Source organism: Notamacropus eugenii, chromosome 6 (assembly GCF_028372415.1).
Source record: "Notamacropus eugenii isolate mMacEug1 chromosome 6, mMacEug1.pri_v2, whole genome shotgun sequence".
NCBI classification, from domain to species: Eukaryota; Metazoa; Chordata; class Mammalia; order Diprotodontia; family Macropodidae; genus Notamacropus; species Notamacropus eugenii.
In genome coordinates, this window is record NC_092877.1 from 59,008,813 (window position 1) to 59,130,794 (window position 121,982).

At 39.9% G+C, this 121,982-nt stretch overlaps 1 protein-coding gene and 2 long non-coding RNA genes across 4 annotated transcripts; all 3 read right to left on the reverse strand.

Annotated features, from left to right (window-relative positions):
* Positions 1 to 15,589: 15,589 nt before the first annotated feature.
* On the reverse strand, positions 15,590 to 48,535 carry LOC140511162 (uncharacterized). The gene is made up of 2 exons (XR_011969453.1): positions 48,294 to 48,535; positions 15,590 to 16,347 (listed from the first exon to the last, which is right to left on the reverse strand). It is a non-coding gene; the product is annotated as an uncharacterized lncRNA (long non-coding RNA).
* Positions 48,536 to 60,647: 12,112 nt separating this feature from the next.
* S100P (S100 calcium binding protein P) lies at positions 60,648 to 67,558 on the reverse strand. Its single transcript, XM_072617656.1, has 2 exons — positions 67,373 to 67,558; positions 60,648 to 60,887 (listed from the first exon to the last, which is right to left on the reverse strand). The coding sequence occupies exons 1-2, from the start codon at positions 67,508 to 67,510 to the stop codon at positions 60,738 to 60,740; spliced, it is 288 nt and encodes a 95-aa protein (XP_072473757.1). The 5' UTR covers positions 67,511 to 67,558; the 3' UTR covers positions 60,648 to 60,737.
* A 6,915-nt stretch (positions 67,559 to 74,473) lies between these two features.
* LOC140509794 (uncharacterized) lies at positions 74,474 to 110,477 on the reverse strand. 2 transcript variants are annotated; one of them, XR_011968921.1, is made up of 4 exons: positions 110,181 to 110,477; positions 93,496 to 93,609; positions 87,862 to 87,965; positions 74,474 to 75,227 (listed from the first exon to the last, which is right to left on the reverse strand). It is a non-coding gene; the product is annotated as an uncharacterized lncRNA (long non-coding RNA). The 2 variants fall into 2 exon arrangements; XR_011968920.1 differs by lacking the exon at positions 110,181 to 110,477 and adding an exon at positions 96,483 to 96,886.
* Between the last annotated feature and the right edge of the window lie 11,505 nt (positions 110,478 to 121,982).

The following is a 121,982-nucleotide window of genomic DNA, read 5'->3' on the forward strand; positions in this document are numbered from 1 at the left end:
ACACTTATTATATTACAATATAATAATATTGTAATATATCTGATATATTTAAAAAGAAACATAAGCAATGCAAACTAGAGATTCAGATTTACCAATAAGCCTTTCCTTTTATCCTACAATGCATGTGGAAACAATTGTTTTAATTGATGTTTATCAAGTAAAGTTTTTTAAAAGTTCAAAAATAAAGTTTTTCATTAAATCAAGATCAAACCAGTCTCTTAACAATTTCAGCTCATTCCTCCAGTTTTGCCTGTTGGCAAAGTACTGAATCCCTCTTCTACCTTGAAGCCTCTCGAATATTTGAAGACAGGTCATGATCTCCCCCAATCTTCTCTTCTCAGGACAAAACATCCCCAGGTTCATTCAACTAATCTGCATATACCACCATCCTGAACAGCTACCACAACCCAGGTTTCCCCATTGCAGAGTCTCCCAGTCTCAAATATGAGACATTTATCCTGACACCAGGATGGAGCCCAGTGCTCTGGAAATGGTCTGATCAGGATAGGATACAGTCTACATCCTCCCTAGTCTCATTGTCAATTTCTCTAATGGAACCTAAGATGCTACTAGCTTGATGTACTGGATTTTAGCCAAAAGACCAAGAAGGAATAAATTCATTTTGAGTTTCTAGTCCACCAAAAACTGACAGTCTTTTTTCAAAGAACTGCTTCTTCATCTTGTATTTGAGAAGATGATTTTTCGATCTAAAGTTTTGCAGGATCATTTGCTGCTTCTCCAGAAAAATTCAAACAACCTTGAAGCAGCTGCAGGTAGTTGCTGAGGATATGCTTTATGACCTTAGTCACTATGCTGGGATATGTGGCTGTTTCCCCTTTGATAGTCGGATGACCCCAAATGGAAAATGACCTTCCATGCTCCACCCATGATTCTGAACCTGAGTTCAGAGAATAAATTGTGAAGTAAAGATTTTAACTTCATTCTCAACCTGAACCTGCTTAAATTACTCCTGGAGAACTAAGAAGGAATCACGTGACACTGACACAGTGACTGGAGCTCACTAAAGCACATGGAATCTACTAGAATTCCCAATTCTTCATTCCTCCCTTCTCTCACATGATCCAGATGGACTCTGTCCCAGGAGGATCAGTAACCTCTCTCTTCCCAACCCCCTGCTTTTATGATTAACTTACTGAAAGTTTAAAAAGAATTTTTTTAAACTAGTATTAGCCTTTTTTTTTTTAACCTGGGTAAATCATACCTGCCAAAATGCAGATGGGCTAATGCATTTCCAAATAGGTTAGGAGCAAGCAGTGAGACAATTTTCACGAGTTACTGAACTGGCTTGATAAGATGACCTAAATACTTCAATTTGAAAAGATAAAGAGGTTCTTAGATGTGAGAAGGAGGATAATGTGGTAGCTGGACCTGAAAGCATAAAGACCTGGATTCAAATTCCAACTCAGAGACTTACTAGCTTGTAGACCCTGGATCTATCACTTAACCTCTCCTTGCCTCAGTTTCCCCACCTATAAAATGAAGGGCTGGATTTGATGATGTCTAAAATCCCTTCAGATCTAAATGTATGAGACTAGGCTCCCAGAACACCAACATAATGGTGAACAACCTTGAGATCTCCTTGTGTCTTCTTTGTGGCTGTTTAACTAACTAGGCTGGGGAAATGTATTATTATCTTTCTTTCAGGAGTTAGGTGGCCTCTGAGGTCCCTTCTAGGTCTAAATCTCTGAGCCTGTGTTAAGATTTTGAGTTGGAAGGGACCTCAGACGTTACAAGTCAAATACAAGACCCATAGCAATGAAGTGATTATTTTAGGATCACACAAGCCACAAGTAATGGAGACTATCTGACAACAAATCCAATACTCTTTCTGCCATACTGTGCTACTTCTCTCTATACCAGGCTGGCATCAGTACTTTATAGCATCTTCAGTTTCACCAGTGTAATTACTGTGCCCCCTAAGGCAGACGGAGCTCCTCCCTGCCTCTGTGGTCTTCATGAACTGATATAACAAGGAACATTTCTTTACTTGATGACCAGTCTTCCACTGCTAAGGCTTTCTGATCTGACCTAGGATGGCTTAAAGATGAATGACAAACACATACATGGGTTGTTGTTAAGCCTGTACTTGAAGCCTTGAAAGAGTTTTTAAGGTACAGAGGTGTACCTATCCCCTACATCATGATGAAGCTTTAGAGAACATTAGTGGAGGCTTTTTTTTTAACTGCCATTGGTATTTATGTGTGTGCGTGTGTGTGTTCATCCTTCATTGCCAAAGAAGACCATGCTATCAGAGAAATAATGACATGACTTGTACTTGACTTTGTTTTGAGTGAGGAAGGGCTGTGCAAGGTCACCAGCCTCATTTCTCCTCCAGAGCTATTTGAATCCAGTGACCAGATATTCATCAGCATGACTGGAGATGACCCAGGATGAGGCAATTGGGTTAAGTGACTTGTCCGAGGTCACACAGCTAGTAAGTGTCAAGTGTCTGATGTGAGGAACTCAAGTCCTCCTGACTCCTGCACTGGTACTCTATCCACTGCACCACCTAGCTGCCCATTTGTATGTAGACAATGCTGGAAGGGACCATTGCACGTACATTGAGAATGTGTCTATGATCCTATGATTATACTATTCATATTGCTTGCTGCTGCTGCTTGCCCTTCATTCTTGAGAGGACCATGACATCCGGGAGGCAGTGTGACATGGAAGACAGAGTACCAAACTTGGAGTCAGGAAGCTATGTGGTCACGGGTGAATTACTTAACCTCTCCGAGACAAGAACTGACCCATTATGTTAGATGGGTTACAGTCTGTTTTGGTAGAGGGAATGCTTCAGCCACCTCTAGCTCCAGACTCAGGCATCCCTCCAGTTTTCATTCTGCCAGGGCTTTCCTTGCCGAGCTCAACAATACTTGTCTGTTTGAAGCAAGGAGAGATCTCATCTTTATTTTCAGTTTTCTCCTAGGAATGCAATGTGCTCCAGATAATCACTCCCTTTGTGTGTCTTGCTTTGAGTCAGCTGGCAGGAAGGTCAGGGAGCTGGGCAGAAGGAAAGGATGAGGCGCAGTAGTTAGAGAATCACAAAATGTGTGTTCTGCCCTCCAGACAGACAATATCAGAGTTGGACAGTGCCTTAGAACCTAGGGCATTGGAAATAGAAGGAACCTTAGGATAGAGAACTTCAGAGCTAGAAGGAACCTGGGAGATTACTGAGTATGACCCTCCTCTTTGTACAGAGAAAGAACCTGAGGTGAGATGATCTGGCCAAAGTTATATAGTGTCCCTGGCTTCCACCAAGAGCAGAAAATGAATACTTACTGGAGAAGCACATGTGACCTGTGCTTGCCAATGTAAGCCTCAGTAATTAGTTCCTGTACCTGAAATTGTTGGTGGTCTTCTTTTGCCTTTCTATTTAATTTCCTTTTAAAATATTGGTTTATTTTGCTTTTATATAACCTATATTTCCCAATGTACCTCCCATGCTATTACTCTGCCTCCCAAAATGCCATCCTTCATAACAAAAAGAGAGAAAAAGCAGTTCAGCAAAAGTAACAGCACACTGAAAAAGGCTGACATGATATGCAGTGTTTCATACCCATAGTCCCCCACCTATTCAGAGAAGGGTTGAAGCCCCCTTCTCATATCTTTTCTTTGGGGTAAAGTTTGATCATCATACTTTTTTTTGTTCATTCTTATTTTATTCTGTTCCCTTTTCTGAGTACGTGATGTAGAGCTGGCTATTTATAGCCTTGGAAAGTTACCTTGTGACAGGCTTTGAATCTAAGAGCTCCCAAGTTCTAGAGTTCCAAGAGATCAAGGGTTACTGAGTTTTAGAAGCAGGCATTAGCCTCCCAGAGGGACAAGATTTCTTCAGTAACCACAGACCATTTAGGGGAACCCGTTACTGACCCTTCTTCTTCTGGTCAGCTCTCTGTGTTGAGAAGTTTCACTTTTACTGAGTTGACATCTAGCTGTCTCTCTGAAATTCCCCCTCTTTGATCCTCTTTCAGTCCTCTAGGCCCAAGCCAAAAAAAGAAAGTCTAACGTTTTTCCTCTATAGAATACCCTTCACATCCTTGAAGACAGCTACTCTGTGCCTTCTAAGTCTTCTCTTCTTTAGAATAAAGTGCCATGGGTCCTTCAACAGAGCCTCCTATGGCACTATCTCGACTCATCATCCGGTTATACTTCTAGATTTGCATCCAAAGATCATCCTAAAATGTGATGTTCAGAACTTAGCACAGTATCCCACATATGGTCTGACCAGGGTAGTGGGACTGTAATTGATCCATCAACAATCATTTATTAAGCACCTATTATGTGCCAAGGGCCCTTTGTGATCATGACGCTATTTTTATAATTGCTACTATGGTCACATTCCAATGTTCTATCCCTCAGAACTCTGGGACCTTGGCTTAACCTAGGAGATAAGAGGCAAAGTGGAATATGAGATAGATAACTGGCCTCAGAGTAAACAAGATCTGGGTTCAAGTCTTTCCTCTGACAAAAACTGGCTGTGTGACTCTGAGCAAGTCACTTAACCTCTCACAGCAGAGAAGGTTGTACTGATAGATGGAGTTTTGTCTTTGGGAGTTTGCGATATTAATGAAACCACAGGTCTGGTCTGGCTTAAAAAAAAAAAAAAAGGCTGTGCTAGGTGCTGAGGTTACATAAATGATACCACAGATCCATACGGTTGATTCCCAAATATACAGAGCTGCTCTCACCTCTTTCCTGAGCTCCAGTCCTTCATCTTTTCTTTTTTCTCACTTAATGGTATTTTATTTTTTTCCAATAACATGCAAAGATAGTTTTCAACATTCACTTTCATGAGATTTTGAGTTCCAAATTTTTTCTCTTTCCTTCCCCTCTCCACCCCCTAAGACAGCAAGCAGTCTGATATAGGCTATACATGTACAATCATATCAAACATATTTCCATGTTAGTCATGTTGTGAAAGAAGAATCAGAACAAGAAAGAATTTTTTTTTAAATGAAAATAGAATGCTTTGATCTACATTCAAATTCCCTAGTTCTTTCTCTGGAAGTAGATAGCATTTTCCATCATGAGTCTTTTGGAATTGTCTTAGATGATTGTATCACTGAGAAGAGGTAAGTTTATCAACACAATATTGTTGTTACTGCATATAATGTTCTCCTGGTTCTCCTCATTTCACTCAGCATTGGTTTGTGTAAGTCTTTCCAGGTTTTTCTGATATCTGCCTGCTCATCATTTGTTATAGCACAATAGTATTCTAGTCCTACATGTTTTAAAAAAAAATTTGAAATTTGAAATGAATAAACATCAAATGACACAAGCATTTGCATACAGGAGAAAAGAACATCACATACAAAACTGAATCTCTACAGCTTGCTTTATCTTTCAAAGTATATAACAAATTTGACATGGAATTTTCAAAGCTGTTGTGCTTGTCTGTGTTTCCGTCTGGCTTTCCTTCTGGTCTCTTCTGTGGATTTTTAGAAAATGCTTAAATGGCCCTCTTTTCTTTCTTTTTTTGAGGCGGGGGAAGGGACACCCTCTCACCGTATTCTCCTCCCTCTCAACCTCACTCCTTTATTTGAAAAAGAAAAAAAATTGAAGCATATATACATATGCTTCATAGTCAAGGAAAACAAGTTCTCACATTGCCCACATCCAAACCTGAATGTTCCATATCTTGAGTATATCACCTGTTCCTTAAGAAGGGGGGCAGCATGCTTCATCTTCAGTACTCTGGCACTGTGACTGATCGTTGTACTGATCAGTGTTCTTAGACCTTTCAGAGTTGCTTGTCTTTACATGGTTGTTCTTGTAGAAATTGTTCTCTGGGTTCTGTTCCCTTCAGTCTGCATCAGTTCATATAAGTCTTGTCAGATTTCATTGAATCTCTTTCATTAATTCTTATAGTGCAATAATATTTATTCCATTACATTCATATTATCATAATTTGTTCTTCCATTCCCCAACTGATGGAAAACCCTCTCCTCTTATTTTCTAGGTTTTTGTCACCATACAAAAAACTGCTATAAATATTTTTGTACATATGAGTTCTTTTCTTTGTTCTCTTTGAAGTATAGGTCTGGATCTTCTCCCACTCCAGTTATGTATTTTTCTGATGACATCTCTTATATCGCTTCTCATTTATAATTCTTCATTTGTTAAATGCACTGATGCTTGCTCAAGCCCACCATGTGCCACTCATTGTCCTTAGGGTAATATTCAATATCAATTTGACTCTTGGTAGAAATTAGAGTATTCCTACCTCTGAAATCTCTTCATATTTACTTGGGACACATTTTGTTTTTATTTCTCTGTGTGCATGTTGTTCCCCCCTCCTCCTTTAGAATGTAAGTTCCTTGAGGAAAGGAACTCTTCCTTTGTTATATACTCAGTCCTCAGCCTAGGGCCTCACCTGAGTTCCAATCCTGCCTCATATAATTACTAACTATATGACCCTGGGCAAGTCATAAGTGATTTGCCTATAAGACTTAGTTTCTTCATCTGTAAAATGGAGATCATAATAACACCTGTTGTGCTTAAAAATCATTTATCGAAGTAAATTGAATCAAATGCAACAGCACTTGAAAGTTATTGTCATTAAAAAAATAGGATGAGCTTTTGTCAAAGGGAGAAGCTTGGAGTCATTAGAAGAATTGTCTAATTTCCAAAAGGCAATCCAGCCAGCTCTTCTCATTCTTTTCAATTCTGTAACTGACTCATCCCCATAGTTTAGTGTCTGTCTAACCAAGATCTTGACCCCAGAGATGGGGACACAAGGATAAAAAAAAAATGATTCAGACATCTGCTTTAAGGAGCTCCAATATGTGCTCTAGACATATGTAGTTTGGTTTGGGCAGTGGGTTTTGCAATCTAATGGGGAGATAGGGCATGTACCAAAATAAGCACAATAAGGAAAATAAAAACCAAATTTGTATAGTACCTTAAAGGTTACAAAGTGCATTGCAAATATTATCCCATTTGATTCCTACAACAATCCGGAGAGATAGGTGCTACAATTGTTCCTGTTTTACAGATGAAGGAATTGAGGCCCAGAGGCAAGGTGCTTATGACTTTCTCAGGGCTCCACAGCTAGTACTTAGACAAGGCAGGAGTGGAACTGAGGTCTTTCTGACTCCAAGGCCAGTGCTCATTCACTACAACATGCAGCTAGGAAAACTTTTAACACTTAGAGCAGAGTTTCTTCACTTCTTTGTGTGTGCCATGGATGCCTTCAACCATCCTGATGAAGCCCATGGAAACTAGTCTCAGAATTATGCTTTTGAAGACATAAAATAAAATACATAGTATTGCAAAGGAAGTCAGTTATGTTGAAAAAAAGTTATCAAAATCTTTTCTAAAGAACAAGTTCATTCCTAAGTTAAGAACTCCTGAATCAGAGCTAACTGAAAGGGAGAAGGTCTACTTTAGTAAGTGGTGGGTTCTGCCTCAGCAGAAGCCTTCAAAGAGAGGGCAGATGACCATTGGTCAGAGACCTCATAGTAGGGACTCCTTTCAGGCATGAGTTAGACTGGAATGCTGATGGGGGGCCTTTCAACTCCTGTGGTGACGCTAAATCTTGGGTTTGTTTTGGCTTCACTGCGCAGGCTGCAGCAAGCAGATGGGTGGATTTGGAAGTTGACTATATCAGCAGTTCTGACCGAGACTGCAGTTGGCCAGGATACTTGAGGGGAGTAGACTGGGGAACAGAGCTGGTATATCTTTGATTAGACCAGCCTATATGGAGTAGTGAATGTGCAGATTTTCTGTGCTTGCACTTTCCTTATGATGAGTGTGGGCCAGTTCCCAGGGGGCTATGCGGGTCATGACCTTGTAGTTCATGTATCCTCAGAACATTAGATGCAGTGCATTCTTGAATGGGAGGGCCTGAGTGAAAATGAGGCTGTGTTCCCAATCCAGACTCAAAAGTGATCTGATTTTCCCAGTGCAGCTTTCTCTCCCTTCACCCAGGCCAAAGGGAGAGGGTGCCCAGGGGCAGGCACCAGTCAGCATGGTGACAGTGTGCTCCATTCTCAGAACTATTTCTGCTTTCCCAGCCTGCCACAGAATTGGCTGTTCCCTACTAGCATGCTGGGCTTTGGTGCATTTCTGAGGTCAGTCTCTGTGCCCGAGGTTCCTCAAACACGGAAGCCAGGATCAGGAAGGTAATGAAGCCTGTGCAAATGTTTATTGATGATGACGATTCCGATTACAATCAACCTTTGCTCACGCTGTGCCTGCCCACTTCCCCCTCCTTTTTTGTCTTTCCAAATGAGGAATCAGAGAACTTAACCTTGAATGGGACTTTAAAAAAAACTGATTTTACAAAGGAGACAGCTGAAGCCCAGCAGGTTTTATGGTTTGTCCAAGGTCCTAGGATCATAGATTTAGACAAGTAATCGAATCAAATCTCCTCACTTTACAGATGAGGACATTGAAGCTAAGTAAGGTAGGAATGTTAAGTAAGGTAGTAAGCAAGTTCTGAGGTGAAATTGGAACTCAAGTCTTTGTGACTCTAGGTCTGGTGACCCTGCACCATATTGCCTTTACTAACAACTCTGAACTCTATTAAGTTTTAAGACTTACAAAACACCAACCCCAGGTGGCCCCTTTTGGCTCCCTTGCTCTAGACTCCGGAGGTGGGAAGTTCGAAAGTTAACTCTGGCTCAAATATCCTTCTGCTCACCATGCTCACAGACCTAATCAAGACCCAAAGGATCAGTAAAGCAACAGGAAAGATTATTGGCCATATGATCTAATGAATAGAATTTAATTCCTATTTCTTCCATAGTAGTTTGGGAAATAAACTTTTCCAAAAACCTCACAATTACCGCAAGACTAGGTATATATATTTGCATTGTCTCTTTGAACCTGAAGAGAGATACACACGCACACAAAGAGAGAGACAGAGACACAGAGAGAGACAGAGAGACAGACAGAGAGGGACAGAGAGACAGAGACACAGAGAGAGATAGAGACAGAGACAGACACACAGAGAGAGAGAGAGAGACAGAGAGAGAGAGAGAGGGACAGAGAGACAGAGACAGAGAGAGAGAAAGTAAGAGAGAGAGAGACAGAGACAGAGACAAAGACAGAGAGAGAAGAGGAGAGAGGGGGAAGAGGGAAAAGAGAGATAGGAAGCTTCAGTGTTGACAGCCTGAGACCTCGCCTCCCAGGATCTGGTCTTCCCTTCTGGTGTCAGACTGGGCCCCCTGGGATGGCAATGCCACTCCCAGCTTGTTTTGCCTTAGGCAATACTCATCATTTCCCGTTTCCAGGCTGCTAGCCCAGCTAGTCTCTCCTTTCCCTCCTTCAGTTTAAAAACCCCAACAGAGACTGGCATCAAATCTCCATTTTCTTGTCAGAGGAGGGAAAGTGAGAAAAGTCCTCCTTTGTTACCAAGGAGGAAAAAATAAAATACTTCTCCCCAACTTGCTCCACTGCATGTGCGTCTCTCTCGAAGGCAAGAGAGCGGGAATGGTCCATTTCCATGTAGCCCAGAGCTGCTTCTCTTAACTTCCACCCATTATCACTCCTGTTTCTGCCCTCTGGGGCCTGGCAGAAAAAGGCAAATTCTTCTTCACTGTGACTGTCCTACAAAGAGTTGGAGAGAACTACCAGATACCCTTTAAGTCAGCAGTTTGTAACCTGGGGTAGGTGAATTCGTTTTTAAAAATATTTTGACAACTTTGATATTTTTCAGTTTAATTGGTTTCTTTTATAATCCTATATATTTTATTTTATGCAGCATTTTCCCAAGAAGATGTCTATGGACTTTACCAGCCTGCTAAAGGGGCTCCAGCTCCACAAAAATGTTAAGAACTGTCTTTTCTCCAGGCTAGATATCCACAGCTACAGTTGCTTCTTCATCAACTACTTTGTTTAGAATTTGTTTATACTTTTATATATAAATGTTGTGTCCTGTGGTGCCTGACATGCAGTAGATGCTTAATAAATGATTGCTTAGTTTCCTTCAATAGATCCTTGAAAGGAGTGGCAGGATCTTGAGATTCCTCAGAGTCTTTCTCTGTGGCTTCCAGGTATATGGATCCCATAAATTGAAAAGGCTTATAGGTGTTAGGATCTGCCACTCTCTGTGGGAAAATCCCAAATTCAGGCAATTAGGGATCTCTGAATAAATAGAGCAAAGTAGACAGAGTACAATGTTTCCCCATAAGGATCTGATTTTTTAACTCCACTCCCTAAGGATACAAGGTTTTACCCTCTACAATGGGTACTCTTCCCAGCCTCTTGAAATCCTTCCATATCAGGGTCGTTTGGTGCTTCTTCTGCTGTAATGTAGGGCTTCTTAAAGTTTTCCCTGCTCAGGATCCATTTTTACAGTTCAGCAACATTGTGGCCTGAAGGCATGCACTTTGCAAAGTGCACATGCTTTGTGTTCAGAACCTAGGCTGCAATGAAGTTGCACGATGCAACAAAAGCAAGTGCTGCAGAAAAAACTTGGATTCCTTAAGCGCTTGATTTTTAATTAATTTTTGGTTGTTCCCAACCCTATATGAGGTCATGATCCACAAGAAGGGCTGCAAAAATGCATTCTCTGTTTGTTACAACTACCTGTAGTGTAATGTTGTATAATGGAAAGAATTCGGAGTCAGAAGATGTTGGTTCAAAACCTAGTTCCATTACTCACTAGTTGTAGGATCCCTTGGCAAATTAATCCATCTGGGTGGGCTTCATCCATTTATAAAATGAGAGAGTTGGACAAAACTCTCTCTCAGCTCTAAAGCTGATCTCCTATCTGTGCTGATGTCACAGAATCCTGAGAATTAGAAAAGACTTCAGAAATGAGCTGTTCAATCAAACCCATCCTGGAAAGGAATAGCCACTATTCTTTTCAAAAGCACTTGTCAAGTGCTTTTCCAATAGCAAGGCACAGTGGGAAGGACATGGGAGGGGGAGTCAGAGGACCTATGTTCAAATCCCAGTTCTCTGCTACTTACTGGCTGTGTGACCTTGGGTAAGTGATGCAAATTTTCTGAGCTTCAATTTCCTCATTTGTAAAACAATGAAGTTAGACTCCATGACTTCTTAAGGACCCTCCCAGCAGACAATCAGCTAGGTGGCAAAATGGTTAGAGCACTGTACCCAAAGTCCGGAAGACGTGAATTCAAAATCTGGCCTCAGACATTTACTAGCTTGGGCAAGTCACTTAATGCCTGACTGCCTCAGTTTCTTTATGTGTAAAACATAGATAATAAAATGTAGCATAATAGCACCAACCTCCCAGAATACTGTGTGGCACATAGTACACATACATGCACATGTATATGTATGTGTACATATACATGTAATATGATATGGTATATACATATATGCCACATATTATATATGTGATATACATATATATGTAATATGATATGATTTTTAAAATATGTAATAAATATATAATAAATATGTAAATGCTTATTCCTTCTCTTTCCTAGAAGACCTCCAAGGAATGGACACAGCAACAACAGGAGAGTTAATTCAGACCCTTTTGTCTTGCCCAGGGGCGGGGAACTTGAGGCCTTGAGGCCACATGTGGCCATCTAGGTCCTCCAGCATGGCCCTTTGAATCCAGACAAAGGGCCATACTCAAGGACCTAGAAAGCCACACGTGAGCTCAAGGCTGCAGGTTCCCCACTCTCTGTCTTGTCCCTTACCAGAATGTAAGATCCATGAGGTCAAAGAGGAGCCCAATCTTCTAAGCTTTTTATGTCTTTAATACGTAGTTCAGCGTTCTTTTCCGTACAGAAGAAGTTTAACTGATATTTGTTGAAGTGAATTAAAAGGAAAAAAAATTCTGGTACAAACTAGAAAGAGCTGAGAACAAATATACTTTTTTTAAAAAAGACTTTTGGAGAAGCAAATCCACAATTGTTTTTGGTGACCTCTTCTAGCCTTGAGCCATTAAGAACCCATGGTGCAGGAAGTCCTTCCTCCCTTCCTCCTCTCTGAATCTCTCTCCAGCTCTGCAGCACTCTGAGCTGGGCAGATGCTTAGAAAAAAGCAAAACAACGAAGATCTTCTGGCTCCAAGGTCTCTAAGGCTCTTGACTGTGTTTTTTAATCAACAGAGCTTTGAGAAAATAGGGTATAAGCTGCTTTTTCTAGGAGCAGGTAAGAGACCAGAAAGCAGAACCTCTCAGTTTACTGACCCTGGTGCCTGATAGATAGATAGTTTTTAAGAACAGACTTTCTTTTTTTTTCATTTACTAATTTATTTGTTTTCAGTTTTCAACAATCTCTTCTATAAGTTTTAAATTTTCTCCCCCTCCCTCCACACTTCCTCCTTGAGGTGAAATGCAATCTTACATGGGTTCTATATACACATTCTTATTAAATACATTTTCACATTAGCCATGTTGCATAGAAGAATTAAAATGAATGGCAGAGACCATAAGAAAAGCCAAACCAAACCAAAATATAACACAAAAGAAAATAGTCTGCTTCATTTTGTGTTCTGATTCCATAGTTCTTTCTCTGGATATGGATGGCATTTTGCATCAAGAGTCCTTTGGGAATGTTTTAGGTCTTTGCATTGCTGTGGAGGGCTAAGTCTAACAGAAACAGTCATCGCACGCTGTGGCTGCTACTATGTATAATGTTATCCTGGTTCTGCTCCTTTCACTCAGAATCAGTTCATATAAGTCCTTCCAGGCCTCTCTGAAGTCTTCCTGTTCATCATTTCTTACAGCACAATAGTATTCCATTACATTCATATACCACAACTTGTTCAGTTCCCCAACTGATGGGCATCGCCTCAACTTCCAATTCTTGACCACCACAAAAAGAGCTGCTGACACACTTCCCACTTGATGGTAACTTCCTCAAATTAATTCATGAAGCAAGTAAGAGAAGAGAGCCAGGATTTGAACTCAGGCTATTTGACTCTATGTGCAATATACTTGCCATTAGGTCACCCTTCTAGATGGTGCAGTAGAACGAGCTTTGAAGTTGTGATCAGGAAGATCTGAGTTCAAATTCTGCTTCAGACAGCTTCTGTCCTGAGCAAGTTTCTATGTCTCAGCTGTAAAATGAGGGTAAGGTGCCATAAAGTTCCCTCCCAATCAAGAATGTGTCTAAGCCATCTCCTACTTGCTCCCCAGAGCCAATTGTTAAAATTTCAGTTTGAACGTTTACATCTTGGAAAAAGCTGAATACTATAATTCAAGACTTGATGTATTGTTCTGTTGATCTTCTAGACTGAAGAAGGAGATAGAGAAAATGTTCAAATGTGTATTAAATTTAAAAGTATGTCTTGTGTTTTCAGAGAGCTGTTCTTAAACATTTCCTGGAACACCACTGATCCCGAGCTCTAAATCTGTGATACCAGGATCTTGCTGAAATCACTGTATAGTTGATTTAATTTCAAGGATACTTTGAAATCATTATCTCTGCTAACAAATACTAGGGGTATCAAAAGTGAGAAGAGCATGGGACTAAGACTCAGGGGTCTTGAGTTCAAATCCCCCATCTCTGACATTTACTGATCAGGTGACCTTGCACAAATCACTTTACTTTTCTAGATTTCAATTTCCTTATTTGTAAAATGAACAGGTTGAATTCATAACCTGTAAGATATCTTCTAGCTGTGATTCTCTGCTTGAAGAAACTCTGTACAATAAACATTTATTAAATACTTCCTGTGTGTGGCTCACTATTCTAGAGTAAGATACAAAATTTACACGAGTTCTCTACTCTCATGGGGCTTTCAGTTGGGATGGAGGGGAAGTAAGACTTACCAATAGGTAGTTATTATAAACAATGTACATCAAATGAATTACAGAATGGAATAATAATAATCCATTATAAATATTATTAATAATACATCAATAAATATATCATTATAATAATGCAGCATATTATTATTAATAAATACATTAAAGAAGGGAAAACCAAGTGCATTGAGAGGTGTGATGGGTCACATGTTTACCTAATGGGGAAAGAAGGAGGTGGACTTTAAAATGGGTTTAAATGATGCTACTTTGTTGTTTGGTTGTGTATGACTTTTCATGACCTCATTTGGGATTTTTTTGGCAGAGATACTGGAGTGGTTTGCCATTTACTTTTCTAGCTCATTTTACAGATGAAGAAACTGAGGTAACAGGATTAAGTGCCTTTCCTATGGTCACACAACTGTAAGTAAAGGGCCACATTTGAACTTAGGAAAGTTAGTCTTCCTGACTCCAGATCTGGTGTTCTAGCCAATTCGCCACCTAATTGCCCTTAAATGATGAATAGGAATTTGATAGATCAAAACAGCCAGGGAGGCCAGACCTGAACAGTGTGAGCAAAAGAACAGGCCCATAAAAATGGGGTTGATATATTCCAAAATGAAGAGTACAGAGAGGGGGAGAAAGTAGTTAAGATATAGGGAGTTCCTTTATTATCATCTTAATGGGAAGAGACTGAGAGCCAGAAAATAGAGGATAGGATCTGAATTCCAGGCCTGACCAGGTGAGACTGTCAAATGTCTCACTGGAACCTAGATACATATATTTAATGTTTCCTTGATCCACCAATCTAGCAGCCTTGATCAAAGTGGACAAAGAGCATAGAAAGAAGAAGTTGATTGGACTGATGAAATAAGTGGTCAACTCGAACTTGGTAAATCACTCCAGAATGTTCCAATAGAAAGACTCCTGGATTTGTATTCTAGGTTGAAATCTGGCTCTGCTGCTCCCAATCTGTGTATCCTCTAGGAAAATCATTATACATTTTACATTTTCTTCATTTACAAAAAGAGGGAGTTGGGAGATTTGATGGTTTGAACATTACATATTTTTTTGACTAGTGTACACAAAAGATAGCATAAGATCGTAGATTTAGAGAAAGAAGGCACCTCAGAGCCCATAGCATTCAACCCTTTCATTTTTACAAATGAGGAAAGGGAGGTCCAGAGAGGTTAATTAGCTTGCTCAAAGTCACACTGGATGACTGACTTGTTCTGGTGGACAGGATTATGTAGCTCAATTAAATTATGAATTATGCTGTATCTTACCCAAGATGGACAGGTCATAATGAGGAGTTCTGACAAAAGGTGATCTACTGGAGAAGGAGATGGCAAACCACACCAGTATCTTTGCCAAGAAAACCCCATGGCCTGGTTTGCCATGCTCTATGAGGTCAGGAAAAGTCAGACTGAACTGAATAACTCAACAATATCACACAACATCACACAACATCACACAAGGCATAAGCATGATTGTAAACTAGGGTCTTCCAACTAGACTCTTTCCATTGTACTATGCTGGAAGTTCAGTGTGGGAGGGATTGCTCTGGGTTGGATTTAGGGAAGATTTACTGAGAAGGTGGGTCTTCAAAGAATGGTAGAAATTAAGGGGAGGGGCGGACATTAAAAACTGAGATGCTCTGATTCAGTCCCATGGCCCCTCTTCAAATCTGAAGGTTGGGATTGCTTTCTAGTCAGCATCTTTAGTTCATTCAATCATTTCTTATTGTGTACAGTTTCCAGATCCTCTGGTTGCCTCACAGCACTCTGTAGCTCTTTCCTACATTTATTTCATACATTTATCACATTTTATATAATTATTAATTATGCTTAATATAATTTAATAATTTAAATAACAATTAATATAAATGTATTTCATACATTTATCACACTTTATTTTAAGCAGAAGCAGTGTAGAACCCATGTTGGGCACGAAATCAGAAGAATTTAGAGTACCAGCTAGCCAGTTCATTTTTATGAACCTCAATTTTCCCATCTGTAAAATGGGGATTACATTTGTACTATCTTCCTCATATGATTATCATGAAAAAAAGGCCTTTATAAATCTTAAAGTGCTATATTAATCTGGGGTTTTTTTCCAGGTTGTTTCCTATCCACGCCTTCTCATCGTATTTTATTTGGTCAATTTTTGTTAGACTAGATCTGTGATTTCATTAGAGCACAGAACTCCAGATGAGGAACCCTTTCTGCCAGTGTGGACGGGCTCCTTCTCAGCAACTTATCATAGAGATCTGCCTGAAATACTGAGAATTGAAGTAACTAGCACAGTCACCAAGCCAGTATGTGCCAAAGGCAAGAATTGAGTCCAGGTCTTTCTGACTCTGAGGCTAGTTCTCTATCCATTAGGCCACACTGTCTTTTGTCCATATCGTTCCATCATCCTCCAAAGAATATCAACACAATGCATTGGAAGTCTTTCTCACGTTATTTGGATATTTTTTCAGATAACAGGGCAGTGTCCAGACTGTAGCTTAGCCAAATGTAAGCTCTTCGGAGGCAGGCAAGGACTACTTTTCATTTTTTTTTCTTGTATCCCCAGGGCCTAGCATAGTGTTTCACACATAGTAGGTGCTTCATAAATGCTTGTTGAATGAGCTCATCTTCCTCATTCTGTAACCATAAAAGACATAATTCAAGGCATTATTAATATGAACGATTATTATTTGATGTTACATTAAGAATTGAGTTAATACATGGCAAGTGCTTTGTAAAACAAAGTGCGATATAAAAAGCTAGCCACTAACAGCTAGTATTTATATAGCACCTATTATGTGCCAGAGGGCAACTAGGTGGCACATTGGATAGCGTTCTGGGTCTGGAGTCAGGTAGACCTGGGGCCAAATCCAGTTTCAGAAACTTACTAGCTGTGTGACCCTGGGCAAGTCACTTAACCCTGTTTGCCTCAGTTCCTCATCTACAAAATGAGCTGGAGAAGGAAATGGCAAAGCACTCCAGTATCTCTGCCAAGAAAATGCCAAATAGAAGAGATGGACACAACTGAAATGATACCACAACACTATGTGAAAGGCACTAGGCTAAGCATTTTGTAAATATTGTTATATTTGATCTTCACCACAACCCTCAGAGATAGGTGCTCTTATTACCCCCATTTTACAGATGAGGAAACTGAGGCAGATGGAGATTGAATGACGTGCCCAGGATCACACAGCTAGTAAGTGTCTAAGGTGGGATTTGAACACAGTATCTTCCTGACTCCAAACTCAGTGCTCTGTTCAATAAGGAATCACCTTGTTATTCTTTTATTTATATTAACTTGTGTATGTCTTATCTCAACCACCCCTGCACTAGACTAGAAGTCCTTCTCAAAAGGGGACCTGGTTGTTTTCATCTGCGAATCTTTGTCAGTCTAGAGTACTCTGCTGAAATCAGGCCACTCAGACTATTGTTTCTGAAAGAGGTATAGACAAGGAACATGATAAATATTGCTGAAACATGTTTTCTTGGAACTGCTAGATCCCGATCCCCCTCCTCTGGACACTCAGCTTTGTCAACATTCCTCTTGAATGCAGTGCTTGAGAATGAATACAGTTTTCCAGATGTGGTTGGACCCAGACCTAAGACAGTTAGCCGTAGGCACCTTTTCTTCTCTGGAGGCAGACCTCTATCCCTGCAGCCCAAGCCCTCCTTAGCTCTTTGGGCTGCTGCATCACAATGCTGACTCATACAGAACATGCAGTTCACAAAAACAGCAGGGTTTTTCTTCCCCCTACATTAACTCAATAAAACAGGTCTTCCAATTTTTTTTTTTTTTTTTGCCATTGCAGCAGATTTTTGAATCTCAGTGTAGGACATTCATTCCATTTATCCCTAGTAAATGGAACCCTGTTTCATCAAACCCATTGCTCTACCCTGCTAAGCCCTGTTTAGATCTTGATTCTGACCTCTACTGTAGATTCACAGACTAAACCCTAGAAGAGGCTGCTTAGTACCAGGGGTGAGGAATCTGAGGCCTCAAGGCTACAAGTGGCCCTCTAGGTCCTCAAGTGTGACCCTTTGAGTGAATCCAAACTTCATGGAACAAATCCCTTCAATAAAAGGATAGTTCTGTAAAACTTGGACTCAGTCAAAGGGCCACACTTGAGGACTGAGAAGGCCACATGTGGCCTCAAGGCTGCAGATTCCACACCCCTTAGTCTAGGGCAAGGGTTCTTGACCTTGCTTGTGTCCTGGATGCTTCTGGTGAACCTCTTCACAGAACTGTGTTTCTAAATGAATGAAAAAAATGAAATATAAAGGAGTACAAAAGGAAACCAGTTCTACTGAAATATTGAAATTATTCTTTTTCTGTTTTATTGATTGATTGGTTGATTGATTGATTAGAAAAGAAGCTCAGGGATCCCAGGTTAAGAACCCCTGGTCTAGTGCATAGGTCACTCTTTTGCTCAAAAAACTCCTTAGTGGCTCCTTACATTTAAGGCCTGGCATTTAAGCTCCACTACCATCTGCTGCCAACGTACCTCTGCAGTCTGATTTCAAGATATAATCCCTGAGCCAAATCCCATTGGTGGGGGAACGTCTCCTTATTGGTAGAAATGAATGTGCTGCCCTGCATGAAGGCAAGGGTGGAGCCGGAAAGGGCTAGAGAGCCTCAATTTCTGTCTAATCTTCTCTGAGATTCTTCAAGCATTGAGGTGCTTCAGACACTTCTGACTTCCAATTTTAAGGGGGAAACTAGAAGAGGCCAACCTCACTTCAAGTTGCTGAAGGAAAACATTCTAGGAAGACATAAGAGGAGCTGACAGTCTCTAGGATGTCCCTAGCCCCAGCTTATTATACTAGAGGTTTTGGGGAGTTCCCTTAGATGAGATCAAGAACCATCTCAGCTGAGTTGAGTTTCCTCCCTCCCAATGAGGAAGCTCCATTCTTCATTGTCTGATATATATTCTCCTACGTATACCTTTTCTGATTTCTATTTTGCTCCCTACTTGAATAAATGGATTTCTTTGCTTATTAACTATATGTGTTCATTCTGGAATTGGTATGTGCTAGGAAGGGAGTTAAGCCTTAGATATAAAGCTGGGGTTCCTCCATAACCACAGAGAAATCAGAAGTTAGCTTGAACATGATCATACCCCCCAAACCAACCATATCTAAGGAAGCAAATACATATAACTCTAGCCTGATACCCTTTCTCTCTAAGGAGAACAGAGTGTCCTCTGGTCTCAACCCCCTGCTTCCCCTCCTTGTAGGAATTAAAGCCTCCCTTAGAGAAGGGTAGGGGGAGAAGAGACTAGAGATGCCTACTCTACCTCTGTTCCAGCTACTCTACAACACCCCCATAATGTATACAAGGGGTCAATCCTCACCACTTTGGCCTTGAAACATGTTGGGTGCACTACTGTCTTTGGAACATAATATATTTTCATTTTATGTTTCAGCCAACCTCTAGCTTTAGGGCCATAGCATCAAAGATTTAGCCCTCCAAGGGAATTTGGAGGTAATCCAGTGTAATCATCTCATTCTACAGATGAGGAAACTGAAGCCCAGAGAAATAATCACTTTTCTAAGTAACCATCAGGAGGAAGAGCCAGAATTGGACCTAAGGTCTTTTGACTAAATTCAGAGCTCTCTCCACCCTTCCCCCAGTTTGTTCTGGATGTATATTACACCTGGAACCCATTCTCTTGGCTTTGCCTGATGAAATCCTTCAAATTCGTACTGAAATTCCTTCAAAATTCAGGCCAGATGTCTTCTCCATGAAGCCATCCCTGCTTCCCCTTAGAGGAAAGCTTTCTCTCCCTTCCCAAACTTTCTTATGGTCATTGGGCTGGGTTGTTCTTTTGCCCTTTTCACAACTACTTGGTAGAATATTTATTTGCATATGAGTCCTATCCCCTCTGTTAAACCATAAGCTCTTTATAGATGGGACTGTATAGAAGGGATGGAGTTTTTTCATCTTCATATGCCCAATTCCTAGCCTAGTGCCTTGTGCCTAATAGGCATTTAAAAAAATATCTGTTGACACATCACACCTATCGGATTGGCTAACATGACAAAACAGGAAGATGATAAACGTTGGAGAAGATATGGGAGAGCTGGAACACTAATTCATTATTGGTGGAGCTATGAGCTGATCCAACCATTCTGGAGAGCAATTTGGAACAAATTGTAGCAAAAGGTTATAAAAATATGCATACCTTTGGACCCAGCAATATCGCTTCTAGGACCGTATCCCCAAGAGATCGCAAAAAAGAGAAAAGGTCCCACATATACAAAAATATTTATAGCAGCTCTCTTTGTGGTGGCCAAAAACTGGAAATCAAGGAGGATGCCCATCAATTGGGGAATGGCTGAACAAGCTGTGGTATATGAATGTAATGGAATACTATTGTGCCATAAGAAATGATGAACAGGAAGACTTCAGAGAGACCTAGAAAGACTTATATGATCTGATGCTGAGTGAAAGGAGCAGAACCAGGAGAACTTTGTACACAGCAACAACCACAGTGTGCGAGTATTTTTTCTGGTAGACTTAGAACTTCATTGCAATGCAAGGACTTAAAAAATTCCCAGTGATCTTTTAAGGCAAAATGCCTTCCACATCCAGAGAAAGAACTATGGAATTCAACTGCAGAATGTTACAGATCGTTTTCTTATGTATTATGTTTTGGTTTGTTATATGACTTCTCCCACTCATTTTAATTCTATGCAACATGAGTGGTGAAAATGTATTTAATAGGAATGCATGTGTAGAACCTATATAAAACTGCATGCCATCTCAGGGAGGGAGGAAAAAAATCTAAGATATATGGCAGTGATTGTAGAACACTGAAAATAAATTTAAAAAATATCTGTTGAATTGAAATGAATGAAGTCTAGTGTTCTTATTTTACAAATGGGGAAACTGGTATTCCTTTCACCTTTGGGACATCTGTAAGTTTGACAAGCCTGCCATCAATGTTTTCATCTAAATCAGTGGTTCTTAAAATTTTTGACTTTAGGACCCCTTTATACTTTTAAAAATTATAGAGAACCCTGTGAAAAGCTTTTCTCTGTGGCGGTTATACTTCCCAATATTTGTGATACTGGAAATGAGAACTTCTTAATATGGTTGTGAAAGCAGTTTTGATTTTGCGGACCTTCTGAAAGGGTATCAGGGACCCCCAGTGGCCAACAAACCATACTTTAAGAAGCCCTGATCTAAATAATTACTAAGAAGGTTGAATCAAAGCTACAGATAGGACTCTAGTGACAAGGTATTATGTAAATATCACTGATTATTAAGATTTTAAAATACATTTGATACTTAATGAGGTATGTGGTATGATCCCACGTCAAACAGGATGCAGTTCCGTTTATAATTCCCTCCTCCCTTCTTTATGGTTTCTTTATGGCCTGAGAGTAGCCCAAATGAACATTGCTTAACCCTTTAGGTTGCTCTTAGGGTAAAAGATGTAACTAGATACTAGAATATCATGATGTGTTCATTCTTAAGCCCCAACATGGGTTAAACACATACATTAACACGCACTGTAAAACTTAAGAGAGAAAGTCACCAATTCATAGAATGTCAGAGCTCGAAAAGCCCTTCTAAATCTTTTATGCAACCCATTTCTTTTATAGAGGGAGGAACTGAGGGCTAGAAAAAAAAGAAATGACTTCTCCCTGAACCTTTTGTTTGAAAGTTTTCTCTTCCATATTAATTTTCTTAAGAGCACTTTGCCTGCATTTCTTGCCACTCTTACATGCTTTTGTCCACACTTATTTCGGTATATGTCATATTCTACCCCCTCCCACTAGAGTATATACCCCCTGAGGGCAGTGACTCCTTTCTTTTTGTTTATTTTTGCATCCCCAGTGCAAACCATGGAGGCCAACATATAAGAGGCTTTTAATAAACATTTGTTGAATGGAATGGAATGAAATCACACAGGATCCTAGTAGAGAATCAGCCCTATTCTGTACGCTGTAAATCAGCAGCCAAGGCTGACATTAGGCCAGCCCTCTGAAGGTGGGACAGAGGCACCAATTAACATGTATTAAATAGCTCCTAAAATCTCTGTGTATTCAAGAGAGACAAAGATTGAATAATGCCAGGTCCCTAGTTTCAAGGAACTCTGTGTGTGTGTGTGTGTGTGTGTGTGTGTGTGTGTGTGTGTGTGTGTGTGTGTGTGTGTGTGTGTGTGTGTGTGTACCAGACCAGAGATGTAAACGGAACAAAGGTGTGTGGGGGCGGTGGGAGGGTGGGGGCGGGGGGGTGGTTAAATATGTAATAAAGCTGAAAAGGTAGGGCAATATCAGGTTATAAAATGCCTGCCATGCCAAGAAGAACTTGACCTTTATTCCGGAAGACAATAAGAAGCCATTGAAAAATTCTGAGCAGAGGAATGACAAGACTCTATTCTTGTAAATGACTGTTGTGGCAGTAAGAAAGAGGTCAGGAAGAGAGTGGGAAATAAAGGGGCAGAGTAGGTGAGGGGAGGTCTGTTTATAAGCTAATACGATAGCTTAGTTAGATGGTTAGAAAAGCCTGTATTAGGGCAGTAGCAATAAGAGAAAGGGATATATTTCCAAGATATTTTGAAGATTAAATTGATAGGAGCTGGTGAAGGAGTAGGAATAGACAAAGACAAACTCAAAGTCATTTATATGGTAGACTGGGTGGATGATGGCAGCACAAATAGAAATAACGAAGCTAGAAAGAGGTGTAGATTTAAAGGAAACAGAATGACCTCAGTTGATATGAAGTGCCAGTGACTTATCCAGGTGGAGAAATTCTGTAGATAGTTGCAACTGTAGGTCTGGGGCTCAGAAGAAAGGTCAGGAGTGGAGGTGGGAATCACTTGCATGGAGGTGACGCTGAAACCCCAGAAGTGGATGAAATTGCCAAAGGGGAGAGATCAGAAAGAGAAGAGAAGGTTGAGGACAGACATTTGGAAGGCAATCTTATTAAGAGGTAAGGTAGAGAAAGGAAACATCTAAGTGCCTCAGTAGATAGAGCACTGGGCCTGGAGTCAGGAAGATCTGAGTTTGAATCTGATCTCAGACATTTCCTTGCCACGTGACTATGAGCAGATCACTTAACTTCTGTTTGCCTTCATCCATTGGAGAAGGAAATGGCAGACCATTCTAGCATCTTTGCCAAGAAAATCTCATGGATAGTATGATGTCACAAGGTCACAAAGAGTTGGACACAACTGAATGACTAATCAACAGCAAGGGTAGAGGAGGAAGAATTGAAAAAACAGAGGACAAAGGGAGGACCAGGAGACCCAACAGAATGTGTGTGGTGTCTGTACTGAGGAGAAGAGAGGGTATGGAAAAGATAGGAGGGAATAGTTAACAGTGCCATAGTTACAAGGAGGTCAAAGAGGATGAGAACTGAAAAAAATCATTGGGTTTAGTGATTAGGAAATCAGTGGTGATTTTCACAGAGAAGTTTCTATAAAGTGGTAGGGACAAAGTACCCATTGCCAGTGAATGGTGATGAATTGGAGGTATTTGTATAGACAATTTTTTCAAGTTTAGTGGTGAAAAGCAAAAGAGATATGGAATAGGATGACACAGAAAGGTCAAAGGAAGGCTTCAAAAAATTTTTTAGAGACCTCTTCATGTTTCTAGACAGATAGGAATGAGCCAATAGTAAGGCAGACTATATGGCTCAAACATTATTGTCATTGTTTCCTAAGGTGTCCCATGATCTCCAGTTGATGTCCTCAGTCTGAGGACTTTTATTTGAATACCGTAACACACCCAACAGTTCCTAGATTTCATGGGAGACTGTCCAAGGCAAAGCTTCCTGAAAAAGTCTGTCAACTGCACCTTGTACAATATTTTGCAGATCGTGTTTTAGCTGGCTTCCTGCCAATTTGGGATGATAGCAAAGGGAAACTGGGACTGACTTGAATTTCCTGCCCCTCAGGAAATTGTGAAGGGTGTATGTCTCACTCAGGTTTTGCAATTGCTTTCTCTTTCTTAAGTGCTAAATCCCATGGGCTTTTCTCAATTGTAATTCTTCCTAACCTCTTGGTAGCACTTGGCACCAAGGCCCACTCCCTCATTATAGATATCCTTGACTCCCTAGGTTTCCAGAGCAGTCTTCTGTTAGTTTTCCTTCTTCTTCTTTAACCACCACTCCTTCATAGTCTCTTTTGTTCAATCATCTTCTCCCTCCCACTCTCTGCATGCTGGGGTCCTCCCAAGCTCTGCCCCAGGTCCTCTACATATACTTTCATTCAGCAATCTCATCTGCTGCTATGGATTCAAATCATGCTCTTTATGTATCTATGTAACAACCCTAGCTTCTCTCCTGGGATTCTCTTCCCTACCACCAAGAGGCATCTTCAACTCTTCTCCCTCTCTTATCACTTGTCAGTTGCCAAATTTAGTCACTTCTACTTCCATGAAACCCCTTTCCTCTGTTTCTATCTCCTTATTTTCATGACCACCATACTGGTTCCTATCTCCTAGATAATGACAACAGTAGCCTGATTAGATTCCTAGCTTCTAGTCTCTACTTTCCAGGAGATCCTCCACACAGCTGTCAACATATTCCTGAGGCAGCTGGTGGGCTCAGTGGATAGAATGTTGGGCCTGGATTCAACAAGATCTGAGTTCAAATCTGGCATAGACACTTACTAGCTGGGTGACCCTGGACCTCAGGGAGACCCTGTCAGCCCCACTTTCCTGGATGGCAAAATGGGAGCAATAACATCTACCACACAGAGTTATTGTGAAGATAAAATTAAATAATATTTATAAAAAGTACTAGACAGAGGGTGTGGTGCATACTAGGTGTTATACAAATAAGTGCTTAAAGAACAAGTCAGACCATGCCAGTTTCCTGCTCAAGAACCATCAATGGCTCCCTTTTTTCTCTAAGACAGAACATAAATTTCTCATATTGCCATTTAAAAATCTTCATTGTCTGTCTCAAGCCTATCTTTCTAGGCTTAATCTACATTTCTCCCCCTCACATACTTTATATTACATCTACACTGGCTTACAAGTCCTCAAATAAGAATTCTATATCCTGTGCCTTCATTCCGGCTGTCCCCTCATCTGGAATGCACTCACTCCTCACCTCTACCTTTTAGAATCTCTGACTTCCCTGGAGACAGTTTATGTGCCCTTATCTTGTGGGAAGCCTTTCCTAATTCCCCCAATTGTTGGTAACTCTCTTATCTTTCCTCAAATTGGCATGTGTGTATTTATCTGTTTACATACTATATGCTCCACTTATATCTCTACTAGAATGTGCGTTCGTTGAGGGCAAGGTCTTTTGGCATCCTCAGCACTGAATATATTGCCTTGAACACTGTAATTACTTAATAAAGTTTTGTTGGATTGGATTATCTCTTCCCCACCTCACAACCTCCCATTCCCACCCCCAACCATTTCTTTCCTTAAATCTTGACAAAATTTCATAAAATCCTGGAATTAGAAGAGATCTTAGAATAGAGAGCAGAGAATATTAGAACTGGAAGGAACTTGAGTTCTAAATCTTATTCAGAGTAAGAATTCCTTCTACTATATCAATCCAATCCAATCCGTTCAGTTCAACTCACCATTTATGTAGTGCCTGCTCCATGTAGGACACTGTCCAAGGTGCTTTACAAAGATAAAAAAGAAAACTATTCTCTAGCTTCCAGATGCTTATAGTCTACTGGGGGCTATAACATATATACCAATAATTAAGTAATAAGTAATTTATGGAGGGTGTGAGCACTAAAAATCAAGAGCATCAGGAAAAACTTCCTGTAGGATGTGCCACATGACCTGAGCCTTGAATGTAGCTAGGCATCTAAGAGGCAGAAATGAAGAAAAAGTATGTTCTTGAAAGAGGCAGGAGAATGAATGCTAAGTTTAGTACAGCCCTTGTTTTGGATGGCTCAGATTCCCAGAATCCATTGCACTAGATTTGGGGAGGAAAACTCCAGAGGTTATGCCTGTGTTTAATGATTGGCTCGCAGAGTTTTCTGAAGAGAAAAAAGGAAGATGGAGAAAAGAGAGGCATAGAGTTCCAATGTCAGCTGGACTTTCATCTTGATATGTGAGCTGCATCACTAATGTTGAAGCATCTCCCCAATGGCTGCATCCAGAGGAATTGTAAGAACTATTGACTACAAAGATGCTGCTGGTGGTGTGGATGCTTTATCTCCAAATATATCCAGTTGAAGGAGATAGCCCTTCACAGACCTTATCTCTTCCCTATCCTTGGCTGCCAGAGGGAAGAAAAGGTACTGATTACTGACACCCCTACCCCTGCCTCACTCTGACACTGGAATAGGAGCTCCTCCTGCTCCTTGCAGTCAGAAAGTTTCCAGCTCATGTGTTTAGATGTCTGTGCTGATCAACTTTTCCCCAAATCATTATTTTTCTTTACCCTTTCTCTCTCTCTATCATATAGATATAGATATTCTGTCTGTCACCACACACACACACACACACACACACACACACACACACACACACACACACACACACACACACACACACCAAACTGCTTTAGCATATTAACCAACTTGTAAGGTGTTTGTTTTGTTTTGCAAAATAAGCAATAATAAAGAGCAAAAGTTCTGGAAGCTCTTTGGGGGAGATACCTCCAGGGCTAAAGCATTAGGGGGAACACTGAGTAATCCAGGAGTACCAGTCCCAGCCTAGCTAAGAGGGTCCCCTCTTTTAAAGTTGGCTTAAGGTAGATTTAAGAGAATAAAGATCAGTGAAAGTGACTTAGTATACAGCCCGGTCATAAATCCCATGAGCCTAATATTATAAGCACAGGAGAATCACAAAGCAAGGAATTACGAGGTCATGCCAGGCCACCTGGCTTCTTTGTTCCCCCCCTCACTATGCATAAGCACTCAAACTGTGCCTCCCAATTTAATGTCCTACAGGGCAGAGTCTCTGGTGTCCTACTAGTGTCTATGCTCTCTGTGGGGCTAAAGGCAGGGCTGAGCAACCTAATGTCCTCCTTCTTTACACAAAAAGACATCCAAACCAATACAAGCCATGGGAACTAAACCTAGCCTTCATTACTAATAAAGCCTCATTCCATCAGGGAAGAGCAGGTCAGCCAGTTTGACTGAAACATAGGGTGTATAAAAGAGAATACTTATAGGGGCAGATAGGTGGCTCAGTGGATAGACCACTGCCCCTAGAGTAAAGAGGACCTGAGTTCAAATGTGACCTCAGACACTTACTAGTTGTGTGACCCTGGTAAGGAGAGAATATTATAAAAGAGGCTTAGAAAAGTAGGCTGGAGCCAAATTGTGAAGAGCTTTAAATGTCCAGTTGAGTTTTTTTTTTTTAATTTTATGCTAGGAACCAATAAGGAAGTACTAAAGATTCTCAAGCAGGGCAGCAACATAGCCAGACCTGTCTGTGCTTTAGGAAGATTATTCTGATGACTGTGTGGGGAGCTGATTGGAGCTGGGGAAGATGGAAGACAAGAGATCAAACAGGAGGGCGTTACAATAGTCTGGACAAGAGGTGATGAAGACCTGAACTAGGGTAGTGGCTTTGGGAGTGAAAGGGGTAGTTTTGAGAGCTACTCTGGAAGCAGAATTAACAAGACTTGGCAAATGACTCTGTGTGCGCGCGCGCGTGTGTGTGTGTGTGTGTGTGTGTGTGTGTGTGTGTGTGTGTGTGTGTGCAGTGAAGGGGAGAGACAAGTAGATGACAGATACAAGGCTGAGAATTTAAGTGAATAGAAGGCAAGTAGAGCCCTTCACAAAACAGGAAAGTTTGGAGGAGGATTAGGTCAGGGGCAGAGGAAGCAGGAGAAGGATAATAAGGATAATAAACTCTGTTTTTTCTATATATGGAGCTTGAGGTTCCTATAGAACACCCAATGGAGCTATCCAACAGCTAATTAATAATAACAGTGAGCATTTATATAGTGCCTTGAAGTTGGCACAACACCTTACAAATATCAGCTCATTTGATCCTCACAACAACCCCAGGAGGTAGGTGCTATTATTACCCCAATTTTACAAATGAGGAAACTGAGGCAGGGTTAAGTGATTTGCCCAGGATCACACAACTAGTAAGTGCTCAAGGTTGAATTTGAACCCAAGTCTTTTGAACTCCAGGTCTAACACTTTATCCTCTGTGTGCCACCTAGCTGTCCCTAGTGATAAGGCACTAGAGTGCAGGAAAGAGATTAAGTTTTGGAGCCATCATTGTGAAAGTGATCACTGAACCTACTGGAACTGATGAGATATTCAAGAGAAATAATGTAGGCAAAAGAACAGAAGAGGAACCAGGGCAGAACTTTGGGGGACATTCACTTTTAGTGAGTGAGAGGAGGATGATTCCAGTGTAGGAGTATACTGGGGCAGTTAGGTGGTGCATAGGATAGAGTCAGGAAGATGGGTCTTCTTGAGTTCAAATCTGGCCTCTGACACTCAATGGCAAAGTGACCCTGGGCAAGTCACTTAACTCAATTTGCCTTAGTTTCCTCATCTGTCAAATGAACTGGAGAACAAAATGGCAAACCATTCCAATTTCTTAGCTCCAAATGGGGCCATGAAGAGTCAGACACAATGAAAGCAACTCAATAATAACAAGAAAGTAGTAAGACATATAGGATAAGAACCAAAGAAGAGTTGTGTCATGAAAGCTGAGGAAGGAGAGAGTATGCAGAAGTAGGGGATCCTCAAAATATCCTCAAAAGCTGCAAAGAAGGTTGAGAACTGAGTCAAAAGCCATTGAGTGTAGCAACAAAGAAATCGCTGGAGAGAGCTGTTTCAATAGAGTGTTGGGGTTGGAAGCCAGATTGTAAGGAATTTAGAAGTGAGTGGGAGGTGAGGAAGTGGAGGCGACAAATATAGATGGCTTTTTCTAGGAGTTTGGCTGTGAAAAGGAGGAGAGCAATAGGATGATAGCATGATGGGATGGCAGGTTCAAGTAAAGGCTTTTAAAAGTATGGGACCATAACAGTGATCATGTTGGGAAATTCACTCATGGGGAGAGGCCATTCAAATTTTGGACACTTCTAGTTATTAAAGAGTTCTTTCCTGTACTGAGCTGAAATCAACTTCCTAGCAACTTTCATAAATTGGTTCTAATTCTGTCTTTTTGAGCCAAGCAGAATACATTTAATCCCTGCCTTCCAGGTGTTGCAAAAATATGCCAGGAATGATGATGAGTAGATAAGTTTCCATTATGGTAGCTGTCCTGAAACAAATAGCATGTATGACTTACCCAATGACAAGAGGATCTCTAATACCACTTAGATGAAACCCAGGAAAATTAGGAATTTGTTCTGAAATCCCAGTGCTGGGGTTTGAATTGTTCAGACTGTTGTACATGATAGCATTTTGTTAGTGACAGCTCTTTTATCTCACATTCTCTTAATCAGCATTCTCAATGAACCAGTGCTTGTGCACATCTATAGGACGATGAGAACCGATACCCATTATATAAGAGGGAGCAGCCTGGCAGAACAACATCGAACTTGCAGTCTGAAGATCTGGAGTTGAGTTCTGATTTTGTCACTTCCTAGCTGTACAACCTTGGACAAGTTACTTATCCACTCCTTGTGACTTGGCTTTTCAATCTGTGAATGTCCCCCAAAGTTCTGCCCTGGTTCCTCTTCTGATCTTTTGCCTACATTATTTCTCTTGAATATCTCATCAGTTCCAGTAGGTTCAGTGATCACTTTCACAATGATGGCTCCAAAACTTAATCTCTTTCCTGCACTCTAGTGCCTTATCACTAGGGACAGCTAGGTGGCACACAGAGGATAAAGTGTTAGACCTGGAGTTCAAAAGACTTGGGTTCAAATTCAACCTTGAGCACTTACTAGTTGTGTGATCCTGGGCAAATCACTTAACCCTGCCTCAGTTTCCTCATTTGTAAAATTGGGGTAATAATAGCACCTACCTAGGGAGCTAGATTCGATTTCTATTTTTGAAGTGCCAAGGTTCTTTCCAGCTCTTTCCATGTATCTTCTGGCTTGAATATTCTGTGATCTATATTATAAGGTTCCTTCTTACTTAAATATTCTGGGTTCTAGGTTCTAAAGTTCCTTCCTACACCAACAGTCTATTATTCTAACTGACCCTGAAGCCTGAAAGAACCAGTAGTACCTTCTGGTCCATCAGAGAAACTTAAATTATGTTTAGTGGCATCTTAGTTTTACTGTATCTTTTTATTATATCCTTTGAAATTTGATGATCTGAATAAGGTATTGTTCATTATCATCTTTCTCAGTGCTTGGCATGGAGGTGACCTTTGCTTTTCAAAGCCAATCAGTCAATCACTAAAGATTTATTAAGCCTCTATGTGTCAAGCACTGTTCTGAGAATACAAAAAGTGGCAAAAGACAATCTCTGCCCCTCAAGGAACTTCCAATATGAGAGGGGAACAAATATGCAAACAAGCTATATACAGGATAGGAACTACTCAACAGAAGGAAGGCACTGGAATGAAGAGGAATTGAGGAAGGCTTCCTGTAAAAGATGAGATTTATTTGGGATTTCAAGGAAGCTAGGGAAGTAGGTGGAGCAGAGGAGGGAGAGCATGCCAGGCATGAGTGACAGCCAGGGAAAATGCCAATGGCAGTGAAGTGCAAATCCTGGCAGGTTCTACGAAGCTGGAAAACCATATATGCTTTATTTCTTGCCTCTACTTCCTCATCTCCCACTCACTTCTTTTCTAAGTTATTTTTTAAATTATTAAGCATTTATTTTCTCCCCTTCCTATTCTTCCTCCCTACCCCCCAAAAAAACTGTAAAAGAAAAAAACAAAATCATTGTAATAAATAAGCAAATTCAAGCAAAATGAATTCCCATATTTGCCAAGTCCAAAATTATGTGTCTCCTGTAAGGTACCATCATCTCTGTAGAGAGGAAAATACAATGCTCCATCTTCCATCCTCTGAAATCCTGGTGTATCACTGCATTGATCAAAGTTCTTAAGTCTTTAAAAACTGGTCATTTTCACAATGTCATTGTTATTTTATAAATTGTTTTCCTTGTCCTCCTCACTTCACTTTGTATTGGTTCATACAAATCTTTCCAAGTTTCTCTGAGGCTGTTCTTTTCCTTTTTTCTTACAAGGTAACAATATTGCATTATATTCATATACCATAACTTGTTCAGTCATTCCCCAATTGATGGGAATCTCCTCAGCTTCCAAAACTTTAATACTACAAAAAGCGCTGCTATTTATACTTTAGTACATATAGGGCTTTTTCCTCTTTCTTTGATCTCTTTGGTGTTCAGGACAAGTAATTCCTATTCACTTTTATACTCCTTGTCATCTGGCTTCCAACCTCACCACTGTCACTGTAACTTTTTCTCCAAGGTCACCAATCATCACTTAACTGCTAAATCCCACAGCTTGTTCTCAGTCTTCATCCTTCTTGACCTCTCCACATCTTGTGACATCACTCACTAGTCTTTTCTCTTGTATGCTCCCTCTGCCCTTGGTTTCTGTGACCCTGCTCTGGTCTTGTTCTTCTACCTCCTGGTTTAGGTAAATTCTCTTTACTATGTGGTCATTCACATCAACAATTCCTAAGTAATCTTTGATGCTTCAATGAATACATCCATGACTTCTCAGATCATCTTAGCTTGTGAATTCCAAATGTTCTATGAATCAGATTAAATTGACTGCCTCTAGTGATATCTATCTTCTAGTGACCAGTCTGCTAGTGATGAAACTCTCCATACTTATCTAGGTAGGTCCTCCTTGGACAGTAGACGATCTGTCACCAAGACCATGTAGTGTATCATTATTTATAATAAGGACACGTTCCCTATACCTCAAAGAGCTATAATTTAATTAATGTGGCTTTACCTTCTACCAACATTGATCTCATCTCCCAGTGTCTAAGTAGTTATTCTTCATGAGCTGTCAGGGCTAAAATATTCACCACCTGGTGGCCAACATTATTGAAAAGCCTCTTTGTTCTTGGTTAGGGTGGTGTTCAGAAAACAGATAATAATCTATTAATTGCTATGAATTCTACTACTATTTTTGTTGTTAATAGTGCTGTTGCTGCTACTACCAACCAGCACCACAAACAGCAGCAGCAGCAGCACCACCACCACCACCACAACCACCACCACCACCACCACCACCACCACCACCACTACTACTACACAAATACAGAGTTGGAAGTCACATGGGAGACACGATAGGAAGCTAGTGTTGAAATCTAACTTCTGGTAAACTGAGGGAAGTTGTTTGCTGCAAAGAATAGTCATTACTATGCTCAATAAACTGCATGTCCAGAATGATAACAGTGAAAATCTTTCTTGGAGAGTTTAATCTTGCCCCAAATCAGTGGATTCTTCAGAAAATAGCTCTGCTGGCCTGAAACTTGACCAGCCTAAACAAGGACCCTAATCGGATCAGAACATCTGTGACATAAAAAAGCCATCATATCTCACTTTGAGCTAAACCCCTTTCTCTCCTTTCATGACCCTTTCCCACTTTGAGCTCCGTGGGAAACAGAGCAAAGCAGGTCGGTGTGTTCCCAGGGCAGGTGAGAACCTTCAGGCAAATGAGAATTTAAAAACAACATCTCATGTTTCTGAAACTCTTTAAGTAAAGGGATAGAGTGCTGGACTTGAAATCAAGGAGACATGGTATCAAATCCTGCTTCAGGAAAGCTAAATAACTCTGGACATTGTCACTTACCCTCTCAGCCTCAGTTTCCTCTCCTATAAAATGGGGGCAGTGATAGCAAGTAGCTTTCAGGATTTCTGTGAGGATCAAGGGAGATAATATGAGGAAACACTGCATTAACCTGAGCATGAGCTATTTTATTATTATTATTATATTATTATTATTATATATTATTATATTATACATATTATATATTATATATTATATTATTATATATATTATATATTATGATATTATATATATTATTATATTATTATTATTACTTTAAGTTTATAAAGCGTTTTTCTCGTAATAATTCTGTGAAGTAGATAGTATTTCCTAAATTAGCAGGTATTACGGAGGCTGCATTTGTGACTCTGTGTTGGTTCTTTTGCTACCATGCCTCAGAAACCCCTTCACCCTAAAAGCTCACTCCACCCCTAGACTGCTTCTCATATTGGAAGTACCTTTGTCCCTGCAACATCTCCCTCCAATTGGCTGGTTCCTGCCAGAACCTTGATTTTAAGGACGATGCCAAGGTCAGCTGTGTTTTTCTTATTCCCCTCCTGACTCTCTGGATTTTCTTTGCCACATCCCAGATACCTTCATCCCCCACCTCTCTCCCTTTTCCAGCTTCCTTTGATCTATTAGATCATCAGCTCTTCAAGGGCAGAGACTATCTTTCTTTCCCTTTGTGTTTGTATTCCCAACACTTCACACAATGGCTGGCTTACAGTAAGTAAATGCTTATTGAAAAAAAGGAACTCAAAGAAATGCCATCTCCAGGCTAGGAGGTGTCAGAGCTGGAATTCCAACCCTTGACCCCAAGTCTAAGGTTCTATCCATTTGGCCATTCCTTCTCCTCCAACGCACATGGTTTGGGTCTTGATTACCTCCAATCTACACATTTCTATCCTAATAATAGTTCATATTTACGTAGCCCTTTAAGGTTTACAAAGCTTTTCACAAATATTGTCTCATATTATCCTCACAATTATCATTCTCACTTTATAGATATGGAAATTAAGGCTCACAGCGGTTAAGTTTCTTGCCCAGGGTTATGCAGCTCGTAAGGAAGCCATATTTGAACTCAGGTCATCTGTCCTGGTCTAGCTGGCTATCACTTGTACTGTTTAGCTGCCTGACTTATGTGAATTTGGACCCTCCAGATCCCTGGGAGCTACCTGAGGATGGGAACAGTGCCCTACAATACATTATTTCTGTCAATTTCACCTTAGCAACTTCTCTTAAATAGGGTCCCTTCTCTCCTCTGACACTGCCACCACTCTGATGCATGCCCTTGTTACCCCCGACATGCACAGTTATAATTGGGTCTGCCTGCCTCAAATCTACTCCACTTCAAACCAAACTCCATTCATTCACTAAAGTGATTTTCCTAAAGCATAGTTTCAACTATGCCGCCCCCATGTATATCAATAAACTTTAGCAGTTCCCATTTGCCTCTAGGATCAAAGAGGAAATCCTCTGGAGTTCAGAGCCTTTAGTAAGCTAGCCTCCTCTACCTTTCCAGTTGTCTTATACTTTATTCCTCATCACATATTCTTCAATCCAATAACTCTGTTCCACCAAGAAGACACTGTACCTCTCAGCTCCAAGCATTTTGTCTGGCTATCTCCATGCCTGGAATGCCCTCCCTTCTTATCTCCACCAATTGCCTTCTCAGGCTTTCTTTATATTCCAACTGAAATCTCATCTTCTATAGGAAGTCTTTCCCAACCCCTTCTTAATTATTTCATATTTACCCTGCACATGGCTTTTTTGCACATTTGTTGCTTGTTATTTTCCAAATTAGACTGTGAGCTCCTTGAAGGTAGGAACTGTCTTTTGCCTCTTTTTATATCCCTGGGGCTTAGCACAGTGCCTGTTTATTGACTGACACTGATTGATAGACTCACTGACTGATTTACCTAGTCCTATGACCTTATAATATATTACCAACATATGTATTATGTACATATATTTTAAACATATTATAAACATATGTATTCTCTATATTATGCTATGTATACATGTTGCATGTATTATATACACATATATATATGATATTGCTCAATATATACAATATAAGTGGGGGGTAAAACGGGATAGTGCTGGACTTAGGACTTAAAAGATTTAGGTTCTAGTCCTGGCTCTACCACTAAGTGACTCTGGACAAATCATTTCTGGTCTCTGGGTTTCAGTCTGCTCTTCTGTAAAATGAGATGGTTGGTTCACATACCTTTCCAGGTCTCTGAGTTGAGTCTAACATTCTCTGTTCCAAGTACTAAGGTTCCTCTCAGCTCAACTATTCTGTGTTTGCTTCAGTACTTCAAAAGACCTAGGATTTCTTTGGTTTGGGTGTTTCCTCTAATGAAGCAGGTCACAATGCCTCCATGCTTTATCAGGCCATCTTGACTCGTGAATTCCAAAAGGCCTATGAATTGAATTAAATTGAGTGCTCTAGTGATATCCATTCTTTAGTGACAAAAAGCATAGGATCTCTGATGATGAAACAATAGGAGGTATATTATGTACCTGTGGTTACGTACTTCTAGACCAAATCCTAACTCTCCCAAAACCTGGTCCTTTGTCTCCCAGAATATTTCCCAATATGGCAGGTTTTGGAGAGTTTATGATAGTACAAACTGTATAGTTTTTCTTAGAAAAGCATTTCTTAACCATGGGTAGAATGAAGTCAGCAGTTGAAGTCTTCTTTGTCCTTTTTTTTAGGGTGTGGTGTCATTTCCTTTGTTTGGTGCACAAAACCACACCCACATTATCTCCATGGGGTGCCTGGGGAGGATGGTGGACATAGTGAAAGAAGACTTTGTCCCGGGGTCTTTGAAGAGGATTTTCTCATAGGTTCATAGAATTCCAGAGCTTGGAGGTTATTTAGGTCCAACCTGATGGAGAAAAACCCTTTTTAACATCCCTGACAAGGAGTTAGTCTTTAGGTAAAAATATTCAGCGTTTCTTGTGAGAAGGAATCCATTACCTTTCAAATGTGAATGGCTGGTCACTCCATTTTCTTTTCTTTTTTTGGCCATTCCATTTTCAAACAGTTCATTGTAGCTCCTTGCATCTCTCCATCTTTTCCATATACATACCTATCCCTAAGCAGTACCCTCTGCGTCACCTTGTTACTTTCCAGAAAAATTCTGAGAGCCCTCTATAAAGGCACACACCAATGAAAAACTTGAACTAAGTAAATATGTTTTCTTATTTATTTAAATGAAGGCTATCCCTTATTGTGACAGGTCTATCTAAAGTCTCCAGGAAAACAACGTCAAATGTCCTCTACCCTAAGAACTGGCACCTTGAGGGTCTTGAGGTACAAAGTGTACTGGATTATGCTCATATGACATCCCTTCCATGAAACCTTCGTTGACCATCTGAGTCAACAGAACTCAGCACTATACCTCCCAGTTGACACTGATCACAGACTTATCTTCTCATGTACATATAAGCAACCCAACCAGACTACACATGATTTGAGGGCAGGAAACATGCCACATATATTCCAGTTAAAATCCCACCTTCTACATGAAGCTTTTCCCAATCCCCTTAGTTCTAGTATGTTCTCTCTTTTGATTATTTCCAATTTATCTGGCGTAGAGTATGTTTGTACATAATTGTTTACATGTCATTACCTCTATCAGACTGTGAGCTCTTTGAGGGCAGGGACTGTCTTCTGCCTTTCTTTGTATACCCGGGTCTTAGCACAGTGCTTAGTATGTTTATTGACTGACATATAACTTCATATCCCTCATATGATACATATGAGCTAGCTAGCATATGATAGCTGTTTAATAACAATCTGAGAAAAGACTATATTGATACAAATGAATGAATAAGTATGATGGATGATCTCTAAGGGAGATCAGTTTGGGCTGGAGTCACTAAAGAACATGGAAGAGATAGGCTTTAAAAAATGACTTGGTACCACAATGACATGAAGACTCAGGGCAGGTTACCCCAGCACCCCCACTTAGTGATGTCATTTCATGCTTTCTTTCCACTGGGATTTCCTTTATTTCTTAACATCTAAGACACCTGAATAAGAACCATAAGGGGTTTCTTTCCTTCTCTCTCCCCTTCCCTTCTCTCTCCCCTTCCCTTGCTTCCCAATAACAATGCACCAACTGGATTGGTGTAGTGGAAAGAGTGCTATATTTAGAGTGAAAGGACTTGGGTTTGACTCTGTGATCTTCCATTGTGTGACCACAGGCTTACATTCTCCTGGCTTTTGGGGTTTTTCTTCTTTCAGTTTTCTCATTTATAAAATGAGGGGATTGGGCTAGACAATCTCTGAATTTCCTTCTAGCACTGAGATTCCATGTTTCTGTTGCTCTAAGATGAGTAAGATTGGCTAGGAAGAGAGATGAGAGAGGCTACTTTAGAAAGGGATCTTTGAAGAATGGGTAGGGTTTGAATAAGTAGAGAGGACATTTCTGATAGGAAGGAGTTCCTTTCACCTTCTCTACACTGGAATGTTTTGTTTCAGAGGAACTTCCTGGGACTAATTCTGGCCCTGCCCAGGGATGAGGCCAAAGATGGACCTGACATGGGCTGAGTGTCTCCCATAAGTATAGGAGCCAGGAATACTACAACCCAAAGGCTCCTACTTACAACAGACTCCTCCTCATCTTTATTTCATGGAATTGATGCTTCATGTTTGTAGAACTAAATCTTCTGTCTTGGGATACACTGTCATTCACTGAAAGGATCTATTCATGAAAATGCTTAGGAACATGTGCCAGCCAGTGCCTGACTCCTTCCTTACTCTAATTATTTACATGAGCCACTTCAGAAATAAGCCCTTTGCCAAATGGCTTGTAGATGCATTTATGGACTTTATAAAAAAAATTCACCATCCAAATCAACCAGACAGTCTAAGGAACAGGAGAAACAGACTCCATTTCCCATACAGATGAGAAGTTCAGTTCAAAAGGATGGATTTTGCATGGAATTCCTAAAAGTTATGAAAAAGACCAGCCTCAACTTCCTAGAAATTCAACTCTCACAGTCAAATGCTCTCCAGCATTCTTTGAAGCTTGAGATTCTTTGATCAACATTCACGAAAGCATTTGGTATTTTATTTCACATGCCCCAAGATTTCAGAGAGCCACATTAGCCTTGTAACCAGGGGCAAATTCCTTTAACTCTCTGACCCTCTGTTTCCTCATCTGTAAAATGGGGTTGGGAAGCTTTAAACTATCTATCTCACAGGACAGAGGAAAGACCTTTGTAAATCTGAATGTACCATAAAAAGTGAATAAATGCTATTATCATTATGGTTATTATTATATTTCTATAATATAGAAACAAGGTACTGTAAGTATTAAGGATCTAGAAAATGAATTATATTACACTAAGCTCTTGAGAGACTGTATTACAGAAGAGGTGTGGACTTTCCCCTCAAAGAACTAACATTTTATTAGGGAGGGCAATATAGACAAGCAGGTAATAAATATTAATATTTGTTGTGTCACTTTTCACTCATGTTCAACCCTTCATGCCCCATTTGGGGTTTTCTTGACAAAGATACTGGAGTGGTTTGCCTTTTCTTTCTCCAGATTATTTTACAGATGAGGAAACTGAGGCAAACAGGGTTAAGTGACCTGCCTAGGGTTACACAGCTAGTAAGTGTCTGAAACTAAATTTGGACTCATGAAGATGAGCCTTCTTGACTCCAAGCCCAGTGCTCTACCCACTGCACCACCTAGCTGCCCCAGTATTAATACTAAAAATCCACAAATGTGTAAATTCTTTGCAGTTTTTTCAGAGTTCTTTTATTACCATTATCTCATTTGATACATCAAGTAGACATCATTTCAGGGATACTGGATGGGGGAAGACTGGGTCTAGATTCTCCTGGTTAGCTTGGGACTAGTCTGGGAAAACTTCCTGAGGGAGGTTTTACTGAAGGAAAGTAATAAGAAAGGGGTTGTCTTGTAACATCGGTTAGCTTGTAAACTTGGGTACCCCTGGATCACTAAGCTTTTACTTTAATATGTTGACAACTGTATTTCAATATAATTGGTTTCCTTGGTAATCCTATGCATTTTATTTTATGCATTTAACAACAGTATTCTGAGAAAGGGTGCAATGGCTTCATGAGCCTGCTGAAGAGGTCTATGACACAAAACAGTTTAAGAACTAGAGACAAAAAGGGAATGGCTGAGCGCAAGAATCTCATGAGAAAATAAACTCTCCTCCAGGAGAAGAGATCAGGCCTGATACTGTGGGTAATAATAATAACAAAAAAGAATGCAGTTAAGATAAGGCTAGCAGGTGAATAGCTCTGAAATAAATAGAAGCAGAGGAGCATAGTCAGGGAGGGGGATCTAAAAACTTAGTTCAGGAGCACCAGAGGATAATATTATATTATTTTAGTACTTTGAGGCTTTGTGATTTCATCTACACTGACATAAATCTTTTCCCCTCTTCTCTAGGAGTGAATTGCTGTAGCTTCAAAAAAAATAATGAATACCCCAGTGGCCAAAGAGATGATAAGCCTCTCCATACTTAGCTTCAGAAGATCACAGATTTAAAAGAGACCCTAGGAGCCATCTAATCCAAGCCCCTCATTTCAACATGTGGGGAAACTAAAGCCCAGGGAGGCTATGACTTGTCTATAGAAACACAAATAATAAGTATTGTGTCTCCCCCAAATAAAATCATCACCTGAAATCTCATCATCATGGAGCTCACCCAACACCTTCTTAGCACCCTCCGTCGCCTCTGATCAGAGGGCTGGAGGGTAGAGCACTCAACTCCTCCCAAAGCCTTCTTTTATAGAGGCTGCAGAATTTTCCAGCTAAATGCTTCATCATCTATTAGTTGCTCCCCTTGGTTTTGACTCCACTAACATCAAGACCTCTCTGCTGTGTACCCTCACCCCACTTCCCCCTTTCAGCTGCATTTTGTGTATTATCTTCCCCTAATTAGATTGTACACTCCTTGAAGAGGACTGTCTTGTTTGTGCCCCAGTGCTTAGCACATACATTCTTCTTTCTAAATAATATTTTCCCCCAAACAATTTAAATGTTTTTTTTAAGTTGTGAGTTCCAAATTCTATCCCTTCCTCTCTTTCTCCCCTCCTCCCTCCTTGAGAGCACATAAATTCTTAATAAATATTTACTGACTGATTAGTCTCCTTCCATCCACCTCTATGGAGGTCCTTCTGTCCTCCACAATTTTTACCCTGATGGTCAAAAGCTGGCAAATATAAGTGAAGGAACTCAGGTGCAATGACACATTTCTTCATGTAGCAGAAAAGTGTCAGAGACATTCTTTGGGAAACTGAGTTCCAGACAAGGAAATCACAGGGTAGTTCTCTGTCTCTCTTTTAAGATGGGGTGCTCAGGATTCACTGTTGAGGTTCAGGGTGCTGGGGATCCCAAAATACCAACATGTTGGGTCCTGCTTGAATGAATTTTACACAAGCCTTCTTAAAGTCAAAAAATAAAATAAAATTTATTAAAGATTCGTCATACTGGGTTGACCCTTAAGGAGCCTAACCACTTGTAATGCTCATATTGACATGAGGGCCAGATAGAATCTCAGCTAGACAGTCTGTGCTGCATATCTGAGTGCCTTCATGGAGGCAAGATGGAACTTAAATACAGAAAAGACTACAGGAGGGATCTGGGGATGGTCTGATCCAAGGGACAAAGGTCTTAGCTTGGGCTCATACCCCATCATCATCACGACACTCTGTGTGATTTGACCTGGGCAGAATACAGCAGGATTATCACCTATCTCCCTAGTCCTGATCCTCAGTCCTCTCTTAATGCAGCTGAAGCTCTGGCTGTTAATAGTCAATAAGCATTTATTAAGCTCTTGCTGCATGCCAGGCATGGTGCTAAGCTCTGTGGATACAAAGAGAGACAAAAGACAGTTCTTGACCTTGAGGATTTTACAGATTAACAGAGTGAAGCAAGCAGCAAACATTGACGTGCAAGCAATATACAGGATAAATAGGAAACAATTAACAGAGGAAAGGCACTAGAATTTATGAGAAACTGGGAAAGGCTTTCTGTAGAAGGTGGGATTTAGTTGAGACTTGAAACCAGGAGGCAGAGATGTGGAAAGAGAGCATTTGAGGTATGAGGAACAGCCAGAAAAAATGACAGAGCAGAGAGATGGAGTATCTTATTTGTGCAAAAGTAAGGGGGCATTGAAGAGTTTGAGAGGGAATAAGTTAAAAGGTGACTGGGAAAGATGGGGAGTGGGGGTGGGGACACAGGTTATGAATGCCAAGCAGAGGATTTTGTATGTGACCTAAAACTTGTCTAGGCATGCCAAATGCACCAAACTTGGAGGTCCCTGAGAAATCTTTGGCCAGATGGCCTAAAGTGGAGGCCTCTGAGACCTCAACCATGTGAGAGAGACAGTAGCTTCCTTTGAGTGGTGGCTTTGAAACAGATGAGACTGAGCAGGTCACTCTTTTCTGCTACTCTTTCCTGCTTTGCCCAGAGCTCATGGACAGCATGAGTACTGTGAACTGAACCAGTAGAGAGGAAGGACTTCCTTCTAGAGCCTGGGGGTGTTTGTTTCTGTCTTGTGGCCTGTGTCCTTTGACTTCCTTATTTTCAGGTGTCAGCAGGGATCTCTATCAGACTGGGAAGTTAGAGCCATGGTAATCCTGGAGCCAGGATTCCAGCAGGGATGGCATAGCAGGCCCACCTGACATGGAAGCCCAGAGGGCTCCCCAGAGAAAAGGAAGGAGGCCCTCTCCAGAGATAGACAGACACAGACAGTCACAGGCGTCATTTACTACTAGAAACCAGGGTAACGGGTTTCTCAGGGGTGTATTTTTGGTTTGTTATGTGTAGCAAGATAGCTTTGAGAGTCCATGTCTATAGCATAACCTCTGGATTGAATATGATAACTTTGGGAATCAATACATGATAATTCTATGGTTATAAGATAGTCCTGTTTTTACAAGAGAATTCCTTCAGAGGTCAGCTTGTTCTTGTGATGGGGAAAGATAGTTTGTTCTACTACTAGGGTCCACTCATGAGTTATTGCTAGGCATGGTGTCCTTGGGTTGGGGAGAAAACTGTCAGGGATAGTGTTCTGAAGTTTGGGAGAAATGTGATCTTGGAATTGGGGTCCAAGCACAAGCACCCCATCAAAAATAGAGGTCAGCAGAGAGGTTAAGGCTGGATAGATAGATTTAAGAATTATCAACATAGAGAGGGTAATTAAATGCCTGGGAGTTGATAAGATCACCAAGTGAAGTAGTTTGGAGGAAGGTACTTATTGTAGGCAGCATTCTCAAGGAGTTTATCGAAAAAAAGGAGAGATACAGGAAAATGGTTAGAGAGGAGGGAAGGATCAAGTTAGGGTTTTTTTTTTTTTTTATTTGAGGATGGGGGAGACATGAGCATGTTTGTATACAGCTAGTAGACATGGAAAGTTTGAAGATAAATGAGCCAATATACAGGCAACTGAGCCAAATTTATAAAAATAAGTTATTTCTCAATTGATAAATGGCCAAAGGATATGAATAGGAAGTTTCCAGAATGAGAAATCAAACTTACCAAAAGTCATATAAAAAATGCTCTAAATCGCTAATAATTAAAGAAATACAAATTAAAACAACTCTAAGGGATCATCTCACCCATCAGATAAACTAAGATGAAAGAAAAAGAAAATTTAAAATGCTGTAGGCGATGTGAGAAAATAGGTACACTATTGCCCTGTTGGCAGAACCAAGAACTGGTCCAACCATTCTGGAGAATAACTTGGAACTATGCCCAAAAGGCTCTAAGACTGCTCATACCCTTTGACTCAGTAAAACAACTACTAGGTTTATACCCCAAAGAGATAAAAGAAAAGCGAAAGGAACCCCAGGAACAAAAAACATTTAAAAGATTTCTTTTTGTGATAACAAAGAGTTGGAAACCAAGGGGATGTCCATCAATTGGAGAATGGCTGAACAAGTTATGGGATATGATGGAATACTACTGTGTCTGCAATGCTCTCCTTTTTCATTTCTGTCTTCTGTGCTGCCTACCTTCTTTCAGCCTTGGAAGCTGATTTTTTTTTTGGCCAAAGTATAAGATCTTTACATTTGTCCCTATTAAATTTCATTTTATTAAATTTGGGCTAAATGTTCTTCTAGCCTTTTGAGATCTTTTTGGCTCTTGAGCTTGTGATCTCACATGTCAACTATCCCTCCTAGTTATATATCAACTTAATTTTTTTATTTTTTAAACATCTATTTCTTCTGATGGGGAAGTTAGGGGGCACAGTGGATAGAGTGAATCTGAACACAACCTGAAATGACCAAACATGTCTTCTGATCCTCATAACAACCTTGTGAGGGCAGGTATTCCAAACATCCCCACCTATAGATGAGGAAATTGAGACTGAGGAAGGTTAGTCAGATGGCTAAAATTCATAGCATTCCCCTCATCTGTTAGTTTAGTAACAAACTTGCTGAAGGTCATTCACAGAGCTGGCAAAGGTATGTGAGCCTCTTAGGCTCCAGGTCCCATATATATACATATACACACATACACACATGTATATGTACATACGTGTATACATATATGCACATGTGTATATATAATTAATACATGTATGTATATTTATATGCTACATTATGCTGCCTCCTCTCATTTAATCTGAAAATGTGATAAGCATGTAACCTAGCTAGGCCTTTATTTTAACTCCCATTTATGCCTTGATTCAGGTCATTGATAAAATGTCAAAGAGCACAGGGCCAAGTGCAATTCCCTGGGGCATGTCAGGAGAGATCTCCTTTGGTTCTCTTTCATTACACTATAAGCCCCTAGCCAGTCTGACTCCTCTCTACAGTGTTCTAACCATAATCTCATAAATCAGGAGCAACAATATGCCTGGAATTCATTCCCTTCTCATCTCCACCCATTCAAATTCTTCTCTTCCTTCATGGCTTATCTTGGGTGCCATAGAGTCTTTTCCTCAGTCTTTAGTATCTCCTCCCTGCTCTGGCCTCAATTTCCTCTCTTTAGTCTTAACCATACTGTCAATCAGTTCAATTATATACTCTGTTTTTACCCTGGGAATATATTATTCCTTTGTGTTACCACCATTCACTCCTTGACAACTAACCCTGGGTCACTGCCACAAATCACCTTCTCTACTTCTTCTTTAATACCACCAAATGACACCATAGGTAGTCATGTAAGTGTGCCAACTAAATGCAGTACAAATTCATGCCCTCCTGTTGCAAAACAGTCCTCTTATTCCTACTTGGTGGACTTTTTAATTCCATTGCCCTTAGCAACTATTCCAAACCTTTCCTTTTAAGCCTTCTACCACTTTCAAGTCCTTATGGACTATATTGGGTTCAAATTAGTGAAAGTAATACTCCCAAGCTCCTACTAATCCTCCTGTTGAATTCTAGGGGTGCTGGGACCCCGAAATTCAAGGGAAAACCATGCACAGGTCCTGCCTTGAATGAATTCAGCTCAAGGCTTCTTTCAGACAGAGATAAGGTTTATTTATTTTAAGAATCTGAGCACTGGCCAGACTCTTAAGGAATGTGAGCATTTGTATTGCTAATGCAAGCAGGCTAGATTCTTAAGGAATCTGAGCAATTTAATGGGGGGCAAGATGGACATTATACATAGAAAAACTGTGGGAAGGATCTAGGAGTCGCCAAGTTGTCTGGGGTGACTGGCAGGTAACAGAGAAGAACTGGTGCCCCAGGTGAATGCCAGGACCTGGGCCATGAGAGAAAGTCCAGGGGCTTTTTCTTTTGGGGATCCAGATTTCAAATATATGGTCTTTTCCTTTTAGGGGTTCAGATCCCATCCCCATCACTCCCATGACATGAACCTCTGGTTACTATCTCTGGACACTCTCCAATTTACCAACATCCTACAACCACTGGGCACCAAACTAAAGACAATATTCTTTAAGAGGTCTTAGGAGGGTGGGATATATCAGGTCTCTCACCTCCTTATTCCTAGAAGGTTTACTTCTCTTAATGCTATTTGCTACCTAAAGTCACATTAGATTTTATTGGCTGCCACCTCACAGAACTGACTCATCTAGAGCCTGCTGTCTGTTAAAAACCCTAGATCTCTTTCAGAACAACTGCTGTCTTTCCAAGTCTTCCTCATCGTATATTAGTAAAGTCGATTTGTTGCTCTTCTATAATTTAAGCCATGTCTAACTCCCCACCATCCCATTTCCTTCTCCAGATCATTTTACAGATGAAGAAACTGGACCCAAACAGGCTTAAGTGACCTTGCTAGGGTCACACAACTAGTAGGAGCTGAGGCCAGATTTGAACTCAGAAAGAGGAGTTTTCCTGACTCCAGAACCAGGGCTCTAGCCACTGTTCCACTTAGCTGTCCTCAACCACCATTAAGGATATCTGAAAGATCATGGACAACAGGAGAGGCAGCACAAAATAGGAGAAGTGTAAATGTCCTGATTGTCAAAAAAAAAAAAAATAGAGGGAAAGAAATGGGAGTCTACAAACTATAGGTATGTGAGTTTGACAATGATGGGGGTAGGGAGGGGAAAGGAATTCCAGCATGTATAATGAGAGAAATTGATGGAATGCTAAGAAAGCTGCCCCCAGTCCCAGTAGCCTAACTTCCTTACAGGTTTCACTGAACAGCAGGTCCAGGGTCCCAGCTAACCACTGCCCTCAGATCCAATTCACATATTTGAACAGGTATGTTTTTGTGCTCAACTACAATCACGTCATTCATTTAGCCCAAGACAGGACCACAATACCTAACTATCCATCTTGACCAGACAGGACCACAGTAGCTAGCCAATTAGAGAGCTGAATGACCATAATGTTTAACCACTGAGCCATAGAAGGGATCCCTCCCTTATTACCTAATCCCTTGACAAACTCCACCTGCCTTTTTAATATTCATAATTTCTGTTATATAATTGTATCTTTACCCTATAAATATCCATCTTGCTTTCTTCTCTGAAGCTGCAGCTTCCTCTTGCAATTTAGCCCAATTCGTGAGAGGCGTTAATCTCAATAAATGCCTATACTGGATTAGAGGTGATCTGACTATGGATTCTTTGAGACGGTTCTACCACAACACATGAAACCGCAACAGTTTTTGGCATCATTGGGTGGGGACAGTCTAAACCCAACAGTTTTTAGAGTCCCTGAGGTGAAATTGCAACAAAATGATTGGCAGTCATCTAGAAAAGACCATCATGACTTCTTCAAGAACGGATCGCCAGACTAATGTCATTTCCGTTTTTGACAGGATTACCAAATTAATAGATGAGGGGAACAAAGATATGAATTTTAGCATTTCTTAGCTTTTGGCAAAGTTTTTGATAAAAACATTTCATACTATATTTGTGAAGAGGATGGAGAAATATGGATTAAAGCATAATATAATCAGAACTGGTTGGACAGCCAATATTAAAGAGTAATGTTCAATGGGTTAAATATTAATAGTTCAAAGAGTAAATGGTTCGATATCAACATGGCAGGAGGTGTCTAGGAGGGTATCGTAGGGATCTGGACTGGCCTTCTGCTGTTTAGCATTTTTATCAATGACTTAGATAAAAGCATAGATTGTGTATTCACATGTTTATACATGAGACAAAGTTGGAAGGAACAGCTACCAGTGCATGACAGAATCAGGATCCAAAACAAGAACGACAGTTACATTGCCCACCATTTTGGCACCCAGGATGTAGTTCATCTAGATCAAGTGACTTGAATTCATCAAGGAAGGCTAGGTGCTCTCTTACTTTCTCATCGCTTCTCTTGGGTATTAATTTGGGTACCAACTCCCCGCTAATCATTTCGTTGTTTCCAGTGTAAGGGCATTCTCTTTTAGAGAGAAAAAAGAAACAAAATCAGAATTGGGGAGTTAGTTCTGCCTTCTCTTTGTGGCCAGTTATCATTGTCCAATCTATCCCTATCTTTGATCCTCCTTTCCCCCACACCATATAGCAAAAAAAGAAAAATCCCCCCGACCTTTTGTTATCCTTAGTTTTCCTCAGTAGCCACACCTCATTCTGAGTTTTAGTGTTCCTCATATTACTTTTATAGGATCATGCCATACTTGTGTATTCCTCTTCTGTTCCCTGGCCTGGCTTCCATTTTCTATATCTTTCTTTTTAAAAACTAAATTATTTGAGTGCATACACATTGGTCTCTTCAAACAAATCCCTGGTAATTCCCTTGCTTCTGCACCAGGCTGCCAATCAGGGAGTCCTTTGCCTTTTCTTCTCTTTTGTTTTTTCTAAAGATAGCTCATCTGGTATTATTGGTAGAAGAAACACCCAATGAGAAAACTCCCCCTACCAATGCAAATTGGCACTCACTGTACAGCTTACAGTCTCAGAGAATTACGTAGGCTCTGAGAGGTTAATTGATTTGCCCAGGGTCTCATAGCCTGTATTAAAGGCAGAAATTGAACCAAGGGCTTTTTGACTCTGAGACTAGCTTTCTATCCATTTTTCCACTCTCCCATTCATCCTTTGACTTCAAATAAGAAAATGCCTTTAATCTGCTGCTCACTCCCATGATGCCAGTTGTGGTCACTGAAAATCTCACCACCCTCCTCTTCAGAAGCAGGACTGAGAGGCGCTAGGTGGTATCAGTGACTTGCTTTGTCTTACTTCCCAATCTAGAATAAATTTACTTCCCCACCCACATTCATGGAGTCTTAACGTATATATTTACTCAAGCAAGAGTTTTATTTAACCATGCTTTCAAGGTTTTAGCCTAGCTTGCTAAATTTGTTTGCATGCTGTATTCCCCATTAGTTTATAAGCTCCTTGTGAGCTAGGATTACCTTTTACCTCTTCCTGTTTCCCCACAGTGCCTGGCACATAGTAAGCAGTTAATAAATGTTATTTCGTTTGATCCTTACAACAATCTATTATATCCCCATTTTACAGATGGGGAAACAGAGATAAAAAAGGTTAAGTGACTTGTCCAGGTTCACAGAGCTAATGAGTGTCAGGGGTTGGATTTGAACTTAGGTCTTCCTGACTCCAGGCCCTGAGTTCTATCTACTTTCACCACCTAGCTGCCTCACATCTGCATACCTTTCTCACCATACAAAGCACTTTCACATACACTGACTCATTTGATCTTCATAACAGCTTGATAAGGCAGGTGATATAATTACCCCCATTTTATAGATGAAGAAACTGAGACCCAGATAAAGAAAGTGATTTGCCCAAGTTCACCTGGCTAGTAAAGGGTAGAGATGGGACTTAACAGAAGTCTCCTTCATTGTCCCAAGTATTTTCTACTATACCTATCAAAATAAGGATAAATTGTTTTTCCATGTGTAGCCCAGGTTGTGAGGACCTCAATTAGAAGGAAAAAGTTTTATCTAGGGGAAAACTTATTGTTGTGGTTTGTCCTTTTTCAAAGAGAACCATGACAGGGAGATGCTGACACGACTTGCATTTGACTTTGATTTGAGTGAGGGAGGGCTGTGCAAGGTCACCAACCTCACTTTCTCCTCCAGAGCCATCCGGTTCCAGTGGCTAGATGGAGATCGGGAGGACTGGAGATGGCCCAGGATGCAATGGGAGACCCTGGGCCTTTTAGGCTAGGATCTTCTCAGGGTCTAGAAGTGAGTACAGGGATGGCCCTTTTAATAACAATAATTTTTAAAAATCATCAAATTGGGAGAGAGAGATTAGAAACAGTCACTATTTACATTCACTGTAAGCCTGGAGAGTCCAAAAAATTAGCCATTAAGCGTTGCTTGGGCAGAGACCTATTGATTAATCTATGAGGCAGGGAAGGAAGGAAGGAAGGAAGGAAGGAAGGAAGGAAGGAAGGAAGGAAGGAAGGAAGGAAGGAAGGAAGGAAGGAAGGAAGGAAGGAAGGAAGGAAGGAAGGAAGGAAGGAAGGAAGGAAGGAAGGAAGGAAGGAAGGAAGGAAGGAAGGAAGACAAATCTAGCCAGTAAACCCCAAATTAACTGGGCAGATTTTGCCCATCCAAATTTACCTTCCTTTGGAGGGAAGGACAGGAGAAGGGGAGCGAAGCTACCCGTCGAGCTGGGTCCCCATTTAGGCGGCTCGGACTACTCGCAGCCCCGTTTGTCCTTCTCTCCAAGAGGACCAAGTGTCCGGGCGGTTCCCTCCCGCGGGCGGGCGTCGTCCCCACGTGGCTCCCCTCTACCGCAATGCCACGGACCCGGGCGCTTGAGGGCAGAACTACTTACTATGTATTTAAACGTCTGGAAATGTTGACGAAGTCAAGAAATGGAAAACAGTGAATGTCAGCGCATACCTACAGGTTGAACTTTAATATGACAAGCCTTTCACAAAGAAAAAGGAAGGACGGGCTTTCAGTTTAGGAAGAATTGCGTACTTGGGCCATGACTCTGTGACATGCCTCACTTTCCACTACGTGCCTCCAGCACACAGTGTCCTGGAGAGCCAGCTAAGCGAGACGAGACCCTGCCAGGTGACCTAGAATGTGCATATTTGGTCATTCTTGGCTAGAACAGGGAGATCGGGAAGCCACAAGGGTTTGTTTTCAGTTGTTGTCAGAAGGGTTGAGTCTGAAGTGTTGCATTTATTTCAGACAACCCCGGGGTTGGGGGGGGGGGGGGCGGGGAGGAGAGGGAGGAGAGCAGTAGATCAAGAGAGAATGAGGGGAACCGAAGCTAATGCCGCCAGAAGAACTTGTTGCCTGCGTGGACAGGCCACATTTGGAGTATGGTACTTACTCCGGAGTATTTCCTTTAAGAAGTGACAGTGACAATTTGGAGTAAGAGAGCCCTGAACCTGTCAGAGGACACGGATTTGAATCTCAATTCTGCTCCTCAAACTTGCTGGGACATTTAGCAAGTCTCTGGACCCCTTTGGGGATTGGCTTTTCTGTTAAATAAGGGGTTCTTCATCTGGGGTCTGTAAACTTTCCTTTTCTTAAAACTGTTTTTTCTTTCTCTGTATCCCCTAGATAAAGTTTTCCTTCTGATCGAGGTTCTCACAGCCTGGGCTACACATGGAAGAATAATTTATCCTTATTTTGAAAGGCGTAGTGGAAAGTGCTTAGGACAGGTTAGGAGACTTCTGTTAAGTCCCATCTCTACCCTTTACTAGCCAGGTGAACTTGAGCAAATCACTTTCTTAACCTGGGTTTCAGTTTCTTCATCTATAAAATGGGGATAATTATTTTTATGCCACCTTTTTAATTTAGTTGGTTTTTTTGCAATTCTATGCATTTTATTTTATATATTTATGGTGATCTCTAAAGTCTCTTTCAACTTTATTCCTATGATTATGAATCTACGAGTCCAGAGGAAGGTGACCAAGATGACATACCATACAAAAAAGATGGGTTCACTCAACTTGATTTCAGTTCAGTTCAGTTTCATTCACTTCAAAGCAGCAAACATTTATTGAGTACTAGGTGGCTGAGGGGATAGAATGCTGGGCCTTGAGTCAGCAAAACCCTTCTTGAGTTCAAATTTGGCCCCAGACACTAGACCTTGGACAGGTCACTTAACCCTGTTTGCCTCAGTTTCCTCATCTATAAAGTGAGCTGGAGAGGGAAATGGCAAACCACTCCAGTATCTCTGCCAAGAAATGGGGTCATGGAGAGTCCGACTAAAAGAGCTGAACAGCAATGTTCTGAGCCCTATATTAGATCTTGGGAGAGATACAGAGTTTAGCTAGGACAAAGGTCCTGCTTTTCTGGAGGGAAGTCTATTCTGAAGGAATCTGAGACATTTAACCTGGAGAATAGAGGACTTAGGGATGTCATTTTAGATAGTTTTTAGATATCTGAAGGGCCATCTTATGGAAAAGGAATTAGATGTGATTTTTTTTTTTTTTTTGTTCCCAGGGGTTAGGGAAATGGGCTGATATTAAAGGGAGGCAGATTTTTGTCCCAGGAATATAGGATATTCCTGATGATGAAAGATGTCCAAAAATAGAACAGGTCAGCATGGTAGGTGGTGAATATCCTAATTGGAAGTATTAAAGTAGAGGGTGGACAACCAGTTCTCAGGGAGAGTGGATGCTTGCTGAGCAGGGAAATTGGAATGGTTGGTCTCTGTGGTCCTTTCCACCTCAGAGATGCCCTGATTCTGTGAAACATGGACTCTATGACTCTTCAACTCTTTATATCAGTTACCCAGTAATACTACTTAGTTATTATTATACAGCCTATCTACGAGATTGAAGAAGGATTGGTTAAAAAAAAAAAACTTACACAGTTAAGCTAGAGAAGGAAACAGATATGGAAGAAGGAGGTGATGTACCCAGGGTCCCAAAGGGAGCTGCTGGAAGAGGTGGGTTTGTAGCCCATAACTCTTACTCACAATGTCACATAGTTATAACATAACCTGTGAGTCTACAGGCCTACAAAGAATAGATAAATTCCAGTATTAACATAATCCTGCTTAAGCATAACTTAAATAAGTATACAGAAAGAATATGTATTTATTTTTGTTAGAGTTGGAAGACACTTTGGAGATCACCTGAGCAAACTGTTCACTTTACACATTTGGAAACTGAGGCCAGAAAAATCTAAGCCAGCTGCTAGCAAGTCTGGGATGAGGGCCAGGTCTCCTGATGCCCATGCAGGACAGTTGTCATTTCAATTTAACCACATGCCTTCTCTGTACATACAATAGCAACAGTTTTTTAAGCTGTTAAAATTAATATAGAACCGTAATAATTAATATGTAATAAAAAAATTGCTATGGCACACATATTCCTTATGTCCAAGATCCCCCTGGAGTGAAGGGCCCATATTAATTTTGGAGAGTATCATACTCCTTTACTTGTCCTATCGCATTCGGCCTAAAACCTGAGAAAAATTTCTTAATTTGACAGCCGTTGCCATACAGTAAAGGTTCCAATTCTGTGGCTCTGGCCACTTCAGGTTGTTCCTAAAAATTGTCTACTCATAGAATCATTGAATCTGAGAGCTGGAGAGAACCTCAGAGATCATTCAATCCAACCCCTACATGAGCAGAAACCTTCTCTATAATCTATCTGACAGCAACCATCCAGACTGCCTGATGCCCTCCAGAGAGGGAGGTGGGTAGGGAATGCATTTTTTCCTAAGGCAACCCATTAATCATTAGGGAAGGACATGGTCCTTACATTAAGCTGAAATTTGTCCTTTTTGTAACTTCCTCTCCTTACTCCCAGCTTTGTCCTCTGGGCTTAACAAAACCAATCTCCTTCTTTCTCTTCCCCATGACAGCTCTTTGGATCCTAGAAGATAGTTAGCATATTCCTCCTCCATCTTCTTTTCTCCAGGTTGGACACGTACATTGCTTTAACCTGTCTTCACAAGACGTGGTTTTGATTTCTCTCAATCTTCTAATTTCCCGTCTTCTAAAATTGAACTTCGTACTCCAGAGGTGATCTGGCCAGGGCAAAGTACAGCAGGAATTTTATCTGCCATGTTCTACTCAATGTCTCAATATTTCAAGAGATCTATTGTCTCATAAATATACTCCCTCCAAAATGCAGATCGCAATCCAGCCATGCCTGTCTTGTGTAACCTTTGTCCATTTGCTCCTGTAAATCTGTCAAGGGGGAGGGAGGTGACTGGGGGTGGAAGTCGTGGGGTGGGAGGGACATCCAACATGGCTTTCACTTTCTTTACACTGATTGTGCTGATGCCAATGGGGATACCAATAGTGAACCTTTAGTCAGTTCTCAGTTTCACAACTTACCCAGCCTGTCTTGCATTCTGTTCATCCATCTCTCTAATGCTCTCCTTTACTTTGCTTCTCCTCGGTAATTTCTCATTTGTAATATATTTTAGCTTGCTATACTGTGTGTATGTATGTATGTATGTATATGTGTGTATTCATACATGCAGAATAAGGTCACATTGGGGTTTTTCCCCCCTGCTATATGTTACACTATTGATTCATACTGTGTTTTTGGTCCAGCAGATCTTCAGGTCCTCTTCTACATGAACTGTTGTCTAGCAAAGTAACTCAAATTTTATCCAATTTATGATTTTACAAAGCCAAATGTTTAAAACTTTACAAAATTGTTTCTTAGTAGTTTCAATTCATTATTTAATGATGTCAGGGTTTTTTTAAATTCCAATACCATGTTTTGTATTATTTACATGTGTGATAAATATCCCAAATCTAGATACTATCTGTGTGACTCTGAACAAGTCACTTAACCTTTGCCTGCCTCAATTTCCTCGACTGCAAAATGGGAATAATACTAGAACCTACTTCATAGGGTTATTGTGAGGATATGAGATAATTATAAGGCATTCACCTTGACTCTTACTAGCGCTTTTAAAATGATTTCTTTGACACTCCGCCTCTCCCTCCCCAATCTAAGTCACTGATCACAAGACTGAATCCTGGGGAACTCTATTAGGAAAGAAACTCATCTGAATGTTTATTACCACTTTTTGGATCCAATCATTTAACCATTCCCAATTCCACTTAAATTTGCTATTATCCAACTCACATGTCTTCATTTTGTATAACAAATATGTCTTGAGGAATTTTCTCAAATACTTTGCTGAAATCCAAGTGTACAATGTCTATTGTATTTACCTCCAATGATCCTGTCAAAAAAGGAATTGAGGTTAGTTTAGAGCAACCTTTTCTGAATGTTGTTGAGTCATTTTAGTCATTTCAACACTTCCTGACCCCATCTGGGTTTTCCTTGGCAAAGACACTGGAGTGGTTTGCCATTTCCTTCCTCTGCTCCTGTTATAGAGAAGGAATTGAGTCAGTCACCCAGCACCTAAGTCTCTGAGGCCAGATTTGAATACATGGAGATGAGTCCTCTGGACTTCAGGCCTGACACTCTAGCCACTGTGCCATCCAGCTCTCTTTTTCTTAATTAAGCCATACTAATTTTTAGCGATGTCCTCCTTTTTCTAAATGTTCACAAACATCACTTTAATAATGTTCTAGAATTTTACCAGAAATCAAAATCAAACTTAATAGTCCACTTGCTTCTTTTTGAAAATCAGGACTAGGAGTTCATGCCTCCAACAAGGGAACGCCTTTTCTTTTCTCCGTAGTTCTCCAAATAAAAAAAAATTGTTGTCACAAATATTTTTGCTGAGTCTACAATCCACAATTTACAAGGAATTTAGCACAGTGTCCTGAGTGTTCACATTCTTTAAAAATCAGATAAATTCAAATTAAAATAACTATGAGATACTGCATTCCACCCATTAAATTAGCAAAGATCATTAAAAAACTAAAAAAACTCAGTGCTGACAAATTTGTGTATTAATAGGCACACTTTTATGTAGCTAGTAGAGTTGTATATTATAGCAGTATTTTTGGTGAGTGATATAGAAATAAATATGAATAAAAGCTATCAAAATGTAACCTAGTGATCTTACTTACAGGATTATAATGCAAGGGTAGTATTTAAAAGGGGGAAAATCCTGTCTGTATGAAAATATTCCTAGCAGCATTGCTTGTAATCGCAAAACGTGCACTCTACAGTGAGTACAAGGGTAGGTTTCCGGGAAAAGATACTGAATTTGAGATGCTTATGGGACATGTAGTTTGAAATGGTGAATAGACAGTTTGTAATATGAGACTGGAAGAAGACAAAAAAAAGTTCAGAAATAGGATAACATTACTATTAATTTTATTATAATAATAAACTATATATTTAATATATTTCATTATAAATAATATATTATAATAATTTATTGCTAATTTTTAATTATTTCATTACTTCTCTTAAATAGATATGAAACAGAGCAAATGATGGAACTTTTCATTCGCATACACTATTTTTTATTTCTCCCCTTTGTGCGCTCTATGCTTCAGCTAACCTGGCTTATGAGTTGTTCCTAGAACTGTATACTTTATCACTTTGGGTCACCACACCTTTGCATTGCCTTTTCCTGATGCCTAGAAAACACATCTGCCTTATCTCTATCTCTTAGAATTCCTGCTTTCTTTGAAGACCTCAGCTCATATCTCATCTCCTACTGGAAGCCTTTACTGATTGCCCCTGAATTGTCAATGGTCTCTCTGTCCTTGAATTGTCAATTATTTACTCACCTGTATGCAGGTTATATTCAACCAGTAGCATGTAAACTACTTTAGAAGGGGCACTCTACACTCTAGATCTTGTCTTTGATTCTGCCTCTTCCTCTTCACCCCCACTGGTGCCTTACATATAATAGACAATTAAAATATATTTGTTAAATTTAATTGAATTCTTATTTGTGTATTCGAATGTTTGTATTTGCTGATGGCTATTAAGGTTATAATTGTATTTGAGTGTAATGATTTGAAGTGTCACAGGAAAATAGGCCAAAGGTCATTATATTCACCAGCTCCACCCATTCATTCCTTTTCAGTATTTCTCCAGATATGATATTTGCATGGCACTAGGGAATAATTGGATTTGAAAGACTCTTCTTAATCCAGCTCCACCAAGGTTCTTGGCAGTACAATCAAATGTAATCTTTCCAGTTCCTCTCACCTTGAAGGAGATCCCTGCTCAATTTGAAGTGGACTCAGACTAGCAGCCTGAGTTATTATGAGTTTAAAAATTTTCAGACTTCACATAGAGTTAACATGGTGAGATTTTTGAGTGGCAGTAAGGAAAAGAACAATTTAAAAAGACAGACTTAATAAGTGTTTCTGTTTGGAGAATTCAACACAAAAGAATTAACACTGTGTAATAAGATAGAGAACTGGAACTCTCCCCTATAGGGGAGGAAAAGCAACATTTATTTACATGTGCCATCAGATACAGTGGCTAGAGCCCCCAGACCTAGAGTCAGGAAGATCTGAATTAAATTCCAACATTAGACACCCAGTATCTGTGTGACCCAGAGTAAGTCACTTAACCTGTTTGCCTCAGTATCCTCAACTATAAAACGGTGATAATAGTCCCTTTCCCAGAGTTGTTGTAAGGGTCAAATGAGATAATATTTGTAAAGCACTTGACACAGTACCCGCCAGCCACACAGTAAGCACTGTATAAATGTTAGCTATTATTAAGTATTATAATTAATAGTTTAGCAAAGAAGCTACATTGCCTGCTTATTAACTGACTATGGTAGCAGGTGACAACAGCAGCTTAAGTGAGATGTTGGGTATACAATCAAGTTGCCTGGCAGAAAGCAGTATAACATCAGCAGGTGACATCTGCTGGCTGTGTAATATTAGAAGCATGAGTTGTCCTTCCATATGTGTTCTCTGACTGTGCATGTTTCCTATGTGTGTACTCCTTCACACATATTCCCTGGTCATGTGTTCCTTCCATATGTGCTCCTCCATGAGAGTTCTTTAGTAGCTCATAGTTACTATAAGTGATAACTGGTGGGAAAGTGTACCCTTTGTTTGTAAGAGGGATCTTTCTTGTTGCTTTTCCAATGTTTAGTACAATACCTGCACATAGTAGACACTTAATAAATGCCTGTTGAGTTATCTTGCTATGATGATAGATTTAATGGCTTTTGCTTTGAACTGATAGGTTCTCTGGTTAGTCTAATAAAAGAAACACATCAGTGGGGGCTTATGCGATATGATTTTTTTGAGTGGATATTGACTTATAAAGTGCTTCAAATATGAGGTAACCTGAGAGTTCATTTACAAGGGACCTCCCAAGTGCTAATAAATGAATGAGTGAATTAATTAATTACTGACTGAATACTAGCAGCTTAGCAATCACATTCATCGGGTTTTTCAGCATTCTTGTATACACTGTATCTGGGGCCTGTTAACTTTCAACTCATTGAGTACAAAAGTTACTTTCTTACAATCTGTGCATTTATCTTAGGTTTCATTTCCCCTGATAAATGTTTCCTGTGCACTTCCAAGCATGAAGCTCTTTCTCCTTGTTATGAAATACAATAGCAAACTTGAAGTTAAGAAGTTCTGCCTATTTTCTATCATCTGTTATCTCTTTCCTTCAACATAATTTTTCAAGCCCCCTTTGTTATCCTGAGCTATCATCAGAATTCTCAGTTCTCTGTACTTTATTTAGTGCTCCAAAAATTATTTTCACAGAACCATGACACTCTATTGTACCTGTCCTAAGTTACCCACCCCTTGTTTCTATCTCCTGTACTTGTCTTTTTAAAGTCTAACTTGATTAATCGAGTTCATGTATGTTCAATTAAACGAGTATTCCTTAAATGCCATATATGTTCCAGTTCTATGCTCGATGCTTGGGATACAAAGATGGGAAAAAAGTCTTTGCTGTCAAGGACCTTACATTTTATTAGGGGAAAACAACAGGTTTAATAAACTAAGTTAAATAGAAAATACACACAGCCTTATTCATAGTAGGAAGGATACTATGAAGTAGGGAGATCAAGAGAAACTTCCAAGAGGAGGTAGCCATTGAATCAAAGTTTGAAGGAAAGTAGAGGTTCAATGAGATGGGGGACAGCTTACAAAGGCACAAAGATGAGAAAAAAGAAGAGTGTAGATGGCAAAAAAAAAACAAAACAAAACCATTAGCCTGGAAATAATGTCTGAAAGGGAATATGTGCAACAAGCCTAGAAAGATAGGCAGCAAGCTGGATTGGGAAGGACTTGAAAAGCCCAAAAGATGAGGCCACATTGGAGTTGCTTGTGCTGTGCCGTCAGAATTTCATTCTTGAGGATGTCCTATATTCTTCTCTAGATAACTTCTGCGATAGGTTTTTAGGCCATGGAGCCCTAAGGTATTATTTCTCTGGACCCTTAAAAATTGATTTACTCCAGATTTAAAATGTGGATCACTTTACACCCATCTTTCATCCTTGGAGGAATTTTGTTTTCAAAAACTCTGAAATTTCATGGTCACTTTCTCTCAAGTTTTCTATTTCAGGATCAGGCCCAGAATAGTAAATAGCTTGATGTTCAACCTCCTTTACCTTTTAAAAAATAAAATGACCATTAAATCAAGTCCAGAATTGATTAGCTGCTGATTTGTTAGAAGAATTAGCAAGATGTCCCAGCCCATGGCCAGATCACTGAAGTCGCCCATCACTGCTATACAATACCTCCATATGAGGTTTACAAGGGGTTTTCAACCTCATTGTCCACTTTCCCATAGTAAAACATAGAGCTCCTTTATATTTTATTGTAGATAATCATATTCCTGAGTTGAAGATGAACAATGACTGATGAATTTGTTATTTATTGTTCCTCCTTCATTCTCAAAGAGAACCAATGATATCAGGAGGTAAAGTCTTGACTCACAAGTGAATTGGATTTAACTGAGACAGGGCTGTGCAAATCATCAGCCTGGCTCTCTCCTCCTGAATCATATGAGTCCAGTGGCAAGGCATAGGGTCAGAACACCTGGCAACAGCCCAGGATGCAGTGGAAGACCCTGTCCTTTATAAGCTAACATCTTTCCCAGGTCTCAGTTTGTCTGAGGCAATACCCATTCAGTGAGTTAAGGCTAGGTAAGAATGAGGCAAAAGATGGCCTACTTTGCCTATACAAAAGAATCAAGCTGGGAAGGGTGAATTTGTTACCAGATGCAGAGAGGTATATCAGCGGGGTGTGCTGACAAATGTTGAACACCTGGCTTTCCAAAAAAATAATTATGATACAGTGCCTATGGCACACTTTTTAGTTTAATCTGTATTATTAGCATTTTATCTCTCACTTTCTTACGTCTAGACAATCAACAGAACAATAAACCAAGACCTGATTTGTAGCATTTGCTGATTTCCAAGGTGGAAATGCTCTCACTGAAAATTTAACAGGCAGCCACCCAGACATATGAGCCCTCTCCAGCACATCTCTGGGGTGCACACTGTACTAGCTTGAGAGTTAGGAGCCCTAAATTCCTCAAATCATGAGATCACAGCTCTGGAGCTGGAAAGGGACTTTCTCATTTTAATTCTACCATTGAGTAATGTCAGAACTGTGTGCCTTTACTTTCTATAAAATAAGAGTGTTGAGGTGGGTTGTCTCTAAGACACCTGCCAGCTTTAAGTCCCTGGAGTCCTCTACCAAGCACCACCACCCAGAGAACAATAATGAGAAAGGGAGTCGAGCTGGATGAGGAAGTAAGAGACAGTCAGGGGAAGAGAAAGTGTCCTCTTCAATGAAAGCCTTGTTTGTTGCTTAGTTTGAGTCAGAGGTTAAAGTTGTATTCAGATGTTACAGGCCACAGAGAACAGCTGTTCACCATGTCAGAGAGAAAACCACCTCATTCCACGGGCATATCACCCCCTGGTGGGGAAAGAGTATATCACCATTAAACATATGTTCTGTGGTTGTCTGGTTTTATTATTGAAGTTTAGAGTGGAGAGCACTTAGTCCACAAGTGTGCTGGAGGGAGCTTAGACTGGCCCCAGAGAGCTGGTTGTTCAACTTTCAGTATGAGCATTTGCACTTCTGAAATCAGCAAACTACAAATTGGGGCTTCATTATTTTGTTAATTGTCCAGACTGAAGAAAGTGATAAGAAAATTTTAATAATTCAGACTAAACTTAAAAGTGTGTCATGGAACATTTTTTCTTGGAGAGCTGGTTGTTAAAAATTTACCAGTATATGATCTAACTAGGCCTAGGGTTCTTCTTTTGTGTCATGGACCCCTTTGGAAGTCTGATGAAGCCTATAGAACCCTTCTCAGAATAATATCTTAAGTGCATAAAACAAAACACATATTATAACAAAGAAAACCAATTATAGTAAAATACTATTACCACAATAATTTTAAAAACAAAGTAATAGACCCCAGGTCTTGGATGTACAAACTGATTACTGTTTTAGGGAGGGCATGGGGAAGGAGAAAATTTGGAACTTGAAATTCTATTTTTTTAATTTTTAAAAAATGTTTATTTACTTATTTTTAATTTTCAACATTCATTTCCACAACATTTTGAGTTCCAAATTTTCTCCCCATCTCTCTCCTCCCCCTGCCCCAAAACGCCATGCATTCTGATTACCCCTTCCCCCAATCTGCCCTCCTTGCTATCACACCTCTCCCTTTCCTTAGCCCCATCTTCTCTCTTTTCTTGTAGGCCAAGATAAATATCTATACCCCATTACCTGTATTTCTTATTTCCCAGTTGCTTGCAAAAACAATTCTCAACATTCATTCCTTAAACTTTGCATTCCAACTTCTCTCCCTTCCTCCCTCCCCACCCATCCCCACTGAGAAGGCAAGCAATTCAATATAGGCTATATATGTGTAGTTTTGCAAAAGACTTCCATAATAGTCATGTTGTGTAAGACTAACTATATTTCCCTCCATCCTATCTTACCACCCATTTCTTCTATTCTCTCTTTTGACCTTGTCCCTCCCCCAAAATATATACTTCTAATTACTCCCTCATCCCATTTGCCCTTTCTTCCATCATCCCCCCATCCCACTTATCCCCTTCTCCCCTACTTTCCTGTAGTATAAGATAGGTTTTCATACCAAACTGAGTGTGCATGTTATTCCGTCCTTAAGGAACTTGAAATTTAAAAAAATGAGTTAAAAATTGTCTTTACATGTAATTGGAAAAAATGCTACATATATAATACATATAAAGCACATATAAAAATAAATATGAGTATATACATTTTGTATATGTGTTTGTACGTATATAGAAATACATATATACACATATATGTTTATATACACACATACATATATACATGCATGCATATACATATATATTTTTTAAATTTACTTTTTATTCCTGGATCTAATTGTGCACAGCAACAGCAATATTGTGATGATGATCAACTGTGAAAGAGCAATATAATGATCCAAGATAATTCCAAAGGACTCATGATGAAAAAAAGTTCTCCACCTCCAGAGAGACAACTGATGAAATCTGAGTACAAATGGAGGTATACTTTTCTTTCTTTTTTTTTTTTTTGCTTTCATAAAAAATATGACTAATCTGAAAATATATTTTGCGTGATTTTTTCACATTTATAATTGATATCCTATTGTGTGCCTTCTCAAAGGATAGTGGAGGGGATGGGATAGAGGAAGAGAATTTGGAACTCAAAATTTAAAAAGAAAAGAATGCTAAAAATAATAATTAAAAATAAATTTCTTGGACCTCAACCAAAAAGGAAATAAAAGAATTCCAGATCTAGTTCAGTCTTTGTTTTGTTTTTTATAGAGGAGGAGACTGAAGTTCAGTGACTTGTTTGAGGTCCCACAGCAAGTTAGTGCACCATCTTAAGCTGGAACTTTCATACAAATTTCATAGAGATGAAAAAAAAAAACACTTTCCACAATCTTTAGGTTGTCAGTACTAATATTATTTATGGTTTTTGCTGCTTTATAAAAAAATATCCAATGGCTTTTTAGCTTTTGACCCCATTCTAAAATTCCTTCCTGAGAAAGAAATTGCATTAAATGACATTTTAAAAAAACAGATTGAATTTTAGAGTGAAAAAACATGAAACTGTTATTCAGCAGAATGGAAAGAAGGTTTTTAATTCTAAATAGCATATTATTCCAATCGGCAAGATGCTGTCATCTGTGGTTGGTCCGTCTAGAGTCACTTCGGTCCCTTCTGGTGACAGTACTTATAACAGATAGCAGTCAGGGAAGCTACAAAGACGATGAATTCATTGAAGTCCACTTCAGAATCTTTATTGTTATCCAGGTTCTCAAATAGTTTATTCACAGCCTCATTATTCTTCCCATTCTGAAAGAGAGAAAAAAGAGGTGGATGCAATGATGACGGGGCAGGGCCACTAAGGGCAACCTTCCAGGCATTCCTGTAATAACATTCCTTAGTCTCCTCACCTGCAAAATGAGAGACAACTGCCACTTTGTGCCACTTTACCTAACAGACTTCTTGTTTGGGAAGAACTGTCAATCTTGAAAAATTATATGCATTTGAATAATAATAGTTATCATTGCTTCCAAAGTTCTTTTCAATTTACCAAGTCCTTCCCTCTCAACAGTCCTAGGAGACAGGTCATGTAAATATCATGTTTTCATTTTACAGAAGAGGAAACTGTGAATGGAAGTGATTTACTTATTGTCAATCAGGCAGATCTCCTGAGCTCCAGTTTTCTTGCTTTTAGAGAAGAAGAATGACCAAGAATGAGGGATGGTAGAGTTTGAAAAGATATTAAAGATTGCATTATCTTACTCCCTCATCTTTTTTGAGAAGAAACTAAGGACTAGAGGTGAGATGACTTCTCCAAGGTCATACAGCTTCATTCTAGTTAGGGAGATAGGATAAACACATAAAAAGAGCCATAATAATAGAAGGGAGCATATTCTAAGGACCACATGGGTGGCGACTGGTAGTAAAAGTCCTCCAGGGATTCACAAGGCTAGAGGTCATTCATACCTGGTATGTCACCTTCACAAGTCTGCTGGTGTTGAAACTTACACACTGTTGGATAATATCTCATCCCACAGGGTCAAAGAAAAGAACTTTCCCTGGTGTTATAGGTAAAATAAAACTCAATAACAATGAGAAAAACAATACTATTGGTTACTAGGCATAGGTATTTGATTCTTACACTTTTTTTTCCTTCCAGGCATTTGAATCTTGATATAAACTTATCTGTACCTCAGTTTCTCTAGAGGAACTATGTGATATCCAAGGTCTCTTTTGGTTCGAACATTCTATGTTCTTAGGTCTCTTCGGGCTCTCATGTTGTATGTTCTATATTCTAAGTTTAAGAATTTAAGATGTTTGAGGGCAGGGATTGCCTCATTAACGTAGGTGTATCCATAGAGTCAGGTACAGTGCCTGGCATAAAATGGGAGCTTAATAGATGCTTGAATCATTGATTGATAAGGCCCCTACCAATTCTAAGATTCTTTGTTCTAAAGCCCTTTGCAATTCGAATATTCTAAATCCTCTTTCAGTTTGGACATCTTATGTCCTAAGGTTTCTTTCATTCTAAAATTCAGTCTGAGAATACTGCAATACGGCAACGGACATATGATCCCTGCCCACATCAAGAAAATTCGAAGAAGTTATTTTGCAAATCACCAGCAGATGGCGCAAATGATATATAACAAGTACTGAATATGTCAGTGGCCTGGGAGCTACCTGAGGAAAAAATGGATAGAAATATTTGATAATTTTTGTGAAGTAAATTAAAAGACACATTTTTGCCCCTGAGGGTTAAATCTGAGAAATGCTTTCTTGGTTTGTTCTATGTATATTTTTAAAGTATCAGCTGCATTTTAGAAGAAAGAGAATATTTTGAAATGAGAAACCTGAGCTCCATTGAGACAGGACCTGGATCCATCCTGACTTCAAAATTTCAAAGATCTGTAATTGTGTGTACCTTCACCAGCACGAGCCACAACCTCCTTCAGGCTTAGTGGATGTTTTTTGAGTATTAAAGGTTAAAAAACATACAAAATTCATTTTCCTGCAGCCAATCTGGTGATGAATCTCTGCATTTGCCTAACTCTGGTACTCAAAGAAAGAGAGTTTCCAACTTGGTAGGACTTTCCAAAACTTAATTCTCTCCCTCTTTGGCACCAGGCACACAGGGTCTCCTCCACCCCAAGTTGAGACATGAAAAGTTAAGTCAAGTTAACAAGCATTTATGTAGCATTAAAGTTGTGCTAAGTGCTTGAAATCCAAATACAAGTGGAGAGAAAGACAGTCTCTCCCTTCACAGAGCTTCTCAAAGGGAAAGACAACATATACAAGAAAGTTAGAAAGGGTGGAGGGACTGAGAGGGGAGACTGAACACATAATTTGAAAGAGAGTCAGGAGTACAGCCCCTGGTCACTAAAAAGACTCTGATGGAAGGTTACATTGATATAGAGCAATGAAAACAAGATTTAAATTGGGAAAGCAGAGTTAGATACAGACAAGGAAGAAAAGGGGCAAGAGAAAAGACCAAAGATGTCTTTCATCATATCTTTGATGGGGGGGGGGGGGGTAAGACCTGAAGAGGAGCCTTGAGGCAGGACGTCTGGTCCTCGCCAGTCTGCTTGGAGCTAGAGATGGCTCTACCAAAAACTGCACAAAAATTCCAGCAACTCCTAGGGCTAGGACTTTATTAGGAAATATAACCCATGATCAGCTGAGTGAAGTTAAATTTGCCTTCAAGCCTTGGCTCTCATTTATTTTTTTTTATCTCACTCTTCTTATCTGTAAGAAAAGTCATGTACCTGTAGGACCTACCTCACAGGGTTGTTGTAAAGTTCAGATGATCTATCTATCTCTTGGCAAACCTAAAACCTGGCATCTAAAGCTTCAGCCTGGCACTCAAAATTCTCCAATCTGCCTGTGTAGTCTTTCATATTTCTTCCCTTCATACTGTCAACATCCCAGTCCAATTGGCCCGCTAGCTATTTTCTATAAATGGTATTCCATCTCCTGTGTTCCTGCCTTTGAACTGGTGGTTCCCCATGTCTGGAAGGCACTCCCTCCTCATCACCTCTTGGAGGCCCTTCAAAGCACAGCTCAGATTCTATCTCCTAAATGAAGCTTTTTCTGGATGCCTACCCTGTTCTTAGTGTTCTGTCTTCCCTTCCTCCCTGCCCCTCATCCCCTACCAGTGACAGTGTCCAAACTTTTTATTTACTTGTTTGAATACATGTTGTTTCCCTGTGGTAGAATGTGAGCTCTATGAGGTCAGGGTGTTTCATTTTTGTCTTTGTCTCCTTATTGCCTATCACAGTGACCAGTACATGGTAGGTTCTCAATAAAGATTTGTTAAATTGAAATTTTGTATAAATGTCAAGAGGTACCATGATGTAGAAGATTCCAAGAGACCTTGGAGTCAGGAAGATGTGGGTTGAGGTCTTGCCTTTGGCTCACGCCAGCTCAGCACAGTGCCTGGCACATAGTAGGCAAAATAAGTAAATATTTATTGGATTGTCTGTGGCAAGTCAGTCTCTCAGTGCTCTGGGCAACTCTCTAAGACTACAAATTGCAGGAAAGGTGTTGATCTACCTATATTAGAGGAACTTCTCTATATCAATAAAATTGCAGGTTGTCTCTATAACTGCAAAAAAAATTAGTTATTATTATTATTCTAGGTAAAAGCAAGCACCCTGACACATCCAGGCTGGCCTGCTGTACAGGTTCTTAGATCTGCTCTGAAAGGAAAGCAACTTTTGAGGGGCCAACAATCACTTTAATCAAGCACAGGTATCATTCACTTAGTTCAGGGGAAAAAATCAGCCCCTGAACTTCAGAGAAAATACAGAGAAATCAAAGTCAACAGACAGGGCTTCCAACTGTCTGACGGTAAGCAATACATACATCACAGATCAACAGACAGATAACTGTCTAACCATATACACATAGTCACCAGTGAGAGAAGCACCAACATCTGGGTTTTCAAAGCCAGGGGGCTCCTTAATGGCTGCCCAGAGTCTCATCTGGCCAAATAAACACTTCCAATGAGTAATCCTCAAAGTAAAACCTCACCTCAGAGTACTTATACATTTTTCAGAGCCAGACTGGCATCACAACCCTAGAGAACCAGTGCCTTAGAAATTAACAAAAGGTGTGGGCCTCCCCAGTCAAGCTTTCCTTAATGGGCAGGCCCATGAATGGGTGGGGAAGATCTTTAATGCTCTGATTAGCATTACACTATTGAGAGACCTGAGTTTTAATTTTGGCTGTTAGTCATTGTATGCAGCTTGCTTCAGCTTTCTGATTCTCGGTCTTCTTATCTTTAAAATGAAAGGGGAACTAGATGAGCTCTAATTTATTCCAGCACTAAATCCTATAATTCAATGAGCTCTAAACTCCTTCTAGCTTTAAAATTCTATATGACTCTATTGGTGCTGTCTTCTTAATATGGCTCAGTCCATGGCTCACTGGACTTGGAGACAGAAGATGGGTTCATATGGTAGTGCTGCCCTTCCTAGCTATGTGACCTTTGACAAATTAATTCACCAGTCTGAACCTGTTCGTCCAGCCACAAAATGGAGATAATAATACATGTACTGCCTATATCACTGGCTGTACTATCACCAAGCATCAGTTTCCTTCTCTGTAAATTGAGCAGATTGCATTAGATGATCTGTAAGGCCCCTTCCAGTTCTAAATCTATGATCAGCTGACCTTGGCCACTCATAAGAATATAGGGAGGAATGTGTACCAGATAGAAGAAAAATGCCAAAGTAGGTAAAAGTCACAACAGAGTAAATAAAAACAGAGACTAGGACAGAGTCGTGATGTTTAATAAAGGTATTTAGTGTGATATAGATGTGAACATATATGTATCTCCCAGGGTGTGGAGATGATATTATATTATGTTGTTACCTCTAGATACAATCCGCAGGGATACATGAAAACAAAGGCTGGTTGGAACCATGGCAGTAATCAAGTGGAAGTGACCACCCAGGGTGACTAATTGCTCTCAGGGCTAATGCAGCTGGAGATGAAGACAGGAAAGAATGTGGCATTGTGAAATCAGTGCAACCCTTCCCATGGGGAGTGGAGAGAGGGCAGATTGGGACAGACCATGCTGAGGATTCCTTTTCTTCTATAGTATTTGTATCCAGGAAAGATGAAATTAAAATGGATATGCTAGGTACCTTTCAAAGTGGAAAGAAAGTTTTAAAATGCTGAGAATTGTAGAAGGTTCAGTGACATCCGAAGACCAGGGTTCAAGGCACAGCTCTACCAACTAGCTTGCTTGGGAAAAAAAGTCACTTACTGTAGGGGAAGGCCTTGGTTTCCTCATCTATAAATTGAGGAACTCAGTCTAGTCCACATGTGGCCTCGAGGCTGCAGGTTTCCCACCCCAGTGATGTCCAACATTCCTCTGAATTCTGATATTCTGTGTTCTAGGATGCCTCCAGGTCCGACATTCTATGTAAGATTTCCTAGAGTACAGGATAAAATTCTGTTCTAGGAACTGAATCAGGCCATTTCTACCATAAGCTTTTTTAAGTCTCTCTGGTTCTGACATTCAATGTCCTAAGGTCCCTTCTGCTCTGACTTTGTGGGCTCCAAGATCCTTTTCAGCTCTAACATTCTTTGATTCTATGTATTATTATTGTTAAAAATAAGAGCTCACACTTATGTCATACTTGGAAGTCCGCAGTGTGCTTCTAAATTTACTTTTAGACAGAATAGTATAGTGTAAAGCTAGACTCAGAATCAGGAGCTTTGGGTTACCCACCCCTCTCAACTACTTTCTATATAACCTTGAAAAAATGACTTTATTACTCTGTCTCTCAATTTCTTGCTGTGTAAAATGGGAGAATTGCACGAAAGAATCTCTAAGTAGGATCATTTTGTGCTAACTTTATTTTTAAAAATATTTTTTATTCCCAATTACATGTAAAACAATTTTTAGTATTAATTTTTTTTAAATTTTGAGTTCCAAATTCTTTCCCTCCCTCCCTGAGATCTAAGCAATTTGATATAGTTTATACCTGTGTAATCATGAAAACATAGTTCCATATTACTGACTATATTTTAACAAGATGTACAGAGTTCATTAAAGCAGGTTGGTTTGGGGTTATCTTGATGATCTGTTTTGGCAATACTGATCAGCTCCACTATGTCTTTCATTCAGATGGCCAGGTATACTAGATGGGTCATTGTTTTCAGTTTTTCATTTTTTTGCCTATTTGAAACAGGCAATATTTTATTTAAATTGGAGAATGCCTATGGAGCCCTGGACTTATAGTCAGAAAGATGTGGGTTGTACTTCTGACTCTGCCACTTTTTAGCAATGGGACCTAAGAAATGTCACAACTTTATTGTTCTTCAGTTTTCTCATCTGCAAAACGGGGATAATAATATGATTAATTCTAGCAGTAACAATAAGAACCTTGCATTTATAAAGCACTTTCAGACTTGCTCAAGGTGAATCTATTATCTTATTGATATGGAGAAGAGGTTTTGTAAATCACTAAAATTTTTTTAAAAAACGAGAGATGTAGCTAATAAAATTCTATAAATTCTACAAATTCTTCCCTGGTAAGGAATGATCAATTTATAGAATTTCATAGAATCAGAGATATAGAGATGGAAGGGAAGTTAGGAACTAATTTTTCACCCTCCAGCATTCCTTCCCCAACCTCCCTTCCTCAACCCATTTTACTGATGAAGTAGCTGAGACCCAGAGAGGCTTATATGTTTATACAAATAATGGCAAACCTGGGATTAGAAACCAGCTCTCCTGACTCCCAGTCTATTAACTCCATGGGATCTCAGTAATAAACTCTTACCTTAACAAAGTTTGGGAACTCTTTTTCCAGGAGTGCCTTTAGTTCCTGTTTAGTCAGAGTCTCCTTTTTGCTTTCAGCCCCTGCATACCGGTCAAAGACGTCAATGAGCATTCCCATGGCTTTTTCCAGTTCTGACATCTTATCTATGCTCTTGACCTCCCTTCTTTGCAGAAATAGGCTTGGTTGATGATATGTCAAGCTGGGAGACTAGTCTTTTATAGGGCAAGACTCAATGTTGACAATGTGGGTGGTTATCAGTTAACTTAGCAATTTGTTTTATTTTTAAATTTTCAGTTCCAAATTCTCTTCCCTCTTTCACCTACTCTCATACTCATTGAAAAGGCAAGAATTATAACACCCATTATTCATATGAAGTAATGCAAAGTATATTTACACATTTAGCTTGGTAATTTCAAAATCCTATTTCTTTTTTCCATTATAGATCCAACCTAACTTACAAAATAAAATTCCTTTGCAGGTATTAAATCAGTCCATTTCTACTGTAGCCATTTTAACAAATTTATACAGTTTATGCTTCTGGAATATTTCAGTACCACTTTTGGGAACACACAAAGTAAGCCTTTCACTCCAGAGAATCAGCAAAATCACTAATTTAGATGATTAATAATTTCAGCAAATTAGAAGGATAGAAAATAAATTCACAAACATCATTAGTATTTCATTTACTATGAAAAAAACCAGGAAGAAATGATAGAAAAAAATTACATTCAAAAATAATTACAAAACGTGTATAATATCTAGAAATTAAGTCTACCAAAACACACTCCTGACTTGAGTAAATAAAACTTCAAATTGATCTTTACACAAGTAAAGGAAGACAAAAAAAAAGAGACTTTCAATGCTCATTGGAGGAAAAGAAAGAAATCACCCCTTTGGTGGTGGAGACAAAATAAGTACTCATTACTTGTGGAATGGCTAAACAAATTGTAGTGCATTAATGAAATGAAATATGTATGTATATATTTTAAAATCATTTTATTTTTCCCCAACTACATATAAAAACAAATTTTAAAATTTTTTAAAGTTTACAGTTCCAAGTTCTATCCCTCTCCCACTCTACTCACCTCCTCCCTGAGATAGTAAGCAATCTGTATACATATGCCATTGTGCAAAATATTTGAAATGAAACATAATTTTATTTTTGGGCTTGGGAAAGGGAAGTTCTGGTGAGGAAATTCCCTTTACCAATGCAAATAGGCAATAGTTCATCTTATAGTCTAAGAGTTGTCTGAAGAACTGAAATTAAGTCACTTGATGAGAGTTAGACAATATGTGTGTCAATCAGGACTCTTTTTCTCAGGCTCTGAAAGCCAGCTTTCTATCATCTAGGTCACATTCCCTCTCCAATGGAATATTATTATGCAGTAAGAAGTGATCACTATGAGGAACTCAGGGAAACATGAAAAGAACGATGAAGGTTTGTGAAGTAAGGAAAACCAGGACACCATTGAATTCTAAAGGAAGTTAACTCAGAGTAATTATATTTATCAAACACTCAAGCAAACGGACAATGAAAAACGGCTCAACAGAGCAGTGGGTGGAGGGAGAGGGGTAGGTACACTATGTTGCACGAACTGTTAGATTAAGGTATTATAGAGGCTGGGTTTGTTCCACTTTCTTAAAGAGCAGTCTTCATGTAGTGTTCATGTATGTGTTAGCTTTAAATGACAGTGAATATTAAAAAATGAAAAGCATGAATAAAACTTACTCTTTAATTTAAAAATAATTTTGAATCAGAGAGGCTAATTCAATCAACAAGCATTTGTTAAGTACCTACATGTCATTTCAGTCTACACATAATGACACCCTGGGTCTCTTAAAGCACCTTAAAAGAACCTAATTTAGAACTCACTGCCACTGACCTTAGAAGTATGGGGAAAATGTTTGGGAAGCAAATGTTTTCCTCACTTAGGCTTTTCTGCACAAGTTCATTTTATCTGAATAGTTAGTTACTAGGATATAGTGAAAGATCACTTTTAATTGGAGTCAGAAAACCTCTCTATGAATCTAGGCTCTGTTATTGACTATCAGTGTGACTTTAGGAAAGTCACTTCCCTTTTCTGGGCTAGATTCTATATGCTTCTCTGTAAGACGAGGAGATTAAAGAGGTGATTGATCTCTAAGGATCCTTCCATTTCTAATATTCTATGATCCTAGTTTGTATGTTGTAGTGGAAAGAAGGTGGAGTAATTGGGACCCTAGGTCTAGTCTCCACTGTGCCCTTAACTTGCTGGAGAAATTACTTCAGTTTTCTGGGATTGATGGTCTTTATCTGTAAAATGACAAGAGACTGGCCAGATGATTTCCGAGGTCCCTTCAAGTTCTACATTCCATGTTGTGTGGGTTAAGGGGCCTTTCAACTTTAAATCCTATGATTCTTCTCTGTTTAGAGACAGAATTGTGCAGGAGTGAGGGAAAAGACCTACGAAGATAGCAGAAAATGGTAGAACTGGAAAAGGCTTAAGAAGTCTTCTACTAGCCCCTTCATTTCTTTTTCTTTCTGAGGCATTGGGGTTAAGCGATTTGCCCAGGGTCACCCAACTAGTCATTTCATTTCCTTATCTCCCACAGCATTCACTGATTTAATTAGTACTCAAGTGCCCCTGGAGACTTTCCTTGACAATTTCTAAATTTCTGAATTTCAAGAAATTATGGGATCTTATTGTCAAGTCTTGTTTCTACCTTCCCAGCATCTCTGGTATGTGAAGAAGGGTTCCATATGCAATAAAATGTTTAAATCAATACTTTTTGTGATAGGTGGAAAAAGTGTTCAAAGCAACACTTTTTGTGTTCCCAAAGAACTGGAAACAAAGTAGATGCCCATCAATTGGACATGAATGTAATGGAATACTACTGTGTTGTAAGAAATAGTGTGTGTGATGAATACAGAGAAGCATCGAAAGATCTCCATGAACTGATGCAGAGCAAAGCAAGCAGTCAAGAAGACAATATATATAGTAACTACAACAATGTAAATGGAAAGAACAACCTTAAATTAATAAAAATGAATGCTTCAAAATTACAAAGAATGGGCATTTCTCCAAGGAAGAGCTATGAGAAGACACCCCCGCCCCTTTCACCCCCCCTACACATACACACACTCCTTGGAAGAAGGAGGAAGTCCCTGGGGGATACATTGCACATACTTCCAGATTTTTTTTCAATGTATCAATCAGTTGTGCTGATTTCTTTCTTCTTTTTTTTCCTCTAAAAATATTTTTTGGGGGGATAATTCTCTGGGAGGGGGAATGGGAAGCCTACTGGGAGAAATTTTGGTGATGTAAAAAACAAAACATATCAATATAATTTACTTTTAGAAAGGAATGTCGCAAAATTACAAAAAACAATCATGGCTCTAAAGAACAGAGGACTCCATCTCCCACTCTTTTGCCAAAGTGGGGTGTCCAAGGGTGTGGAACAGTGCATATATTCGATTTTTCTTGAATACAGTAGAGAGGTTTCAATTGATCAGTCTTACTGAATTCTCATTTTCTTCCTCTTTTTCTTTGTTTATAGTTTTAAAAAATTTCTTTGTTTTAAGGAGCTGCTCTCTGGGATCGGAGAGGGCTAAAGGAAGGAATTTAGGTTATGTAAAAACAACAGATGTCATTAAAATGTATTTAGTCTTTGTCACTCTCACATCTTGTCTTTTTAGTCTCCTTACAGTCACACAGTCTGTTAGATGCGAATGTTTGCTGTGAAGATGCATCCATGAAGTTTTATTGCATTTAGGTAAACAGATAACGGTATTGGTGATGAGAAAGTCATGCCATTACTGTCTTCAGCAGTAAATGACCATTGCTGTTGCTGTTTCCAACTCCATTCCTCCCTAGGACTCCCTGCCAAGTCTGGTAGTCTGATTGTACTCTAGCATTAAAGTCAGGGGCAGCTAGGTGGTACAGTGGATAGAGCACCAGTGCAGGAGTCAGGAGGATCTGAGTTCAAATCTCACCTCAGACACTTGACACGCACTAGCTGTGTAACCTTGGGCAAGTCACTTAACCCCAATTGCCTCATCCTGGGGGTCATCTTCAGTCTTCCTGATGAATATCTGGTCACTGGATTCAGATGGCTCTGGAGGAGAAGTGAGGCTGGTGACCTGCAGAGCCCTCCCTCACTCAAAAGAAAGTCAAGTGCAAGTCATGTCATTATTTCTCTGATGGCATGGTCTTCTTTGGCAGTGAAGGATGAACACACACACACACACACACACACACACACACACACACTGTCAGGTTTTTTTTAAGTATTAAGTTTAGATTAGAGGACCCCAGTTCAAATCCTACCTTTATTACCTATTTAATCTTAAGAAAATCAATTAACTTCTTTGGGCCTCATTTTCCCCCTCAGTCTAATAAGGGAATTAGTTAAGATGACCTCTGCAAGCTCTAAATTTATGATCAACCTCTTGTTTACTGGAAGGAGAGAAGAGGTTAGCTTCACTGTTGAGAATATTATTGGTACCTTTGTGGAATGAGTGATAGGAGAGAAAGGATCCACTCCCTCATTTTATAGGGTAAGAAACTGACATCCAGGGAGAGTCATGCTTGGCCCAAGATGGTGAAGCTAATTACCTGCTGAGCCAGGCCTCGAATCTAGTCTCCTCTGTGACCATTGCTCCTTCCAGGTACAGCATTGTTCTGGGTGTCAAGGCATACATGGTTAAGTGGCACATGGTCACATTTTTTGGGAACCTCTCATGGGATTTATCAGTCCCAGCAGTCTGTATTGACTGCCAGACTATGACCAGTGACTTAAAACATTAGCTGCCCTGACTGCCCTCGGCACACTGCCCACCCTCCATTGTAGTATGTTTCTCTTTTCCCAGAGCCAGGTAGAAGGACAGTTATACATTTACTCGCTGTCTATATACCTTGCACAGCCCTCCCTCACCCAAAACAAAGTCAAGTGCAAGTCATCATTTCTCTAATGTCATGGTCTTCTTCGAAAATGAAGGACAAACACAGACAGACAAGACAGATGATGAAGTAACTCCCTCTTGCTTTCTCTAGCAAAAAGTGGGCTCAGGGAAACCACTGGAACAACTAGAACAAAGGTGGAACCAGAGCTAATGATTTCTGCACCTGGGATAGTGGTAGAGTGAAACTAGAGAGGCTTACCCAGGGTAGAGCATGTGGGTATGGGGAGACTGCCGCAAAGGAAACAGAGAAAAAGGTACATCTACTTCCTGGCTATTTCTACAGAGTACTCCCATGCACCCCATCTTCTGGCTTGTCCAATGTTTAGTGCAGTGTCTGGCACATAGTAAGAGCTTAATACATGATCTCTGTCTGTATCTATCTATTCACCTATCATTCATCTATCAATCTATCTGTCTACCTATCTACCTATCTATCCACCCCTCCATTGATCTACTGAGGACCCTTAAAAGAAGTAGAAGGAAATCAAACACAAGCTTCCTGTGGTGTTATTTCTTGAATTTCAGAAATCTAATAGATTTCTAGGCTGCTGAAGGAAGGAAGCACCTCTAGGACTGGGCTGCAGTCTCTGTCTGTGGGAGTAGGGCAGGGAGGGAGGGAAGCTCCCTCAAGGAAGTACTTTTGGTATCCCCTAAATTTTCTGTTCTAGGGCAAAGGCCCAATTACTCCACCCTAATTTCAATTCTGACCAAAAGACCATCAATATGGTTGTCCCTAATGGGGTACAGGATCCTGGACTAGCTCTCTAAAGAGTTAGAATCACAGAATCCTAGAATTCTGGAGTTGGAACAGACCTTAGAGATCATTTATGTCCATCTAGTCAAACACCCTCATTTTACAGAGGAGGAAACTGAGACCCAGATAGGGGAAATGACTTGGCCAGAGAAAGCATGGTTGGCTAATGACACAACCAAGAATAGAATAGAAAATGGTACAGCTACAAGAGGCCCAAGAAGCCCTCTAGTAACCTGCCATTTTTATGACTATTACTAATGATAAATTTATATAAAGTGCTAAGAACTTTATAGATTTTATCTCATTTGATCCTTATTACAACCCCAGGAACTATTTTTTATATTACATATGAGATATACATATATGTTACATTAGGTGCTATTATCCCTACACAAATTATATATCATATATATTATAATAGGCACCATTATCCTTATATATTATAATGTATAATGTATTATAATAGGTTCTATTATTAGCATCTTATGGAAAACTGAAGCCAATAGAGGTTAAGTGACTTTCCTAGGATCATACAGCTAATAAATCTCTGAGGCTGGAGAATTCAGGTTTTCTTGTCTCCAAGGCCAGTGTTATATCTGCACTGTTCCACGTAAATGCTCCAAAAAGAGCAGGTGAGGATCATAGGCTCTTCCCACTAGGGATTGGGGGCCGGGCAGAAAGACTCACTGCCCAAATGTTGGCTACTGTCTGATGAAGATTTCTGGTCCAACCAGTTTATAAAGATCCTCTTCCCTAGGTTAGAGGGGCTGCAATTAATGGAGTGAGGACTTACACAAATGAAATCACGACCCTTCTGAAACATACGGAAGCATTTGAAATGTGTCACCATTGATCTTCCCTCTTCTCCACTTCCTTCGGGAGGTGATGGACTCCCCATCACTGGAGGTCCTCTTGCAAAGCCTTGATGACCATGGATTTAAGATGTCATAAAGGGATTGCCTATTTAGATAAAGGTATGAATCTCACTGCCCTCTAAGGATTCCTCTGGTTCTGAAATTCTATGAGTCTGCTATCTCTTTTATGAACCTGGTGACTTTTCCCACATTGTACTAACTGTAATATATATTAACTGGAGGTGAGAGGTAGCCGCAGACCTTGGATTAGTGGGTGTATCAGATCATTGGCTAATCAGCAGTCATCAAGTGAACAATAGAGGGTGGAGGACCCGCCCTGGGTGGATACCAGCCCAGGAGGGAGAGCCCTTAGGGGCCCACACAGTAAAATCAGAAAACTGGCCAGTGTCCAAAGGCAGAAATGTCAAACCGAGTGAGGCAACAGCCTAAGGGTCAAGCAGGAATGCAATAGTAGGCCTTAAAAAAAGCCTTGGCTCAAAAATCAGACAGAACAAAATCAAGAATCAACAAGGAGGCGGGTGTCCAGGCAGCATCATTTAATGGGGAATATCCATAGCGCAGAGGATAGAAAGCTAGGAAGATATGAGTTCAAATTCTGCCTCTCACACATAACTGAGTTATGACCCCGGGGTGAGTCTCAGTGCTCTGAGATGAGGGTCAGAGGAGATGCCCACCTGCATTAGTAGAGGGAATTTCCTCACTTGGAGTTTTTCTGTAGAATGTAATAACAGGTTTAGTCCCTTCCCTGCGGCTTTATCTCTATGGCTCAGCTAAAGTAGTTGTAGTCTCTGGCTACTCCTGGGAGGTACCTTCAATTCAAAGGATTTTCCCCGATACTTGAGTCCACCAAGGGAAAGTCAAAGTCTAGTATCTATTCAAGTCAGAATTCTGATCTTGACTCCATTTTCTCTCTCTACACCTCAGTTTTTTTATTTACAAAGTGGAGAGGTTGCAGTAAGTAGGTAATATTCCAGTTCATCAAAACCTTCGGTTCCTCTGAGACCAGTTTGCTCGCCCTGTTTGGGTGGTGGGTTGGGTCAAGCTGGTAGCTTCTGAAGAGAACTCCCTCTGTCTGCATCCAGAATCTTGGTTTCCTCCCTTCCCAGGTTCCTCCCTGAGCGTTTCTGGAGCACCAGTACTGGTTGTGGGGGCAATGGCTGATGGCCCTGGGCTCTGTACTGGTAACGAGTCTGGGTAGAGAGAGGTGTACACAACTTCAGCATCCCTCTGTTCACCTGGCCTTTTAGCAAAAGAGGTCATGGATTCATAAAGGACAGAAATAGCCTGGAAAACAAAATTAAGTCCTGTTTAGATCTGATGACACGGACAGCTGTGGTGCAGCAGCAGAACATTGAACTTCAGGTCCAAATCCTGATTCTGATACGTTACCCTTAAGGAAATCCTCTCTTTTCTTCTGGCTTTAATTTGCTACTTTTCAAACTAAGAGGACTGAAGTAAGGCTCCTTTCAGATCTAAATCTATGACACTAGCAATTTAACTCCATTTTTAACAGGGTTTCTAAAGGTAATTAAATCTCCGTCTCCCTGTAAGAGGTTCAAACAATATTTTTTGAAAACAGCATAGGATAGTCAGTAAAATTGACACCAGGAGATATGAGTTCAAGTCAGCTCCATTACTTACTGTGTAGACCTTGAGCAAGTTGCCCACCCTTAATAGGTCTTAATTTTCTCTTCTGAGAAATGGAGAATAAAAATATTTGCCCAGGCTTCCACACAGAGTTGTTTGTAAGGATTAAATGATAAAACACAAAGTGTTTTAAAGCCTTGATGCCCTCTGTCAGTGTGAGTTAACCTTTAAAACTCTGTGATTTTATAGGTTTGGGTAATTCCTATGCAGATACAGAACATAGCCCTCTGGGACTTGGAGTTGTTCTTTGAGATTTTCACCCTGCAGCTGGCCTGGCCACATACTGCATGGATGTGGCTGGGCTGGACCTCAGGTAACAGACATAGGCTCCACCATGGGACATATACATACAGCCTTCCCAGATTGTTTTACTTGATAACCTCTGCAATCTACTGCCATAATGGAGCCCTAAAGGGAGAAGTTAGCAGGTGATTATTGCATTTTTATAAATAACTGTAATTAATGAGCCATAGAACTTGGTATGAATGGTAGACAGAAAACAACCAAACCTGTCCTCATCATTGGTTTTAATTTTCCAGTCATAGCTGATTAGCCTGAACAATTAGTCAGGAGCAGGGTAAGCTTCCAGAAAAGGAGGTGGGATTTTTTTTAACCTTCTTTGGACCATTGGATTTATTATTTGATCAGACCATGCCTCCAGGAAGCATTTAATATAAGTAACTGGAATAAGATTCTAAGGAAACGCTCACATGACTTGAGAAGCCATGAGAAACCACTGGGAAAGAACTTAGGGGCTGAGAAAAGAAATAAAACTGGCTGTCCTCAATTGGTATTTCTCCATCCCTATTCAAAATCTTATTGATCCTTTAAAGGTTATTTCAGTAAGGTAGACCATTCAATGCTCTCTCATAAGGTAGTGAGTTCTTTGTTACTCAGAGAGGCATCCAGCCTTTGCTTGAATATACCTGTCAAGGACTCTGTAGAGAGATTTCTGCCACAGAGAGATGAGACTAGGTGACTTCTAAGATTCCCTCTATATCTAAGAATCTGTGATTTCTAGGATTCAAATCTTAGATCTTTCAGGGAGATCTTTTTCTCTCCTGAGCCACAAAAGCACTTACTGTCAAAATGTAGGCACTTGATTATCCAGGATTGTACATGTCTATTTAGTCCTTAGAATCACATAGACTCCTATAACTTGAAAGGGTGTCAGAGGTCATTCAGCCCAACCATCATGAGAAGGAAGAAACTTCATATAGTAAAAAGATCACTGGATTTAAAGGCAGATGCAATTCTGCTCCTGTGTTGTTCATTCTTCATTTTTGGAGGATCAGTGACATCATAGAGTGATGTCCTGACTTGCTTGTAAACTGGATTTAAGTGAGGCAGAGCTGCACAGTCATCAGCCTCACTTTCCCTTCTAGAGTCATCAAAGTCCAGTGACAAAAGTCAAGATGACCTCGGTGTCTTTGAAGTCTGACAAAGCTCTAAGTGCCCCACTGAGCCTGCTTCAGTCACCTTCATGGGAAAATAAATTGTTTTCATCTGCCCATTCCACCAGGAGAAGTCTTCACATATCTGAGGTAGACTGATGTGTTTGAGGCCAGTCAGTTACTCTCAGCCTGGTTTAGCCCATCTGCCAAGATGGTTTACCAGGGGGTTGGTCTTCTATGAAAACGAAGGATGAACACAACAGCAACAACCTCACTGGAGTGTGGTTGCAGCATAATCTACAGCTTCTTGGCACCATGGGTGAGAGTTGGGTGACAGGTGGACAACAAAGGTGAAAGAGCAGCCCTGGAAAGGGCTTGGCAAGTCCTCACACTAGGGGAGCTAGTCCTCCTATACACCCCATACACCTCATGCTCCTGCCATTTACTACTTATATGACTTAGGGTGACTTATTTCATCTCTGTGCTTCCATTTGTTCATCCGTAAAATGAGGGCATTAGATGAGATCATAGGATTAAGAACTGGAAGGAACTTTAGAGCATCTAGTCCAACTTACTCATTATACAGAAGAGAAAGCAAACCAAGAGAGGCTAAGGGAATATTGTCCAAAGTCTCAGCAAGTAAATGACAAAGTTGAGACCTGAGCCTAGGTCTTCTGACTCCAAACCCAGTTTTAGATTTTGAATTCCCTCTATAATTTTCTTGTAGGCCAGGGGTTCTTAACCAGGGTCTATGTACTTGGCTTTAAAAAAGATATTTTATTAACTGTATTTCAGTATAGTTGGTTTTTGTTGTAACTCTATATATTTTATTTTATGCATTTAAAATTTTTCTGAGGTCTCCATGAGCATTGCCACATTGCTGAAGGGACCCACAATACTCAAAGGTTAAGAACTCCTGTTAGAGTCAAATCATCTAGTAATTATTCCCTGACTCTGTGATATAATTTTGACTGCTTTTTTAATTTGTTGAGCTCCTAGTATGTACCAGGCACAAGGATACAAACAGTCCCTGCCCTCAGGGAGCTTACATCTTATTAGGGAAAGATACAATATTTAGCAGCAGTGTATACCTGGATTCCCCAGAGTGCCTAGCAGAGCACTGGACACAGGACAAATACTCTACAGTCCAGTAGAAATGAATGTAATCTCTCAGCTATCTTTCAAGCTCATACATTTTTCTTTCTAAACCAAATCTAAGGGTGCCTTTTTTCTAGAATTTTGACTAAAAATGATTTTTAAAAAGCTTCCCCAGAAGATGAAATGAAGGATAATTTGCAGTTTGGAAAGCTGAGCCTTGTCACTGATTTCTAAAAGACGAAAAGAAACCTGAATCTTATTCTTCTGGCTGCTTTCCTCTCCTGCTAAATGACAGCTCCCGTTGGGCAAGGCAATGTGACTTCAATCGATGGAAAAAAATACATATGAGGAAAGTAAACAGCTCTTTGATTTGAAAGGTTTGAAGCATGCTCCAAGGTGCTGAGCTCTCCTGAGATGGGGGAGATGGAGGGGAGGTACTTCAACAAATAATGCCCTTTCCTCTCTTAATTTCATCTTTTGTCATCCTAAATCAAATATTCACCACTGGAGTTTCAGTTATAGCTGAGAAAGAAGGGAAGACATGGAAGAATGTGATCACTGAGGGGTTGCACATTCTCCAGATCAGGTTTATTAGGAGATTCCAGACTCAACATGTTCTAATGAAGAAAGCCCTAAGGCAGCACTTGGCAACCTTTGAAAAGTGGTGTGCCCAGGGTCTAACCAGTGTGTGTGTGTGTGTGTCCTATTTTTGTAGCTCCCTCCATGAAAGGAGGAAGAAAGGTAAATGAGTATTTCTTAAATGCTCACTATGTGCTAGGCATTGTGCTAAGTGCTTTCCAACCACCATCCCATTTGATCTTCCCAACCACCTTTGGAGGTAGGTGTTATTATCATCTTCATTTTACAGACAAGAAAGCAGAGGCAAACAGAAGTTAAGTGACTTTTCCAGGGTCACACAGCTAGGAAATATCTGAGGCCAAATTTGAACTCAAGTCTTTTCCCTGAATCCTAGCCCAGAACTTCATCCCTTGTACCACCTAGCTGTCCTCCTTATGGGCTAGGATCCTGTCTTTTATTCAGCTTTATGTGTCTCCAAGGTCTAGAACATGGCACACAGTAGAACAAATTGTACTTGGCTGCAAAACCCTTCTAATAGTAATATGCATCTCCATAGCACTTGAGAGGTAGCAAAGCACTTACCATACTGTAACTTGTCTGAGTCTCACAACAGCCCTGTGAGGTAAGCACCATAAACTTCATTATGCCCACTTCAGAGATGAGGAAACTGAGGCTTGGGCAATTAAGTGACCTTGCCCTTGATCACAGAGCTAATAAATGTTAGAGGGATGCTGTGAACCCAGGCTACCCTCACTCCAAGTTTAACACTCTAGCCATCATGCCATACTGTCAAGTACTGACCCTTCCCATGCTTGGAATGGACTTTTAAGAAGTTCTTTATTTTAAGGTCTAATTCAGCCTCCATCCCAAATATGAACTCCATGTACCTCAGTAAGTGATCACTCAGCCTTCACTTGAAGGTGGGGTACTTATCTCCCCACCTCCACCCCAATGTAGCCTATTTCATTTTCAGCCTTAATGGTTCAGAATTTTTTTCTGTATGTTGAACAAAAGTCTGCCTCCTTGCCTTATTGTTTCTGATTTCTGAGGCTAAGCAGAAATAATTCAAATCCTTCTTTCACATGGCAGTCCTTCACATACAAGATGACTTACCGCAATGGGTTCATGTCAGGTTCCCAAAGTGCAAGTAGGGATTCTTTTTAACATGGGGCAAAACAACTGGTCAAGGGGCAGTGATGGGATAGGAGATGGTAATGCAGAAGGCAGATCAGGCAGTCAGTTTGGAAGAGGGGGTGGCCAAATAGCTATTTGAAAAATAATTTGGAACTGTGTCCCAAAGTCACTACATTACTATTAGGCCTATAAACTCCAAAGAGATCAAAGAAAGAGGAAAAAGACCCATAGGTTCAAAAAGATTTATAGTTTCTCTTTGTGTTGTGACTAAGAACTGGAAACTAAGGGGGTGTCTATCGATTGAGGAATGTCTGAACAAATTGTAGTATGTGAATTTCACGGAATGCCATCATACTGTAAAAAATGATGAAGGGAGAGTTTTCAGAGAAACTGGGGAAGACTTAGGTGAAGTGAACAGAACCAGGAGAACAATTTGTACTGTTAACAATGCCATAAAAATGAACATTTTTGAAAGACTTAAGAACTCCATTTAACACAGTACCCAACCATAATTCCAGAGGTCTCATGATGAAGAATGCTACCCACTCCCTGTTACAGAGGTGGTGGACTCAAGAAACAGAATGAGGCACACATGTTTGGATATGGCCAATGTGGAAATCTGTTTTGCCTGCCTATGCATATTTGTAACATGGATTTCTTTTTTCTTCTCCCAGTGGGTGGGGGAAGTAGTAAGGAGAGAAAATCAATGCTTGTTAACTGAAAAAAAAAATTAGTAAAAAAAAAAAAAAAAGAGGGGATGGCTCATTCCAAAGAGTCTAATTGGTGCCTTCACAGTGGTTAGGTAGGGTAAGGGAAGGCCGATTCCAGAACAGTCACACAGTAATGGGGGCCAGAGGAGGTTGGCCCAACAGCCATTTTGAAAATCACAGAGAGGGGATGGCAACCCCTAGGATAGATGAGGGAGTGAGGCAATAGGCAGATGGCTACTAGGAGCTGGAAACTGGGCAAATAGTCTCCAAGCACGGGGTAGAGAAGAAACTTCACCCAACCCCAGCATTGCTAGTGCCCTGGGGCAAAGACGCTGCCGTTTACCCCAATTAAGAGCTCTGCATCCTCGAGTCTCTTCCAACACCAAGGTTCTCTAATTTCCCTTCCATTGTATTGTGCCAGTTTCTTAGAATTAGAAAGAGTGGGAGCATTTTATAAGGGAGCCAGGGCCAGGCAGGATTCCTCTGGGCATAATTAGGAGGGCAATGCAAGCTCAGGTGTAAAGAACATGTTTAGTGGCTCTCCTAATCTGAAAAGCCTACCAGATCACAAGTCTCATGAATGATTTATGGAGTCAGTTCCTCAAACTCAGCCTTGACTCTCAAATCCCTAGGCCAGGTGCCAATAAGAGCAGACAAGAAAAGGAGGATGTCACCTTTGTGATTAGAGGCCACTGTGGATATTAGCTTTCTAATTAAAATAATACAGCTGAGCTTAGATTGCCTCCATTCAGCCTTGGGTAATTATTGGGTGACAGATTTACAATCCGAAAGGAAGCCAGAGATGATTCAATCCAATCCCCTCATTTTAAGGAAGAAGAAGCCAAGACCCAGAAAGAAGTGACTTGCTCAAGGTCACTTGGTTAATAAGTAGCAGAGCTGAGATTCAAACTCTGGTCCATCCCTTTCACTTTGCCACCCTGTCCTGGCTTCTTAGTCAAGTCCAAATGTCTCCGGATGAATGCTTAGGTGCTGACTCATTTATTCACGTCAGGCTCTATCTATTTCTTCTCACTTTCAAGACAATTTCTTGTGTCCTTGTCAAAGATTAACAAACACTAGAGCTATTAAGTCTCTTAAAAACTCTAATCTGATTAGTAGAATTTTATTATCTCAGCCCACTCCTCTCCTCCCACCTTCAAGCAAACTTCTCCTGAAAGCCTTTCATTTCAGAAAAGAGCCCTTTAAATCTATTCTAGATTGTTCCCTATAAGGCCAGGAATACTGCAATTGCTATCAGACCTTTGGTTAGTCAGAACACATAATAATAACTGCAATTATAATAAAATAGCTCACATTACTTCAGTGTGGGAATAAATGAATGAATGAAAAAGTCCTTTTTAAGTACTCAGGCATAGTGCTGAGGGCTGAGGAGACAAAAAGCAGACATTCCTTACCCTCAAAGGAGGGAGGACAAGTGTCCCTTCTCTCTGGGCCTCATTTTTCTCACTATAAAATGGAGGGGAGGAAATAGACTAGATGAGCTATAGACTCTTCTTTTTAAAGATAAGGAAACTGAGTCTCAGGGGATTTAAGTGACTTGGCCAGGTTCACACAGCTGGAAAACCTTCCTTCCATTTCACCCCTATCCAGTCTCATTAGAACTCACCCTCATGGACCTGCTGTCTGCGCTTTCTCACCAGAGCTAGAAGGAGAAGGGGGGACTGAATGATTCAGAGGTAAATCCTGTGGTTCTCAGAGGGCTCCTGTTCTTGGCTTCTCTCAGGACCACCTGCAATAGCTCAGGTGTAGGCAATTCCACCCCTGAGACAATCTGAGATCATTTTAGATCCTAGCTGAGTAGAATAACTTCCAATATGATATAAATGAAAAACGAATCACAACAAAATAATAGCAACTGAATGATGAGAAAGTATAGAGACCAAACTTGGAGAGTTTTTCTCCCTGAGCAGCTGCTAGGGACAGAATGAGGCCTAGGATGTGAAGGGCCTGGAATTTGGGGGATGCCATATGGAAGCATCTTGGGGAGAAGGTGGTGGCATCATAACTGATATTAAAAAAGTATGATAAACCCTAAAATAGCTCAGCATCAGGCAAGGAGTGTCTGTTAAGAGTTTCCTTATCTTCTTTCCTACCTCTACGACTTGTCCAGTAGAAAGGACTTTGCTTGGTAGGCCAAGGGTGGTGATTTGGTTCTTTAGATAGTAAGACTATATCCCACATTTCCCCTCTTCTTCTCCACCTTAAGTCCTTGGGAACATAGCCCTTTATCAGCTCCTCTCTCCTGTATTTGCCATGTAGTATTATGTATTATAGATGTATGAACATGTTTTAGATACCTCTGTTAGAGTCTAAATTCCATGAGGATAAAGTTTGGACAGAATCCAAACTTCTAGGTCCTTGAACCTCTCATGGTATTATGCACATGAAAGCACATAATAAATCCATAGTATTAGTGATGTTCTTGTAGAATATCTTCTGAAAATTCAGTTCTAATGTTAGAGTAGAACTTTTGAATCTGTGAATACTCTGGTAGATCCACCAGTGGTGGGCAACCTGTGGTTTTGAGGCCATATGAGAAGATCTATGAAGTTTAGATTCTGTCAAAGGGCCACACTTGAGAACCTAGAAGGCCACATGTGGCCTTGAAGCCACAGGCTCCCCACCTCATTCATTTTCTTCCTCATTTAAGGGTCACAGGTCATCCATCCATGGAAAGCAAACCATTCTAAAGTGGCATCCTAAGGCTTTATGTGCCAGTGTAAAGACATGTTATAACACAGACTGCAAAGGCCTTTGGGACTTCCTTTCAATGTGTTATCTTTTCCATTACTCTGACATGTCCCCCATTCACAGCGGCCTGCTGTTTTGATTGGAATTGTTCCTGTTGCTTTGGCAAGTAGATGGCACAGTGGATAGAGTGCCAAGCCTGGAATCAGGAAGACCTGAGTTCAAATCCAGCCTCAGCCACTTACTAGCTGTGTGACCCTGGGCAAGTTATTAACCTCTAACTACTTCAGTTTCTTCAAGCATAAAATGGGGATAAGATGAGCATGTACCTTTCAGATTTGTTGTGAGTCCTTAGTGGAATGCATGGCACAAAGCAGGTGTTGTATAAATGTTAGCAATAATAATGATAATCTAATATAACATGGCAGCTGACTACCTATGGTACTATAATAATATATAATAATAGTTATTATTATTATTATTAACCATATCCTATTTCCCCCCCTGGAATAGTACTTTTGTGCTTCTGTCTCATATCTAGTTTAGATAAGACAGATAGTATTTACATGGTTTCCGTTGTGATTGTGAATTCTATAATATGATTTATAATAATGCACTTGGATTATTGAACTTTATACTCTGGATTTTTTTTCACATAACTGCAAAGAGCCTGCTCTTAATTGAGAAACTCCACTGGAACAACCTGTTGTCTCTGACTGGATTATTCTATAAGGCTAAAACATGGCCAGGTCAAAGACTCTTGACTCTTATTGACTTGTGCTTTTGGAAATTACACAAAAACCTGCATGCTTTGTTGCTTTCGTGTATCCCTTTGGGTTCTAGAGAGAAGCGTGCCTTACCCTCTGCCAGACGCCTTGTTCCTGCCCTGAATCAGCTATCACTTATGTCTGGATGGCGCCATGATTTCCTTGACACTGATATTTCCTCCAGTGGTGTAGAGTGTAAACCATCCATTCTTTTGCATCTTGTGTAATTCTTCTCTATGTTCACCAATAAATCCTCATGCTAGGGGCCTTGCTCTAGACAATGCAAGGGTCTCAGTGGAGCATGTGTATAGCTAACAGTTAATCCTCACTCTAGATACATGACAGGACCACCTACTTTTCCAGGCTCATATAGGATCATAGTATCATAGATTTAGAGCTTGAAAGGACCTTGGAGGTAATCAATAATAATATTGGCTCTGATACTACTGGGTATGTTTTCTCTCCTAAACAACTTTGTTGGTAATATGCTGTATTCTACTTGTATCTATTATAAACATTTCTACTGACCATTTGGCTCATTCCCAGTAAACTGACTCCTATGTGATGAATTCTTTGGTTATGGCAACTAATGAATCAAAGAGAAACACAGAATTATCCACAATCCTCTGAGGACCTTTTTCTACTTCTATAGTGACAGTGGTAAAAAAAAATGGACAGAATTCTAAAAACCAGGTTTTTTTTCAACTTATATATTAATTTGACTATTGACTATGACCCTGAAATCAACTTACTGTAGTTTTGGCAGTTGATGATTCTATGATCCCAAAGGAGGCTAATCCCAATTTTAACATGTTGTTCATACTTTCCTGGGTCTTCTTTTTCCTGGAGAATGTCCCTTAATCTCCAGATCACTACAGTGTCATTGAAATGGTGGTAAAGGAAAAGAAATTCTTATGACTCCTACCATTTCTCAATATGAATCAGAAGACAGACCATCCCTGCCTTTATCAAGTAAATATTTGCTCTGGGTATCAAACTCCTCATATCAGATCCTGTTGACTTTGGCTCCAGTTAATCTGTATGAAGACCCAGAAAAACAAGCATGAATAATTCAGAGGAATGAAGCTACTGTTAATCATTTGACAGAATTCTAGAACCATGAATAGAAATCATGAAGATTTGAAGGTGAGTAGCTGAATCTCCACTCTCCATGATCTGTCATGGAAGGAGTTCTCCATCAGGCAAGTATTCAAGCAGGGCTTAGATGGCCACAATCTGTTAGAGACTAAAAGTGAGGCTGAATTATCTGGTAGGGATTGGATCTCTAAAGTCAACTCTGTGATTCTCTAATTCTTGTCATGAAAGCAAGATTGGCTTAGGAAAGCGAAATCTTGGGAGAGGCTAATTAATACTTTTTGTTATCAAGATTGTGATCATTTCAATTACTAACAAAAACAATCATTTACAACATCTTTCTCAACAAACCTTTTATCAGTGAGGCTAACATGTAGCCAGAATTGATAGCAGTGGGTTTCCTTCATCCCTTTTTGGGCTCTCAACAGTGACAGTCACTATGGAGAGCCCTCTTCCTAGGTTTTCTCATCCTGCCTGCTGTTGAGAGCTACTGAATACTGGAGGGCCTCATGGAGCACTTATGGGAAATACTTATCCCCAACTTTCTTGTCAGTGCCCCTTCCTTTTTCTCCTTTCTGACTGGGCACTAATGCTCCCATCTGCCCATTGTTGGAAGGAACACAAAGCTTTTGCTTCACTCTGTTACTTGGTCCTATGACTCACTTCCCAATAGTCCTAAGTTGGATCCATGTAGGCCACCTATTTCCTCTCTCTCTCTCTGTCTCTCTCTGTCTCTCTGTCTCTCTGTCTCTCTGTCTCTCTGTCTCTCTCTCTCTCTCTCTCCTTCCCAACCCCCACATCACAGCCCAGGTCTCTTCCGCTTTAAACATTCCATGTTCTGAAGTCTTTTTCAGCAATTTTCAAAGGCTCTTATATTTCTGGCATTCTATGTAACAAGGTCTTTCTTTGGCACTAATATTCTATATTCTAAAGTCCCTTCCATCTCTGACATTCTATGTTCTGAGGTTTTTTTAAAATTTTAATAGCACTAATGTTCTATGTCCTAAGGCCCCTTCCAGTTCTGATGTTCTGTGTTTTAAGATCTCTTGGAATTCTAAAATTTCATGTTCTATGTTCTAAAATCTCTTTCAGCTCTGCCATTTCAAGATTCTCTGATACCAAAGTTAGTCAGCTCCCATGTTTGCACTTTGTCTATGTGCTTGGGAAATTTTTGGTTAGCATCCCTTCATCTCTATTGAACTGCAACAACTCTGAAATGAGAGTGGAGCAAATAATTTCCTATTGTTGAGTCAGAAGATGAACCCTACAGTTTATCAAACAAATATCTGCCCTAGGTCTCAGGCCCTGAAAATTCACAAAACTACCTGATGTGAGAAAGATGTAAAGAGTTCTGGAGATATGGTAGCAACATAATGCTTAGCTCAAGGCAAGGGACACAAGATGCATTTAATATATGTTGGCTGACTGACTGATGTGTTTGTTGGGAGCACTGGGCTATCCCATGCCTTGCTTAGACTGTTGGATTATTACATTTAGTTCTAGGTGTCACATTTTAGACAAATTTAGTAAACTGAACACTATCCTTAGAGGGCAACTAGGTGAGTCAAAGGCCTCAAGATCAAGTCACATCAGGGACAGGTGAAGGAAATGGAGATGCCAGGACTTAAGCGGGGGACATGATCTCTGTCTTCAATTATTTGAAGAGATGTTACATAGAAAAGGGCTTAATCTTGTTCTGCAGGGTCCTCGAGGGCAGACTTAGGAGAAATGGGTAGAAATTGTAGAGAGATAAATTTAAGCTTGATGTAAAGAAAAACTTGCAGTTAGAGCTACCCAAAAGTATAATGGGTTGGCTCACAAATTAATAGGCTTCCACTAACTTGATGATGATGATGGTAACTTGCCTTCAGGCAGAAGCTCAGTGAAACATTTGTCCAGACAAGTTGTAATAGGAAATTTGTTCAACTATGGATAAGGATAGATAGCCTTGGAGGATCCTTTTTATTCTGACAGCCTAAGGAAAACCTAGATTTTCAAGTAAAATTTGGAGTGGGGAAAAGTGTGGAGAAGATTTAGTCTTGCTTTTGTAGAAATGCAATCATTCAATTTACAACAAGTAAGCAAATGTGGTCTGAGGCTGCATTAAGAGCAGTAGAACATCTAAAAAGAGGAAAGTTACCGTCCTTTCTTCCCTGCTCTGCTCAGATCCCATCCAGAGCCTCATGTCCAAGCACCACATTTTAGGAAGGACAGATGGTGAAAGTTGGAATATGCCCAGAGGATGGTAAGACAACTGGAGACCATGCCCTAATAAGATCAGTTGAAGGAACTGGTTGAAGAAGAGAAGACTTGGGGGTGTGAGGAAAGACTTGATCATTATTTTCAAATATTCAAAAGGCTGGCATGTTGAAAGATCAGACCATTTGCTCTGTTTGGTTTCAGAGGGCAAAATTACAAGTAATGAGTGTTAGGTACAGAGAGGCAGATTTCAACTTAGTGTAAGGAAAAATTTATTAACAATTAGAGCTATTCAGAAATTAAGTGGACTGTTTGGGGGTGGGGGTAGAATGTTCCCCATCTTTCAAGGTCTTCAAACAGAATTCTAGATGAACAGTTGTTGAGGATGCTGGAGAAGAGTATAATTTGGACTCTGAGACCTTCAGGATCTTTTCTAAGGATCCCAAGGATCTAAGGATCTGAGACTTAGTATTCTATTCAGCTGTCACTGAATTGAACAGCCACCCAAAACTGAAATCTTTGGCAAACCGATAATGAATCAATGTACCCCCAGATATCCTAGCACATTGGCAGCAATTAAACTTACCCATTCTGTTGTATTGGATGGGGTTCTTTCATCTTCCTTAGTTTTTATTTTCATTTCAATATACTCAGTCTCTTCTGTTTCCTCCTGGTCACTTCTGTTTGGCTCTAGGGATTGGATGAGGCATAATTAATTCTCACATTTGCAGGTCAGGGTTCCCCACAGCAGGGACACCACCATGCTGCTATAACTTATGCTCTTTCAGGCTCTCAGGTGTAACCTTGTTGTAGGGTGATAAACATTCCTACTACTCATCATGGTAGCTCATGGGCCCTTAGTGGTGTACTCACCAGTTATATGAAACTGATCAATAGGATGTCATTGGCTCAAATATAAAATGTTCATTAAAGAATAATGCAATGACAATAATAATTTCAACATCAAGATTACTCAATGGAAGATAAATATAGGAAAAGTCAAAATATGAGTCCACTCATGTACCCTGGTTATCCCTTCCCATCAGTATACATATTATCTATGGGGGAGAATAGTCACATACTTACAGAAACCTAGTAGGTTTCTATGGGGAAACCCACATACTTGAGGCAATTTAAAACTTTGGACTACAGGCTCTAATGTCCTCAGTCACTTCAAGAACAGTTTACACCACATGAAGCTAATAGCTCTGATACCTCCTCCCCTTCTAATCTTTACCACACTCCTGGGGCAAATCTTCTCCTCCCGGCTTTAGAGATGATGAAGAAATGACAAGCTCTTAATTAATTTAGAATTACACTTAAAAGGTGCTGAGAAAGTGTTACACTGTTGTAATGACAAGGAGCTCCTTTAAGCCAGAGAACTGAAAAACTCTCCAGGTTGACTTTCTGGGCAATGCACACAAGCCCAGTCAGCTCTTCAGTTTAACGGGACTCTGAATCTTTTTATCAGATCTAGTCTATGCTCACAGCAGAGGGCAGTAGAGGCACCAAGCATCTTGGAGAGATTTCCCTCCCTTGGACTGTGTATGGTGCTGAAGAGCAATAAGGTTAAGTAACAACGGAATTCAGCTCTTTTTCAATGAGGCTCCCAAAATGCTGAAGCCTTTTCTGCAATAAATCAGCCAAGAAATGCTTCTCTTTAAATTAATAGGCTTAGAGCAAAACAATGGAATCTTTGTAATTAGTTTACTGTCCTTCTATGAGCCTGGCTCAGGGCAAGCACTTGATGTTTCCTGTATTCTTCAGCATCCTATTATGTGGTTGTGAGTTAAAGGAGTTTGTCATACAGCCCCCTCAGCTCTAGAGAGGAGAGGAGCAGATCTGCCCACAAGAGAGTGGTCAGGACCGGTAGGTGACCAATTAGTGGAGGAAAAACTTAGTGTGGGGCAGATTGTTTTTGAAGGTACCAAGCACAACAGCAAGCACTTAAGGTTAATTGATTAATCTATTAATCTTGATTGATTAATTGTGGTGAAGGTATTCTGAGCCCTAATAAACCAAGAGTTAGTTTCAATGACTAAAATCATGGAATCTCAGAGCTGGAAGGGACTTCAGAGGACCAACTTATCCAACCCATACCTGAAGCCCAAATCTTTTCTACAACAACCAGTTTCAATGTGAAGATCTTAGGGAAATGTAGTCCATTCCATTCTGAGATATCTCCAATGGTTATAAAAAAACCTTATTATACGGAACTAATAGATGCCTCCCTATAAGTTCTCCCTGTGATTTCTAGTTCTGACTTCAAGGGTCTAGTAGAAAAAAAATTAACACCTTGAATTAATGATACCTTGCAAGTAGTTAAATACAGTGTTTTTATCTCCTTCTTTAGTCTCTCAAATTCTCACAAACTTCTAGAACATTCAAACTTGATGGGCCCTTTGAGATAATCTAGCCCAGCTCTTGTCAAAATGTGGACCCTTTACCCCTTGTGGTCCCCAAGACCCTTTCAGGGGGTCTGTGAGGTCAAAACTATTTTCATAATAATACTAAAATATTTAACTATTAAAATACTCTTCTAACTACATATATACATGTGTGTGTGTATATAGTCAGATTTTTGTCATATACTTCAACCAAAACAACATATTGCAACATTTTTAAATGTAGAAACTGATGTGATAATCCAACTTTCTTCTATTAATCTAGACCAGGGTTGGGGAACCAGCAGCCTTGAGGCCACATGTGGCCTTCTAGGTCTTTGGGTGAGGCCTTTTGACTGAGTCCAAGTTTTATAGAACAAATCCTTTTATTAAGGGGATTTATTGTGTGAAGTTTGGATTCAGTCAAAGGGCTACACTTGAGGACCTAGAGGGCCACATGTGGCCTTGAGTCCACAGGTTCCCCATCCCTGATAGACACGAAAAAGATGTGAAAAAAATATGTAAAACAATGGCATTCTTTTCACTAATATTTTTTTTGTTTTGGAAACTATAGTTTTCATAAAAATATGTTGTTTATGTTAACATGTAATGGGTTTATTATTGTTATTTAAAATTAGTTAATAAATAACTGTGTATTCATTAATCCATTTTAATGGCTAATACGGTAAATATTAATAGATAAAACTAGGGGTGTTCTGATAAATATTTAACAACTAGCCCTCTACAAAGGCACAACACACTTTTAAGTTTAATTTGAATTATAAACATTTTTTCCCATTTCCTTTTTAAGTGATCAACAAGAACATTTTTAGCATTAGCTGATTTTTGAAGTTTAAATTAGCTCACACTGAAAATTTGACAACTAGTTCTTCCATGCTAGTACAAGTTGGTTCCAGCATACTGTTGGATGGAATCTATATTTCAAAAAGTTCCTTAGGTTTGTCAATAATATTTAAGAACGTAAAGGAGTCTTCAGATCAAAACACTGAAGAACTGCTGATTTAGTCCAACCTCTTCATTTTATAGATATGATACCACCCTCATCAGCCTCTCCCACTAAGTATCCATATGGTTACCATATCTTTAAGAAGCAATTGTTCTTGCCTTCTCAAGGGGTAGGAGAAAGGGCAGAAGGAAGGGCGTTGAGGGCCAGGGTGGAGTGTGGTTGACAAGATCAGAATAGACCTTCGGGGAAACTGTTCTTTGAGACTGTGCTCATTATCATCTAGAATGGCTCTCCATGCCCACCCCCCCCCCACCCCCCCCCACCCCCGCCATGTTGCTGTCTCCATGAGACAAACAAGAGAACTACAGAAAACAAAGGATAAGTAAAATAGATGCCTTCTAGGCTAACAGTCTTTAAGACAATAAGATTGATCAAATCAATAGGACAGGAGATGTGCAGAATGTCACGTAGACTTGCGGTTTCTGTCTATACATATATCCTGACCCTCAGATCAATAAATAGAGTTGGTCTATCTACATCTGCCTGCCCGTGTCTTTCTTCTTTACCACATTACCGAGTCGTGTGGGGATGCAGGCCATCTGCCACAGAAGGGAAAGATTTCAGAAATTAAAATTTAAAAAATTTTAAAAACAAATAACAAATTGATTTTTTAAAAAAGAGGTAATGGGATAGTGAATTTACAGGACAACTGTTATTCTTTGAGGAGTCTGTGAGAGGATGGAGAGTTTAATTGTCTTTTTGGATTGATTGCTAGGTATGATGAGTGAAGAAGACTGATAAGAGGATTAAGAGATCTTATTTCTTCAAAAAATTAAGTTTAACACTTATTTTATAAAGAAACGTAAACGGAATTCTTGAAAAGAGATTTCAATTAATTTACTGAGAAAAGTGAATGATGAAACTTTTTCTAGAATGAAGTAGCTATAGTGATATGCCTCTGACTGCGATCTTTCTCAAAGTTGATGTATTAAAAAAAGACTGATTATACTGTAAATAAATACTGTAGCCAGGAGTCTTGATGTTTACTTAAGCAAAGATGATTTAGGGCCTTGATATAAGAGAGATAAACCAAAGCCATTAGAAGAATAGGTTTCTCAAATTTACTAAATAAGTAGTATTTAATAAAGTGAAATGGAGCCTCAGAAAATTGACGTTGTAATTCTAGCTGAGATGTTACAATTCTATTAATTAATAACGGAATATCAAAATATGTCTCTTGATTGTTTTAGAATGTGAAATGAGAATAAATAAGGAAGAAATCAGATGAGAGGTGATCATTCCACCTAGGTTACATGTAAGATGAAGAACTCTAAAGTCCTGCAAGGTAAGGAGACTGAGGACCAGAGTGGTTAAGTGACTTACCCAAGATCACATGGGTAGTAAAATGAAGAGACTAGCCTCAATCCAGTCTTCTGACTCCACATCTGTTCTCCCTGCCTCATTAAATATGTCTTTTATTTTGTCATTTGCTACTTTTTAAGGTTGTACAAATCTAGTGCTGGGCTACAGGTAGGGTCAGGACAAAGTGTCAGGGTCTCAAGACCTCCTATATAGGCCTACCCGAAAGAGCAAGGTTCTGTCAGGGATGCATTGGCATAATTACCTGAAGCCCTTGATGTTCTCTGTACCCAAGCCCTTGAGCACCTTAGAGCCTGGCCCAGAACATCTAATGCATGACAATACAAACATGAACACATGAAGAAGTCCACCGAGGAAACCAGACATAGCCACACCAGTCCACCATGAAGAAATTTTATGTGGTTCCTTTGCCCTTTTTCACGATGGAATGGGTCAGCTATAAACACCAACTAAAAGGCTTTCTTGAGCCTTAGCTCCCCAAAGTGGACAAGAAACTAGTACCCCAGGGCTACTATCTACATCTGCTGCCTTCTTTGTAGCCCTGTCTTCCTGACACTAGTGACCCAAAGACAGAGGACTAAAAGCAAACTTTTGTGTTTTGAACACTCTGGTCCCATTTAATTGAGATTCTACACATTTAGCCCAAAGAATTGTTTGAAGGATGAGCTAACAATAATTTTCGAAAATCTGAATACTTGTCAATTACAGTGTACTACATTACTGCTAGACTGGAAGTTCCTTTAAGGCAGAGACTTTTTTTACTCATCAACTAGTATCCCCAACAGCATACAGCAGGAGCTTAATAAACATTTTTTGAGCTAATCATGTAAGAAGAGGCAGCATGTGCACTCCATGTCGACCTGATCTTGGAGGCAGGAATCCAGAATTAAAGTCTAGCCTCTGATATGTACAAGCTGTGGGACCCTGGACAAGCAGCTTAAGAGATGGGTGTTCTCAGTCGTTCTTTAAGACCAGAGATAATTCTGACTTGCACTGGTAAATGTTTCCTCATCTAGGCATTATCTGTGTCAATGAAATCCCAGGTCTAGTCCTTATCCCTAATGATGGTATGAAAAGAGGAAAATGGCATATTGTTATGTGGCAAGTTTAGGTTATATGCAAAGAAAAGTTTATCTAATGGAAGGATTATTAATATTGATATTATCATGAGTTGTTAGAAATAATTACTAGTTATAGACAAAAATAATAACTAGCAAGAGGCATAGTAGATGGAGTGCTAGTCATGGGGTCAGAAGACCTGAGTTCAAATCCAGTTTCAGACACTTTGTAGCTATACGACTCTGGGCAACTCACATCCCCTCCACCTGCCTCAGTTTCTTCAGCTATAAAATGGATATAATAATAACACCTACTTCCCAGGATTGTTGTGAGGGTCTTGCCCTACCTGGCACAAAGTAGACACTAAATGCACGTTCCCCTCCCCTGCCGTAGCCTCTTACATTTTCAGAACACTTGAAACAATTCTTACCAATTTTTTTTGAATTCTGTTGCTTCTTGCAATAACAGCTCAAGCAGGTACTTAATATTAGGAGAGGAAAGACAGCGAAAACCCACGGGAACTGTTGTTTGTTTTTTTTATTTTCTGCAAAAGAATATAGACAAAAGTCATCTATTTTTGTTACTTTAAAGCACTAAAATCATCAAAATTAATTCCCAAAACGGTTTAGTTACGTCACTACGAAATTTAAACTCCCTTCTTTCTTAGAGGCATTTTAGGGTGTGTCCACAGAAACCATAGAAAATGTTTCTAATAATTGTTGACATTCTTTAGTATTCTACATATACCTGCACTGCACAAAAACCGCAATAAGCAAGCAGAGCAAGGATTGTCATTCTTATTTTGGATGTGAGAAAACTAAGCCTCAGAAAGGTTGAGTTGTCACATAGCTAATAAGTAGTAACAATATATATATTTATGGATTAATATTAGTAAGAAAACAGTTTTAGAGCTAGAAAGAACCATAGAGCTCATCAAATCCAACCACCTCATTTTACCTATAAGAAAGCTGCGGCACAGAAAAGTGATGTTGGAAGGGACCTCGAATAAAGAAGGCACCCACTATGTCCCAAAGTAGCTCATTCTGCTTTGGGATAATTCTAATGGTTGGGAAGGTTTCCTTATATCAAGCTTAAATATGCCTCTTTGCAACTTCCCCTGTTGGTCCTGGCTCCTCCCCTGGGGTCAAGCAGAGTAAGTCAAATCCCCTTTTCCCTTGACAGTCCTTCAAATACTTGAAGACAGCCATCATCTCCCCTGCACAGCCTCCTCTACTAAGTCTTGTCATCTCCAAGCTAAACATTTCCAGCCCCTTCAATAAATTTTCATATAGCATGAACTAAAGACCTTTGCCTTGACTATCCTGGTGACCCTTGTCTGGATACAATCAAGTTTGTCAATTTGCTTCCTAAAAGGTGATGCCTACAACTGAACCCAATATATTCCACATGTAGCCAGAGTAGAACACAGTGAGCACATCCCCTCCCTAATTTTGGACCCTATCTTTCTCGACTAAGATGGTGCTCACTTTCTTTGCTTGCCGCCTAACATGAGATAAATGGTTATGGAATCGATTTAATGTTAAACAAGTCTAATGTGCAGTCCAGATGGATGCTTAGTCAGTATTGATGATGACGATGATGAATCCATCATGCAAGGTTGCTGCTGTTGGATCTGTATATTTCATTTGGCCCTTGGATTTCCCTTGCCTTATAGAAGGAACTCTGCAGTAGAAAGAGCTGAAGACTTGTGTTTAAGACTTGGATCTGCCATTTATTAATCACCAGTGTGAACCTGAGCAAGCTACTGCAGTTTACAAGAACATTGGGCAGATATTTTTAAAAGCTATTAGCTTCTTATTTATTAGCTATTTTAAAATAATGAGCATTTGTTATTGATACTATTTATTTAGCTGTTGGCTATTTCTATGAGCTATTTATTTGATAATTAATATTTATCATTGATACGCTTTATTTATTCTTTATTTAGCTATTAGCTATTTTTATTAGTTGTTTATTTAACTCTTCTGTTTATTTAATTTTAGTGTATCTATGACCTAGTCTCCTGACCACACTCCCTGCCCTAGGGGGCAGGGAACCTCTCTTTGCATTTTCCCCAGCCCTGAGCAAATGCACTAGACACAGCAGACACTTCATACATATTTGTTGAATAAATGAAAACCTGTGTTTGATCAAATGAACACTGGTCAAGCCCATAATCTGAGTAGGATAAATGGCAGTTTCAAAGATCAGGAAATGGACATGAGAAAAATGACAATTTCCTCTGCCTCCAGGTGTGGTTCATTGTTGAGTGTTTTCTATCAGTACATGCTTCATTCCATAAGAGGAACAGGAAGCTGTAAAGGAAGAAAGAAACGGGCAGAAGGTATGGTTGACCTACATCTAACAGTTCAGCTGGAATTATTAATGGCCAATAGTTTTTCATGCATTCAATAAGCTGTTATCAAGTGTTTACTCAATGTTATGCTGGTTATTACGGTGATAGTGGCGATGTATGTGTGCACGTATGTGTATATGTGTGTACGTGTGCATCTGTGTGCATGTGTGTATGTGTGAATTTATGTGTGTGCATATGTATTTGTGTGTGCATGGGGGGGTTACACGTAGGGTTCAGGGAGGAGGATCAAGCACAGGAAATACTTAAGACTGCCTCTGACACACAGCTGTGTGATGATGGACTCCCTTAGCCTCAGTTTCCTCCTCTGTAAAATAAGCATAAAAATATCATTGACTCTACAAGGTTGTTGAGAGGATCAAATGACAGAATACATAGACATAGACATACATATATATGTATGTACATACATACACACATGTACATATACACACACAGAGATATGCAAAGACCTTCAGGACTGTACTAAAGCCAGCTCAAATTGGTCCTTGAAAGCTGATTTACATTTTCAGCATGAGTGTTTACACCTCAGAAATCTGCAAAGGTACTAGTCAGGGCTTGATTTATTGTTTTGATGATTTTGAGACTTAAGAAAGTGATGGTGAAATTCTCCGATTGAGAAACTTAAAAGTACATCATGAGTACGTTCTGCCCTTCCAGAGTTGGTTGTTAAATATCCACCAGCATAGTTCTGTATATATAAAAGAATATAAAATATTAAACAATAAATGAATAAAATAATGTAAAATTACATCAGATTGAGCTACAGGAATGTACCTTAGAAATCATCTATTCCAACTCTTCATTTTAAAAGGAAAGAAATTTACATAAAATTCTTAGTGTGCTTAATAGGTTTGAGTCCCAACTCTGTCTGCTATTTACTAGCTGTGTGACCTTGGGCAAATTACTGATCCTCTCTGGACCTCTGTTTTCTCAGCCTGTAAACTAAGGGGGTTGAACTAAATAAAAGACCTAAAAAGTTCTTCACCTCTTCAAATCCTATGATCACCAGTGTTTTGAGGAAAGCATCTCTAGTGCCTTACCTTTCACAGTTAGAAGAGTTCCAGATCCTTGAACTTCCTTATGTGTAGGTATCTCAATTGTTATTTTACATAAATAAATTCCAGAGTCATTTATTGTCAGATTGTTCAGTTCCAGAACTTCCGTCCTGGTCTCTTGGGTGAAATTGGACCTCGTGCACAAATTCTTCTTCTTAATGGAGACAGCATTGTCTTTGGGGGTGTCTCTCAGATGGGTAACATTGTCTTGGATATGGCTGACTTTTTTCCATTCTACTCGAAACTGTTCCACTTCAGAAGGGACATTCCAGGAACAGCTTATTTCCATAGATTGTCCCACCAGTAGCTGCAGCTCAGAAGGGGTCTGAGTGACTGTCAAGTTATCCAATGATGCCAGCACTTTTAGCAAAAAAAGAATTATCAATGTATTAACTACTAAAGAGAATAAACCAGAATATCTCCAGAATGGACTTGCCAATCCCTTTCTATGGTCTCACAAAACTCTGTGGGCCTTACTTTCTTCATCTGAAAAATGAAGTAGTAGATTATCCATAATTTTGGATTTAGAGCTGGCAGCGATCTAAGAGGGTAACCATCTCAACTGTCTCATTTTACAGATGATCAAAACTCATGATACCAAGAGAGGCTGCGTCATGTTCAAGATCACTCAGCTAATGAGTAATAAGTAAAGCAGAGAAATTCCCTGCTTTTAAGTTGCTACAGTCTAATGGGGAAGATAACATACAAACAAGTATGTACAAACAAGAGTTTATACAGACATACAGTACATATACATGTATATGCAGACATGTATGTATACATGCATACATATACACACATATGTGTGTATGCATATATATATGATAATCAACAAAAGGTAGGCACTAGCCATGAAAGTTTTCTTGCAGTAGGTAGGTTTTTAGCTGAGATTTGAAAAAAGCCAGGGAAATAAGATAGTAGACATGAGGAAGGAGAAAATTCCAGGCTGAAGGAACAGCCAATGAAAATTCCTCAAGATGGGAGATGGAGTGTCTTCTGTCAGAACACAGTGTCACTGTGGTGTTAGCATACATGAAAGAGAGGAATGTATGAGAAGACTAGAAAGGTAAGAAGAGGCTAGTTTATGAAGGGCTTTGAAAGCCAAACAGAGGATTCTAAATGTGATCCTGGAGGTAACAGGCAGCCAGTGGGGAGAGACTTGAGGCAGGGACACCAACCAAAGGCTACTGGGATACTTCAAGCGTGAGATGATGAGGGCTGGGCCTGGGTGGTGATGTTGTCAGAGGATAGCATGACCTAGGTAGGACTTACTTAACAATAGATTGGATATGAGTAATGGGAGAGAGGGGAGAGTCAAGGATGACACCTAGGTTTTGAGCCTGGGTGCCTGGGAGGATTACTTGATTGTCAGAAGAAAAGATGGGAAGAAGTTCAAATCCTAACCCTGCTTCTCATCTGCCATCTGTGTGACATAGGGTGAATTATTTAACCTTTCTGAAGTTCAGTTTGCTTATTTATAAAATGAGGATGTTGGTCTTTTCTAATCTGTAGGCTTTTCCAACCTTAAATCTAGTAGCCTATAAATCTGTTCCACTCTGGGAGTGTCTGTGCTCTTCAGTCATTACCTTGAAGAATCCAAGGTCACCTACACTTGAGATCTCTTTTAGTTCAACTCTCTTATTTTATAGATGAGGCATTGGAGGATGTGCTAGTGAAGGACAACCGATTTCATCGAAAAAAGTATGCTTAAGTTGGATATGTTCAGTGGAAAAGTGACAGGCCTGGAAGTATAAGGCTGGTCCTACCCCAAACAGAGTGACTATTCAAGTGACTATGGACAAGCTACCTGACTGGTAGGCCTTAGTTTACTCATCTATAAAATGAAGAGGTTGGATTTTGTAGCTGCTGAGCTTCCTACAAGTTCTCATGGTCTAGGCCAGACTTGTACAACTTTGGCAGGAGATAGGGACCAAAATTAAAATAGGCTAAACTTCTTCAGACTACGGATAAAGTTTTAGTGACTCACTTTCCAAGTAAAGGCATAATTAATTATTATACTATTTTGCAAACAAAATATTTTAAAAAGAGAAATTTCAATTAATGTAAATTAATTACACTTATTACTTAAGATTTCTATTTATCATGAAAACACATTAATGTTAAAAAATATTTGGGGGGAAGGAACCAAGATGGCAGAGTAGAAAGATGCACATATGCTAGCTCTTACCCCACAGTCCATAAAATACCTGTAAAGAAGAACTCTCAACAAATTCTAGAGCAGCAGAAGCCACAGAACAATGGAGTGGAGGAGATTTCTATCCCAGAGAGACCTGAGAGACTGACAGGAAAGGTCTGTCGAATGGGACTCAGAGCAGAGCCCAGCCCAGCCTTGGCCACGTGGCACTTAAAGGAACAGATCCAAGCAGGCTTCAGGGACAGAATCTCCAGCTGCAGCACAGATCCCTCAACCCACAGGTGCCAAAGGTCAGTGAGAGGGTCTTTTCGACTGGCTGAGAGGGAAGCAGGGTGTCCCCATAACTCAGGCCTCCTCAGGAGGCAGCAATAGAGGCAGTAGCAGACAGGGGCTCCCAAAGCAGGCAGTAGCCTGCATCCATTGTTGAAGGTCTCATCGTAAACCCCCTGAGGGAACTGAGCCCTGTGTGGTGGCCCTACCCCCCACCTGATCAGCTGATCTTAATCTCACACTGAATAGCAGCTCTGCCCTCACCTAAAGCCCCTGAGGGTTTGGAGCAGTTCATCTGAATCTCAGCCCCAGTGCTGGCTTGGTGAAACTGGAGGTGAGGTAGTTGTGGAGAGGAAACTCAGAAGTCAAGTAACTGGCTGGGAAAATGCCCAAAAAAGGGAAAAAAAAATAAGACCATAGAAGGTTACTTTCCTGGGCAACAGGTGTCTCTCCCCATCCTTTCTGATGAAGACAGGAAGAATAAGGCATGCTGTCAGAGGAAGTCAAGGCCTCTGTCTCCAAAGGAAATTTAAACTGGGCTCAGGCAATAGAAGACCTTAAAAAACAAGTTAGCAACTTACTAAAGGAGAACCAAAAAAATGCTGAGGAAGATAACACCTTTAAAAAGAGGCTAACTCAATTGGAAAAAGAGGTCCAAAAAGCCAATGAGGAGAGGAGGTTTTAAAAAGCAGAATTAGCCAAATGGAGGAAAAGGTCCAAAAGCTCACTGAACAAAATAATTTGTTGAAAGAGAGAATTGAGTTCAGAGAAATGAATGACTTTGAGTTAAACCAAGCAGTTAGTAAACAAAACCAAAATTTGAAAAGATAGAAGATAGTGTGAAACATCTCATTGGAAAAACAACTGACCTGGAAAATAGATTCAGGAGAAATAATTTAAAAATTAGGGGACTACCTGAAAGCCATGATCAAAAAAAAAAACAGCCTAGATGTTATCTTCCATGAAATTATCAAGGAAAAATGCCCTGATGTTCTAGAATCAGAGGACAAAAAAAAATTGAAAGAATTCACCGATCATGTCCTAAAAGAGACCCGAATAGAGAAACTCCTAGGAATATTGTGGCCAAATTTCAGAGTTCCCAGATCAAGGAGAAAATACTGCCAGCAACTAGAAAGAAACAATTTGAGTACTGTGGAAATATAATCAGGATAACACAGGATCTGGCAGCTTCAACATTAAGGGATTGAAGGGCTTGGAATGGGATATTCCAGAAGTCAAAAGAACTGGGATTGAAACCAAGAATCACCCACCCAGTAAATCTGAGTATAATACTTCAAGGGAATAAGTGGTCATTCAATGATATAGACAACTTTTAATCATTCATGTTGAAGAAAAGACCAGATCCGTATAGAAAAATTTGACTTCCCAAGACAAGAATCAAGAGAAGCATGAAAAGATAAACAGGAAAGAAAAAAATCATAAAAAACTCTCTAAAGCTGAACTGTTTACATTACTACATGGAAAGAAAATATTTTTAACTATTGAATCTTTTCTCAGTATTTGGGTAGATGGAGAGATTGTTCATACACACACACACACACATACACACACACATACACATAGATAGAGAGTACAGGGTGTGTTATATCAGAAGAGATGATATCCACACACACAAAAAATAAAATAAAAATTAAGGGGTGAAGGAGGAAAATTCTGGGAAGAGAAAGTGAGAAATGGAATGGGGCAGGCTATAACACATAAAAGAGATAAGAAAAATCTTATTCAATGGAGGAGAAAAGGGAGAAGGGGAGAGGGGAAAAATGAAGCTACTCTCTCCATACGTGGCTGAAGGAGGGAATAACATGCTCACTAAATTTGATATGAAAATTTATATCAGACCACAGGAAAGTAGGAGAGGAGGCAACAAGTGGGATGAGGGGAGTGTTAGAAGGGAGGGCAAATGGGAGAAGGGAGTCACTAGAAATAAACACTTTCGAGAAGGGACACGGTTAATTGTAGGGAAAAAAATAAGGAGGGATAGAGTAGGACAGAGGGCAATATAATTAGTATTACACAACATGATTATTATGGATGTCTTTTGCAAAAGAACACATATTTAGTCTGTATTGAATTGTTTGCCTTCTCAGTGGGGCTGGGAAGGGAGGGGGGGAAGGAAGAGAAGTTGGAATTCAAAGTATTAGAAAGGAATGTTGAGAATTTTTATTGCATACAATCAGGAAATAAGAACTACAGGGAATGGGGTATAGAAATTTATCTTGCCCTACAAGAAAAGAGAGAAGATGGGGATAAGGGAAGGGTGGGGTGTGATAGAAGGAAGAGTACATTGAGGGAAGGAGTAAACAGAATGCAAGGTATTGGGAAGCAAGGGGAGGGGAGTGATGGGGAGAAAAATTGGACATGTTACAAAGTGAGGTAAAAGCAATTAGTATTAAAACAATTGACTGAATTAATTACTGAGAATAAATCAATGACATCTTTAGTTTGGGGAAAAGAATTTCAGTCTAAATTTTCTAGAGGAAGGTAACCTCGGGTAAAATTTGGCATTGATGGAAAAGTTAAGGTTTTAATGGTAAATTTGATTTTATGATTGCTATTTAATCAGGAACTAGAACATGTATAGAAAGGCATGTAAACCACTTAAGACTTGTCTCAAAAGATGTTCCTTAGCCAAAGTGAAATTATAATCATATTTGAAACCTGGTTATTGGAACTTGCCATTTTTGGATGCTATGGGACTATTAAGAGACTGTTCTTCTGAGTCTAACTCCAGCAAGAAAGGTGATCTGAGCCTCCAATCCATGATGTCAGTAAGCTGGTGAGATGTTGGTATGAACTGCAAAAGGTGACCTCATGGGAAGGGTGGGAGAGCGGCTGTTCAGCATGGGTTAAGGTAGGATTCTCCTGACTCAATTTCTCCACTGACACCTGGCAGACTTTAAACCTGATTGAATGCAAGTGGATAATCTAATCCTGCCTTGAACTGACATGAAGTTGGGGAGATATTGTATCCCTGCTATGTCCCTACTCTTGGTGGAAATTTCCTATAGTCAAAAGGTTTGTAAGCTTAATACCAGATCTATTCAATTGGTAGGGGAACATCCAAGGTTAAGTCTAAAATTAAGCTATTAGGCTTAGGACTTTAGACCAACAACAATAAGTTAGAATCCTTTAATTCTTAGTAATACTGTGGAGACAATTAGGTTAAGAGCTTGTGAAGTTAGCAACATAAATATTATTTGTGTCTCACTTGGTTAATGTTTTTAAAAAAATTCTTTTGTGGTCCATATTGTAAATGTTTTAAAAAGATGTATCACCTGACCAAAAGTTTGGATTGTTTTATCTGTTATAAACTCTGTTATAAATGAAAAATTAAAATAAAAAAAATACTTTGCTAAGTGGTACAAATTTTAATAAATTTTTCAGGTTTTCTTACTGTTTATATTTAGTAACAACTGAAAACACAGCAAAAAGATACAACTCTCACTCCTCTCAGACTAAAGACAAACTGGTTGCCATGGGTCATGTGATAAATAGGAGAGAGTATGCAGTGATAACCCACCTGGCATAACAGTGACTAGTAGAAGGTGGGTTAAGTGGGTACCAACAAAGCACTCATTACATCTTAACTTTCTTTTATATCTTCTACATTTTTCATGAAATCATTTGGTGGCCTGCAAATGGCCCATGGGTCATATATTGTGTAGATCTGATCTAGGCTTTTTATGGGGAACTTACCCCAACCTCACCACCCCAAAACGCTGAGGACAAATTGGAAGGTCAGTGAAAAAAACCTGTGGGACCTGTGTGAAAGAATAATGTGGTCCAGCCTAAGCCCTAGGATGGCAGAGGGGGTGACAGTCACAGCAATAGAGGAAGGGACAGTGCCTATTTCTGGAGCTCTAGGTCCACAGATTGTGGTAGGGAATCAAGGGGTTGACAGTACACCCCCTCACCCCACTGGAAGCAGAGAACTACCTTGACAAAGAGCTCAAAAGCCAAGTAAATGGCTGAGGAAGTTAGCAAAAAAACAGAAAAAGAATAAGTCTATAGAATCTTACTTTGGTGACAAGGAAGATCAAAATATACAAACAGAAGAGGACAACAAAGTTAAAGTTTCTACATCCAAAGCCTCCAAGAAAAATATGAATTGTTCTCAGGTCATGGAAGAGCTCAAAAAGGATTTTGAAAATCAAGTAAGAGAAGTAGAGGAAAAACTGGGAAGAGAAATGAGAGTGATTCAAGAAAATCATGAAAAATGAATCAACTGCTTGCTAAAGGGGACCCAAAAAAATGGTGAAGACCAACCCAAATGGCAAAAGAGATCCACAAAGCCAATGAGGAGAAGAATGCCTTAAAAGGCAGAAATAGTCAGATAGAAAAGGAGGTCCAAAAGATCACTGAAGAAAATAATTCCTTAAAGATTAGAATGGAACAGATGAAAGCTAATGGCTTTATGAAAAATCAAGAAATTATAAAACAAAACCAAAAGAATGAAAAAATAATCAACAATGTGAAATATCTCATTGAATAAACAACTGACCTGGAAAATAGATCCAGGAGAGACAATTTAAAAATTATTGGACTACCTGAAAGTCATGATCAAAAAAAGAGCCTAGACATAATCTTTCAAGAAATTATCAAGGAAAACTGCTCTGATATTCTAGAACCAGAGGGTAAAATGGAAATGGGAAGAATTCACCAATTACCTCCTGAAAGAGATCCGAAAAGGAAAACTCCTAGGAATATTGCAGTCAGAGCTCCCAGGTCAAGATAAAAATATTGCAAGCAGTCAGAAAGAAACAATTCAATTATTGTGGAAATACAATCAGAGTAACACAAGATCTAGCAGCTTCAACATTAAGGGATCTAAGGGCTTGGAATATGATATTCCCAGATGTCCAAAAGGCTAGGATTAAAACCAAGAATCACCTACCCAGAAAAACTGAGTATAATACTTTGGAGAAAAAATGGTTATTCAATGAAATAGAGGACTTTCAAGTATTCTTGATGAAAAGACTAGAGTTGAATAGAAAATTTGACTTTCAAACACAAGAATAAAGAGAAGCATGAAAAAGTAAACAGGAAAGAAAAATCATAAGGGACTTATTAAAGTTGCACTGTTTACATTCATACATGAAAAAATAACATTTGTAACTCTTGAGACTTTTCTCAGGATTAGATAGTTGGAGGGATTATATACATATAGACAGAGGGAACAGAATTGAACATGAAGGGATGATATCCAAAAAAATAAAATTAAGTGGTGAGAGAGGAATATATTGGGAGAAGGAGAAAGGGATAAATAGAATGGGGTAAATTATCTCTCACATAAAAGAGTCAAGAAAAAGCTTTTTCAGGGAAGGGGAAGGGGGAGAGGTGAGAGGTAAAGAATGAACCTTACTCTCATTGGATTTGGCTTAAGGAAGGAATAACATGCACACACAATTTGGTATGAAAATCTATCACAAAAGTGATAGAAAAAGTATGAGGGAAAGAGGATAAGTGAGAGATGGGGGGAATGATAGAAGGGAGGGCAAATGGGAGGAGGGGGTAATTAGAAGTAAACACTTTTGAGGAGAGCCAAGGTCAAGAGAAAGAATAGAATAAATGGGGGGCAGGATAGGATGGAGAGAAATATAGTTAATCTTTCACAACATGACTGTTATGGAAGTATTTTGTATGACTACACATGTATAACCTATATCAAATTGCTTGCCTTCTCAATGGGGGTGGGTGGGGAGGGAAGAAGGTAGAGAAGTTGGAACTCAAAGTTTTAAAAATGAATGTTAAAAATTGTTTTTACATGCAACTGGAAAATAAGACATACAGGCAATGGAGTACAGAAGTCCATCTTGCCCTATAAGAAAATAGAGGGGAAGGGGATAATAGAAGGGAGGAGTGTGATAGAAGGGCGGACAGATTAGGGGAAGGGGTAGTCAGAATGCATACTGTCTTGGGGTGGATGGAGGGGAGAGATGGGGAGAAAATTTGGAATTCAAAATCTTGTGGAAGTGAATATTGAAAACTAAAAATAAATAAATAAATCAGTTTTTCAAAAAACAAGGAAAAATTTCCAGCTGGTTACTCATTCATTGATGGCATTTTCAGTTTTTGTATCAATGGTTTAAACATAATTAGATAAGAGGATGAAGATGGGTCAGGTTGTGTTTGGGAAATGTAATGCTTTTAATGATCCCAACCTACTCTTTGAAATTAAAAATCCATTTAAAAATGTTAATAAAAGAGTAATAGTCTTAGAATCTTAGATTTATTCAATTTACCTAACCTTTTTAGTCCTTACTTTCCTCATTTGTAAAAGGAAGGGGTTGGATTTGATAGCTTCTGAGTTCCTTTCTAGTTCTGCTGCCTCATTTTACAGTTGAAGAAATTGAGGCAGGCAGAGATTTAAGTACCTTACCCAGAGTCACATAGCTAGTAAGTATTTAAGATGGATTTGAATTCAGGTCTTCCGACTACAAGTTCTCATCCCTATTGGCCCCTCATAGCTGCCTCTGGGACCATGCTGTATACCTCTGAATCTGTAGATGACTGGCAGCACAGTCTATGTTCCTATGGGCTGGTCCACTCTTTTCCTTACACATAGGAGGAAAGTGAGAAGCAGAGAGAATCTCTCCAAGGTCACATGGCAGGTTAAGGGTAGAGTCAATTAGCCCTGAGGTCTAATCAGATATGGTTGGCTGTGCATACACTGGGAAGGGTGCCTCTTCATCTGCCTGGGCCAAATCACAAAACTACAAAGAAGTTTAGTGACTTATAAGAAACACAGATTGGCTCCAGGTGCTGGGGACCAAGAGGAAGAGAAAACAGTTTTTAGTTTTGTTCAAGAATGAGCACACAAAAGGAGGGAGCTGAGGTAGAACAGGTTCAGACCGGGAGATAGAGAGAGAATATCCTTGTTGAGTTGTTTTTTTTTTTTTCCTCAGGAAACCAGGCAAAAGGATAATTGACTGAGTAGACTCAGAGGGTCAGACTGACTTCAAGAAGGGGTGGGGAACCTGAGACCCAAGGCCACATGTGGCCTTCTAGGTCCTCAAGTGCAATCTTTTGATTGAATCCAAACTTAACAGAACAAATCTCTTTAATAAAAGGATGTGTTCTGTAAAACTTAGACTCAGTCAAAAGATCACACCCAGGGACCTAGAAGGCCACATGTGTCCTCAAGGCAAGCCACAGGTTCCCCACTCCTGAACATTCTAGGGAACCTGCTGGGAGAAGCTGAACCTGAAAGCTCTTCATTTCTTTGTTCATCAAAGTTTGAGTACTTGTCACATGAAGGGCATTAAACTAGTTGTTAAGAGGAATTTTTTGGTTCTAGGCCATTCCTGTCACCCTGTAGGGAACTTTTAGCATGCAAACTCCCTCCACAGATGAGATCAGCATCTCATCTATAACTTAAAGATCTTAGAGAGTTGTCCTGAGACTCAGAGAGATTAAATAACTTGCCTAAGGTCACATAGCCAGAATATCATGGATAACTCTTGAACTATATATCATTCTGAAGGAATATTTCATATCCCTTGAATAAAGTAAGTTCACTCTGTCCTTTTGGTGACCTCTCAAGGAATATAACATATGTGAGTTGGCCATGTATTAATGTTTTGGGAACTAGCCACCCCTGGAACACATAGATAATACTTGGAAGATTTGGCTAGTCTTCCTAATATACGATTAATTAACTTATATCTTGTGGCCTCCGTATGATATCTCCTTGATGGACAAAACCTGTATTCCCATGGCCATGTGCCTGACCAGCTTGGAACAGTGTGCAGAGCTGTTGGCAAAAAGCCTTCTTTGTCTAGGTCCCTATAAACTCTCCTTGCTTAGTGTAAGTCCTTGGAATCTCACCCATGGAGAGGACGCTCTGCCTGGGACCACTTGTTCCCAATTCAGACCCTGAAAGCTGTATCCTGGGATTCCCCAGCTGAGAAAATTCAGGTGTTGGTGCTTCCCTGAATTGGTGATGTTTTTCTATTTCCTCTTATATCTATATTAATATTGCTATAATTATATTAGTATTAGGCTATATTAATGATTTCTGCTGTAGCTCTAAACTGTTCATGCATTTGCCTTTTCTGTAAATCAATAAAATATCCAGCTTCTTCTTCTCAAATGTGTCTTATTGTAGGTGCGAGTCTGAACCATAAATTTCCTTAATCACACACTTTCTCATTTATCTGCCCACTTCACTGTGTTGCCAGTCATCTACAGATTCGGAGGTATACAACATAGTCCTAGAGGGTCCTAGAGACAGCTAAGAGGTGCCAATAGAGATCTGGACTTGGAGTCAGGAAAATCTGAGTTCAAATCCATCTCAAACACTTACTAACTGTGTGACTCTGGGCAAGGTATTTAATCTCTGTCTGCACAGTTTCTTCAACTGTAAAATGAGGACAATAATAGTACCTACTCCTCATGGATAGTGTGAAAATCAAATAAGATGATATTTGTAAAGAGCCTGGAAATTGTAGGTGCTTAATAATTGCTTGTTTCCTTCATTTTTTACCTGTCTAAAAGAAACTCTAAAACCATTAAGGAATGTAGGAACCTATGATTGTTCAACTTATTAGTAGTTTGTCCCCATCTCTATCTATATTCACAAAGTTGTTGTAAAAAAAAAACATTTAATCCTAAAAGCCAGTTCTTAAAATGAAGTGAACCTCAAAGACTTCATTTAGTGGAATTTGCTGACCATTTTAGGAATCAATTTATATTAAACCCTTTTATCATTCAATAAAGAAACACTTTCATGGTGATTTCTAGAGGAAAACATGGAAAAGTTCCATGAGCACAGTTTCCAATTGTTTGTATTATCTTAATTCAAGATTCGATAATCAAGCCTATGAGGTCCTGTCATGGGTTGTTAATGGAAAGAGACTAGGATAGGGAGTCAGAGGACATGAGTTCAAATCCTGGGGCTCTCACTTCCTGCCTGTGTGACCCTCAGCAAATCACTTCACCTTTTTGGTTCTCAGTTTCCTTATCTGTAAAACGAAGGGGTTGGACTAGATGATACTGTGATCCATTGGGATAGACTTTTAAAAAATATTTTTAATTTATGGAATAAAACAAGCATTTCCATATCATAGTATAATAAAAAAGATGATTGCATATGAAGCTGCAAATCTATTATATACAACTTGCTATTCCTTTTAAATATATAAAGTTATCATGTAAATTTATTTTTTCCTTTTTCTTCCCTCCCCTCCCTCTTACAGATGGCTACCGTTAGAAATAGACTTTTAAAATGTGAGGTACCACATCACACCTATCAGATTGGCTAACATGACAAAATAGGAAAATGATAAATGTTGGAGAAGATGTGGGAGAGTTGGAACACTAATTCATTGTTGGTGGAATTGTGAGCTGATTCAACCATTCTGGCAAGCAATTTGGAACTATGCCCAAAGGGCTACAAAAATATGCATACCGTTTGACCCAGCAATACCGCTTCTAGAACTGTATCCCCAAGAGATCATAAAAATGGGAAAGCATCCCACATGTACAAAAATATTTACAGCAGTTCTCTTTGTGGTGGCCAAAACTGGAAATCAAGGGGGTGCTCATCAATTGCAGAATTGCTGAACAAGTTGTGGTATATGAATGTAATGGAATACTATTGTGCTATAAGAAATGAAGAACAAAATATAAGAACAAGAAGACTTCAGAGAAGCCTGGAAAGAATTATATGAACTGATGCTGAGGCTCGGTCCTCAGGTTCCCCACCCTTGCATGAAGTCAGCCTGGCCCTCAGTTATATGAAATGAGTGAAAGGAACAGAACTAGGAGAACTTTGTACATAGCAACAACCATAGTGTGTGAGGAATTTTTCTGGTAGACTTAGTCCTTCATAGCAATGCAAAGACCTAAAAAATTCCCAATGGACTTTTGAGGCAAAATGCCTTCCATATCCAGAGAAAGAACTATGGAATTGGATCACAGGATGAAGCAGACTATTTTCTTTTATATTATGTTTTGTTTCATGGTTTCTCCCATTCACTTTAATTCTTCTATTCAACATGACTAAGGTGAAAATGTATTTAATAGGAATGTATGGGTAGAACCTACATAAGATTGCACGCCATCTCAGGGAGGGTGGGAGGAAGGAGGGGAAAAAAATCTAAGATATATGGAAGTCATTGTAGAGAACTGAAAAAAAATACAATAATTTTTAAAAAACAAAAAAATAAGACATTATATGTAACATTCCAAGTTCAGAATCCCCCCACCTCTGCAAAGGAGCTTTCTTTTCAAAAAATATCATTTCTGACTAAGAAGATTTTCTCTTAAGAAGCTTACCCTTAATTCGAAAACTTGGAAGAATAAACCTGCTTTTCCATCACAAAAAAAAGAAGAAACAGACTTTTAAAATATTCTATAGATGTGCAGATTTTGAAAGCTTTATAAAATGGTAGGCAGGGATTTAGAATATAAGTGCACCTAGAGGGAGGGGAGGCAGCATGGTCTAATGATGAGGGAATTAGGAAACCTGGGTTTGAGTAGTGGTTTTTCCATGGGCTACCTTTGTGACCTTGGCTGAGTCACATGACCTCTCTAGGCCTCAGTTTCCTTATATGTAATGACAGAGTAGGGATAGATCATTTATCAGGTCCCCTCCTACCTCCCAGGCTTGTTATAAGGAGCAAATGAGATCATATTTGTCAATCACTTAACCTAGTACCTGTTACATAGTAGGTAATTAATAAGGGTTTGTTTCCTTCCTTCCTTCCCTCTCTAAATCAGATGATCCTAGTTCTGTTACCAGCACTCTATGTGATATTGGGGCAATCTCTGAGCCTCAGTTTCTTTTACCTGTAAAATGGAGACCTATATTCTTTACATCATAGCGTTTGTGAAGACAGCATTATATAAATGTGGTCTTTTACAACTGAATTCACCTTCTTAAAGAATGATTTAAGGTAAGCCATAGATTCTAAGGATAAGATCTTAGATTCAAGTATTCATATGGGAGGGGGGATTAAAATGACAGCATGAGGGAGAGGGGGAGAAAGCAAAGAAGAAGGAAGAGAAGGAAGGAAGGATAGTGGGATGGAGAGAGGGAAGGAGAAAGCAAGGGAGAGAAAGAAAGGAAAGGAGAGGAGAGGAGGAAAAGGAGAGAGATGGAGACAGGGAAGAAAGGAAAAGAGACAGGGAGAAAGAAAGGGAGAATGAAGAGCAGGAAAGAGGGAGGAGAGAGGAAAGGAGAGGGAGAGGGAAAGGGAGAGGGAAAATGAATATGATGCAAGAGATGCTCTTACCTAGGTAATCACAGGCAGCCATCAGAAGAAAAAACTCCAGCACCCAGGCCATGTCAGGCAGGCCCCACTGTCAGCTGCAGCCTCAGTGACTGCCCCAATGGCTAGCTACATTTTTCATTGCACAGGGATGGATAGTAGTTCTGTTTATTTCCAGCGATCCTCTTGTGAAGTTGTTGTCTGTGCTTGCTGCTAGGAGGAGGAAGGCCTTGCAGCCGCACCACAGAGACAGGAACTCAAAACCCCAGAGACTATACAACACTCCTGACAATACCACATTAATGTGGAGGCACCAGGGGCCCCACCTACCTCCTCTTATGGACAAAAGTTCCCACGATATTTGAGAGGCAGGGCAGATAAGTCCAGGGAAGAAACTGAATATTTCACTGTGCAAAATAATAACAACTTATATTTCTATAGCATCTTTAGGTTTACAAAGTTCTTTTTTGTAAGTAGCTTTGAGTGTGTAGGTCACACAATTTCTTTTTCAGATGAGGAAACTGAGGTCAGTAAGGAGAACTGACTGATAATGCAGCAAGTTCATGGCAAAGCAAGGTTTTAAACCTAGGTCATCTGCCTTCCCTACCCTTTCTACCATCAGACACCACCTTACTTTGCTGCAGGCAGCTTTCAGTTCAAATGTGAATGCTTTTCAAGTTTATCTGAACCAAAAGCAGACTTCAAGCATATCCTAGGCAGCGTTGGCTTAGGCTTCAAAATGTCCACATTACCCCACCATTTGGTGTCCCAGGCTCCTTCTGTGTCTGTCGTTCTGTAGTTGGTGTCATGGTTAGTAAGAAGTGACATGACCCTCACTTCAGTGCTGGCCTGGGGCTGGCGATGTGACCAGCGCACAGCCAACTGTCTCCATTATCACATTTGGAGGTCTACTCCTATTGACGTTTGTCATAAGATGACATTTAATAGGGATCAAGGCAGATAGAGTCTGACATGGGTTCAGAAAACCAGCTCCTTTTCTCTTTCTCTCTTTCCATTTCCTCCCTTCCTCTCTCTTTTTCTTTCTCTCTCTTTTTTCCTCCCTTCTTCTCTCTTCTTTCCTTTGTTTCTTTCCCTCCCACTATCCTTCCCTCCTTCTCTTCTTCCTCTCTCCCTCATCCTCATTTTAGTCCCCCTCCTCCCCACCATGAATACATGAATCTAAGATCTTATCCTTAGAATTCATGGCTTACCTTTCTTTCTCCCTCTCTCTTTTCCTCTCCAACAAGATGGGGGAGGCATGAGTAAACCACAGTTTGAAGAAGATGTGGGGTTTTTTAGTGGACTGCAAGGTCAGTGACAGTGAAAAGTAGATGATGATGGCCAAAATAGTTGCTGAAATTGTGGGTTGCACTAAGAAAGGTACAGCTCCCAGGGATCCTGATAGCTTTATTGGTCTCAATTACTCCATCTGGGAGTTGGAGATTCCTTGTAGCTCTAAAGCTATGATGCCAGTGATTCTTTGCCTTATATGAGACTGAGGTGTTATAATACCTGTGATATTGTGTCCTGATTAGAAGGAAAAAAATACTTATTAAATACTAGATTAACGAAGCCAGGCACTATGCTAAAGACTTTACAAATATTATCTCCTTTGATCGCTGCAACAATCCTAGGAAGTAGGTGCTATTATTACCCCCATTTTACAATTGAGGAAACTGAGTTAAAGGTCAAGTGACTTGCCCAGGGACACACAGTAAGAAAGCATCTGAGGCTAGATTTGAACTCAGATTTCCTGACTCTGGTGCCCTCTGTTGGAATTATTAGGCGTATTTTGTTGGGATTTTAGGGAGAGTGAAATCTGTATTTTTAGTGCCCATGAGTTGAGCAGGGTAGGGAGGGTGGCTGGTAAAATCCAGTTGCTCCCATTGAATAATTGGTGGGGGACTTCTTTAGAAAGGAGAGGATATCCTGAAATATGATCAGGCTGTGGTTTATTTTTCAGTAATAGACAATCTACCTACATCAGTTAAAAAAAAAAGGCCAGCCTTTTTTCAGTTGACCTTTTCAGTCACAGAACATTAGAATGATTCAGTTTTCCACAAAACAAAAGTGAGCAGAGCTGACGTTACAAAGTGGGATGTTCTACCCTCAAGTTTTGATGAGGCACTACACTTGTAACCTCTGAAATAGATGTTCCTGGCTTTTTTTTAAAAAAGCATATAAATTTATCACTGTCTTTTGTTTTAATATCATCTGCATTTCCCCTTGGGTCTCCCACGGCTTTCCCAGAGAGACATCTTTTATAAGGGAGATTTTTTTTTTTTAAGAAAAGAGAGGAAGTAAAAAATTAGCAAAACCAATCAAGACATCAAAAAAGAATCAATGTTCCAGACCCAAAGTCCCCCTTTCTGCAGAGGCCACGCTCATACCTTGTAACTTTGTAACATTCATTTTCAATGTTTTGCGGTGGCTGTTTTCAGCTACATTGTAGCAGTCATTGTATGTACATATTATTTCTTTGGCTCTGCCCCTTTCACTTTGCATCAGTTCGGAGGTCTTTTCATGTGCCTCTAATTTGTTACCACTGAGTAACATTTTGTTATGTTGATATAGCACAATTTCTTTAGCCACTCCTCAACTGATAATCACCTACTTTGTTTCCAGCTCTTTGCCCTAACAAAAAGTGATGCTGGAAATATTTTTGTATATAGGGAACCTTTCTTTTTAATCAGATGTTCTTGGGGTATATGGCTAGCAATGGGATCTCAGGGTCAAAGGGGCTGGGCATTTTCTAGCTTAGAAACTTTCTTTAGCTCAAGGGGAGTTTCCAGCAATGATGAGAGCTTCATAGTATCATAGATTTAGAAATACAAAGGATCTTGGACATAATTAAGTTCAACCCCCTCATTTTATAAAGGAAGAAGTCCCAGAGAGGTGAAGTTATATAATAGTAATAATAACTAACATTTATATAATGCGTGCCATGTGCCAAGTATTGTACGATTATCTCATTTAATCCTCATGAAAATCTTCTGAGTTAAGTGCTATTATTATCCCCATTTAAAAGGTAAGGAAACCAGGACAGACAAAGCAGAGTCACACAGCTAGTAAGTGTCTGAGGCCAGATTTGAACTTAGGCCTTCCTTACTCTAGGTCTGGTGCTCTATCCACTGTACCACTAGCCTGCCTCTCATTTACTTAATGCCACAGAGGTAGCAGAGCTAGGATCTGAACCCAGGTCCTTTGGTTCCAAAAGCAGTGCTCTTTCCTTGATACTACATTGTAGCTCTATTCCAATTAACTGAATTCAACAAATATTTATTAAGGGCCTATTTACTATGTGCAAGGTATTGAGGACAGAGGATTGGATATACAGTTCCTGCCTGCAAAATCTTATGTTCTGTGGGGAGGTGGTCATGTGGCATTCATAATGATAAGCATAATGCAAGGCAATATACTATGGGGAAGGGGAGAAGAGAAGAGATCCAGACAAAGTGTTGTAGAAAACTTGGAGGAAGGAAGAAATGCCTTTTGGTGGAGAGATAAGGGAAAGAGCCAGATGTCTAGTTTGACCAGAACATAGAGTACGTGAAGGGAAGGAATGTGAAAGAGATCACCTGAAGAAGTAAGCTAGGGTGAACAGTTTTCTAGGTCAGGACAAAGAGCTTGGGTTTTATTGTAAGTCAATAGGAAGCTTCATGGTTTTTAGGCAGATACTGATAAAGACCGGATAAGTTTTAGCAAGATTAGTCTGGCATCTCTGAGAAGAATGGGTTGGAGAAGGGAGAGAAAGGAGAAAGAGAAGATGGAGCTCTTTGAGAGTAAGGATCGTTTCATTTATTGTCCTTTATTAATAAATTAATAAATGCCAATCTATTGATAGTCTAGGTGAGAGGTGATAAGGATCTGAACTAGGGTGAGGAAGGGGAAGGGAACAAGTATTAACGCTCAAGCCCTTCACAATTATTATCTCCTTTGATCTTCACAATAAACCTGGCAGGTAAGTGTAATTATTATCCTCATTTTGAGGAAACTGAGGCAGAGATTATGTGATTTGTCCAGGGTCACACAGTGTCTCATGGTGGTGGCTGTGAGAATGGAAAGGTTACAGATGCAAAAGGTTGTGGAAATAGGACTGATAGAACTTGGCAAACAGACAAATGTAGGGGTAACAGGGAAGAGAGAGCTGAAGGATAACCACAAAGCATTGATTTAGAGGTAGCTGGGTGGCACAATGGGTGGAGTGAGGGATGTGGAGTCAGAAAGATCTGTCACTTACTAGATTTGGGAGACTGGGCAAGTCACTTAATCTCTTGGCACCTCAGTTTTCTCATCTGTAAAATGGGGATAATAATGGCACCTACCTCTCAGGGGTGTAGTGAGGATCAATTGAGTTAACATATGTAAAGTACTCTAAACCTTAAAGCACTAAATAAATCCTAGGTATCATTGTTATTAGAAAAATGCTGATGCCATTAACAAAAATAGAGGCGTGGAAATGGTTGGGTGGTTCTAATGGGAAGATGATGAGGCCTGTTTTGGACAGGGTGATTTCGAGATGTGAGAGGACATTCAGATGAAAATATCCAACAGATCATTGCAAGGCTGGAGTTCAGGAGGGAGATAAAATATATAAATTTGGAAGTGAGGACAAAGTCAACCCGTGGGAATGGATGAGATCATCAAAGGAGAGGGTATAAAGAGAGGAGGGGCCCGGGTTACAGCTCTGGGTAGATGACTCAGGAAATGAAATCTAAAAAGAACAATCGAACTAGTAAAAGGAAAACCTGGAGAAACAGTGTCCCAGAAGCCAAGGAAGGACAGGGGGTTCTTAAACTTTTCTGTGTCATAGACCCATTTGGTAGTCTGGTGATAACCTATGCACCCATTCTTGGGTTATTTTTAAATGCATAAAATACATAGGATTGCAAAGGGAAGCAATTATTTTAAAATATAGTTATAAAAAATTAATTAAAAAAAAGACCCAGGTTAAGAACCCCTGAAGGAGGAAGCAATTATTAACAATGCTGAGTGTTGTGCAAAAAAAAAGTAGGAAGGGTGAGTACTGACAAAAAGCTATCAGATTCATCAGATCATAAACGTAGGGTTAGAAGGACTGACAGAAACCATTTAGTCTAATTTTTTCATTTTACAGATGAGGAAACTGAGGCTCAGGGAAGTTGTTAAATTACTTGCCCAAAATCAGATCCCTGGTGTCCTCTAAGAAAGCACGTTTTGTGGAGTGCTGAGGTCTGAAGCCAGATTGCAAGGGATTTAAATGAGTGAATATATGAGAAGGAAAGAGGCAGCTAAGTTTAGGACACTCTTTGTTAGAATTTACCAGTGAGAGAGAGGAGAGATAAAGGGAAATGACCTGAGGAAAATGGTAGGGTCAAAATGATAGTGGAGACCAGAGCATGTCTATAGGCAAGGGGGAAGGAGCCCAGAAAAAGGGAGACACTTAAGTGGAAGAAAGCAGGAATGTTCTGTAGACCAGACTTCTGAGCGAGCTAGGAGGCTCTGGTACCAAGGACGCAATGGAAAGCATTGGCTTTTGAAAGAGCATCTATATCATCCCTCATGTGAGAATGAAATAAATGAGGAGGGGTTAGGCAAAGATGTGGAGAGGTCCTGAGGTACAATGAAGGAGATGTGAGGGAATTAAAGGGAAACAATTTCAATCTGCTTCATGAAGTTGGAGGGGAAGTCCTCTGCTAGGAGAAGTCACCTTCTGTCCCTTCCCTCTCAGGAGACAGTCTTGCCTCCTACTTTCCTGAGAAAACCAGGGCCAGCTGACATATATGAGATGTGAAAACTGAGGCTCAGAGAATTGAATTAATTTCCCCAAGGTCATAATTCACATTCACACAGGACTTTAAGGCTGATAAATCACTTTTCTCATACCAGCCCAGTGAGGCAGGCATTACATATATTATTATCCTTACTTTAGAGATGAGGAAACAGAAGTTTCAGAAAGGTTATCTATTGGTAGCAAATAAACAACTGTTATTGAGGTTATGTGCCAGAGGCAGGACTTGAATTTTGCACCCAGTTCCAAGTCCAGCGCTCTCTGTTACACAAAAGTAGTAATGATTGGACCAGACTCACATTTATTGATTCCAGCCCAGAGCTCTAGTCTCCATCTTAGACTTTCTTCTTTTCTTAAAACTAGAATCACAGGATGTGAGAATCAGATTTATATGCTGTTGTGTTTGGAAAGGGTCTTAAAGCTCACCTAGGCTGATCATTTACATATGAGGAAACGATGGTTGAGTTATTCAGGTTGATAGGGCTATTAAGTGGCAGAGTTGGGCCCAGGTCTCCTGACTCTGCCTCCCACTGAGCATTCAAACCTACATGCAGAAAGATGCGTGATTATGCAAGAGACTAAAAACAGGAATGTTCTTTAAAGGTTCCTGAATGTTGGTGGGTGCATAATGTCTATTCATCAACTCAAAGGTGAGAATGGGGTCTAATTCCTTTGTCGCGCAGGGTTTGACATTCTCTCAGACGACAAATGTTTAGCAGCATGCCCATATATGAGGCAGGGGTTGGGTAGACTACAGAAGAAAAAAAAATCAAACAAAAACCAAGACTGTTGAATTGAACTCAGTTGTTAACAGCAGAAACTTTGACAAATGAAAACCTTTCACATGGTGGAAGCAGAGATGGAAGGCTCTGAATGTTAAAGGTCAACTTCAGTGCTTCCTCTGAAATGCCTCATCAAATACAAACCATCACTGTCAAAATTAACACAGAAAAGACCTCACTCACTGCTTCTTTCGCCAAGTCCCCCACTCCTCTCCTTTCTGGCATGGTTATCTCTACTATGTAGTCACAGAATGTGAATGCTGGGAAGGACCTTAGAACGGAGAATGTCAGGGCCGGAAGGGACATTAATTAGAACACAGAATGGCAAAGCTGGAAATGGACCTTTGTAGAATGTCAGAGATGGAAGGAACCTTATAATGTAGAGCAGAGGGTGTCAAACATGACACTTGGCTCACAATACTCACTCCCAAGTGTGGCTCAATCCAGATTAAAATAGAACTGGGAAATATTTAGCAAAATAAATAAAAACATAATAAAACAGAGAATATCAATATGTGACTTTCTAGGTCAATATGTGATCTGAAAGGATCATTCTTATGGCTTGGTGGTCTGTTTCTTCTATTGAAGTTCAACACTACTAATACTGAATGTCAGAACTCAAAAGTTCTGTTAGAATGTAAAACATTAGAGTTGGGAAGGACCTTGGAATGTGGAACATTAGGATCACAGAATGTTAAGACCAGAAGAAATGTTAGTCTAGTCTCACTTTTTTTTTTAATGGTTGAGGAAAATTGAGGCCCATAGAGGAAGTGATTTGCTCAAGATCACACAGCAAGTCCTGAGCACGACTTAGTATGTTGGGGGGGGGGGGAACATTCCAAACTGACACAGAGACACTCTTGGCAATGGGACCACTTGTATGTACCTGTATTGGTCACACATTAAGCAACAAGTGGGCTAATGCTCTCAATGGCAGCCTTTACTCCCCCAAGAACCCAGAATGCAGGCAGAGCTTATTTTTCTCTAGAGTTAATACTACGGGCAGGCAAAATAGGCAGCTTTAAAGAGCACAATGAGTTAAGATAACTGATATTTTATAAAGTTTTAAGGTTTGTAGATCAAATCATATTGCATATTTTATATGCATATTTTTAATGCCAGAAAAGCCTGCTCTCCCTAATCCACAATGATGTAGGTTACATTTCCTGCATGCATCATAACCATTTGTCTGGGGTACACAGATGCCTCGTCCCAGTTCTACCACTCAGCTTCCTATTTCCAGCTGCCTGGACTTAGTTTGTACATAGTCCAACATTTTGCACATGGTAAGGGCTTAGTAAATACGTGTTGAATGAATAGTGGAGGTTACTATACAATGAGATAATATACAAGGTCACCCACTGTCTCACAAGTACCATTTCAATTCCATTTGACCCTTACAAAGGGTCTGCTATGTGCAAGGTCCTCTTCTAGGCATAGTAGATACAAAGACAGATACAACACAGGCCCAGGTGCTAACGCTCTACCTTGGGGGTCTGAAATGGAAGGGGAAAGGACAAATACACAAAAAATGACACAAGGCAAAATGAAGTCAATTCAAAAATATCTAGGCAAAGTACCACAACTGGAGGAAGGGAAGCTCAGTTTCCCCCCGGGGCGATCAGAGAAGACTCCATGGAAGGTTGCATCTGAACTGGACCTTGAGAAGGAGGGACTTTAATAAACAGATGAGGAATTTATTCTTTCCACTTCTCTATCAGCTTTGTCAAACTCCTCATCATAATGGTTCTGCAAGTATTAATTGAGCATGTATTCTAGGCTTGACCTGAATACTAGCGGAAAAGAGGAGCTTGGAACACCTGTTCTGTGCTTTCTCAACGAATTCAACAAGGCAGGTGGGGAGAGATGACAAGTATACAAAATGAACCATGCAGGATGAGTCCATGTTAAACTACGGGGTCTGGAGGAGGTGATACTTCAGTCGGACCTTTTGTTTTAAGCACAGGGGTACAGCATGAGCACAGGAAATAAGAATATGGAGACTACTCCATATTCTACTATTGGAGGCACTGAGGTCTCCTTGATTCTCCTGGTTCAAATCCCATCATAGCCACTTTCTACCTGTGTGACCTGAGGCAAGTCACGCCATGTGCCTGGGTCTATTTCCTCTTTTATAAAAGGAGAAGGTCGCACTAGATAGCCTCTGAGTTTCTTTCTAGCCCTATATCAATGATCCCAGGAAGTCCTTCCAGCAGAATTTGTATTTCACCAGCAGATCTTTGAAAACCAAGGATAGTTACCTGAGGACTTTAATGGAAGCTGATTTGGGTTAATACTCAACCAAATATTTGTTAAGTACAAATATCTTTTTAAAAAAATTTTTTTAAATATTTATTTATTTTTAGATTTCGACATTCATTTCCATAAAATTTTGAGTTCCAATTTTTCTCCCCATGTCTCCCCTCCCCCTCCCCATAACACCTTGCATTCTGATTACCCTTTCCCTCAATGTGCCCTCCCTTCTATCACACCCCACTCTTCCCTTATCCCCATCTTCTCTCTTTTCTTGTAGGGCAAGACGGATTTCTATACCTCATTACCTGTGTTTCTTATTTCCCAGTTACATGCAAAAACAATTCTCAACATTCGTTCCTAAATGAGTTTCAACTTCTCTTCCTTCCTCCCTCCCCACCCATCCTCACTGAAAAGGCAAGCAATTCAATACAGGCTATATATGTGTCACTTTGCAAAAGACTTCCATAATAGTCATGTTGTGTAAGACTAACTAGATTTCCCTCCATCCTACCCTGTCCTTCATTTATTCTATTCTCTCATTTGACTTTGTCCCTCCCCAAAAGTGTTTACTTCTAATTACTCCCTTCTCCCATTTGCCCTCCCTTTTATCATCCCCCTCACCCCACCTATCCCCTTTTCTCCCCTACTTTCCTGTAGTGTAGGATAGATTTTCATACCAAATTGAATGAGCATGTTATTCCCTCCTTAAGTCAAATGTGAAGAGAGTAAACTTTGCTTTTTCCCTCTCACCTCCTCCCTCTTCTCCTCCATTGAAAAAGATATTTCTTATCTCTTTTATGAGTGATAATTTTCTCCATTGCATTTCTCCCTTTCTCCTCCCAATATATTCCTCTCTTACACCTTAATTTTATTTTTTATAGATATCATCTGTTCTGATTCAACTCAACCTGTGCTCTCTGTCTATATGTGTGTGTGTGTGTGTGTGTGTGTGTGTGTGTATGTGTGTGTATAATCCCTCCACCTACCCAAATACTGAGAAAAGTCTCAAGAGTTACAAATTTTATCTTTCCAGGTAGGAATGTAAACAGTTCAACTTTAGAGAGTCCTTTATGATTTCTCTTTCCTGTTTACCTTTCCATGTTTCTCTTTGATTCTTGTGTTTGAAAGTCAAATTTTCTGGCTTTTTCATCAAAAATGCTGGAAAGTTCTCTATATCATTGAATGACCATTTTTTCTCCTGAAGTATTATACTCAGTTTTGCTGAGTAGGTGATTCTTGGTTTTAATTCCAGTTCCTTTGACTTCTGAAATATCCTGTTCCAAGCTCTTTGATCCCTTAATGTAGAAGCTGCCAGATCCTGTGTTACCCTGATTGTATTTCCAAAATACTAGAATTGTTTCTTTATAGCTGCTTGCAATATTTTATCCTTGACCTGGGAACTATGAAATTTGGCTACAATATTCCTAGGAGTTTCTCTTTTTGGATCTCTTTCAGGAGGTGATCAGTGGATTCTTTCAATATTTATTTTGCCCTCTTGTTCTAGAATATCAGGGCAGTTTTCCTTGGCAATTTCATGAAAGATGATGTCTAGGCTCTTTTTTTGATCATGGCTTTCATAATTTTTAAATTGTCTCTCCTAGATCTATTTTCCAGGTTAGTTGTTTATCCAGTTGAGATATTTCACATTGTCTTCTATTTTTTCATTCTTTTGGTTTTGTTTTGTAATTTCTTGGTTTCTCATAAAGTCATAAGATTCCATCTGCTTCACTCTCATTTTTAAAGAACTATTTTCTTCAGCGAGCTTTTGAACCTCCTTTTCATTTGGCTAATTCTGCTTTTTAAAGCCTTCTTCTCATTGGCTTTTTGGATCTCTTTTTTCAATTGAGTTAGCCTATTTTTAAAGGTGTTATTTACTTCAGCATTTTTTTGGGTCTCCTTTAGCAAGCTGCTGACTTGCTTTTCAAGCTCTTCCATGGCCTGAGTCTACTGCATATTTATTTTGGAGGTACTAGATGTAGAAGCCTTGACTTCCTCTGCAGTATGCATTGTTCTTCCTCATCCGAAAGGATGGAAGGAAATACCTGTTCACCAAGAAAGTATCTTTCTATGGTCTTATTTTTTTCCCCTTTTTTGGGCATTTTCCCAGTCTGTTACTTGACTTCTGAATCCTTTGTCAAGAGGATGGTCCTAGCGCTCCTCCTCCTCCCAGGACCATGCTCAGAGCTGAGATTAAGATCAGCTGCTCGATTCCCTCAGGGGCTTTGGGTGGGGGCAGGGCTGCCATTGAGAGCTGAGGTTCAGATCCTTTGCTCAATTCCCTCAGGAGCTTTAGGCAGAGTGCTTCACAAATGGACGCTACTGCTACCTCCACCGCTACCACCACCACCTGAGGCCAGTGCTAGAGGGTACCCTGTTCCCCTCTTGCCCAGTTGGGAAAGCCCTCTCACTGACCTTTGAAGCTTTCTTTGGAGCTTATTGGTTCAGGGATCTGAGACCCTCCACTGCTGCTGGGAATTCTGCCCTGAAGACTAGGACACTGGTCCTGTTTCTCCCAGTGCCACAGGGCCAGGGCTGGGCTCTGCTCTGCTCCACATCCTGTGCAATACCTTTCTTGTCGGCCTTCCAGGTTACCTTTGGCTGGAAATCTCCTTCACTCTGTCGTTTTGTGGCTTCTGCTGCTCTAGAATTTGTTGAGAGTCATTTTTTACAGGTATTTTATGGGCTGTGGTGGAAGAGCTAGAATATGTGCATCTTTCTACTCCACCATCTTGGCTCCACCCCCTCTAAGTACAAATTTCTACAGCTTTTCTTACCTTCTTTGTTTCAAAAGGCTACAGCACCTATTGATTACCTACCCTTCCTAAGAGCTGAGGAGCAGCGTTTTTCCCTCATTAATTCCATTTCTGGGTTCACCTCCCATCTCATTCTTTAAAGCTCACAGTTTAGCCAAAGATACGTTAAACTCACTGCTAAGCAGTTGGCAAAACTCCTGAGTGTCCCACCCAGATTAAATTGTAACTGGAAAATATTTAACATAATAGATAAAAAAAACTCAAT

What these genes read in the sequence shown, in the direction of transcription:
- S100P (XM_072617656.1), bottom strand. Translation starts at nt 67,510, where the DNA reads ATGTCAGAACTGGAAAAAGCCATGGGAATGCTCATTGACGTCTTTGAC. An exon ending in AGTTCCCAAACTTTGTTAAG is followed by an intron (nt 60,888 to 67,372) that starts GTAAGAGTTTAT and finishes TCTCTCTTTCAG; the next exon opens with AATGGGAAGAATAATGAGGC.